Raw genomic sequence first — 125,778 nt, 5'->3', positions numbered from 1 at the left:
CACTTACAGATGGCGAGGCTCCACCTACGCCTCTCTTGCAGACTGCGGGCATGGAGCCGAACCAAGGCACTTCAGAGGGTCTGCCGGACTTCCCACAGACTCAGACCACTCCACTTGCGGAGGCTCCACCCACAGCAGCGGATCCCGGGGACTTGGTTTCAACGCCACCTAGGATTCCACCACAGCCTCAGCAAGAATTCGGTAACCCCCCAGACGTGGGTACCGGTCCCCAGTGGTCCCACAGAGTTTCCAAGAGCCCAACTTATTTAAAGGACTATGTTGTTGGACATGTAACACTGTCGGTCTAATGGAAGTAGGTGAAATGTAACCGATATGCTTTTGTGCCTAATTGAACCATTACGTGTAGTGCTGTATATAAGGAAACATTACAATTGTAACTAACGCCTTATCTCAGTGGGGAGGGGTGTTATGTACTGAAGTTCTCACACTGGGCCACCAGGGGGATACTGTAGATAGTTCAGGTCCACATATGCAAATAAGGGATCGAAAGTGACGTTCAGTGATTGGATAGTTACAGAAAATGGTTACTGATGCGTTCTAGTGGAGCTCTATATAAGCAGGCCGGCTGAACCCTTCAGTTCAGTTCTGTTCTGGCCTCTGAATAAACAAGAGCTGTTTGAAGAATCACTGTGTCATCTGATATGTTCACCCACAACTTAACAAAGCACAACTTCAGGCAATACTAATGAGACGGAAACATGGAAGGTGCCTAAAGAAGCCAGGGTGGCTATCTAAAGAACTTTTAACTAAGATTAAAAAAGGATGTGTACAAAAAATGGAAAAGGGGGGAAACCACCAAAGAGGAATTCAAACAAATAGCCAGCACGTGTAGACACAAAGTCAGAAAAGCTAAAGCACAGAATGAACTCAGGCTTGCTAGAGAGGTTGAAAGCAACAAAAAAGGCTTTTATGGGTATGTTCGTAGCAAAAGGAAGAACAAAGAAACAGTGGGGTCACTCAGAGGAGAAGATGGTGAAATGCAAACAGGGGACACAGAAAGGGCTGAACTCCTCAATGCCTTCTTTGCCTCAGTCTTCTCCGATAAAGAAAACAATGCCCGACCTGAAGAATTTGGAGCAAATGATTCAGCAGAGGAAACACAGCCCAGAATAACTAAGGAGATAGTACAAGAATACTTGGCTAGTCTAGATGTATTCAAGTCTCCAGGACCAGATGAACTGCATCCAAGAGTATTAAAAGAACTGGCAGATGTGATCTCAGAACCACTGGCAGTCATCTTTGAGAATTCCTGGAGAACAGGCGAAGTCTCGGCAGACTGGAGGAGGGCAAATGTTGTCCCTATTTTTAAAAAGGGGGAAAGAGAGGACCCAAATAATTACCGCCCAGTCAGTCTGACATCAATACCAGGGAAGATTCTGGAGCAGATCATTAAGTGAACAGTCTGTGAGCACCTAGAAAGGAATGCTGTGATCACCAATAGTCAGCATGGATTTCTGAAAAATAAGTCATGTCAGACTAACCTGATCTCGTTTTTTGACAGAATTACAAGCCTGGTAGATGAAGGGAACGCAGTGGATGTAGTCTACCTTGATTTCAGCAAGGCATTTGACAAGGTGCCCCATGATATTCTTGTAAAAAAGCTGGTAAAATGCGGTCTTGATTATGCTACCACTCAGTCGATTTGTAACTGGCTGACTGACCGAACCCAAAGGGTGCTCATCAATGGTTCCTCTTCATCCTGGAGAAGAGTGACTAGTGGGGTGCCACAGGGTTCTGTCTTGGGCCTGGTCTTATTCAACATCTTTATCAATGACTTGGATGATGGACTCAAGGGCATCCTGATCAAATTTGCAGATGACACCAAACTGGAAGGGGTGGCTAACACCCCAGAGGACAGGATCACACTTCAAAACGACCTTGACAGATTAGAGAACTGGGCCAAAACAAACAAGATGAACTTTAACAGGGAGAAATGTAAGGTATTGCACTTGGGCAAAAAAAAAGAGAGGCACAAATACAAGATGGGTGACACCTGGCTTGAGAGCAGTACATGTGAAAAGGATCTAGGAGCCAACAGTGTGACGCGGCAGCTAAAAAGGCCAATGCAATTCTGGGCTGCATCAATAGGAGTATAGCATCTAGATCAAGGGAAGTAATAGTGCCACTGTATTCTGCTCTGGTCAGACCTCACCTGGAGTACTGTGTCCAGTTCTGGGCACCACAGTTCAAGAAGGACACTGACAAATTGGAACGTGTCCAGAGGAGGGCAACCAAAATGGTCAAAGGCCTGGAAATGATGCCTTATGAGGAACGGCTAAGGGAGCTGGGCATGTTTAGCCTGGAGAAGAGGAGGTTAAGGGGTGATATGATAGCCATGTTCAAATATATAAAAGGATGTCATATAGAGGAGGGAGAAAGGTTGTTTTCTGCTGCTCCAGAGAAGCGGACATGGAGCAATGGATCCAAACTACAAGAAAGAAGATTCCACCTAAACATTAGGAAGAACTTCCTGACAGTAAGAGCTGTTCGACAGTGGAATTTGCTGCCAAGGAGTGTGGTGGAGTCTCCTTCTTTGGAGGTCTTTAAGCAGAGGCTTGACAACCATATGTCAGGAGTGCTCTGATGGTGTTTCCTGCTTGGCAGGGGGTTGGACTCGATGGCCCTTGTGGTCTCTTCCAACTCTATGATTCTATGATTCTAACCGAATCTCCCACACTGGAAGGTATACAGCCTCTTCGTCCCAGGGCTAGGAGACTGGATAAGGTAACTTCACAGACGGCTAATTGGTTGAGATTGGGTAAATAAGAGACCGGGGTGGGGGTGGGGGGTGGAAGTGGGAGGAACTTAATTGGGAGCACCTGCACTGTGAAAATGGACGTTTGTTTTTTTGCTGCATTCATTAAACGTTTCTGATGCTGGCAAGAGACTGCTTTATCTTGCATTGCTTATCTACGGTCCAAGTGAGAAGGAAGCAGGCCCAAAGCCTGACAGGCATCAGGATTCACAGGGGCAGCAGATCCAGATGTTGATCTTTCTTCCTGCCTTGTTCCAAAGGTAGATCTTCCCTCCCATCTTCTTCCCTGGCAGGGAGTGGGGACACCATTTTGGAGTCTGCCCCAGGTGCCAAAATGCTTTGGGCCAGCCTTGCACACGGCAGCCCCAGGTGGCAGCATCACCCCATTGGCAATTTCTTTTAGTGAAGTACCGTACCTCTCACACATAATCCCAGAATATGTTGACGGAGCTTTAGCATTCACATGGCAAGTTACTCATCAATCACAAAACTAAGGTAATGGTATTTAAGCATATGCCTGTATTGCAAAGCTGATTTGAACAGATAGAAAAAGCTCAAGGGAAGATGTCCTGCTGGTGAAGAGTCTAAAAGGCAGTGTGCTGGAGAGTAGACAAGGATCTGCAAGATCTTACCCCCCTTGTTCTCCCAAAATGTCTGCCAAAGGAGCCCCCAAGTATGCCATCTCTGGAGCTGGCCACAATTTACCCTTACTGGGAGGTGGGCAAATGTTTTCCCCAGCCTTATGAGGAACGGTTGAAGGAGCTGGATATGTTTAGCTTGGAAAAGAGGAGACTGAGAGGAGATACGATAGCCAATTTCAAATATCTTAAGGGCTGTCACATGAAAGATGGAACAAGGTTGTTTTCTCTTGCTTGAACCAATGGCTTCAAGTTACAAGAAAGGAGATTCCAACTAAACATCAAGAAGAACTTTCTGACAGTAAGAGCTGTTGGACAGTGGAACGGTCTCCCTTGGGAAGAGGTGGGCTCTCCTTTCTTGGAGGTTTTAAGCAAAATCTGTAATGGATGCTCTAGCTGAGATTCCTGCACTGCTGCAGATGGGACTAGATGACCCTTGGGGGTCCCTTCCAACTCTACAATTGTATGACCATGTAGCAGGAATAATTAGGAACAGCTGAACTGTTTGGCATTTATTTAAAATGTCATCCAAAGGAGAAAATCTTAGTGTTTTATGCTCAAAGCAGCTTTAAGGGAAAATAGTGCTTTGACAACTTCTGTGCAAAACTATCACTGGAGAATAAATTCAGCACACAGGATTTCCCCCTATACTGCGGTCGGGGAAGTCGGAATACCATAGCAGAACAAGTGGAGCATGCAGATGAGCCCCAAGCCATGCCTTGTAAGATAATGAAGAGGAGAAAGTAAAAAAAGCCGGGGGTGGGGTGGGGGGGAGACTTCACCTTGCTCACTGGCAGGTATCTGTGGGCTCCAGTTCACTATGATCTGAAGGGGCATTAACCAATCAGCTCCATTTGTGATCCTGCAGTTATCCACAGAGGCAATAATAATAATAACTAAAACAAGTAATTTTAAACACAGTAAAAAGGATGACAAATAAGTATGTATATCACTTTACCAAGGGAGTTTACAATCCAGAAGAGCTCGGAGAGCAGGCCCAGGCCCAGCTCCACCACTGGAAAAGTTCCCATTTATATTACACGACAAATGGAACAATGATGTCTCTTGGCACCACGAAGGAAGGGCAAAGGCCCTCACCGGTTTCAGCCAAGGTGTGAAATAGCCCCAGCCGCTTGCTTCTCACCTGCAGGCACCTTGTCCTACTCAGCACACATCCCTTGCCCCCGTCCTCAGCTGCTGCTCTTCTCTCCAGAGCTGCCACGGGGTGTGCGAAGGCAGTGCCAGCGGAAAGATGGGGCAACATCCCCGGATGCCCATTTCTTTCCAAGTGTACAGTGCTGGTATTGTTTTGTATGCTTGAACCGCAGAAAGGAAGACACGAGAGGTGAAATGTATCTAAAGAACAGATTAAACATTTTAATAGGCTAATGCCATTTGGTTTTAAGAAAATACAGTAAAGGATTTTTTCTAACAGTCCCCAGTAGAGCTGTGTTTTTCAAGCTATTACTTTATTATTATTGATTGTTGTAATCAACAATCCCCTCAAAAGAAAACTTTCTCTCCACTTAAAATCTTGTCGTATAGAATTTTTTGTTACATTTAGATTAGGAAAACATGCATCTGTATTCCTCGTATACAAAAATGAAGGGGCATAAATATATAGCACCACCCTATAGACATCTATGTCTATGAGGAAAGATTTCCAGTTTTGCAGCTAGGTGTATAAATTTGGATTTTTAAAGAAACCCACAAACAAGAATCCCACGTGACATTAGATTGTCTTTTCCCGTCTGAAAACAAACTTATGGAGGGCTGGAAATAAGTGAAATGAAAAGAACTCTCACTAGGGATTCTGAAACACGCCCCCCCCCCCCCCAAGTTGCACTCAACTTTCTATAGCTTCCAAATGAGAATATTATGGCAGTTAAAAAGGGCAGAACAAAAGAGAACCATAATAGCCATCACCTCAATACAATAATGAATATCAGTGGTATCAATATGGTTGAATTATTTCCATATTGCAGTGTGGACTCTTTAAAGCATGGAAATATTTTGTTCTATGTTACATCTAGCTGAATTACACCTAAGGGGTCTGAATGTTTATGGAGGGAAAATCACATAACATATTAACAGCATATAATTTTATTGTGGAGTTTCAATAGCATGCATAATTTTACAGCACCTGTGAACAAGTCAGTGAAGCATAACTGCTTGAAATAACTTGCATTCTTTGGAATGTCTGCATACGTTCCCTAGTTCCCATTATATAATATTAATTTAAGACATATCAGTGAGACCTCTATTGCTAAAAATACTCATAGCAGCATCTTTTAGAAGATTTTTATTATTATTATTATTACAAAATCAAGTCATTGCACTTCATCATTTATTGCTGCAGCAAAAAAGGCCATTTAATAATTAACACGTCCGATTTCATTGATTGTCAGGTCCTATTCATCTGCTATGAGCTTCAAGGCAGACAAAACTGTCATACAACAACTGATAATTAATACCATTTTGCCTTACACTCTGAATTTTATGTGAAGACCACATAAAAGAACTTTTTTCCAGTAGACTCACTTCTTGTTCTGCACAAGAATAAAACTTCAACAAGCTGGGATCAGAGAGGAGCTATTTCATTGCCCATTTATCTGAGAGAGCACAGACCAGTATTTGTGATGCAGCTGAACTACCGCCAGGTTGTAAGGACTAGAGGCAAGGGCCCCTCGCCCAGGGCCACACAAAACGGGTCGGGGGCCCAAACCAGACAGGACAAATGTAGGCCCCATTTCTACACCTATCTGTTTTTATCTGCATTAATCTCTTCTGAATCTTTTAAAATATTAATATTTTGTGCCCTTGACTTTCTTTACAATACAAATTATCTTTACCCAAGGGTCCTCCTTTGCCTCTGCCAGTGGGGCTCAGAGGGCATCCCTTCAAAATCAGAGGCCCAGACCAACTGGCCCCTCTTCTGTTCTGGCCGGCCCTCACCCCAAGTCCAGCAGGCATCTGTGCTTCCACCAAAAGTTCTGTTTGTGGGGAAATACTTCTCCAAGAAAGAACATAAGGATAAGGTGTTTTGCCTCCTACAAATTGGGCTTCTGTTGTTTCTTTTCCCCCTTTTTCTTTTTTTAAAAACCTTTTAGCGCCTCATGGTAGTTTTCTGCAAAAACCCAACAGAAATGGAGAGAAACTGTTCCTCTTTTCTTTTCCACAGAGGGTATTTTTTTTTGAGAGGCAGTAAAGAAATACTACTCCTAAAAATTCTTGAAAAGCCTTTTTTATGGCAAAGGAAAGCAGCTGCTGTTTGGCAGGAGACAGCAGGAGAGTGTGGCTGGTGTTTCTAAAAAGGCCCAACCTGCAGTGCAAACAAAATCACCTCCCTTTTCCTTCATGGAGAATAGAGAAGAAAGGAGTGGCAGTTTCAGTCCGGCAAACTGCGCTTTTGTAGAAAGCTCCAGGAGCAAAGTACTCCTGTAAAAATCCCAATGGAAAGGAAAGAAATGCACCCTTCTTTTTTACATGAACCAGGGCGGTGGAAGAGATGGCTTCTTGCCCCCCCCCCCTTTGGGCTTTTCAAGGCTGCAGCAAAAGCACAACTTGTAGGACAGCAGTCACCTGTCTCCTCTGCTTTTCCTTGAGCTTCTGCAGCAGCAACGGCAGGAAGGTGCCGTTTGAACCTTCTGCAGAAAGTCCAACTCTGGGGCAGACGCCCTCCTCCCCACGTCCTCTGCACATGCCAGGAGACTCAGTGGGAGGAGGAATCAATGGCAACACAAGTCACAGGTCTGGCTAGTAAGACAAGACAAAAGTTGTTGACCAACAAAAATTATGAATTAGTATCAGATTAGGTTTCCTAGATCTGCCTTTCTTAACCATGGGCCCCCAGATGTTGTTGGACTACAACTGCCATCATCCATAGCCAGCAGCAGTCAGGGATGATGTGAGTCCGGCAATATTTAGGAACTCAGGTTAAGAGAGGCTGCACTAGACTGATGGTTTGACTAGTAAGTTAGCAAGTGTGAAAATTGGCAACAACAAAAAAACATTAACAACTGATTCATTAGATGTTTGTCATTAGTTAAGCACCAAACAGGCATTTTGTTTTTAAACACCCGTTTCCGTTCCTACATTTTAATCCACTAATTCACAAGTGATATACCTGCAAGTAGAATTTCAGATTTCTGCACTTGCTAACAATTAATAATTGTTGGTATTCTTATACAACTATGACAAAATACTTATGCCATCCAAGTTTGTTTAATTAAAGGAGAGCAGATGAACATGAAAACTACTGACACGGGAAAAGTTAAGATTTCACATTATTTTAATTTGGTTAACTAAAAACCACTCTGGAAATATTGCCTTTTTATACTCTTTTAGAAAAGAAATGAAGGAGAAGCAAGAGACAGAATGGGTTTTGTATTTTTAGCATTGGCTTGAATGCAACGTGGAGCCTTTTTAGTTTTCCTCCTTTGTAGGAAGAAATGGGGAGGGGCAAAATGACTCCAAAAAGAAGTCTTTTCTTCCAAACAAAATCAACTCCTTTCATTTAGGAGCACATTGCAGTACTATGATGTACACAAGAATCCAGTCTCTACGAATCCTCTTGTGCCTTAGTGTAGGTAGCAGCAGCCCCGGCAAGATTGCATGTCGTCAACAGGTGGGTAGCTCTAAACACTTCACTGTCACATGAAGATTTTAATAATGCTATTATGATTAGTGCTAAAAATCTGTATGAAGCTGTAAGATACTGTAGTGTTAGAATAAAATTTATGAAAGTGTAGAATTGCTTAGCATGCCATGTGCTGCAATATTTAGGCACAACAGGGTGAATTACAAGACCATTTCAACCTTATGCCCACATTGCTTGTGGAAATTAAGCATTGACCTGGGTGTGAGGGTTTGTGTGGGGTCCAACCCCAAGTCCCTTTCATGACTCCTATAGTGCAAGTGACAGAATATTCTTCTCAAACTATGAAGCAGTTGTGACTTTTCTGCTCCATAGCAAGAACAAACTCCCAGCATCATCCTGAACTATAAAACAGCATATTATTAATACTCTCACTGCAGACAGGCACAACAGTGTAACCCTGGGTAGAAATGCAAAAAAAAAAAAAAAAAATTAAAAAAATACAAACATCATATTCCCTTTAGCATTGTGGGGAAAGTAGTGGCTATAATAAGTACAAGGGTAGACCAGGTGCCTCCCTAGAGGCTCCTTTACAGAGTTTCTTTGCAAAGATATACTGCCTTATATATATAGTACAGATCTCTTAAAAATTAGACTATAGATGCTCAATAAAAATCTAATAAGAACCCCTCTTTTTATACAGATTCAGTAGTATTTTCAAGCAAACCAAGGAAATAAAGGTCTGCGATTCCAGCACAGTAAGAAATAAGGCCCCTCCTATATTGGTAAGAAACAAAAAAGCGGTTCATTTTCTTCTCTTAGCTCACTAAATAGAAGATTATATTCATTTATCCTTTTTTTATGGAATGCTGCCCATTCATTGGTTTGAAGTAAAAAAAGAAAAGTCAAGTTAGCTTCATTTGTCTTTTGACTCTGAAATCCTGGCAAGGTCTATGGCTCTTTCATGTCGTTATGACAGCTTTCTTCAGCTTCTCTATTTCCACCTGTGGATGAGACACATTAAAACTTTTAATACAGAAATGAATAACTTTGTCTCTACTTTCCAGTAATGCTTAAATACGTGCTACAACATCTTTGGTAGGAAAGCTGATCCCCAGAGCCTGTGCCCCCTCCCCAGATGTGGTCAGACTCCCATCTGCCCCAGGCAGCCTGGCCATCGGTCAGGGAGGAGGGGAATTGCAGGCCAACAACATCAGGGGCCCACAAGTTCTGTATCGTCTATTGTAGGGCTAGGGAAAAGCTTAAGAATTTCAATTGTATTCATTGGGCCATCCAGCCATTGAAACATCTTTGTGAAATTAATGTGCATCTAACCTGGGTTAGGTTTTGTACCATAAAACACTCCAGCAGATAAACATATTTGCTCACAACTGAATGTGTTGAATACAAATGTGTATTGAAACTGTGGTTTAAAAAATAATAATTCTAAAGCTTTTCACTAGCACAAATGATAATAATTTCATGTTATTCATTATCTGCTTCTAGACTAATTGGAACTGAGGCTACTTAAGCTTAAGGTGTGATTCATAAAGAAACATGGCAGAAGCATGGGCTCATCCCCTCAATATTTTGGCACCTAGAATTGTTGGTAGAGCATGAGACTCAATCCCGGGATCGTGGGTTCAAGCCCCCACTTTAGGCAAGATTCCTGCCTTGCAGGAGATACTAGATGAGCCTCATGGCCCCTTCCAACTCTACCATTCTATGAAAAAACTGTTCCTCAATACAAACCTACATCAAAGCGATACAGTATAAAATTATGATTAATTTAGTCATGAAGAGCTGCTAAACAATCTTAAATGAGGTATATACCATATTTTTCGCTCTATAAGACGCACCAGACCACAAGACGCACCTAGTTTTTGGAGGAGGAAAACAAGAAAAAAATATTCTGAATCTCAGAAGCCAGAACAGCAAGAGGGATCACTGTGCAGTGAAAGCAGCAATCCCTCTTGCTGTTCTGGCTTCTGGGATAGCTGCGCAGCCTGCATTCGCTCCATAAGACGCACACACATTTCCCCTTAATTTTTAGGAGAGACAAAGTGAGTCTTATAGAACAAAAAATACGGTATATACCCCGTTTTCTAGAAAAGGTTTTAGCCATTTTGAATGCCCCCCTTCCTGCTCTCAAAACAACACTCATGGAAATGGCAACACCTGGATTTCAACCTAAGGACTGGGAGATATCTCAGGAAAAACAATGCTCCAATATTGTTCCCCCAAGTTTCCTATCCAGTCTAGTGTCTCTACCTTGTATTTGGGGGAATTCTTCTCCCCGTCAACAAAACAATAAAGTCAATGTGTGAAGCATTTTTTAGTGGCAGAGTTGAATTTAGGACAGAGCGAGCCATGCAGTCACACTGGGCATGCAGCCGAGGAGGGCACCTGCTCAAGGCCCAGTAAGTGCTTGCCTGTCTTTGGGAAGGAGGTGTGAGGACTCTGAGAGGGTCCTAGAGTCCTCTTGCTTCCTTCCTCAAGTTGAGCAAGTATTTACCTGTCTTTGGGAAGGAGGTAAATGGCTCTAGGACTCTGCCAGAGCCCCACACCTCCTTCCCAAAGCCTGGCTCTGCAAGGGCAGGGGGGAGCGCATCAAATGGCCTTGAACAGGGCAGCATATTGCCACGGTCCACCCCCTCCCACCCCAATAGGGGCTGCTTTATTAAACAATAGCCCCTCATTCAACTTCTAAAAATAATGGAATTATGAAAAACAAAGCCTCCTACTGCTTCAAATAACTTATTCAAACACATTACCTCTAGGTTACTTCGCATCTGCTTCTCTTTCTCCAACTCCCTTTTCAGTTTTTCCAGTTCCTTCCTTTAAAAGTTAAAGGCAAACCTAGTTAAATTTTGCCATGTGAAATTTTACTTTTTTTGTGGTTGAAGAAACATGATAGTATATAAACTATGCCCAGACTCAAAGCAGGAAGAACGGCCACAGAGGAAAGTTGCGCAAGTGCTTTGCCTCCAGAATTACACAGTGTGGATCTAAATCAGCAAGAACATCGGCTGGTTTAAATCCATCTCATTCATATTGCTTTATATAGTTCCTAAACAATCGTGCAAAATCTGACCACTAAACTATGTTCATTTGCAACTAGAGAGCATTATTGACACTCATTTCATTTTTTATAACTGGGCCTTGCACCATAAACATTTGACTGCTCCCTCCCCTTTTTTTTACCACTAGAGGGAATGTCTTTAAAATATTACCCTACAGGGTTTCTCATACAAGTAGCACCCATGACAGTTAGTCAAAAACAATCCTCAGAAGTAAGTCCTGATGAGTTCAAGGGAGCTTTCTCCCAGGTAAGAGGGTAAGGGATTGCAGCCAAAGTGTGGGAATACAGGAGCCGGCACACTGGAGAATGGCTTGTCTTCTTTCTGAGGCTGCCCCTTCCTGCTTTCCTCTGTCTTGGCTCAGACCCACCCTCAGAAAAACAAAGAAAGAACTGCCACCACCAACCAATGAAACAAGGAAAACGACCCATGACTGACGGTTCAAAGGAAGGGCTGAGAGGTATGGAGCAAGCTACAGCACGGTAGAATCACATCACATGCAGGAGTTTTGTTCCAGAGGCAGTGCAAAAATGCTTAACGCCAAACTTCTTGGCTGCTGGCTGGCAAGCCCTGTGTGAATGTCCTACTTGTTTCTCCACTGCCTTCCCTCAGTTCTCCACAACTGCTTTCCCTGCTCCCTGGGTTGTTGAGGCAAGGAGGAGAGAGTGCCGATAGGCAACCCGGCTCCCTTGGAGAGACACTGAGACAGAAGGGAAGCAAACCCTGAGAAACGCAGGCAGAAGAACAGGGCAGAAACAGGTCTGCAATGGAGCTGCACCTTCAGCCTGCATCCCTGTCTTCCTGCCACTCCTCTGCTGCAACCATCGCTTGGAAGGCCACCACAGGAACCAATCACCCCACCACTGCTTCTCTGCTGGCTGTCCCAGCCATGGGAGCCAAGTTCCTGCTCCAGACTCTGTCCTCCTCACTGTGACACCCCAGAGGGGAGGGGAGGGTGCAGAGTGGCACCCGGCTTCCTCGGCTAAAACAGTGGGAAGCTGCGAGACAAAAAGGGAGCTGGAGAGAGACCCGGGCAGAAGCTGCACTTCCATTCCAGGCTTTTACTTTTGCCTGGAGATCAGCTTGAGCCCAGGAAGTTAAGACTGAATCTGAACATGTTCAATGCATGTGCGATGTGACTCCACTGTAGTATAGTTTCCTCAAGTCTCAGGGTATCATCTGAAGGCACATGAGACCCACACCTTAAAGCTAAGGACACCTGGGTCTGCTCAGTGTCTCGATGGAGAACCTTAGAAAAGGCCTGCTCCCTTGCAATCCATAAGGGAGCAAAGGTGGAACATTGGGAGGTATTTAAATGGAATGAACAAATAAATGAATAAAATGCTGGCTAGATAAAAGCTGAAGCCTAGCAGGCTAGTGCTTAAATCTTGGGTGGTCATATCCACACACACATCCCAATTTGTCCATTTTATTAAAAAAATGCAAGATAGATTCTTTTTTAAAACAAACAAACAAACAAACAAACAAACAAGACCTCACTGCCCCTGCTGATCCCCACCTGATGCCAACCCACTCCCCACCCTGCCCTTTAAACATCATATAATATTAATACAGGAGGCTATGCTAACATCCTTGCACAAAAGAGCCATGACATAAATCTGCTGTATCTTTCATCTACAAATCCAGTGAAATTAGCACTTACCCATGTTCTTTCTTTAGTGTTTCTACGACAGCTAGCAGGTCAAAAACCTGTGACCTGAGGTCTTCCAGAGAAGGCTTCTCCCTTTCATCTATTTCCTGTTTCAGTTTCATTTCCCCAGTAACAGCACCGAGTACAAAAGAATTTGGTCTGGGTGATGAAGACAGAAGTGGCTGAGCAAATAGAGATGGCTGAAATAAGAAGGAAGACATCTAATAAGTAAATGTACACTATGCAAATAATGCAAGCTGTCAAAATTGTATATTGAAGGACAAGCAAAGTCTGCTTAATTGCTGCTGACCCCCACCCCTGCAAAGAAGTGAAGCTTGAAATACTTCCAGTGACCCCTGGGAAGACAGCTGCCGGTGGCAGGGGAGGGACTCCCTCCCATCAGCCCCTGACAGCCTGCACAACAACCAGGGGGGGGGGTGGAAGTGGAAGTGCAGCAACATTTGGAGGGCCACAGGCTCACTCCAGCCACTCGACAGCGGCTTAAAAAGCTGTTTCTTGCATTTCCCACACAGTGGAAAGCCAGGCTTATTTCAGTGTTTCTTAAAACTCTGTCCATCTGACAAAGAGCATCTCCACAAAAGCAACGTATCAGTTATGACCCTCATTACCTCTCCCAAGCAATCTTCTAAGCAAGTTTTAAAAATGTATGTTGCTAACAAAGTTAGTGCTAATACTCTGAGGAAATTTTACTTAGAACAGCAGAGAATACATTCAGCTAAAGTGACTTTTTCTATGAACCACTCAAAATCAATGTATACCCCTTTTCTGTATAGAATCATATTACATGAGGGGATACAACAAAATTATGACCTGCTATTATTAGATTTCTTATTACAACTAACTTAAGCCATCTCAATTCTGTACCTTTTTAACTTCGGGTGGCTTTACTTTGGCACTTTCTTCCTCCTCTTTATGCTCCTTCCCACTTTTCTCTCTGCTTAAATTCTGAGTAGTCTAGAGGAAAAAAGAAAAGGGAAAAATCTGCATTCTGTGTGAAGCAAACCCACATATTTTAAAAGCTAAAAGCACACATTTCCATCTATTACTCCTATTTGTAATATGCATCTAGTACATTCATTCATACATACACTGGATTTGTAAGTGAAAGAATTATGAAACCTGACATTTCTATGTATTATTATTATTATTATTATTACTACTACTACTACCTATTATTGATTAAATTTATGGTATACCCCCCAATACACAGAAGATAGACAGAAGACACACAGTTCCCTGTACTCACAGAATTACTGCCGTTGAAGCGAGTGGGAAGCCTCCTGCCAGGCATCTTTGGCCGATTAGCAGTGGGATGTGATAAATTATCTGAGGTAGCTATTATATGATCAAAACTTGAAATTTCTGGAAAAGATGTGAAAACAGGTCACAATTAAAGCTCAGAAAACAATCTTAGAGGAGAAGTATAAAATGTTGTCAAAATATATGACAAAAACCATCAACACAGCTCAGTCAGCTTGGGACAGCTCGGTCGGTAGAGCTGGAGCCTCTGAAGCTCCACGATGGGCATTGCAGGCGAGTGGACTAGATGACCCTCGTGGTCCCTTCCAACTCTACCCTTCTATGAATCTATGATTCTACCAATATCAGCGCAGAAAATAAAGATTAGAGTGGCAATTAATATGCTAAAAGAGGACTCCATACTAAAAATAAAGGTGACAATGAAAATTGGGAGCAAGACACAAAACTCAACTGACTCTGTAACTTTCTGATCTCTTTCTCAGAATAAGATTGCAATTAAACATTTAGAAAACCATATACAACTACAAGTGTTAAGTAAATGATTCTATGCGATTAAACAGCTATTCAGCCATTCAAGTCTCAACTTACTGTATCTGTAATGCAGCAACCTGAATAACAAATGATGCAAGAATGTATGTATATGAGCAGGGTTGCCAAGTTGTGAAAACTAAGCGCCTTGAGGAGTTCATTTGTGTAAAGCAGGGGTCAGCAAAGTTTTTGTGGCTTGGGCCGGTTCACGGTCCCGCAGACACTGCAGTGGGCCGGAGTGTGTATGCGCGCATGCGCAAATGCTATTTCCGGCGCGGAGGAGGCGTGCGCAGCTTCCCACTGGCTGCAGCCAATGCGAAGCCAGCCAGCATCGTGGAAGGTGGTCCCCGCTCTGCTCCGCGCTGGTTTAGCCAACTGAGCGGGCGGCAGGGGTCCCCAAGCGGCAGCAAGGGTCCATGTGGCCCATGGGCCTTAGGTTGCCGACCCCAGGTGTAAAGTCTATGTGTTAACCTGCTGCAGTAAAAGCAAGCATCGTACTCTGCCACAGACTAACCCACGCTTTCATGTCATTAGCTTTCCTGAACAGAACATTTGTCCAGTTATGCTTCTTCCTTTCTTTTTAAAGCTTACCTGCTTCTTTTAAGTTCTTTATTGCAACTGAATCTACCTCTACTGATTTTGGTCTCAGTGGTAACTGTTCAGAATCTAACTTTGGTTTTGTTGCTGGTTCAATTTCCGATTTTGGTCGCCAGGAAACAACATCCCCATTTGTCCTGTGTTTGAAAGAGAAAATGATTTAACATTAGGTATTATAGCAAAATAGGGAAACAAAAAACCGCCAGCGTAATTTTGACAATTTAAGGCTTATTTTTTGATACACATGTTCATAAAAATAGGCTCATGAATCTAGTTCTCCAAATCTTGGTTTGGAGGCTCAGGAGTGGATGTGGTCCCCCCTGCTTCAGTCTCTCCTCTTGCGCATGGATTCTTCCCTTTCATCATCCTTCTAAAATATTCTCTCAAGGAGAATTACACACAGAATAATTTAAAACAGGTAAAACAACAACTACTACTACTACATTTAAAGCAAGACTGAAACCCTAACAGATGGATAAACATCTTCAAGTGCTTCTGGAAAGAGCAGCTGGCAGTTGCTTGTCGTATCTTGACAGAAATGCTGTTCCACAGAACAGGGGCAACCACACTGTAAACCCTGCTGTGTTACTGCAGAGGGGGCTTTGGAGAGCTTAGAGCTTGCAGGAAAAGCTCTCCTACAGACTGCAGTGACCTACTGGGTAGATAAGGAATAAGGCAGTGTCTTCAGTAACTGCTAGTTATGACAGCCACCTCCAGGATCAGAGGCTCCCGTCTCCAAATACTGGCCACTGGAGAACAGTGGAAGAGGGCAGTTGCCCTCCTGTTCTACCTGTGGGCTTCCTGTAGGCATCTGGTTGGGGTTGGACTAGATGATCCTTGGGGTCCCTTCCAACCCTACAATTCTGTGGCTTTCACATGTAAGGAAAGGGCATACTTACTTAGATATTGTTGGTTGCACAACTGGTTTATCTGGCCATTTTAAAGGCGAAATCCCAGATCTCAATGCATTATTTGCCTTGTTTGGCGGGATAGGCTTTTTGGGTGGTACTTGAGGAGCTGCTGGTTTAGATATTTTCTGATCCAAACTTGATTTTTCATCTGGCAAATAAAACAGAAATATCTGTCAGTAGTATCTGGGTGACCTTCTACAACTACCATTAGCTATTTCATAAGCTGACATCATACAAACAATGCAGTTACAATTTATTAGGAGCGTCTCCCAGATATAGGGTGTTCTGAGCAGAGGGCCCCCAAATGTGTAGCCCTGCTAGGAAGAATTCTGAACAAGGCTGGCTGTGAAAGAAGTAGAGAAAGCCAAAACTGGATTAAGGCCTAAAGCAACAAACTCCTCCCTTTTAGTTGGTATTCTCAGATCCAGAAAATCCCATGGGGACTGAAGCTGGTCTCCAGAAAGTCAAGAACTGAAAAAAGTTACACTTCTCAAACATCAACATTCATGAACATTATTAAGTTCTCTAAATCAGTAGGTAGATCAACAAGAGTCCTAGGAAAGGAAGAGCCATCATTTCTAATGGACTCCTTGACTTTTAATCAAAAGATAAAGATGTGTACTGTAAGAATTTCAGAATGATCAGAACAATGAGGAAACTCAAATATATATAAATAGTATCTATATACTACTTAATATAAATAAAGAACATTTTTTTTAAAAAAACAACCCACGCTCATACAAAATATCCAACAAGAAATACTATGAACCACCAACTACAGGTACCCAGTAAAAAGTAAATTTCAGCTATGAGTCTCTCTCAAGTTTATACAACTGATTGATGGCTTCTAACTTCTTAGGAAATGCTCTTTATCACTTTTCAGCTGGAATCAACAGCCGTAGTCCTTCCAAAATGGTTGTGTAATATGTACAATTCTTCAAACTTGCTGCATCGCTCTTTATACTAAACGGTTTCCTAAAAATGTAATTCTCTCCATAATAATACGCTACATAATATTAGAATTAGAAATACTAAAACAAGTTTCACATGCAACATACTTGTTATCAACTAGACCTCCATATAAAATGCAAACTGGCTGAAAATCAGTCTTAATTCCACAACCCTAAGGAAGAAAACTCACCCCAAATGTATCTCATTTTACATTAACTATAACATCCTTAAAATGGCATAGTCTCTATAACAGACATGGCTATTTATTTGTTTCCTTTGCCTGTCCCCCTACTCCTGAGTAGGTTGGCGAGGGTCCTGCTGTCCCTGAGGAGAGCCAGGCAACAGCAGAATCCTTGCCAAGGGGCTTCTTCCCTTCTAGGTTGTGCTGAAACGGGTGGACATGGTTCATGACAGGCAACGTGCAACAGGCAGCAAGAAATGAGCTAAAGAAGAAGAAGCCATAATCTTTCTCTTATAATGCTTTATAGGCAATTTCTCTAAATTTCAAAAACCTGAGTTTTGTAGTTCTAAAAGCTCTTGGGTCTCCCTAGCTGCTTTGGATACTCACCTGCTAGGAAAGAACAAATCAATTTGCTAAGTGCCCAAAATAAGAGGGTGGAATCTTGTAACTTCTACACGCTGTTGAAATCTCTCCAAGGTTCAGTTTACAAGCTGGCTTGCAGAGCAAAAACAACCCATAGTTTCTTTGTTTGCATGAACATCAGACAATATATTGCCACCAAAAAATACATTTGAAGTACAGAGCCTGCGTGAAGGGGAACATGCCAGCTCAAGGTTCTTAAGTGTTTGTTCACATAATGCTTTGATGCTGTGTTTTCATAAGTCCACCATTTGTCAGTCTTGACATATGCGGAGCCCTGAATTACTATCCTGCGCTTCCTCCCAAAGGAGCCCAGGGTAACAAACAAAGCAGTAGAACACCACACCATGATGAAAAATAAAATAAGGAGAAACATTTAAAAATTGTACGAACATCAAACAATAAAGACTACTGCATGCCCATGTAGCTAATACTGTAATCCCACAGTTGCCAGGCTAAGTCTGAGGTCTCAAAGAGAACTTGCCCCACCTTCTGGGAGCTACAGTCCAATGGAGCTAAGGTTGGTATGGCAAATAGCAACTGTATAACCACAAAAAAGAGGCATCTATCTCGCCCCCCCCCGCTCTCTCTCTCTCTGCCCTATTCTAATGTTAGATGACTGGCACTGGGGGCGGTTTGCCCAAAACACATGGCAGGGCTTACTAGACCTGCAGATTCCCCACTGTTGCCCTAAGGGCTCACTTCTTCTCTTATGACTGGTTTTAGAATTGGTTTATTCCAGTTTTAGTAATTAACCTTTAATTGTACACCACTGTGAGCATTTTTCAACAGAGTGGCAGACTATAAATGTTTAAATAGAGTAGTGTAAAGTAATTCCATAAAATTCTCAGACCTCTGTAGCAGAAAGTCTCTATATAAAGTAAACTCAGCATGCTGTAAATTAAAATCCTACTTGGTTACATCTCCTTTGACTGATAGATAGCCCAGAGTTCAATTAAGAACTTTATTCAAGAGAAGCATTAAAAGGGGGTCTGGGGTGAGAGAAACAGTGAGCATGTGCCAGAAGAGGAAAATAAACCACACTGGATTACCGGTCTTCCTAGCTCTGAACTGGATAAACCAGCAGAGCAAACGTGTTGCTTCTGCAGTTGGCAGGCCCTTGAGATGGCTGACAGAGGAGTGACAGAGCATAAAGACAGAATGGCATGTTTTACGAGGCCCTAGTGAGGGGGAAGCCCATGCAGGCGGCGGAAGCACCAAATGTTAAGAATTGGCAAAGATGCAGCGAAGGTTTCCCCGTCAGTGAGCCCTGTGGACGAAGAAGGAAGGTTTCTTGGGGAGTGTAGAGTAGCAGTCAACTACAGAGAAATTGTCAGGCGTGGCAGGTTCAGAGACACGCCCATGTACATTTTTAAAAAAATAAATTTATAAACTACTGTGTCAGTCATTTATTGTCTTGATGTGATCAGGGATCAAACTGGCCTTTACCTTTTTCTTCATTCTTAGGAAGAGGAAACTTCTTCTCTGCCATCAGAAACTCTGGCTTTAAACCTGAATGCAAACCCAATAATTAACTTAGGAACTATGTTTTTTTTCTTTGGGGGGGGGAGGGAGGAAGGGAGAATCAGAATCCTTATAGTTTTTAAGTTTATACAAAAATGGCAGGCAACACAATAAAGTAGAAGTATTTCAAAATGTGTGTTAAGTCCACAGTCCTTGTAAAAATAAATTGAAATAATTCCATCACATGGTCATGGAAAACCCTTTATACTATTATATGCATTGCTACAAAGGGAACAGTAGGAAAATGCTGGATACATAACATTCAAGGTATCACATGAAAGCAACTCATGCAACACACTGGTATTTATGCTTACATGCACATTGCGAGTTAAGAACAATCTCAGCCATAGCAAGATTTCCCCTATGATCTTTAATACTGGTCAACTGTTTTTAAGTGTATTGTAATGTTGGACCACCTTGAGCACTATTTTAAACTAAAAGGCAGGGCTTTAAAAACAAACTTGTGTATCTCCAATAGAACAGTGTACCAGCCCCAAATCAATTCTTCTTCTTTTAGTCAAAAGTTAAAGAGATAAAATCTTGGTTTGCATACCTGGACCTTTTGCAGGTGGTGGCGGCTTCTTTGGCTTCTGCAAAGGGGACATGATATCAATCACCAATGAGGGTCAATTATAATGCTGAATGCTATATGCTGACTTAGACAATAGTCCCCAGGTGTATCCAGCAAGTCCATTTTCTTTGCTGTAGGTTAGATGCACTTGGATTAAGGACACCTCTGGTTTACTGGATGTACCCAGGGACAAACTGTGCCATTACTAGTCTGTAAAATGCCACAGGTATTGTATAATTTTCAAGAGTTGCCTATATGTCTGTAACTTAAGTGCTATGGCTAAAAAAGTAATTTTAAAAGAAATTAATAATGAGGCCTAAAGAGTAAAAATGACTAATGAGCTAAATATGTTCAGTATTTGTTCTATCTCTGCCTCTGTACATGATTTCTATAAAATGATAGTGAGAACTTACAGGAAAATCTTTATCTGATTCATAAATCTGAACTGCGAAGTTGTCTGGAAAAACTCCTTCTTTCCCACCAAGCTCGCCTTTCCACCACCCAGCCTCTCCAGTATCCTAGAACAACAAACAGTTCTTTGTAAAAACAATTAAAAAAGTTGTAGAATATGTATTTTTCCCCAGAAAACACATAGTTTGGAGGAAAATATAATTTACTGCTCAGTTTTCAAAACAAATGCAACTTACACAATGAGAGCCCAGATTTTGTTTCTTTAAAACAACAGCTGTTTAAAAAGCCTGAGTGACTAAGAAAGCCTGGCACCCACAGCCGGCCTTTCACTGCCAAGTCTGCTGTGTACCTGCCTCAACCTCATTTGGCTGAAACATACAAAGCAGGGACTCTGAATACGATCTAGAGGTTCAGGCAAGCATATACGGAGAAGAAGGCAATCTCCCAGGTAACCTGGTCCCAAGTCATTAAAGCGTAAACAACAGTACTTTAAATTGGGCCCAGAAATAGGCTGGCAAAACAGGCTCAACCACCCTGTCTGTTAAAAACCTTGTGGTCCTATTCTGGACCAACAACAGCTTCCAGACCATTCTTGAAGGCAGTCCCACACTCTAAAGGAAATGTGATCATAGCGCCCAAGCTATTTCCATCTGGCTGTGGTTGCAGCTGGTATATTAGCGAGAAAAGCTGATAAAAAGATCTCTATCTACGAGAGGCCACTTGAGCCTCTAACAACAATGCTGGATCAATAAGCACCTCTAGACAGTGGACCTAATTCTTCAGGGGGAGTGCAAGCCCATCCAGAATGGGCTGAATACCATTCACCTGGGTGGACGACCCACCCACCAATAGTACCTCCATCTTGTTTGGATTGAATCTCAGTTTGTTCACCCTCATTCAGTCCTTTACGGCACCCAAGCACCGATTCAGGTCATCTACCACCTCACCTGCATCTGATGAAAAAGAGAGATAAAGCTGGGTGTCATCCACATAGTGGTGACACCTCAGACCGAATCCCCAGATGACCTCTTCCAGAGGGTTAAAAAGCATGAGGGGCGGGGGGAGAACCAGATCCCCCAGGGCCCCATAGCATAAAGGCCAAGGGGTCGATCAACGTTCCAACAGCACCACCTTCTGCAATCAGCCATACAAGCAGAAGTGGAACCACAGCTAAGCAGTGCCTCCTACCCCAAACCTCCAGAAGGATACCATGGCTAATGGTACTGAAAGTCACTGAGAGGTTCAAGAGAATCCACAGGGTCTTACTCCCCATCCCTCTCTTGGCAGAGGCCATCCCACAGGGCGGCCAAGGCAGTTTCTGTCCCAAAACCATACTAAAACTCAACTGAAATGATTCTAGAAAAACAGTCTCATCCAGGAGTGACTGGAGGTGACCAGTCACTTACTCAGGAAGGGAATGTTAGTCACTGGCATAGGATTGTTGACATCCTCTGGGTCCAGACTACATTTCTCCACGAGCAATTATCACTTCCTTTAAAGAAACTGGGGCTTCAGTAACTGATGCACGAGTTGTCATATGAGTGCATATTTATGCATATACTTACAAGCATTTATGTGAATGCTTACATAAGCATATCATGGCAAACAAGTCTAATAGCCCAATTAATGAATGATCATGATCATCAGCATCACCACCACCACAAGCTGTATGTCCAAGCAATCAAAAAATATATATTATAAAGGTTAATTATATAGGGAAGCTCCAATTCAGATGTACAGAAGTCTTAATCATAGTCTCTTATAAAACATATGAACCAAGAATAGTCCAATACTGAATATACTTATTTGTTAGTTTGTTAGTTTAAGCATTCAAAACTTAATTTTACTGGACAACATCCAAAAACTTTTGAAACTTCACTTTGGCATGCCTAGAACTAACAGAAAAGGAACATGGATTAATGTCTTACCTTGCTTATTATTTGAATAATATCACTTTCTTTAAAACTAAGTTCATCCTCATTAGTACCTTCATAGGCAAATAAGGTCTTGCAATATTCCTTAGCTGAAAAAAGAAGTATAAATATTATGTGTGCCCAGCGCACTCCTGTTGCATGAATGCCAGTGTTTAAAGCTCACCAGTAGGACATTGAGGAGATGGATGGCAACAAAATAGCTAGTAAAATATGCTGAATTTACAGTAATTGAACACAAATGTACTTTTAAAATCCGACATGTAATTGCCCAGAATGAGACCACTGTTTAACATTTAGCTGGCAACAATGTGTTGGTGGTTACTCAGAACATCAGGGATGTGTCCACAAGACTAGTTAGATGGGCAAATAGCAGTGGGAGGGAGCAAGGATTGGTGAGCTGGAGTTGGCGGCGGCGGGCGGGGGGGGGCGGGGAGAGTCCACTGGTAGCAGAAGAGCAGCAAGTAAAATATAGTCAGCTGTGGCTTCAAATTAAAGAGAAAGAGAAGGATAGAGGAAGTGAGCTAAAAGGATAAGAAAGAGAACAAGGAGGATATACAAAGATGCAACATGTGGATTTTATATACCGTATTTTTCACACTATAAGACGCGCCAGACCACAAGAAGCACCTAGTTTTTGGAGGAGGGAAACAAGAAAAAAATTATTCTGAACCCCAGAAGCCAGAACAGCAAGAGGGATCGCTGCGCAGCGAAAGCAGTGATCCCTCTTGCTGTTCTGGCTTCTGGAATAGCTGCACAGCCTGCATTCGCTCCGTAAGACGCACACACATTCCCCCTTACTTTTTAGGAGGGAAAAAGCGAGTCTTATAGAGCAAAAAATACGGTACCTACCATGTGCTTGCATACATTGTCTTGCAATATTCTCTGTCCTTGAAACCCTCATAAAGCAGAAATGCTGTCTTTGTGTGTGGGTATTTTTCTGTCACCCATAAGCTTTACTCCACCCCTGCCAAATTGGTATGGAGACCATGGCGTATGGGCAGCTGCAGGGCTTTTTTTCAGTGGGAACTCACTGGAACTCAGTTCCGGCACCTCTCAGGTGGGCACCATTGTCATTCGAAGAGAACAAGGGAGTCCCAACACCTCTTTTTCTAGAAAAATAGCAGTGGGTGGCTGACAGAGGGGGGATTAATATGGCAGCAGGAAAGCAGCGTCTTGAGGGAAGGGGTGACGGAAGAGGCAGAATGCTAGACTACAAGCCGAGAGAAGCCTCCCGCGATCAAGTGTGGCAGGCTGGCAGAAAGCCTCCCGCAGAGCCTGGGTTTGGAGGGGCTACATTATCATGCTGGTAGTAAAGGGGCAGAGAGGTAGACTAACAGCCGGACAGGGAGCTATTCCTATTCATCCGTCAAATGAGGAATTCGTGGAAGCGTTTGAGAAAAACACTGGCTTGCTGAAGTTTTGCACAGCCTTAACAGCAAACCTTTCAATAATGGCTTCTATTTTAAAGATTTAACATGAAGATCACAAAACAATATGAAAATATAAAACAATACCTTTCTGTTTGTTTTCTGTTTCTGTTTTTGCTACCTCAGTTGCAATTTCTGTTTTCGTTGCACCAGGAAATTGGGTTACTTTTGGTCCAGATGGATGAGTAAATAATGGCTACACAAGAAATGTGAAGGTTAAAAATGGTCCCTAGGCAAGAGCCAGATATACTTGAATTTGCAATTAAAGCTCCTGCCCATATGATCAACAAGGTGTAGAACAAGCATTATAATGTAATACATATGGCAAGAATTTTATTCTTGTTTGGAAAATTATTACTTAAGTTTAGGAACAGTAGCAAACAGTCACCTGCCAACTAAAATGCTACTACAGTGGTACCTCTAGTTACCAACTTAATTTGTTCTGGAGCTCCGTTCTTAACCTGAAACTGTTCTTAACTAGAGACGTGCTTTCGCTAATGGGGCCTATTGCTGCCGCTGTGCCACTGGCACATGATTTTTGTTCTCATCCTGGGGCAAAGTTCTCAACTCGAGGTAACTCTTCCAGGTTAGCGGAGTTTGTAATCTGAAGCGTTTGTAACCTGAGGCGTTTGTAACTCGAGGTACCACTGTACAGGAATCAAAGCAGTGTTCCTTAAAGGTAATATGCAGACATTTACACAATTTGTACCTGCTTTCTGTGCCAAGCTATCTGGATTTGCATTTATATTTCTATGGCTGCTAGCTTAAGAATTAATCCTCTCCAAATGGAGCACACGAATGTGCTTCCTCCAGCTTGGTCTGTGTTCTAATGGTGCACTCTCTATCCTTAAGAGCTGCCAAGGTCTATGATGAGGCTTCAGCATTCCCAGAGGGAACAGCAGCATTGGCGAATGACAGGCGGCAGCACCAGAACCAAGGTAAGCGTCGCATATAGAGAATCATGCAGAACAGACAGCTCTCCATTGCCTGTCAAATAGCAGAGCAGGAGAAACCTCTATACTACCAGAATGGGATGATGAAACACCCACAGGGGAGAGAGAGCAAACCTCAACCACGTGAGGGGGTCTTCTCAAGGCAGCTTTGCACCTACACTTAGCACATCAGAAATCATACATACAAAAACAGCTTTACTACCAAGGAGTTCTGGGCATGTGGAAAGACTGCACTTTCTCTTTCAAAAGTAAGCCTGGCAGGTTACTGACCAATAGACTTCCCGAGGTGAATCTGCCTATTGTGATACGTGTATAGAAGAGAAACAACAGCTTCTAATGCGGCAAGTGCCCACCCAAAACTGCCTTGAGAAAAGCACAGCTACAGCAGGAACTGATTTTATCCAAACGTGTTTCAACAGGCACACTTAGAGGACCACAGACGCGGCTCCCTACCCTGACTCTTACCTTGACTATCAGTGGACACAACAGCGCCATTCAAACGGGAGGCTGCTCTGCCACCTACAGAAGGGCATTTTTCATTTCATGTAATATCTGAGAACATTTGGCCGTGACTAGTTGATTGGCATCCCAACTTCAGATTTTTTTAAACTGTCACATTTTCAAACTTCTCCCTGTAACGATCAAAGACTAGAAACTGAGGATGTTCCTCTCCCAATGCAAAAGGTGGGATACTGTGCAATTTAACAATTCTGTGCCTGCCACTGCTCTACATAAAAGCCGCCAACAGTAACTGTTGCAGAAGGTTGTCTGTGAAGCAGCAACGCTTCAATAGAATAAAAATCTTCAGCAAATAAGTTACAATGCTAATAGACGCTTAAGATGCTGAGTAGTAACTAATGTTGCTGTTTTGGAAAAGATGCCATCACAAATTACACATGGAAAATAAAATACCTTATCTTGCTTCTTCTCTTCTGAATCATTACTGGGTGATCTTGTCTTAAGCTTCACAGAACCTTCTTTAAAAATATCTCCAAACCCAACTCCTCGGATTTTCTTTGGCTGTGCTATCAGCGCAGGCCCAGACTCAGTAATATTCCCTGGTGGGGTTACAGGTGAGAGCGGGTCAGGAAAAACAGGCTCTGTGTGGAAATAGTTAACAAGCAATGTTAAGGAGGAAAATGTCTTAATACCTATGTGAAAACCTGCTTCTAGGACTTGTTTCAAGTTTTACTTTTTGTTTTAACTTGGTTTAAATTTTTGAACTAAAATAGAATGACAGTTGACGGTTGACACCTTCATACATTACAACAGCAAAAAAATCATGCAGAAATTGTTAAATATTTCCTCAGAAAATAGCAGACCTTTTCCCTTTCGTCTATTAAAATACTGTTTTTATCACTGACCCATTTTGCACAAGTGAAGATTGGAGCTGCTGCCCTCTTCTCCTACCATAGAACTGTCTGCAAACACAAGACGCGCTACCTGCATCATCCGGGTCTTCATGGGTTTCTCCGTCATCTATGACCTCCAGCTCTTTTACAAAATTAGAAGGAAATAGTCCTGATTTGCCATTTAGTGTTCCGCTCCACCAGCCTTCTTCCACCTGTAGAAAGGATGATCACAAAGGGAAAATTAACTCACAGCTTTTGTAATATGCCAATTAAAGAAGACCGTCAGGAATTCAATATTGGATAATATGTATCCAATATTAGCACTGGGGGATCAAACAGAACACAGGTTGCTCACAGCGAGGGTTTCTCCTGCCTTGGTATTCAACAATGGCTTAATATCCTGCACTTGCTTAGGAAGGCAGCAAATAAAGTAGTCTAGCTTTCTCCACTGCAGATTCTGCCATCAGTTCTGCCCCACGACCAAGCTTGAGACAGAATGCAGAGAGGAGAGAAAAAGAGAAAGAGCCTTAGCAGGGCAAACCACATGCAGCCCTCGTGAATGGGCTAAAGCAGGCGTCAGCAGCAAACTAAGGCCCACAGGCCAGATCCGGCCCAACAGCCCTCTGGATTTGGCCCGCAGATGGTCCTGGAATCGCTGCTTGGATCAGCGTGATCGTTCAGGCTGCACCATTTGGGGGGCATTTTTCCCCCGGGCGTCGGGGGAGCTGGGCTTTGATGGGTGCCAGCCAATCTGAAGCCTGCCGCCCTCGCGCTGAGGCGCGGCTCAGACTCACCACCAACCCCCCGGCCTCTCCATGTCCGCGCTGTGGGCATCGTGACGGGCGTTGCGGGGCTTTGGCTGGAGGTTGGAGCGCCTTCTGGCCCCGCGCCAGCGAAAGCTGGCCCGAAAAGGAGAGGCGCCGCCACTGTCGCCAAAGCGCAGGCAGAGCAGCGGAGGAGGTAGGAAAGCAGGGGGAGGGGAGGGGCCGGAGGAGAGAGAGAAGCCCCCCTCCACCACAAGGTCTGAGGGACCTCCTAAAAAAGTACTGACCCCTGTGCTAAAGAGTAGCATCAAAGGCCCATTTCAAGTTGTTTTGTGCCAGCGCCTGAGAGCAGAATATAATCTTGGATACATCCATGCACCTGACCAGAAGGAATCCTCATGGTAAGTAAGTAACAAATGTCCTGTTCTACATTTTAAGTCAGATATCAAATAATCAGGCGCATCACAGTTACATTCTAATTAGGGGGCAGTGGTTGGTCTAAGGGAGCGGGGGACAGAAAATGAACTTCCTCTGAGACAAAGAAGCTAATTTTGTGGTGGCCAAGTTGAAATCAGAACACGGAGACAGAGATGTCTAAAACTGCTCACCTGTAAAGGCAGTTCCAAAAGCTAAGGCTGAAGTTTTGTAAGCTTTTTAAAGTGATAGACTAGAGTGTCTCTTGCTCACCAACATGGTGCCGTCAAGTGTTGGATTCCAGGTTGCATCAGCCCCAGCCAGCATGGCCCAGGTATCCGGAATGATGGGAACTGGAGTTCAACCTCAGCTGGTGGGCACCGCACTGGCAACTCCTACCTCAAAGTACTTAGAAGTGAGATAAGGCCTGAGGCCAAGGAATGGCTAGCAAGGGGAGCAGGAACTTGCTTTGTCCTGGCGGGAAGGAGTCTCCACTTTCACCCTTTCCAAGCTGGATAACACACACACACCAACTAACACACACCAAACCCATCCCCTGTCCCTCCATTCACGTTACACCAGAATCGTTCCAGCAATACCTTGCCACAACTTGTATGGGGGAAGCAAACAGCCAGGTGCTGGGGCATTTCAGGCCCACGACCAGACGTGGTCCTCCAGGCTGCTCTCTCTGGGCCTGGAGGCTCTCCCTAGGCCCTGCCTCAGGGCTATGGCCCTCGCAGGGTGCTTATCCTACTCTGAATGGGCCTTGAACTGGAGCAGGGGCTCTTGTTTGCAGGGGGGGAGGATGCCCCTGGAGCTACTAGAAGCTGTATATTCCATGCAGAGGCCCCAAGCCTGTGCCTCTCCCTCTCTACGAAGATTAAACAAGGACTTTCCTTGCTGAACTTCAGGCACACAACTAAGGTTGTATTGTTCCAGCAGGAAGTTTAAGCTAGTGTTCATTTTCATGGTAAGTTTGTGTGTGTGATTTTCTGTAAATTGTTTTTATGCAAACTGCTTAGAAATATGAATAATCAAGCAGTTTATAAATGTCTTAAATAAATAAAATAGATAAGCCTGAGGTTTTTTGCAGGGTTCCAATTTATCTTCCTGAGGATGTAGAAATGGAATTATCCAATCTGGTGATTTTAAACAGATTACAAGTGCTTCCTGCATTTTGCCAAGTACTTGGAATCTGTCACGACTGAACACTAAGCAAGTTATTTCCATTATTTTTCCCATGACGTTTTATATCCCGAAATGCATTTCAGACAGAACCCCCTTACCACCTTCTCAGTCAAGTCTATTTGTTTTATAAAATAGGCAGCTTCACATCCTCCTCTTATCAAATCTAGCTTCCTCATTATTTCACTATGTATACTACATACTTCCAAAATACTCTAATCCTCTAATTTCTAAGTATCTATTTCTAGGTTATCTTCAACTGTCGACATCTTCATTCTGACTATCCCATTTGGTTAATTTCCCAATGTTTATGTGGATAGTTCAGTTATTTCTTTCTGTGAGAAACAACTTTCATTTTATCCCCCATAATTCTGTAAAATGGCTTACCTCTTCATTAATGTCTATAATATCTCCAAGCTTGAGCTCCAACTCATCTTCATTCTGAGGAATATACTCAAAAAGAACTTTACATTGCCGTTTTTTCGATTCTGTTGAAAGTGAGAAACAAATTAACTCAAAGTGAAGTTTACCTTTAAAAACAATTTTATATGTTACATTTTGGAATTAAGTCATTAAGATATGCATTCTTATAGAATGATCAAGGACTCTCATGGCAGCTTAAAGCCTAACATATTGTTTATAGCACAGACTTTGTGGTCTATATGTACACCATGGCTGAATGTTAAGTGAACAAGCAACAGCAAGCCTTAGGGTTCCTGTCCTAAACTAACGGTGTTTTGTCATTATGTCCCCAAAGGATGAATTGTTCTTTTTGCATGCAATGATAAACCAGTTAGTTAAAAGCAGGAAGCAGGTGCTAGTAAACTCTTCCTTGTAGCGACACCCTCTGGAAATTACCCTATATATATGCCTTCTTTCTGGTTGCCTAGAACAAGCAATTTTTGTGTGGATCAGTTTGAAATTCATTTGTGAATGCTGAAACGTAGCACAGGTGTTCATTTTAGTTTCATTACTCATTTATAAACATGAAAAACTGTTGAGAATTGCAAGGGACTCTCAATTCAAGATGGTGGCTAGGAGACATCTTGAAATTGATGGGGCATTTAACAATGAAAGGAACGCAGAACTCATTCAATCAATTGTGTCCTGACTTGCATTTGGAACCAAAATTAAACAGATCTGTAAAAGAAACTATACTTATCATTGCACTTGCTGAAGCTGCGTGTGAACAATGGTTCCTAACTGCAGCTCTTCAAGTGCAAATACAGGAAGTGTTATGTGTTGGTTTATTAGCGGAACACATAAATATTTTCAGAAATGGGTGTCCTTAAAATCATTAAAGGTGAGTTAGCAGACAGCAGTTTCAATAGAAATTGAGTAAATCCACATGAACAGGCAGATACTTGCAGCACATAGTATCTGGTTACAAGGCTCCACAATGTAGAGCATAATCCATGTATCTGTTGAAAATGGAATGAAACAAGTTCATGATCTTCTAAAAGTGTGCCTACAAACATGTTTGTTTGGGATCCCTCTAAGGATTTGCACAAACATACTGCCAAAGGGGAAATTTTCTACCCTCTTATTGCAAAGTTGTATGTCATTTGAAGATGCATTCATTCAGTGAGCCATATTTGTGCATCATCATTATCCTCTAGTCATGAGGCATACCTATTTAGGCTCTGGAGGAAGGCATTTCAGAACAATGTCGAGAAATACCTCCTGATATCAGCACTAATACAGGCCAAATGCAGATATTTGAAGGGATATTTGTAGAGACATTTGGGAAACTTGCTGAAGATCTCTTAAGGACTATTCTCACGGCACCACACACACTTAAGAGCAGAAGGAGTGGCATGGAAGAGTTCTGCTAACGGTTCAATAGAAAACATGATGGAAAAAGCAGATACCCTTGCTGGGTGCTGCCAAGCAGGTGGAAAATGACTGGAGTCTAGAATGTAAGAAGAGACTGCTGTATCAGATTAGGAGCCCATTTACCAGGATCCTGTTAATGATTATCTAACTACCAGCACGTAGAAAAGGATTTTCCTGTAGTAACTGTACATTCTAACAGCAATGGGGCATGGCTGTTAGAATTTGTGATCAGATTTCAACTTCTTCCACCAGCTGAATTCAAAAAATAAATGTAAAAAACATGTCAACATGTGAATAAGAAAAGTATGACAGTATTTGAATTATAATGGTTTGAGAGGACAGTATAATACCTGCCAATGGAGTGACAATGTTATCATATATTAAGCAGATATCCTTGCATTATTATTTTTTTCTGAAATAATTTAGGAAAACAACCTGCAAGACCTATTTGCACATGATCTGAGAGTACCACTTAACAAGAGATTTATCTAGCTATCAAGGAAATGATTGCATACTCCTCTTGAAGCTTTTAGACTGGGAAGTGGGCAGGAATCCTCCTGCTGGAAGCCCGTAAGTGCTCATGCGCTGAACAAGGTTGGCAACATTTCCGTGCCTTTCCTTCTTGACTGGCAAATCATCATTCTGAGAGTCCGTCTCTTTCTTAACTTCCTAGTAAAGATAAGAACAGGGGGGCAGTGGGGTGAGAAGAGAGATTGACTACAGGAGCCTAAAATATTCATAACAAGCTATAGCCCTGCACTGAAGGAAGGGAAGCCTCAGACAGCTTGCTCCCTCCTCCATGGAACAGCCCTGTAGATATCTGAAGATGTCTCTCATATCTCCTCTCAGCCTCCTCTTTTCCAGGCCAACATACCCGGCTCCTTCAACCATTCCTCATAATGTACCAGAAAAGGGTCATTCCTGGTCCAAACCATTTATTTAAACCTCTATATAAACTCAGAGTTATCTAAGATTTGCTTTGCCATAACAAATATAGGAGAGATTTGATTTGAAAACACTTTAAAGGACTGACAAAGGCAAAACCACATTTAGAACTTCTGCACTGATGATAAAAGTAGAGAAGTAAAGTTTTTCCTTACAGCAACTGTCACATTTGGCGCAAGAGTTAAGGAAATAACCAACAACCAGAGTCTATTTGTATTTTCACTTTAGAAGACAGCACCAAAGCAAAATTGTACCAAAAAACCCCAGTGCAAGCTTCCTGAACAAAGCAGGAACACTGTGAGGAGCTCCACTCCCCAGTATGTAAATTCAGATGAGCTGCATCTTCATGAGTTCACGAAAAAAAATATTAACAACTTGCCAAAAAATTAAAAGCAGCATCTGAATCCAAGCATAATAAAATTGAACTAAACTAGGCAGTTATGTAAACCTAGGAAACTTCACATAATTTACAGACATTACATCAGACTAGGTCATGAAATTAAACATTCAGCTTAATTGTTTTTAAAAAATCAGAGTACAATAACAGTTTAACCAGGTTCAGCCCACTACTCACAAAAGGTTGTGATTCTCATACTATATCACTGCTTTTAACAAGGGAAAAATGAACTTACTGGTTCTAAAGACATATTTGCTTGAACACACCCAGGTATGTCTGTGCGTATTGTGTATTTTGAACCAAGTTTCAAGCCAAGTTCTTGCTCTGGCCAAAGTTCAAGTATCGACTAGCAAGCTTCCTGGTTCATACGATGTTTGTAGCAGCTGCTGCTGCTGCTGCTGCACAAGAAGATCACCAACCTTTTCTCCAGCAGTGAACTGGAGCTCCAATCACAGCTCATGAGCACAAACAATTAAAAATTAAGAAGTTTTAAAATAAATAAATAAAAAGCTCTTTCATTTGCCTAAGTGCCTTGAACAGATAATCAAAGTAACAGTTCAGTCTGCAATATTAATATCAGAAATATTTATGCAAAAGATTCATTTACTTGATAAACTGCTTCACAAAGTCAAAATAAATATTTTTAAGAGTACTAGCAGAAAGAACAAATGGTGGGGTGTTCATGACCTATTTACTGGAAAGATAAAGGTTGCAAGTTGAATCCAATGCTGTTCCTGCGTGAGCAGAAAAGGTCTCCATTCGCTCAACAGGACTTCTTCTCACAGCCCCCAAAATCTGCTCTGGAGGCTGGACTGGGTCTTCCAGGCCCACAGTAGCTGCTGGATTACCTGAGGGACCACAGGGATGTTGCTGGAATGGGGGGTGGAGGGGCAGAAATAGGAATATAATCCATAGTTTACAAAGAATGACGTTATGCAGACAGAAACATGCTCTTTGTTGCTGCCTGATAGTGGAAGGAGTACAGGCCAGTAATCTTGCACTGCGTCTTGGGTTAGAAGTGTTTTTTTTTGGGGGGGGAGGGGAGATTGTTGCTGTTTTGCAGGGGGTTTTTTGTATCTGTATTTTAGATCTTATTATGATTTGTGTGGAAATGGTTCAATTTGGCTGTGTACTTTTTGATGCTTTATTTTAATGGTGACTTTTGTTGTGTTTGTAATTTTTTATGTTGTAAGCCTCCTTGAGCATGGTTTAGACTGTGGGAAGACAGCTTACAAATACCTAAAATGTTGTATGTATGCTGTACGTAATCTTGGCAGGGATTGAGAAATCAGAATAGGTACTGCTCTTCAGATGTTCACCTTGTGAGTAAAAAGTGGCAGTTTTACAGGGCTGAACTCCCAGCAGTCCAAAAGCTGCTTTCTCCAGAAGTACTCACGATAAAACAATGTGTACAGCGTGTGGCACTCAGGAAATTCCAAGGTGAAACTCCTGCTTATGTGAACCTTCTTGCTGCAGGAGGAAGCAGGGCAATAATGGTAATGTGAAAATGCTGGGGGGGGGGGCAGGGGGACTAGTCAGTTTCAATCTGGAAATGAAATGCTGGGGTGGGGGAGGGGAACATGCTAGGGCTTCAAGCTGGCTTGTTTCTAACACCCAGTTAGAACTGGATTGACGTTCTAATGGTCGGAGCCAGTGAAAGGCAGTTTTATAGGGTGCGCTTTAGCCTCTCTGAACTGCTCTTCCTTTGCAAACTGTAGCTCTGTGGCAGAGCAGCTGCTTTGAGTGCAGAAGGTTAAACCCCCAGCATCTCCAGGAAGGGCTAGATCTTAAGATGCTCTGTCTTGTGCTGCAGACTTGAGTTCAAAAAGCAGACAACACACATTCAGTAAATCTCACTCACGGTCACAAGTGGGCAGGACCAAACCCAGAATGGTTTTGTTATCTTTTTCAAGATATAAGAATATTTATTCCACTTACACGCTTCTCTCCATACCAAATACACAAAATCAAACTTCAGAATGCACAGGTAGGGCATTCCCCCCCCCCCGGCAAAAACCCTCTTTTTGTCGTAATTTCCAGTCTGCTCTCCCCACCCCCATGCTCAGCCTGCACTCCTAAAAAGCAAAATGATGCAGCAGAATTCAAATCATAGAATCATAGAGTTGGAAGAGACCACAAGGGCCATCGAGTCCAACCCCCTGCCAAGCAGGAAACACCATCAGAGCACTCCTGACATATGGTTGTCAAGCCTCTGCTTAAAGACCTCCAAAGAAGGAGACTCCACCACACTCCTTGGCAGCAAATTCCACTGTCAAACAGCTCTTACTGTCAGGAAGTTCTTCCTAATGTTTAGGTGGAATCTAAAGGGGGGAAACCATAAAGGGGGGAAACCATTATTCTTCCTGGCAAGCCAACAAAAATATAATTATGAGAAGAAATGAAGGAAAATGCAAGAAAAGAGGCCCTTGCACTCTTGAAAAGCAAGATCACCATGAGAAGCCCCTTCAATAATCAACCAGCTCATGAAAGCCTTACAAGTAAAACTTGCCAGCCACAAGGTGTCTCACCCTGAAAGACTGTCTTCAGTTGCTACCTGCAAAGTTATCGATTTAAGGGGAGGTTTCACCAAGAGAGAAGCAATCCATTTAAGGTAACCACATTCACAGCTTGTTTACTTATGCAAATCATACCACAATGGAAAGGGTCCCTCCTCAGCACATCAAAAGGCTTCCTGGGAATTTCGAACACTGCCCATCTACTGATGCTAAGGGAGAGTGACCCTGCTGAGTTGAAGCACTGCCAAAGTGGGGATCCAGTGCTAAGCAGGATCACTCTCCCTTCAGTCAGTGCAAAGGGGGAGTGAGGCTGCTTGGCACTGGGCTCAGGCGCACAATCAGCTGGTGCCAAAGAGAGGGATGCCCCTTGAAACTGGGTCCCAGCTTTGTGCAGCGCTTCAAAGGCTCCTGACAAACAGCTGGTTGCCAGGCACTTTGGGAGCCGCACAAAGCAGGTTTTGGGCAAGCCCCATCCTCACCTGTATGATGCCAGGTGCAGGGCAGGTAGGTGTGGCTTGCCTGAAATGGCCTCAGCGGACAAACGTGGAGAAGCCTGAAGGGGCACAAGGGGCATGCGAGCTGAAGGTTCCTCACCCCTGAGCTAAACAAAGCTTTTGGGAGAACAAAGAAAGCCCACTGCTGCTAAGTTCATTATTTAACATCACCTCACTTGGCAGCTGAGGTAACTTACACTCTCATTCTGACAGGCCAACAACAGCTCTAGAAATTCAAGTTTTAAAATACAGTAGTACCAAATGTGAAAGCAAGATTTTTTAAAGTGTAGGTTAAGGTATCTGTACTGTAGAATTGTTGAGGGTATTCTGAAGTCCATTCCCCTTCCGAATCCATTACATTCCTAATACTTGGCAGGCAAATTGTTTCAGTGCAACAACATCAACAGCATTTCATTACTCAGAATAGGACATCAAGCATGTCATCCTGCTGTTGAGAAATTGTGCCCTTCAGCCCTGATGAAAAATATTCTACATACATCCTGAAAATGTGGAAGTTTGGCTTTGTTTCCTTATTTCGAATCCTTTAGCTTAGGGATGGAGAAACATCAGCCCATGGGCCTGATGAGGCCCCACCAGCAGTCCCAATCTGGCTTCCAGTTTTGTTTCCCCAAACTATACCACCTCCCCCATCACACTAGTGTAGAATCAGGAACCTTAAATTGAGCTCCTGTTTGTGCTTGGGTAAAAGAGGCTTGCTCTTACTGCCCATCAGCTGACTGGCAGTAAAAGGGAGCTAGTTGACATCAGCTGTGCAATCCTTGAAGGGGCTTGCACATTATGGAGAAGGGCCCATTGCAAGCCTCTTGCTCCTTGCAAAGAGCCCTGCTCAGCTCTTTGAAGCACTAACAATCAGCTGGCAGGTGGTGCTTCAAAGCACTCAGCAAGGCTCTTTGCATGGTGCTTTGAAGTCCCAGCAATTGTCAGGACCTGCCAAAAGGTCCCATCATCCGACATCATGGCCGTGTCAAGTGACTGGCTGCCCACCTGCTCATCTGGCCCACAAGGGGTAGAAGAGATCAGGATCTGGCCACCTGGCCAGATCCAATTCTGTTTTAACAGCTCTTTTCACCACACTCAAGTCATGATATCCAGGGGATCAGATTCTTCTCCATCCCATTTCACCACCAGCTGTTTCTCCTTTTAAATTTATATTATATTATGAGATTTCAAGGAGTCATTATGTTAGGCAAAATAACAAGTAACTCATACAATCCAAATTGCAGAATGTCAGATGGTGGTTGCAAACAACAAAGCAGGTAAATATTCAAGAAGGATGAAAACTTCTATACAGTGCAAAAGAATCTCTGCATTGATTGAGAAATATCTTGGCCACAGATATTCATTTTTTATAAAGTCTTTGAACTTTAGCTCCAAAACCACTCTGTACAAGCTTCTGTGCAGAGAGAAGACCCATTCAAATGGAGCAGTGAGGGAGACAAGACCCAAACCCATTTCTGGACTAAAAGCCACTAGTGAGGTACCAAACATAAATGACTCTGTACACTATCCATTTTCCATCCAACTGCATCTAGTACACCATCTTGAAGTCATTATATTGGTACAAGCTAAATCAGACATAAAGGCTGAGAAGGGGGTAACTAGATGCAGGGATACAATTTTCATCAGTCACCCGTAATGTCAAGTTTGGCCCACTGTGATGCAATATGCATGAACCTAGTAACTTTTTCCTTGCACATTTGTTATGTCAGTTGCAGCGAGGAATACAACTGGCATTAAAGAATAGAATGGGTTCCAATTCAGAGATTTTGCAAGTTGCAACCTTAAGAAGAAAATACCATAAAATATAAATAGGGAAAGTCGAATAGTAAGCTGCAATACGAAAGAAAACAAATCACAGCCTTAAATTTACAACTCTTCAGAATATTCCCAGCCAATTTCTAGAACTAATCAAGGTCTTTCTTCCTACAAAGGTTTTCGCACACCACTCTAGAATTTCAGCTGTATCATTATTGAAATAGTTCTGATCTCCAAGCTTAATGTCAAGTAGTACAGGTATGATTTAATGTTTGAAGTTGCACAACTGTTATAGCAAAGAATTGCGATGAACTTGCCTTAACAAAGTTGTCAGGAAACATGCCTCTTCGCCCACCGAGCTCTCCTTGAAGCCATCCTTCTTCTTCTAGTTTTGCCACATTCCTTATGATTTCTCCAACTCGAATAGTTAGCTCGTCATCATGCACTGCATCATAGTCATACTCCACAACATACTCAACTAGGAGGGAGAAGAGAAGAGTCGATAATAATAATAATAATAATAATAATTTATAGCCCACCCATCAGGCTGGGGTTCCCCAGCCACGCTGGGCACCTCCCAACAGAATATTAAACAGAATAAAACTTCAAACATTAAAAAACTTCCCTAAACAGGGCTGCCTTCAGATGTCTTCTAAAAGTCAGATAGTTGTTTATTTCCTTGACATTTGGTGGGAGGGCGTTCCACAGGGCGGGTGCCACTACCGAGAAGGCCCTCTGCCTGGTTCCCTGTAACCTCACTTCTCGCAGCCCTCAGAACTGGACCTCAGTGTCCGGGCAGAACGATGGGGGTGGAGACGCTCCTTCAGTTATACTGAACTGAGGCAGTTTAGGGCTTTAAAGGTCAGCACCAACACTTTAAATTGTGCTCGGAAACGTACTGTATGTAATTCAGGCACATGGAAGTACAAGCCCTACTTGTGTGTGTTTTTACAAACTGCTTTAATACTCATAACAGTCACAAAACCAAAGAGGAGCAACATACCAAGGCTGTAAGTTACAAGAAAGAGGCTCAAATGAGAGGGTAACTAAGTTGATATTCAAGATTGCGAAGTGTGTGGCTTTGCCTACATCTGTCCATGCAAGGGTTTGATTTCCAGCCCACACCATTCCTGAACCTGCCTTTGCCCTTCCAATCTCTATCCCTTTTAGGCTCCACGGCCCATCAAAGCTACTGCCACCTGAGGAAGCCACCCTGGCACCCAGTGTTAGCGTTGAACCCTGTGCAGACCCGAGGTTTCCTCAGATGAGGAGCTGGGCCCTCCAGCAGATATCCACCATGGCCACAGTCTTCATTCCAAGGAGCCATCATATATGTCTATCTGATGAGGAGAAGAGGAGACTAAGAGCCAGGCAAGAACTTCAAAGCCGCTGGCAAAGTGTCCACCAGCTGTGAATGGGGCTCCTCAGGAGTACGGGAAAGCACACAGTAACGCTTGCTTGGATCAGAACCCAACTGAGAGCCCCAGTTCCTATAGAAGCTCCCAGACTGAAGCAATTGCTCTTATCAAAGCTTCAGTCTTCCTAACCTGGGAAAACAGACACCCAAATAAGCAGACCAGAGGTTTTTTTAGCACTGGCAGGCAAGTCAATACAAAACAAAATAAATCACATATCAACTGATTAACGGCTAACAATCCCCCCCCCAAAAAACCCACACACATCACAGATGCAGGACTGCTTAGTAAACACTGGACAATGGGAATAGGAATCCAACATGCTCCGGAGGGAGACAGAATAAGTAACATTCCTGTTCACCCAAGGCAGGGTGCTAGCCCTCCAGTAGGCCCTCAGGCCAAGAAAGCAGCAAAAAGAAAAAAAGAAAAAGGGGGGAGAGATAGAATAAAGTGCACTCAAGAAAGAAAAGAACCAAACAAAAGAAAAGAGAAAGCAAAAGAGGTAAAGGACAGGGCAGTAAAAGGGAGCTCTCTGGATGAGGAAATAACTTGGCAATAGTGCTCTTGTGGTGGCCAGAAGGGAACTTAATGGGAAGATAGTAATTCCTGCCCCTTGAGTCTTGTACACTCTCATGGGGCAGGAGGCCTCTTGTACCCAGAGGTTTGTAGCTTCATTCTGATGTGGCCACACAAAGGCCACAATGAAGAATTTAGGTGACAATCCTGTGCATAATCACATGGAAGTACCATATATACTTGAGTATAAGCCAACCTTTTCAGCAGATTTTTTATGCTGAAAAGGTCCCCCTCGGCTTATACTTGAGTGAGGCGGGTGGCGGCAGGAAGAGCGGTCCGAAAGGAGCCGTTTTGGGCTGCTTGTTCTTCCTGCCGCCGCCGCCACCAGGTCTGTGGTGTGGTGAACCAGCTTATACTCGAGTCAATAAGTTTTCCCAGTTTTTTTGTGCTAAAATTAAGTGCCTCGGCTTATACTCGAGTATATATGGTAATCTTCATTTACATAGGATTAGGGCGCAAGTCCAGGAGACAGGTTTTGTTGTTATTTTAGGTTTGCTTGTTTTTTTAAAGTCACAGATTTAGACCTGCAGGTTAAAAGCAAGTCAATAATCAAGAGTTAATTTTAGCCATTTTTGTGTGTCTGCTGTTTTTCCTCCTCTCTGGCTATAAATAGACTGATATAGCGTCACCCACACTACCACAAGCATTTTCTACATATGCCAGCATTTCTCATTTCAGCAACAGGCCGGGTTTTTTTAAAGAATAAAATGGGAAAAAAGGCTTCTGGCTAAACAGTTCAAGCACAGCAATTTACATTTCAGTAACTTTTGGAGATAAAAATATGAATTATTAATAGTGGTCAAAAGTTTTTATTTCATTCTATGCACAAGGGAAATAAGGATTACGTTCTGCATTGTTTTATTAATACTATTGCCTAATACAAGTTTGTCATGGCTTTTGGCTAGAACAATAAACTTATGAGCTGAACTTGGCAAGCTGCTTTGCCCCCCACCCCACCCCCGGCTGCTACTTGCTTATTTCTCTCTCCAACTTACGAAGTAACATTCAACCACTTTAGACTAGTGGAAAAGCTTTAGAGATGTTACACAATATGTATATGTATAACACATACATACACACATATTGCATGTTAAACTTTACTTTGTGCCCAAATGATTATAAAAGGATGACTTTAAATTAGGATAATCAAAGGAAACTTTTACTCAATTTTGCATAAGACTATTGTGGAGTAGATGAGATAAGTATGTTTTGAAGATGTTTCCTACTCATTACATATTTACAGAATGTTAGAAGCATTGTGATGTGTCTAGGCATGTGACTATAGCAAAACATACTTTGTAACACACAGGAAATTCCTTCCCCACTTCATCCCAGTACAGTGGTACCTCGGGTTACATATGTTTCAGGTTACATACGCTTCAGGTTACAGACTCCACTAACTCAGAAATAGTACCTCAGGTTAAGAACTTTGCTTCAGGTTGAGAACAGAAATCGTGCAGCGGCAGCAGGAGGCCCCATTAGCTAAAGTGGTGTTTGAGGTTAAGAACAGTTTCAGGTTAAGAACAGACCTCCAGAACAAATTAAGTACTTAACCCGAGGTACCACTGTATCACAGCAGAAATCAGTGCACATTTGGGTAGGTAGGCTGTCCTAAACATCTGTTTGGTAGAGAAGATACAAGCATTTATAACACTGGGCAACAATTTTTTACTTTTTGAATGTTGTCTAGATTTCTACAACTGATTTAGGGTATTTTTGCACTGCTGAATCAGGAAATGGCATCCGTTTCTCTCCATCAGGTCAGGTTTACTGTAAACTGAATGGTGGGCATTGATAAAGGTAAGTACACGTAAATTGCATGTTGCTTCACCATTTTTCAAACTTCAGGGCTTGAACTTCCGTTTCTTGGAACTCCTGGAATGCTCAGCAGCACGGAGGTCTCTCTTCAGAGTCCAACAGTAGTCAGCCATCATGACTGCGTCCCAGCAACCCTGATACCTGGTCTCCATCTCTTTCATGTCCTGATGGAATCTCTCCCCCTGCTCGTCACTCATTGAACCCAGGTTCTCGGGAAACCGGTCCATATGTGAAAATAGGTAGTGCATCTTGACGCTCATGTTGCAGCCCAAGTTTATGAAAGCAATCAGCATGTTGTTGACAAGTTCTGCATAGTTTCTGGCCTTATTGTTGCCAAGAAAGCTATTCACTACCAGAACAAATGCCTTCCACGCTTCCAGTTCCACTTCGTTCATTGACTTTCTGAACTCTGGATCTCTGATGAGCTGACGGATCTGAGGACTGTCAAAGATGCCAGCTTTCAACTTCTCCATGGTCAATCCTGGAAGAGCGTGACACAAGGTCAATCCTGGAAGAGCCTGACACCATCCTTGTCCAGAGCCTTGGTGAACTGCTTGATTAAGCCGAGCTTGATGTGCAGCGGTGGGAAGAGTATTCTGTCTCTGTCTGCCAGAGGGTCGTTGATGACGTTCCTTTCTTTGCAAGGCACCAATTCCTCCTGCACAGGCCAGTCCTTCTTCGTGTAGTGGTGACAGGGGATTCCCTACTGAGGGGAACAGAAGCAGTGATCTGTGAGCCTGACAAGATGTCTTGGGAAGTGTGCTGTCTCCCCGGGGCTAAGATCCAAGATGTAACTGAACGACTGCAAGGAATCATAAAACCCACTGACAAATACCCCTTCCTTCTTGGTTCATGTGGCAACCAATGACACTGCAAGCAATAGCCTCCAGAAGATCAAAAGAGACTACAAGGCTCTGGGCAGGAAATTGAAGCAATTAAATGCACAAATTGTCATCTCATCTGTCCTCCCAGTTGAACGACGTGGCCCAGGGAGAGAGGGAAAAATAGTGGAAGTGAACAGCTGGCTTCGCAAATGGTGTAAACAGGAACGGTTTGGATTCTTAGATCACGGACTGCAGTTTCTTGAAGATGGACTTCTGGCAAGTGATGGGCTGCACCTCACAACGGTTGGGAGGAATGTTTTTGCCAGAAATCTCAAAAACCTCATCCAGAGGGCTTTAAACTAACTAATGTGGGGGAGGGAGACAGTGCTCCTGAAGGTAGGAGTCTATCAATTGATGAAGATGATCATCCAAATGTCATAGACCAAATGGAGCAAACAGCACGCAGACCTAGTGGTGGGAGGAAAAAATCCTTAAATAAGAGACACGGGGGAATGATTAATGGACTTCAATGTCTGTACACTAATGCGCGCAAAGCATGGGAAATAAACAAGATGAGCTTGAGCTCTTGGTACAGCAAACTAAATATGACATAATAGGCATCACTGAAACCTGGTGGGATACGTCCCACAATTAGAATGTAATAATGGAGGGATACAATCTATTTCAGAGAAGCAGACCAGACAAGAAAGGAGGAGGAGTGGCATTATATGTCAGGGATGTGTATACCTGTGAAGAGATCCACGATTTAGAACCTCAAAGCCAAAGTGAGAGCATTTGGGTCAAAATTAAGGGAGAGAAGAACAACAGTGACCTCATTGTGGGAGTTTACTATAGATCCCCAAGCCAAACGGAGGACATAGATGATACCTTCCTGAAACAGATGGCCAAGCATGTAAAAGGAAGGGAGATAGTAGTAATGGGGGACTTCAATTACCCGGATATTTGTTGGATGTCAAACTCAGCCAAGAGCATAAGGTCAAACAGATTCCTCACTGGCCTTGCAGTCCAGAAAGTGGGAGAAGCAACAAGAGGAACAGCCATTTTAGATCTGGTCCTAACCAATGTTGATGACCTGGTTAGTGGGGTAGAAGTGGAAGGATCATTAGGCGCGAGTGATCATGCTCTTCTGAAGTTTACTATACAGCGGAAAGGAGCAGCCAAGCATACTAGGACTCAATTTCTTGACTTTAAGAAAGCCGACTTCATAAAAGTGCTGGGTGAGATCCCATGGACAGTAATACTAAAAGGAAAGGGAGTTCATGATGGCTGGGAGTTTGTTAAGAGGGAGATAGTAAAAGCACAACTTCAGGCAATACCAATGAGACGGAAACATGGAAGGTGCCTAAAGAAGCCAGGGTGGCTATCTAAAGAACTTTTAACTGAGTTAAGATTAAAAAAGGATGTGTACAAAAATGGAAAAGGGGGGAAACCACCAAAGAGGAATTCAAACAAATAGCCAGCATGTGTAGACACAAAGTCAGTCTGTGAGCACCTAGAAAGGAATGCTGTGATCACCAATAGTCAGCATGGATTTCTGAAAAATAAGTCATGTCAGACTAACCTGATCTCATTTTTTGACAGAATTACAAGCCTGGTAGATGAAGGGAACGCAGTGGATGTAGCCTACCTTGATTTCAGCAAGGCATTTGACAAGGTGCCCCATGATATTCTTGTAAAGAAGCTGGTAAAATGCGATCTTGACTATGCTACCACTCAGTGGATTTGTAACTGGCTGACTGACCGGACCCAAAGGGTGCTCATCAATGGTTCCTCTTCATCCTGGAGAAGAGTGACTAGTGGGGTGCCACAGGGTTCTGTCTTGGGCCCGGTCTTATTCAACATCTTTATCAACGACTTGGATGATGGACTCAAGGGCATCCTGATCAAATTTGCAGATGACACCAAACTGGGAGGGGTGGCTAACACCCCAGAGGACAGGATCACACTTCAAAACGAGCTTGACAGATTAGAGAACTGGGCAAAAGCAAACAAGATGAATTTTAACAGGGAGAAATGTAAAGTATTGCACTTGGGCAAAAAAAATGAGAGGCACAAATACAAGATGGGTGACACCTGGCTTGAGAGCAGTACATGTGAAAAGGATCTAGGAGTCTTGGTTGACCACAAACTTGACATGAGCCAATAGTGTGACGCGGCAGCTAAAAAAGCCAATGCAATTCTGGGCTGCATCAATAGGAGTATAACATCTAGATCAAGGGTAGTAATAGTGCCACTGTATTCTGCTCTGGTCAGACCTCACCTGGAGTACTGTGTCCAGTTCTGGGCACCACAGTTCAAGGACACTGACAAACTAGAATGTGTCCAGAGGAGAGCAACCAAAATGGTCAAGGCCTGGAAACGATGCCTTATGAGGAACGGCTAAGGGAGCTGGGCATGTTTAGCCTGGAGAAGAGGAGGTTAAGGGGTGATATGATAGCCATGTTCAAATATATAAAAGAATGTCACATAGAGGAGGGAGAAAGGTTGTTTTCTGCTGCTCCAGAGAAGCGGACACGGAGCAATGGATCCAAACTACAAGAAAGAAGTTTCCACTTAAACATTAGGAAGAACTTCCTGACAGTAAGAGCTGTTCAACAGTGGAATTTGCTGCCAAGGAGTGTGGTGGAGTCTCCTTCTTTGGAGGTCTTTAAGCAGAGGCTTGATAACCATATGTCAGGAGTGCTCTGATGGTGTTTCCTGCTTGGCAGGGGGTTGGACTCGATGGCCCTTGTGGTCTCTTCCAACTCTATGATTCTATGATTCTGTGTAATGCTGAGCACGGTCCCTACTATCCCACATGCACAGAAAACATGGGTACTTGGTGAAGCCAGACTGTTGTCCCAACAAAAAGTTCACCATCTTCAGGTCAACACAAATAAACCACTTATGCTGATCATAACCAATTTTCTCCAGCACATACTTCATAGCTTCCTAGTTCTCCTTCAGTGTACTCGAGTGAGCCAGGGGTATAGAGGCAAACTGGTTGCCGTTGTGTAGCAGAACACATTTCAGTGATCGCTTGCTGCTGTCAATGAACAGTCTCCAATCTTTGGGTTCGTACTGTGGCACTCCAAGCTTGAGCAGAAGCTGCGCAATATCTGCACAGTACACCAAGTCCTTCTCTTCCAAGAAAAAACGGAGGTACTCTTGATGCATGTTGCGGAAGAAGCTGATGTGAGCACTGTCAGAGAGGAGGTTTTTTCCTTTCAATCTGGATGCCAACAGTTCGGCAGAGTCCTTTGACAAGCTGAGGTTGCGAATTAGATCATTCAACTCCTTTGGGGAAAATGGATGTGGAGCATCATCTTCAAGAACCACTTCTTCTTCTTCATGTCCTTCAACACTGGAGGCATCTTCGTCACTAATGTCAGGAAGTTCTCCGAAGATAGCCACTGGAATTTCATCACAATGAGCTACAGGACGACGTGCTGATTGACGATCAGGATACTTGAGGCTGCTTCGGTTCTTTCTGTTGATCCCAGCCGCACCAATTTATGGAAGATTTCGAGGTTTTATGACTTCAAACTGATCCCTTTTCGACATAATCACCCAGAACTATCGGACCTGAATACTTCTTGTCATTAAAATAATCATTTCCAATCAAAACAATTATTCGACATGGCATTTTACCCCCACCAACTTCTTCTAAAATGCTCCACACAAGCGTAAATGTGAACAAAAATGTAAAAAACCGACATGTGGCCATAGCTCAAAAACTTGACCTGATTGAGCCAAACCAATGTGATTTTTGGATTCAGCACATCAGATTTGTCCTAAATCACCTGAAAAAACGCAGACAACAAATTTGTTGTTGACCAGTGTAATATGCAAGAATTTCTGAATCAGAACTTCTAGCCTAGTTCACCTGTCACACTAAATCAAGGGTGGTTAACCTTTTTTGGCCTCGCAGGCAGAAGGAAGTGATGGCTGAACAGTCACATGTGATTCAGGGACTTAGGAAAAAAGCTTCCCAAGTCCTTCTACCAAGCTGTGCGGGATGAAGAAAGCAGAACATGGAAGCCTGAGGCTCTTGTCAGCTTCCTCCTCCTCCTCCTCCTCCTCATCTTGTTAAACCAGGGTTTAGCAAGACATGCAAATCAGGTCTTTTCATCTTTGAAAACTGCCCAGTTAGCAGGAAACAAAGGTAATTAAAATTATGCAAGAGGTAACGGACAACAAATTTACCTCTGGACAAAGAGAAAGGTGTAACTTGTAGACAGACAAACTCCAAAGAAAAACTTTTCTTTCTTACTAAGAAGTTAGGCACACAGTGCTTGTTTTGCTACGATCACTGACAGCATATGCTGGAGTCTTGGGCTTTGCTTCAGTACTTTCCAATTTAGAGGTGGTCAAATGTAGAGCAAAGCCCATCAGCAACAACATCCTCTTCCCAAGGAAGAAAAATAATCAAGTTTTATCAAGCAACATTACAATACACAACATACACTGTATATTATTTCCATATAAAAGAAGCCAGAATCACTGTTGAGCCATGTTTAAAGCAAGTAGTAATTAAAGAGTAAAAACAAGCCACTGGGAACTTCCTCCAGTTATTACATGGCATTTGTTACGTGGATTTTATTATTTTCAATAACTATATACAGTTGCTTTTTGAAATGTAGCCTTCTGTAACTTCCACTGCCACCTCCCAAATGTCTTCTCCAAAGAACTGCATGTCATTAGTTTCTCATTAAATTTTTCTACTCTCTGTGGCTCAATGAATTCTTTCCCAGCTAGCCTCCAGCTACTCTGTCCACAGGTGTTCTTCTTTCACATGAATATCCTCTCCCTTTTATAATTTTGAAAACATGCATCATTTTGCAAGCGTGCTGTTCCTCAATATGTTCAGGGGGATTCAGGCTTTGCCGGTATCTTTTTGTGGGTTTATTTCCAAAACCATCAAGACATTCAACAAACACAAACATTTGTTTGGAATTAGGTTCCTCTGGATAAGCAATTATTGACTTCTAAATCGTACACAGGATCAGGTTACATGAAATTTCCCAACTGTCCCTTGTAATTCCAATTTAATCTTAAAGGGAACTGTTGAGAGACAGTAGCCCTTATACTCGACAGAGAAAACCAAGCCATCCTTTAACTCCCCCACAGGCTGCAGCAACTTTGCCTGAAACTTTCATCTGAAAGCAAAGCGTGGGGTCAGAGGAGCACGCAGAATATTCTTCAAGCCTGGGGGCTGCTTGACAACAAGAGGCCTTTTGCACAGCAACGCGGCGCCAGACTCAGGCTCGGAAGAAGGACCTGGCAGGAGGGCCGGGAGGGAAGCAGCACGGGAGGCGCCGGCGGCTTGCCCGGCCCCGAGCAATGGGCGCCCATCTCTGGGGTGAAGGATGAAGCCTTTTGCCTCCTTCCAAAATGGAGGAGGAGGAGGAGGAGAGGCTGCAAAGGGACCGCCAAGCCCGGCCACTCGCTTCCCGCTTCGGAGGAAGCCCCTCCCGCTTCCCAGGTGGGGCGATCCCTCCGGATCGGAATGCGGGGGGGGGGGGCTGGCTGTGAAGCCCCTTTGGCGGCAGCAGCAACCCCGGGAGGGGAGCCCTGTCCCCCCCCCCATTATACCCGGAAGGCAAGCTGCCCTCTCTCTCTCTCACGCCGCCAGTCCCTGGTGAGGAAGGGAAGGCGGAGCGGGGGGGGGGAGCAGGACCCGCCATTTCCATGAGGCGCCCCCTCCCTCCCCCCCCCCGCCGCCTCCGGGACGCCCCTTACCCATGCTGCGCGGACCCGGCCGGGCGGAGGCAGCGCGCCGCGCCGCTGGGAGCCCCTCGCCCGCTGCCCGACACCGCTCAGGCCGGACGCGGCGGGTCGCGAGGCCAGATTGGCCGCCGCCAGGAAGCGAGGGAGGGAAGCCCGGCAGGCCCCGCCGCCGCCGCCTCCGCCCTCCTGGGCGCCGCCTCCTCGCCCGGCCGGCGCCGCCCCCGACTCGCCGGGCCAGGCCGCGCCGGAGACGGGCCGGAGGGGGCTCGGCCGCCCCACGAAAGGGAGAAGACGCCGAGAGGCCCCGGGTCCTCGTCTCCATTGGCGTCAGCGAGCCAGGTAGAAGGAGAAGTCGGCATATGGGTCCTCCTTTTTGCTCTTCGCGCAGTAGCTTATTAAAGGCACATTGAAATACAGTATAGATTAGAAATTATGCAAAGACTGGAAGTGTTACTTTATATGAAGTGTTTGAACTGGGAGACAATAAATAAACTAATACAGTAGTTTGTGAGGGATAAATGATTCCAAGCTATTCATATTAACTTTCTCATTAGAGGGTTAAAAAATGCAGCTGTTTCCACAGCAAGACAAGGGGAAGGAAAGTCTCCCTCCATAATTTTGCTTCCAGGATTGCTCAAAACCTCTTTAATATTAAAAATACACAAGCCCAGGCTTTACAAAGTCCATTCAAAAGCAGAAGTGGATGTGTTGGGCAGTGGCGTATCGTGGGTTGTCAGCACCCGGGGCAAGGCAAATAATTTTCGCCCCTAACCCTAACCCCCAGATGTTGCGCCCCGTGCGGCTGGCCCCCCCTGCACCCCCCACGCTATGCCACTGGTGTTGGGTTCCCCTCCCAAAATATCTGGGCAGAAAACATGACCCACCAAAGGGGGGGGGGGAATCAAAGGTGACAAATCAAGCAATCCAGGTTATTTGCCCGTAGGAAGGTGGGTGCCTCACGTTTCCAGGCGTAGTGTACAAAATAAATGGATGCCAAACCACACAATGCCTTTAAGGTGTTGATTTACCTCTTAGTAGTCCAGAAATTATTGGTTAACTCCTCCAGAAGAGCAAAGGTCCCAAGCTCTTGCACGGACTGCCTCCTGTCTGCCTGCCTCCTTCCAATGGTGTGAAATTGTAAGATGGGCAGCCATTGACATAAAGTTTATCAAGTTACCGTATTTGTCCATAAAAATGAAAGATGAGCATAGTTCAGGAGCTCCATTTACAGGTAGACCTCACTCAGCAGAGGCTCAGGTGGTACCCACTACTGGCCATTCCCACCAGAAGCAGCAGGGTTCCTCCAAACCCACATTCCCTCCAGCACAGCTGAGAGCTGGGTCCCATTATTCTGCAAAGACACACGGGTGTGTTGTGCTAGCACCAGAAGATTTTAACCACATTTGCTTGAATTCTAGCAGATCTAGAATGGAGGTGGTTGCCCGTGCCACAGCCTGTTCCCATTTATTTCCCTGTATCTTGTTCCCGCTTCATTTGATTGCTCCAAAGTCTGTTCACTCTCATTTTGAAGAGTGACTAGAAGCTCTGCATGGTCTCAGCAGACTTGTGCCTTGAAGGAAAACTCTGCTCTCTTTCACCTGGAGCCATCCTGCCATCTCCCACATACCATTCTGGGCAGTTATGCTGTAGCTTTTCCTCAATATAATTGTCCTGGTTTTCTTCCCAGGAAGGAGCAGGGGACAGCTGAGCACCGTGTGCCATCATCTTCAACTAGGAAGCAGAAGCCCCATTTCTAAGGCAGTTTGGCTTCATGAAGTTAGAGACATCATTTGCTGAGACCAGCAATGTTCAGTGTCAAGGTTTCAGAGCTCACATCCTGCAATGCCAGTAGAGCTGAACCATGGGTGGTTGAGTTTTGACAGTCATAGGCTGCCTGTGCCAGTTTGTATTTGACACTGAACCTCTCAAAAGAAATGATAGCAACTCTGGGCCTGGGGGTAGAGAAGGATGTAGCCTAAGGCCCTTTATGCTCTTTCCAGATCTGCTGCCTTAGTAACCAGGTTCAAAAAAATTGCCACCGTTTTGAGAGCATTTTAGCAGCTCACAGAAATGCACCCTACATTTCTGAAGGAAACTTTCAACTCTTGTTGGCATACCTTTTGAGCAGAAGACAAGCAGGCTGGCCTCTTATGGCACTTACAGGGTAATACAGAAATCACGCTGGAGTAATCCAAAGGGCAGGGGAAATGGGCAGATGAGCAATTTTTTAATTTCATGTAGCCTTTTCTCCACCCATATTTATTGGTCAAAGCGGGGGGGGGGGGGGGGCAACTTTAATAAAATATAGGGGGCCCAGACAAGCCACAGTCTGCATAATCAATAACATGATGCAGTGCACGGACACCATTTGAACAGCAATGCCCATCATCTTGTTTGGCAGCCCCCTCAAATATTTTAAGGGGGGGTAAAGGGACCTCAGTCCTTAGAAGTTGGCTCCTGTATATGAAGGGAACACCAGACTTTTTTATATAGAGTACAAAGCTGTTATGCTTAAAATTCTACAAGGAAGGCTCAAGCAGTATGTGGACCGAGAACTCCCAGAAGTGCAAGCTGGATTTAGAAGAGGCAGAGGAACCAGAAGAAGAAACAATTAGACAAGAAGAAACAATTAGAACTGGATATGGAACAAATGATTGGTTCAAAATTGGGAAAGGAGTACCTCAAGGCTGTATATTGTCTCCCTGCTTATTTAACTTATATGCAGAATTCATCATGCGAAAGGCTGGGCTGGATGAATCCCAAGCCGGAATTAAGATTGCTGGAAGAAATATCAACAACCTCAGATATGCATATGACACAACCTTGATGGCAGAAAGTGAGGAGGAATTAAAGAACCTTTTAATGAGGGTGAAAGAGGAGAGTGCAAAATATGGTCTGAAGCTCAACATCAAAAAAATGAAGATCATGGCCACTGGTCCCATCACCTCCTGGCAAATAGAAGGGGAAGAAATGGAGGCAGTGAGAGATTTTACTTTCTTGGGCACCATGATCACTGCAGATGGTGACAGCAGCCACGAAATTAAGAGACGCCTGCTTCTTGGGAGAAAAGCAATGACAAGCCTAGACAGCATCTTAAAAAGCAGAGACATCACCTTGCCAACAAAGGTCCGTATAGTCAAAGCTATGGTTTTCCCAGTAGTGATGTATGGAAGGGAGAGCTGGACCATAAAGAAGGCTGATCGCCGAAGAATTGATGCTTTTGAATTCTGGTGCTGGAGGAGACTCTTGAGAGTCCCATGGACTGAAAGAAGATCAAACCTATCTGTTCTTAAGGAAATCAGCCCTGAGTGCTCACTGGAAGGACAGATCCTGAAGCTGAGGCTCCAATACTTGGGCTACCTCATGAGAAGAGAAGACTCCCTGGAAAAGACCCTGATGTTGGGAAAGATGGAGGGCACAAGGAGAAGGGGACGACAGAGGACGAGATGGTTGGACAGTGTTCTCGAAGCTACCAGCATGAGATTGACCAAACTGCGGGAGGCAGTGGAAGACAGGAGTGCCTGGCCTGCTCTGGTCCAGGGGGTCATGAAGAGTTGGACACCACTAAACGACTAAACAACAACAACAAAGCTGTTCCTTTAATCTCCATTTTGGGATCCCAGAACTTTAGCAGCCTCCATTTGTTTAAGAGAATTAATAGGAACATGTTAATCAAAAGATGTAGAACTGGTCATGCAGTTAATTATTATACACAGGAAGGTGGGGTTTTCCTTGCATTGTTCAAAGCAAATATTTTTCTCCACAAGGAAATGCAATGAGATGTCGGTTATTAAGTGTTTGCCGCCACCTCCTCAGCTGTACTCAGGTTCAAGATAATCTCTAGAGCTTTAGTGTAGCAAGTTTTTGGAAATGTTTGAGGAATGATAGCTGACAGCTTTGGAGCCTTTAATCTTCAGTCCCCCGACAACACTCTTGACATCTAAATGATGTCAGCATCCTTGTCCATTGGGTGACACTCCTGAGATGTAAATAGGCACAGGAGACATACAAGACTCAAAAGTAGAAGCTCTTTAAAATATGGCGAGTTGAGGACATGTTCAGTCGCTTCCAGTGAGAGGCTTGCTGGTGCGTTCCTGAAGACTGCATAGCGTGTAAGAATGTTTGTGGTTTCTGGGCTGCTATTGCCACCTAGGGGTACTGTAAGAAATAAAACAAGTCGCAGTGTTCTCATTTAGTAGTGCAATTTCTAGCTAAACCGTTACCAGTCCTAGACCACTTCATTTTGACAGCTTTATTATATTGAGTAGTTTGCTTGTTTCCTTACATGCTTCGATCCTACTTTTCTTTATTGAAAAACAAAAACAAAGCAGCATACTAGATTTCCAAAACACACACAACAATCCAAAATCACTAAAAACTGTACCTATGATTAATATTAAATATCACTCAAAAGCATTAAATTACAGCACTCCTGATTTTAAAAGAGAGGGAGCAACTAACCCCTGTCAAAAAGCCCTTGTCTTGTGTCCCAGCCAATCGGTAGTTGTTGGCACCTGTCTCAAGAGACAATGGAGTGTGCCACTCAATCCACCGGAGCCTGTCCATAACTCACTGAGGGTTTGAGACCCATCGGCTGCCCTCTCCTGGTTTAGCCGGCCAGTCAAAGCCATTTCCCAGAGTGTGGCTGCTGTCGCAGGCTAACAGCTTCTAGGAGCCACAGGTGAGAGCCGAGTGCAGTCGGGGGACATTTCTAAATTTGTTTTATAACCCCCAAACCTCCCAAAAAGATTTATAAGCATCTCAGTTTGCCTAATGACTAAATTCCTTTTATGTGCTTCATCTCTCACTGGGTTAATAGAAAATTAGGAAAGGTGTTAAGTTTCACAACTTATTTGCAATTTCCATTGTGAACATTACTTTAAGCCAGTGGTTCCCAATTAGCTAATTACTGAGGACCCCCAATTTTTCAAAAGCCAATCCAACCCCTACTTTTGAAAAAAATTGATAACTCTATGGTGGTTACCTCTGCAAAGCAATTTTTTGAAAATGTGGGGTAGCCCCTGATAAGCAAAGGATTTTACAGTGGTACCTTGGTTCTCAAACACCTTGGTTCTCAAATGCCTTGGTTCTCAAACACCAAAAACCTGGAACTAAGTGCTCTGGTTTGCAAATGATTTCCGGAAGCTGAACCTCTGATGCGGCTGTCAGCTATTGTTTCCGGGGCATCTGCACCAATCAGAAGCTGCACCTTGGTTTTGAACATTTCGGAAGTCAAACAGACTTCTGGAACGGATTACGTTTGGTGCTTTTGTTTTTGCTATTTTACATTTTTGTTTTTGAGGCTTTTTCAGTTAATTTGTTTTTGTGACTGTGTGGAAACCAGGTCAGCTATTGATTGATTGATTGATTGAGACTGCGGAAATGGATAAAAGCCCCCATCTAAACAGTGACTATCATCAGTGCAGCTAAGAAAAAAAATTAATATTAATTTTTATCATCTACAATACTGTCGTATTTATTTTATAATACAGTACATTGATTATTGCTTTCATTTTATGGATCAAAGGTCTCGTTAGATAGTAAAATTCATGTTAAATTGCTGTTTTAGAGGTTGTTTTTAAAAGTCTGGAACGGATTCATCTGTTTTGCATTACTTTCTATGGGAAAGCACGCCTTGGTTTTGGAACGGACTTGCAGAACGGATTGAGAACCGAGGTACCACTGTACTAAAAAAAACAGACTAGGGCTGATTGATATCTGCTTTTCAACATTGTGATGTATTAGCAGCTAAACATTGCAATATTCCAATATATCATGATGTCTGAAATTGGAGATCAGGTGTGGGGATGAGGGAAGGAGCAGTCACGGAGATTAGATGGGTGTTGGGAACCACGGCCTTAAGCAATAACTTGCATTGACTGCTCTCTTTAAATTAACTCACAGTTCCCAAGTCGAAACAATAAGCTTTTTACAGTTTACGCTTACAGTTTCGGATAATCTTATCAACAGCAATTTAGAATATGTAGAACCACCTCTCCCCAACAGACAATAAACTATTGTAGGTGTGAAGCAATCTCCCATTTCGAAAAACAGCAGCAAGACTTTGATTGAGCAATGAAAAATAGGCTTTGTTTAAGAGAAACAGTCAAATACAGTAAGCCCCAAACCAAGCGTATCCTAAAACACCTGGTTTAGGAAGTCAAAGGCGGCACCAGGTTGCGCCAAAAATTATCCCGATCCTACGCCCCCTCCCCCTCAGGTTACCAGATTTTTAAAAAATGAATCCGGGGTCACTTTTCAACTTTGATGGATTTTGTATGGGGCTGATTTGTAAATCCGGGGACTGTCCCGGGAAACGGGGGCGCCTGGTCCCCTGCCTCCTGCTCCCTCCCCAGGGATCTGGAAACGCGGCTGAGCGCATTTCCTGGCGGCAATTTATCGGGGCCACTTCCGAGGAAGCCGCTTCGCCGCGTTTCGCGGCTCTTCCTCTCCCGCAGCCCAGGTCCCCCCCCGGGGGGGCAGTTCCGGCCCTGACGCCACAGGAAGGCGATTGTGCGGCGCGGGCGGGCGGGCGGGGCTTCTGCGGAGTGACGTCATGGGCGGGAGAAGCCCCGCCTCCGCCGCTCCCCGCCCATTCCGCCGCGGCAGCAGCAGCAGCAGCAGGAGCCGGCAGCGCGGCGAGCGAGGCGTCGTGGCCTCGGCTGGGTCGCTATGGGAAGCCGGCCGCCCCCGCCCGCCCCGCACCCGCCGCCGCCGCCGCCCTCGGAGGCGGCCTCTCGCTGAGGCCCCGCGCGCTCCCTCCGCGGGCCATGCGCCGCCCGGGGCTCTGCTAGCGGCCTCCATGGGCGCCTAGAGGACCCCCGGCCCCGTCCGCCCGCCCGCCGCCCGCCCGCCATGGGCGCCCCCGGAGCCGCCCTGGTGGCCAGCCTCGTCGCGGTGAGTGGGGCGGGGAGGGCAGAGGCGCCGGTCCTGTTCCCGGCAGCGGAGAGAGATGGAGCGGGGCCCGCGGGCGGAGGCGGCTGCGCTCTTGCGGCAAGCCAGACCTCCGCCAAGGAGCCCCGGGAGCGGGCCATACTCCTCCTGCGCATAAGGGAGCCCCGGGCAGGCAGCATTCGGGTGCGGCTGGAAGTCCCGCTGGGAAGCTGCTGCCGGGGTTGGACGAAAGGAGGCAAGAGAGGAGCTTCTCCCGGTTCTGGCTGACGGGGGAGCAGCCCTCCTAAGGGTCGCTTGCTGACCGGGGCCCCGGATCCCGCCATCCGCTGTCTCATAGGCCAGGCGCCAAGGAACTGGATTTATTCCGACCCTGTCTAGTACTGTTACAGCAGAACACTTTCATGTTTAGTACATTAATATCCCACCTTTCCTTCAAGGAACTCAAGGCAGCAGCATGCAGGGTTCTCTCCCCCCCCCCATTATCTCTGCCCCCCCAAACCCCGTGAAGCAGGCGGGGCTGACGGAGTGGCACTGTCACACAGACTGTATCTTGGCAGAGCGGGGAGTTGAAGCCAGGGCTCTCCATTCTTAATGGGGTGCCCCTAGCCACCACACAACTTGGAATGGTATTTTTTCTGGGTATATTGAAAGCATAAGTGTTTGGGGTTCCACATGTATATCTTTGCAACTGAATCCCTCTGTAATGTGTGTGTACAACTTGTGCAAATTTTGATTGTGTGCAAATAGTAATCCTGAAAGTCCAGCAAAAAGAATTGAAACTGCCATCAGGATACACCGTTTGTACAAAACCTTTTTTAAAAATAGCAAACCATCTTCTTGGGGTTTTCCTGACCAACAGGCAGAGCCTTTCTGAAGTCCAATTTATCCTTTGCATGGTTCTTGCCACCATGCTATCATTCATTTTAATCTTGCGTGCATAGAAAAATGACTCTTGTGATAGATGCTGGGGCATAGATTTGCTACGTTTTCTCTCATTCTTTGAAAGCAGTCTGGTTACCAAAATCTCCAGCATGAGTCTTAAAAGGGAACAACAACAAATCAGTGGTTTTGCAGAAGTGGAGGATGAGTGCCCTGTTGGAACTGCATCCATTGTGTGCTCATTCTGGAAGGGGGGGGCACCCAAGCTGAAAAGCAAAAAATGATGGGGAAATGGCAAGCACTCCCACTGCACTCACCCCCAGGAGTCCGCCAATCCAGCCGTGGTTGTGATGGTGCTTATCTATGTTTTCTGTCAGAGTGAGATTGTAGCTGATGCAGGGGTGGCCAGCTTTGAGTAAATTTCCCTTTCCATTAAGCTAGTGGGGAGGAGCTTCCCCTGCCACTTTGGAGCTGGTATAAAGGAGTGTGCCTGGCGGTTTTCAGGGCCAGCCATTGTGCTGGCCTGTCTGCCATGCCATGGGCTTCTCCAGCGGCAGACCTTCTAAGTCAACTTAACTGGCTTAGCAGGGGAAAGGAGCCCAGGTTTCTCCTACCCGAATGCAGCAATCTGTACTCAAGGGGGGTGGGGGCAGAACATCTCCTGGGATCGAGTGGTAGATCCCAGGACCATTTGCCTAAAAGATATCCTTGCTGCTGTGATCACGCCCCCTCAACTTGGCAGGGGGTTGGACTCGATGACCCTTGTGGTCTCTTCCAACTCTATGATTCTATGAACTCAGGCCCCTGGGAGATGAAGTGGCTGCAGAAAACACTCTTAAGGGGTTGTGGTTGTTACTGGAGAAGAAGGTAAGAAGGCAGGGCATCTGTGGGGCAGGATGAAGTGAATATCTGGGGTGGAAGCATTTTGTACTGGGGAGAGATTGGAGAGAGAAGAGGAAATGTTATAAAGCCGCTTCCTATGTTCCTTTCTGCAGTCGAAAAGCTTTTGTAACTCTGCTTCATCAAGGGCTCCCTATTAAACTTCCATCTCAGTGGGTTTCCACAGTCTTTCCTGCCCTGCCTGAGAAGCCATGTCTGGGCAACCATTAATCAGAATATTAACCCTGACAGAATATTAACCCTGGGCCACTCCCCATTTCTCAACTATAAGTACATCACATCTTTATTGGGCCTTGACGACAAAAGCAACAAAATGACCTTCCATTGTTGGTACAGAAATTCTACTCTTAAATCTCTAGAAATCTCCAGTTCAGTCGCGTAGCTGCTAGGATGTGAACAGCCCTGTGGCCATTTATTTGATAAACTTGTAGGTTTTAAATTTCACAGGCAGTTGTGGTAATTTAGTATTTAGGGCCGAATCTTATTTGGGAAGATATAATGGAAACAGTTCTTTGCTCTTCCAGTGACCATCGTGCTCAAAATGCTGCACACCCAAAATTACCTTCACTTGGTTGACTGCTAAGAGTTCAACAAAAGTGTTAACCACCTGCATGTGCAGGCTAACTGCAGCTGATCCCAACAAGAGCAAGAATGCAGGATAATAGTCTTGAAGGGCACTTAATTCCAGTTGCTATAACCATGTGGAGTGGACTTAAACTTTGCAGCCCTGAAAACTGAGCCAGTTTAATTTAGCAACTCTGTTTTGTTATCTACTGGCGAAAATCTTACGTTGCAAAGTATGATTTCAAAATAGATTTGAATTTTTTAAATTGACACCTCTTCAGAGATCTATTTTATTATGCCAGCATTAAATCTGATGTGCTGGCATTGGGGCTTCTCCTGACCCCCACCCCTAGCTGATGCTCATGGGGGGGGCATGGGGAAGGAAAAGGGGGGAAGGCCCCATCGTACGAGCAGAAGTCTTTCAGCAAGCTTCTGCAAACAGGACTCATTGGTTGAATCTAGTGCACAGTAAAATGGATATGTGAATCCACAGTCATTAGTGACTAATGCATGGAGATAATAGAATAATAGAACTGTAGAGTTGGAAGGGATCCCTAAGGGCCATCTAGTCCAACCCCCTGCAATGCAGGAATCACAGCTGCTGAATCCCTGGTAGATGGCCATTCACCCTCGGCTTAAAAACCTCCAAGGAAGGAGAGTCCATTGCCTTGTCCAAGGGAGTCTGCTGCTTACTATAGCCTGCACAGCCATTTTAATGCCCTTCCTTCTAGTTGGGAGAGATGGGTTTAGAGCTCTTTCCTACCTCATTTAGTCGTGTGTGTGTGTCTCCTCCCCCGAATTATTTGATGTCACCGGCAAGCTTGACCACCCTGCTGTTCACCCCCCTTAATGCTAGATAATTTATAAACAAGCTAAAAAGCACTGGCGCCAATATAAATCCCCCCCTCCACACTGATTACATCCCTCTATTAGGAAAGTTGTCAATTAATTCCCAGTCTTTGCTTCCTCTGTTTTAGCCCGTTTCCAGTCTATAAGAGGACTTCCTCTCTTACCCCATGTGTCTTTGCTGAGAAACTTTTTCTGACACTTTTTGAAAGTCCAAGTATACTGTGTCTTTCCGCTCTCTTGGATCATTCCTTTCCATGTGTTTATTGACCCTGTCACAGAACTGAATGATTCTTTCACCAATTTACCCAGAAGTTATGCTAACAGGCCTGTAACTTCCTGGATCCTTTTTCCCTTGGCTGCTTAATGTTCTCTGGCACTTGGAGAGGCTGTTTTAGGGCTACAGGAGGAGGACAACAGTTCCGGGATGGGGGCAGCTCAAAGGGTCAAAGGCAGCTTCTCCTCAGAGAGTCTTCTGCAGTCCTCTGCCAGAGGCTTTCCAAAAGGCAATTCAGAGGGAATGGGTTACACCTGCCTGTAAGAAAGAATCCCACAGGGTCTATACTTGTCTGTTAGGATGCTATGGAAAATCTTTAAAGTGCCATTAGTAGACATTTTGTTGGCAGCTTTTTAGCAGCTTGCGTATTTCTCCCTTCAGAAGCCGATGACCTGCCTAGAGATCAGGGCAGTAAACTTCGGCTCATGGATTGGTAGATGGGCAAAAACTCTTCCAGGCCGCGAGCCGAGCATGTCTTTCAAATGCAGTTACCTAAACAGAGTAAAGCTGATACGGCTTGCTGTGACCTGCCTTATGGTCTGTAGCTAACTTACATTTATCTCTCTGTTTCAGGGATTTATGTTCCTTGGTACCACTGATGCTCAGTCAAAGCTGACATCTGAACAGAATGCCATAAGCCTCTCTTCTGGCACATACAGCCACTTGGATCGTGCCACTAACACAAAGCTGACTTGTGACAAATGTCCCGCAGGAACCTATGTGTCTAAGCACTGCACAACGACCAGCTTAAGAGAGTGCAGCCCATGCGCCAGTGGAACATTCACAAAGCATGAAAATGGGATAGAGAGATGCCATCCATGTAAAAAGCTGTGTGAGCCGCCGATGGTTGAGAAAACCCCTTGCACTGCTTTGACGGACCGTGAGTGCATCTGTCCACCTGGTAAATTTCGAGACGGTGATGCTTGCAAATCTTACTCCGTGTGCCGCGTTGGGTGGGGCCTAAAAAAGAAAGGAACTGAAACAGAAGATGTCAAGTGTAAACCTTGCCCTCGTGGCAGCTTCTCTGATGTGCCTTCTAGCATGCTGAGATGCAAAACATTCACTGACTGCTCACGAGCAAACATGGTTGTGATCAAACCAGGGACAAAAGAGAGAGACAACACTTGTGGACTTTCACCAGCTTTTCTGACTGGAGCTGGGCTTTTGTCACGACCGGAAGAGGGTGGAGAACATTACAAAGTTCCTTCTACTTTTCTTTCCAAAGGTAAGTGAGCAGCATTGCCAAACGTCTGTAGCTAGGGCAAGAAGTATGGTATGTTGCATTTTTGTATATATTTATATCTTTTTTATTATACGCATCTTTGTTGTCGTCCCCCATCCCCTCACTTCCCCCCTTTTTTCTCTGTATCACTTTTTCTTTAGAATTGAAATTCTTTCAATAAAATATTAATATTAATTTTTTAAAAAGTAAGTGTGCTTTTCTGAGAAAGGAGCTGGTAAGGCGTTAGCTGTGTTTTGGAATGCCTTCTGTACGGAGGCACTTCCAGCTGATGCATTACATGGTATTAGAGACCCTTTACCCAGCTCCCAAGCGGTGCAATTATCTCTTGGGTCAGCTCCACACTGGTCAGGGTCTGTTTCTGCCCTGGTGGTGGTTCTGTGTTTAGCATACCATGCCATGACTTTTCTGAGCAGTCTGAAGCCATGGAGATGGGAGAGGCTTTTATCCTGTAATCCTCCTGTCAGGGAAGAGTTAGAAGTTTTCAGTTTCTCAGAGGGAGAAAGCATTCCCCAAGGGGGGAGGGAGAGCAGTGAATCTAATAGAAGGGAGCAAGAGGAACAACAGGGAGGGACCGGCTGTTCCCAGGAAAGGCAAGGGTTCAGTTCTAGCTCAGATTCGGAGGAGAGGAGATACAGGCCAGCTCTAGCCAGGAGGGTAGGAAAAAGAGCGGGAAAGCGAAGGGAAAGGCGCCTTCGCCATTTTGAGGGTGGCTGGTCATGGAGAAGCAGAGTTCAGAAGGTATCTGAAAGAAGTGACTCTGAGGAAGAATAGTTAAAGTTAAGAACCGTTTATAAGATTGTTTTGTTAATACGCAATAAAAAGTTTTATAAAGAACAAGAAGCATTTGTGTGGTGATCTGAAGAGGACAACGACCAGTCCTGACACCTCCTATGCCTGCATCCCTCACAGGGACTCTCATGGAACTTTGTGGGACTTCTGGGTAGATATGCCTAGGATTATATCAAATAAGATCTTCTTTTATCCCAAATGCTTCAGACTAGCGCCATCCTGTTCATGATTCTGTTGCTTTGCAGCAGTCAAGAGAGTAGGTGCTGATTGATTTGAATGGTGGCTTGTTCCATTTTGTTTTGGAATTTATATATTGTTATGTAGACACCTCCATGGACACACAGGTGGGCATCCCTCCTTTGGATACAATCCAAACTGCAACCTTAGTAGCATAGTAAGGGTTGTGGAATCAGTTTGTACACAATGTCCATTCACTGTTATGGATCAAAACACCATTACTGCAAATGTTTGCCATAGCATAAAAATCATAATTGGAATAATTTTATGATCTAAGTCTATATGTGCTATTTCTTTGGAATGAACTAAAAACTGGGTTGACATGCAATTGGAATAGTCCCAATGTTCATCAGATACCTCCAGCCCTTTTCAATACATAAACTATTGTATTGGGGGGATAAAATGTATTTTTGTTAACTTTCTGGCTGACATAATGTAGCAACAGCTAATCTTAGTACAGTGGTACCTCGGGTTGCATACGCTTCAGGTTACAGACTCCACTAACCCAGAAATAGTACCTCGGGTTAAGAATTTTGCTTCAGGATGAGAACAGAAATCGTGTGGCGGCGGCATGGCAGCAGCAGGAGGCCCCATGAGCTAAAGTGGTGCTTCAGGTTAAGGACAGTTTCAGGTTAAGAACAGACCTCCGGAATGAATTAAGTACTTAACCCGAGGTACCACTGTATTAATAAAGCTACTGATCAGTTTCGCTGAAACTTACCAGAAAAATAATAAATCAAGATAACAAACTTTTAATAAAAGAATGGAAATGGTTTATTGAATATCTACAAACTGTAAATGGATAAGAACATTGGGTGGATTATTGTAATAACCTGTAGTTTTATAAGAGTATATATTTGAAATACAGGAATAACTTAAGTTAATTTAGAATATGCAGGAAATGTAAAAAATAAATTTAAGGAACCGCAGAAAGAGGAGGAAGTAAGTCAGGGACTTTAAAATGGCTTCAGTGGATCCATCGTATTACCCAGATGTAGCTATTGAAGTCGGATCTGATTGTGGTAACAAAGTATCGTATCAAAAATATGAGGGACTGAATCAAGGTTGTTAAAGTAAGATCCTGGTTCATTGCTGTGCGATACATTATGACAAAGCATGGCTGCCAAACTGAAAGAGGCGAAGCAATAGACGTGGGCGGACTTGAGCCAAGATATTCTCTTGGTCTCAGCACAGCAGGTTTAGAAAACTTAATTCATTTCTGACACTTTTTCTTTGTAATGAACTATCAATGGCTTTCACCATAAAATCTGGTCATGCCTAATCTAGAACAAGGAGAAAAAGCATGCCTAATGTCATGTGCATGTTTGATTATTTTTGCAAGTTGGGGATCCCTGCAAAACAATGGCTACACTTTGTCAGAACGATGAGCAAGGTGTTGGTTTGATTTTTGCTGTTTAGTTTTGGTGGTGTAAACATTTTTGAATATTGCAAAACTTAACTGAAAGCTTAATTGTGCCTGTGACATTTGGGGCTTTATTTATAGCCTTCCCCCCCACTTTTAGATCATCAAAGCAGCTTGCAAACTTGTTTGGAAAAAATTGTTCAGACTCTCATCAGGGACAGGCTTCCACATACAGACCTTCTATCCTAGAACTATCTCCCTTGCCCTTTGCAATTATTCGCAACCTCTTCAGTCTGGCTGTCTTGACCTCCAGCAGTCGAGCAACAGAGCGCCCCTTTCCCATGCCCTATTAAACAAAATTTGGGGCTGTTGTTGATACCAATGTATGGGTCATGAAGTTCAACTTGCTCCTTCCACCCAGTTCTTCCTGTGGATGCTGTTATATGTGTATTTGTTCGCACTCACATAACATAAATGAGAACCCCCTTTGTAAGTCCTCTAGGAATCAATTGTACTTAAAGGGCATTTGGGCCAGAGCTACAGTAAGAGTGGGTAGGTTCTATGCCTGCTGCTCTAACATCGCATTTGTTTTTCAGGTGTGAACGCTTCGGTTTCCAATTTTTCTGCCACCCCTACCCCAAATGTGTCCGTTGACATGGTGGAGCCAACCAACAGCTACAATGGGACTTCGAAGAATGAGACTGTAGTTGTCAACGTGACTGATATGGGATATGCTACGCCTTTGAATCACCAGCAGACCTATTACCATAAGCACGACCCTCCCATCCTGAAAATACAGCCAGCGCTGGAAATGAGTGGCAGTGTGAAATCCAGCATTCCCTACAACCCCCCCAAGAGAGGCTCTCCAAGGCAGGCTGCCCACAGGCATTTTGATATCAACGAGCACCTGCCCTGGATGATCGTGCTGCTGCTGCTGCTTGTGCTGGTGGTGATCGTTGTGTGCAGCGTCCGTAAAAGTTCTCGAACTCTAAAGAAAGGACCAAGGCAGGATCCCAGTGCCATTGTCGAAAAGTCCGTTTTGAGAAAATCTTCCACTCTGAATCAGAACAGGGAGAAATGGATCTACTACTGCAATGGACATGGTGAGTGATGTCGATCAAATTCCACAAATGAAACCTAGAGAATTCTGTTCATAACTGAAATTGTTCATCCTGTTTAACTTAAAACAAGAGTTTTGCAGCACATTAAAGACCATGCTATTGAAGCTGGCATTTTTCAATTGGGGAAAAACAGCTTTGTGACAAGATGGGATGGCAGCTTGGAGTAGGAAAACAAGCGATGGGGATAGGATCTTTCCCACCTCCACCTGCCCCAGAACTAGAGATTGGAATCTCCCATGGCTACTTTTTGGAAAGAAGCACGGCCATTCCGAAACAGCAGCTTAAAAGTTGCCTATGGTTTGATCCTAAACTTAAAGCACTATGGAAGTGGAATGGCGTGCCTTGACGAACTTTGTATTCGTAAAAGCTGTTTGCTATTAGCTCCTGAGGGACGCGGGTGGCGCTGTGGGTTAAAGCCTCAGCGCCTAGGGCTTGACGATCAAGAGGTCGGCGGTTCGAATCCCCGCGGCGGGGTGCGCTCCCGTCGTTCGGTCCCAGCGCCTGCCAACCTAGCAGTTCAAAAGCACTCTCGGGTGCAAGTAGATAAATAGGGACCGCTTACCAGCGGGAAGGTAAACGGCGTTACCGTGTGCGGCTCTGGCTCGCCAGAGCAGCGATGTCACGCTGGCCACGTGACCCGTGTCTTCGGACAGCGCTGGCCCCCGGCCTCTTTGAGTGAGATGGGCGCGCAACCCTAGAGTCTGTCAAGACTGGCCCGTACGGGCAGGGGTACCTTTACCTTTACCTTTATTAGCTCCTGAGCCTCTGTGATGTGGCAATTATCTCAAAATGGCTCAGCAGGTTAAAGCAAATGCTGATGTGGTCCATTTCTCTTGCGTGTTTGCTGGCTTATCTGCCTGTGTCTGTGCCAGGTGTATTCTTGCATTACTTAAGGCACGGTTCTTCAAATAGTTCCTATAAGGATACTAGTATAAATGCATAACATTTCCATTGTCTTCAGCAGAGAATAAAGTGAGAAAGCCCAGAATGGCTATCATAATACCGTTGATAGAAAAATGCTGAAAAATGCATGCAGGCTTCCAAGTTAGTTTTCTTATTCAGCAGAATAGAAATGTGCTCAAGGTTGTGGAGAGTCCTCAGGACTACTTTGAATTACTGTCTTCAGAGATGGCTAAGCCCCAGTTCAGGGACCCAATCTGCCCCCTTCCCAGGAAAAAGGAAAAAAGTAGGCTGTGCTGGGGTGAGCAGAGCCCAGTGCCTGCTGCGCAACTGGGACTTGCACAGTTGGGTGGAGATCAGCTGAAGAGAGAGGGCTTATTTGGCTTGTGGAGGGTGGTTGCCCCCATTTCTGGTTACCCCAGCTGTGTGCATTGTACCCTGCAATGCTGGTAAAGGTAAAATTTAGCTCTTGGGTCAGGAAAGGTTAGCCAGCCCTCCATTAAACTATGCCACAATTTTATGGGCCCCTCAGCAGGTTTAATCTTCCTCAAAAATATATTCTGCTACAAAACTTAAATACAGAATCAGTGATTATACATCACAGATGGTTTTAAGACTTCCACCGCTTTTATATATCTGCAGCAGGAGCTTCAGAGAGAGAGAGAAGCTATGCTCCTGGCCTTTCCCCCCCTGTGATACCCCACCATTGCCATTAGTTTTAGTCTTGACCACAGTTGGCATGTGACCCCACCCAAAAACCCTAAGAGGATGTGCCCTTTGACAAAAACAGGGGTGGAAATCTATCTAATGCCTTCCTTTCTTTCTAAAATTTATAATAAGAAAATTCTACCTCTAGCACACTTTTGTGCCCCCTTTGGCAGGCCCACTTGCAGCTTCGCCCCCCCCCCCCACACTTCTGGCATTAAACCTGAATAGGGAATTCTGCATTCATTCATAAAGCCAAGGCTCTTCTCTCCGCCACCAGTTACTTTTGGCAAATGGGAACACACAGCTTTTCCAAGTGATTACATGAAAGTGGGGTGCTGACTGCATCTTCCTCAACTTCAAATGCTTCTCTAGAGGCTGTACTCTTTTCTTTTTCTTTTTAAACAAACATAGACACTGCCTTCACTTCACTCTAGGGGAGGCTCCTTGTTTAACATGAACTGCCTAGTTCCCGGAATATAGATTTTCAAGCAACTTACAGGTGCTTCACCTGAGTCACCCTGCCAGTGCGTTCTTTCTCTGGAATTTGCCGAAAGCTGCCTCCAAGCTGGCTAATGCTTAATGGCGATATGCAAGTATCCTGGGGCGGGAGCCTACCTGTTAGCCTTTGCTTGCTTGATGCCTTACTCCTCCCCAGGAGGTAGGGAACCAAACAGTAGCCACTCTTAGCAATTTTTATTAATTTAATAAACTGTTTCCTTCTCATTTCGTTTTCTCCTACTTTTCTTTCTATTTTAGACTTTTACAGCTTAATTTGTTTTGCAAAAGTTAATCAAAAGAAGTCCACGTATTAATTTGAGGACACTGCTTTTTAAGATAATCTCTATTTTCCCCATTCCTTTTGAAATTTTTGTTTAGACTGACCCCTAACTGCATCTGTCATTCTAGCCAACTCAAAGTAATCACATAATTTTTCTTGCCATTCTTTTTTTGTTGTCTGACTTGTTTTTCCAATTTTTGGCAATTAGGATTCTTGCCGCCGATGTTGCATACAGGAATATTTTTGTGTTTTCCCCAGTGATATCTGAATCTAATATTCCCAATAGAAAAGCTTCTGGGTTGTTGTTTTTTTATGAAAGTTTATTTAAATATTTTCTTCAACTCCTCATATACCAAATCCCAGAAGTTCTTAATTTTATCACAGGTCCACCACATATGTAGGAGCGTCCCCGCTGCTTGATTGCACCTCCAGCAGAATTTAGATTTTGTTTTACACATTTTAAATATTTTGCGTGGTGTTAAATACCATCTATAAAACATCTTTAACAAATTTTCCTTTATCGTCTCACAAGCTGTAAATCTCCAATTCTCTTTCCATAATTTCCCCCATGATGATAACTGAATAGGTTTGCCTATGTCCATTGCCCATTTAATCATTACCTCTTTTACTTGTTCATCCTTCACCTCCCACTCTAGTAAAGTTTCATACATTTTTGAGATTACCTTTGTCCTATTTTGTAAGAATTCTTTGTCCTATATTCGAATTTCTCTTGCAAAACCTTTTTCGTTATCTGTTCTGAACACTTCGTTTAATTGGTGGTACTGAATCCACCCTGTTTGGTGATGTTTTACTTCCTCATATTTTTTCAGTTTCAATTTGTTATCTCTTTCTTTTAGTAATTAATTTGCCCCTTCTAGGCAGCTGTGCAAGTTGAGCCCTGAAGGAGAAAGCTGGACTGGGCAGGGCTGACAGGGGGCAATGAAGTAGGGTGTTCATGAGCAGGGGGACAGAGGGCATCTTTCCCAAGCACCCCCCCCCCCAAAAAAAGAGGGGGGGAACTGAAGCCAGCACAGGAAAGGAGGATGGAATCATGGAAATTAACTGGAAAAGAAAACAGGGATGGTTTAGATAAAGGAGGAAATTAATTGGAGCATATGTGATTATTATTATTTTTTAAGATCCATAACCTTGGTTTAGTTGATCCATAAGCCTATAATCTCATGGAAAGTAGTAGCATAGAAAATGTTTCTATCCCACAAAATGATCATTTTAATATTTTTCCCCAAGTAAATACCACCCAGTCTAATGAGACTTAGTTCACGTACGTAAAAATGAAAGCTCGGGATTTGTGACTTTGCCAACAGCTGCGATTTGGGGATAAGGGGAAAGCCGATCTGCAATATCTGTTCAATGAGAACGGCAGTGTGCAAATACTCAATAGTTTGTAGCTTTAAATTGCCTTTGTCCTGCTCCCCTTGCCCCCCTCTCAGTCCTCCTCACAAGCTCTTCCAGGTGATTTGTGCTTATGATGTGGTGTTGTTTTCTGTCCATGTTTGGGTTATTGTGTGCTGAGCCTAGTTAGCTTTTTGTTAGAGAAAGGCACTCCACGCGTGTTCAGAGGTACTGGCTTGAGTTGGGCTGGTGTTAGACTCTGTAGTGAGGAAGTCTCAAGCTTGTTGAAAGCCTAACGTAAATATAGTGAAGAAGAGCAATTATTTATCAGCTGGCATCCCCCCTGCTTCAAGTCTCAGCACTATCATGAACTCACAAGGTGACTTGAGGCAGGCCACAGCCTTACACCCCCTTGATGTGAGAGTCTGCCTAACTTACCAAAGTATTGTAAACATTGCTGTGATATATATTCCAGGGAGTTGTTAGACTGCGGAGAAAACAATCATTTTAAGGAGTAGTAGATTTATTGTGGCATAAGTTTATGGACTGGAGCTCACTGCATGCATCTGTGAGTACTCTGTACTACAAAATGTCATGCTGCAATAAAGCTGTTTTCCAATGTCAGAAGATTCTTGCAGTCGGTAGAATTCAGTGAGTTTGGCAAGAGTTCCCTTAAAGAGATTCTTTCAGTACTGTTAAGGGAACTCTTCTCGAACCCACTGAATTCCACTGATGGTAGCAGATTGGCAGGGCGAATGGAGGTGGATCACCCCCACTTGATAGAGGCACTGACAAACACAGCATTCCTCAGATCCAAAGATCTTCCAAAGGACCGCTGCAATGTCCTACAGGGGCAATGGGAGGGCAGCCCCCCTGGGGCATGGACAAGGCTGTCTGCCTGAGGAAGGGAAGACTGATGAGCCAGAAGAGGCTCTAATGGCCTGTTGCCTTGCTTGGTCAAGAACTCCATTCTGAAACTGCAGAGGTGCTTTCTGTGCAGCCAGTTTGCAATGGGGGCAGTTTTCACAGCTGTGTTCTGAGAGACTTGCAGCCAAAATGCCTTATCATGCTGGGACTTCAGCTCATTTGTTGCGTTTGTATTTTTCAACTCTCCATCAGTACTAAACAAGGTACCTGGTCCCTGAGTTTTGTTTTAAAGTTGCTCTTTGAATAGAAAGGTCACTGCTTGCAATAAAAGGAAAGTTTTATTTCCTTATTCTAGTGAGTTGCCTGTGCAGTCTCTCTGAATCTGGCATCAGCATAAATGCCAGAATAATTCTGAAATAGATTTGAGTTGTAACCAAGTGCTGAAGGTGGAAAGGAAATCATGGCTATCATCTTCAATCCTCCTGAATTTAATATATATCTTGGTCTTTCAGCTTCAAATTCTTCTATGTGGTGCATGGCTTCCATGCTCCTGGTGGCGACTAACAAGTCTCCTTGTCCTTTGCTCCATTGCCAACGGGAAGCAGAAGCAGAAGACAATTGGCTGGCAGCCTTTGGCAATGAAGACAAATTAAAGGAGCCCTCCCACCACTTATGGCATATGGGAAAGGGATGTTGACGCCCAAAGTAAGCTGGATCCACAGGTTGCAAGAGGTATTTTTCTCATGTTCTCTCCTCTGGAACTTCACATAGAGGGAAATGGGTAAGGTGCCTTCTGGATGTCTGTAGAGCCCTGAGGTTCTGTATGGATAGATAAGTGAGACAGTTTCTACTAAGCTTTCTCCAGAGGTGGCCCAGCTCATCCATCCTTTTCAAATCCCCAAACTCTTCCTATTATTATCCTTTCTGCCATGGGGGAATGTTGCTCCCCATGGGCCCAACTCACCACTGCCAGACTTCAGTGGATAGAACTTGGGTTCTAGTAAAAAAGTAGATCTTGAAAGTCCAAAGTTTGCCCATCTCTGCATTATGGGAATTGCAGAAGCACAAGCAATAATACCCATTTTTTAAAACCCTCCAAATTTAGGTGAACCGAAGTGGCATCGCCATAACTGCATGAGGCAATGATCAGGGCTACTCATAGGATCCCCAGCTTGGCACATTTTTGGAGGACATAAGGTGGCACCCTCAACTGCTAAGAAAGCTAGAATGTTGGTGTTTGCCTTTCAGTGAACCTTCTGGTTCAGAAAAAATATTAACCAGTAGACTACAAAATAGCTTTTGAAATACTGCTGTGAGGGGCCTTGTTGTTTGGTCCGAATATGCAATGATGACCCCTGGGAATACTAAGTGAAATTCAATTTTCTTTTGGTTTATCACCCGTCAAACAGGCATTGACATTCTGAAGCTGGTGGCAGCCCAAGTTGGAAGCCAGTGGAAGGAGATTTACCAGTTCCTGTGCAATGCAAGCGAGCGGGAGGTGGCTGCTTTCACCAGCAGCTATTCTGCAGACCACGAGAGGGCCTATGCAGCTTTACAGCACTGGACCATCAGGGGCTCTGAAGCCAGCCTTGCCCAGCTGATCAGTGCTCTCCGTCAGCACCGGCGCACGGATGTGGTGGAGAAGATCAGGGGCTTAATGGAAGACACGACACAGGTAAGATACATATGTAATGCTTGACTCTGTTAGCTCACGCCTAGCACAATCCTGACCATGTCTGCTCAGAGGTAACACCTATTGGATTCAATGGGACTTACTTTCAGGTAAGTGGAATTAGAGCTGCAGCATTAGTGAATTAAGGCTCGGTCCCTGCTGCTGATTTTGAGGCCTACAAACAGGATAGCCCTTTGTAGGGTTTAACTACCTTCATAGCACCATAGACTTGTAGAACTGGAAGGAAGACTGGTGGTCATCCGGACCAGTCCCCTGCAATGCAGGAATCTTAACTCATATCTTTACATTCCTGGCAAAATGTTGCCAGTTTCTTAAGGCCTGAAAGATTTTCCTCAACGATCTGATGGAGCTCCACTTACTTTTTTGTGTACCATGAATTCATGGAACCTGGAGGAGATCATACTTCCCGTTTTGAGAGGTGGCTGTGCCGATAGATAATAACGGAACCCTTGTGTTCTATCCCCCCTTGGACCAGACCTTCGCCTCCTTCAGGCATCCTGGTATTGGTTACAGGTGTGAAGCAGGAATTGTACAGCAAAATACAGGGAGCTAGCAGAAGAATTCCCCTTTCCCCTTTCTCCTTGTTCCTTGTTTCACTCCATGCTTCTGTAAGCAGCTGGAAGCCCTGAAATGACACTAGTACCTACCAATTAAGCAGTGCATAATGTAGTTTAAAGTTGCTTTCTGAAACAATTGGCCAGTGTCAATCCTATAGTTAAGCAGCAAAGTGGGACTTTACCACTATCTTCCAGCAATCTCTCAGTATTACGGAGATCCTGATTATACCACAGAGAGTGCACCATTTCATAATGCCAAGTCAGCAGCAGGTGATTTTCTACACATTTGTTTAAGTCAGGTTTGCCTCTGCCCTTTATTTTTAAACTGTATTATACTTTTCCAAGCACGTTTCTGAGCACAATTCAAAGTGTTGGTGCTGACCTTTAAAGCCCTAAATGGCCTGGGTCCTGTATACCTGAAGGAGCATCTCCACCCTCCTTGTTCAGCCCAGACACTGCGGTCCAGCTCCAAGGGCCTTCTGGCGGTTCCCTCACTGCAAGAAGCCAAGTTACAGGAAACCAGGCAGAGGGCCTTCTCGCTGGTCGCTCCCTCCCTGTGAAATGCCCTCCCATCAGATGTCAAGGAAATAAGCAACTATCTTACTTTTAAAAGACATCTGAAGGCTGCCCTTTTTAGGGAAGTTTTTAATGTTTAATGCTGTATTGTGTTTTTAACATTTAGTTGGGAGCCGCCCAAAGTGGCTGGGGAAACACCGCCAGATGGGCGGAGTATAAATAATATATTATTTATCATTATTTCTATTATTATTACTTAAGGGCATTCATGTTTCCTTTTTGCTGGAAATCTATCTGGAGAAAGGCCTGACTAACGCAATATGTGGGTTGTTGGTCCAAAGCCAGAGGCTTTTCTGACAACATTGAGCTTTTGTTCTTGTTCCTGTTTTCTCTAGTAAATATACTTTGCAATAGATCATGGTGTATCAAAAAGTTTTGTGTGTGTTATTGTGTGGGGCAGTTTTTTTATGAACAGGGTGCTGCATGAGTGACTCCTCAAGTCTGTTTTGTGTTATCTGAAATTTGCTCTCCTAGGCTTCGTTCTTGTGGGTGCAGGATTCTCAGCTGTAACCTGAGCAGAGTCATCTGTGCACCAAGCTTGGCTTCTGATTCATTGTTTTAAATAATGAATACCTTTGTCTCACCATGTTATGCGCTGCAGTTCCTGTTCTAATTTTAAGCAGCAGAAAGCTAAGTGTTTTTCTCTAACCTCTTCTTAACTGCCACATACAGCTGTTGTCTCTGTGTTCGGTGCTAGATGAGTTCTTGCATCAAATATTTGTGTCTAAAAGCTTAATGCAACATCACCCTACCTAAAATCATGTCATGAATATGATTCTTTGTCTGTTATGTTTCTGTGGGAACTCAAAGGAACTGCAGGATGTGGTAGTGGGTGCAGACTTGTATCTTAAGAATTCACTCCTTCGTTCATTCAAAGCTTCACAGAACAGCTTACATATCAATATGATGAACAAAGTCCCTGCCCTCAGGCTAGCAGTGTGAAAAGACCTAGACACACAAGAACTGCCTTGTGAGGTGCTGGGCTCTCCCACCTTGGAGGTGTTTAAGCAGAGGTTGGTTGGCCATCTGTGAGGGAGGGATGCTTTGGCTGAGATTCCTGCATTGCAGAGGGTTGGACTAGATAATAATAATAATAATAAAAAAAAAAATTATTTGTATCCCGCTCTCCCCAGCCAAAGCCAGGCTCAGAGCGGCTAACATCATATAAATAAGACAATATGCATAATACAATATACAATATGCAAATAAAATAACATTCAGCATTCATTAAACAATATAGAATAATATTAAATATCAGCATTTCGAAATTAAACAGAAATCTACTCAACAGTTACAATAAGTAATTTCTAAACTCCAATTAATAAAACAACAGCAAACCACAGTGCACAACATAATACAATACAGAATGAGAAGCAGAGACTGGAGGGTGGGGCAAGGCAGGTGGAAGAAGGCATTGCCTGGTGGAGTCTCTCCCCGCACAGGTCTCCCTCCAGGCACAGCTTCCTCATGAGGAGACCCAGGGCCGGGGGAGGGGGCAAGGCAGGTGGAAGGAGGCCTTGCCTGGTGGAGTCTCTCCCCTCATGGTCTCCTCCAACTATGTCCCTTCTATGACAAAGGAATGGGGTGAAGCGTAAAGCAAGTAAATTCAGACAACAAATTCCTACTGCTTCTTAGAAAAACCAGATGGATTTGAAACAGGTGGTTCACAGTTCGAAGCACAGGGCTTGTTGGGCTTTGCAAGGGAGCCAGAGGTTGCAACGTACCCTTATAAGGTGTGGTCTTGGTCTTGGCTTTCATTGGCTTTTCTGGTTGCAAATGTACATTTTCAGTGGGTGATATCCAGCCAAGTCATAGCCTGAGTACTTAAAGTAATTCACTTAAGTCCATTGATTTCAATGGGCTTACTGTGAACATGGCTGACACTGACTATTGCTCAATGCCTCACCCATGCCCTATGACGTCTCCAAAGTGAAAGGAATACAGTGGTACCTCGGGTTAAGAACTGAATTCGTTCCGGAGGTCCGTTCTCAACCTGAAACCGTTTTTAACCTGAGGTACCACTTTAGTTAATGGGGCCTCCCACTGCCGCCACACGATTTCTGTTCTCATCCTGAAGCAAAGTTCTTAACCCGAGGTACTATTTCTGGGTTAGCGGAGACTGTAACCTGAAGCGTTTGTAACCCGAGGTTCCACTGTAGTTTCCATGGGGCAGATGGTGGGGCTTCAGTGCCTTGTGTGTAATTAATTCCTTGGCTCATCCCTATGACTACCGGAAAGAGAATAAATGAGGTAAAATGAGGAAGTGTGTAGATTTGCCCAGTTCAAGCCAGTTGCAGAATTTGGTTACTTGGTGCAGACGTTTGATAACAGTTTTGCATACAGTCTTGGAGGTGACAGAAAATCAGTCCTGGGTTGTTGTGTTCAGTATTCTGTTAGTATCCATTCCTGCTCCAGTAGAATATCCGATAAGAAGTCATCATCGTCTGATTGTCCCAGTGCAAAATCCTGGACACTGTTCATTCGAGTCCTCTGTGTGGCATGTTTAACAACCGCTCTGTGCAGTGCATGGGAACAGGGGAAGCTGCCTTTGGCTGAGCTCGGCTGCTGGTTCGTCTCTCTCAGTACTGGGCTGGCATCAGCTCTCCGGGGTTTCAGAGGGGATAATCCCAGCCCTGCCAAGAGGGACCTTCTTCTGCATGCCGAGCAGGTGCTCTGCTGCTGAGCTACAGCCCGCCCTTCTCCATCGCTCCAGTTTGTCCAAGAACATCAAGTGTGTACAGGACTGACTGACTCTTTGGCAGAAAGCCAGTGGTGTTTCATAACAGCCTCCTAGTATTTTGCTTACAGTACATGTACAGTCAGCAGATTTGCATGACATTTTTCCTGCATAAATTGGGCTTCTAAAAACTATTATTGCATGAATGCCATAAAACTGAAGGAAAGGAAAGCAGTCCCCTTGAGTGCATCTGGCTGGCTGGCTAGGTGGCTCTTTGTGTTCCCAGACCCTTGTCCCCATCGCCAGGATACTGTAAGTTATTAGGGGTTCAAATAGACTAATAATCCCTAATTCTTCCCCTCCCTTTTTAACTGACACTCTCAATGTTTCATAAGTCCTGGAATATTGGTACTGTCAGGCTGTTCAGGTTCTTGTTTGCAAACTAATACACTTCTGTGTATCTGGGAGGAGGGGGAAAGGGCCCTAAGTATGCAGAAATGACTGACTTGTTTTGGGTGGTTTTGCTTTGCTTCCCAACCACTGAAGTTTGGTATTAAAGGTAAAGGGACCCCTGACCGTTAGGTCCAATCGTGGACGACTCTGGGGTTGCGACACTCATATCACTTTACTGACCGAGGGAGCCGGCGTACAGCTTCCGGGTCATGTGGCCAGCATGACTAAGCCACTTCTGGCAAACCAGAGCAGCGCACGGAAATGCCGTTTACCTTCCCGCCGAAGTGGTACCTATTTATCTACTTGCACTTTATCTACTTGCACTGCTTTCAAACTGCTAGGTCGGCAGGAGCAGGGACCGAGCAACGGGAGCTCAGCCCGTCATGGGGATTCGAACTGCCGACCTTCTGATCGGCAAGCCCTAGGCTCAGTGGTTTAACCCACAGCGCCAGCTGCATCCCTATGGATGCTTGCAACAAAATGCTGCAGTGTGACAAATCCCCAACAGGAATGCTCCTGTTCAAGCTGCGACCAGTCAAGAGCATTATGGGGGCTTCCCTGCGCCCCACCCTTCTGAAAGCTTTCATTCTGTGTCAGAGGGTTTCAGCTTTCTTGAGTCCATGGCTCACTTGACCAACGACCTTCTTTCTGCGGGACCCCCGTGGGGTTCAGGAGCCCAGTTAGGTCACCCCTTGCCTGCAGCACTGGCAGCCCCTCACTCTTTTTCAAACACCCTTCCTTGTGGAGTGTTCCCTCAGCCTCCTCTCCTCTCACCTCTCCTTGGGATTCTTTTGGGCAACCACTGCTGCCGCCCCGAATCTCTTGAGGTGCCTCCCAGAGGAGCCTGTAGCCAAGGCTGCTGCAACATGCAGCTGTGGAAGCCTTTGGGAGGCAGAGACGCAAGAGGGCATCAGAGGAGGGGGGGAAGGAAGGAAACAGGGCCAGAGGGCAGTGTTGCCCAAGGCACCCCTAACCATCATGCAAGGCACCCCAGGGTGCCACTGCACAGGGGTTGAAAACCACTGTTCTATGTGATATAACATGTGGAAACCACCAACAGGGGTACACAGGAACCGGGCCACCAACCAGCAGCAAACTCCGACTCCTGAAGACTTTTTGTTGTTGTTGTTTAGGCGTGTCCGACTCTTCGTGGCCCCCTGGACCAGAGCAGGCCAGGCACTCCTGTCTTCCACTGCCTCCCGCAGTTTGGTCAAACTCATGCTAGTAGCTTCGAGAACACTGTCCAACCATCTCGTCCTCTGTCGTCCCCTTCTCCTTGTGCCCTCCCTCTTACCCAACATCAGGGTCTTTTCCAGGGAGTCTTCTCTTCTCATGAAGTGGCCAAAGTATTGGAGTCTCAGCTTCAGGATCTGTCCTTCCAGTGAGCACTCAGGGCTGATTTCCTTCAGAATGGATAGGTTTGATCTTCTTGCAGTCCATGGGACTCTCAAGAGTCTCCTCCAGCACCAGAATTCAAAAGCATCAATTCTTCGGCGATCATCCGTCTTTATGGTCCAGCTCTCACTTCCATACATCACTACTGGGAAAGCCATGGCTTTAACTATACGGACCTTTGTTGGCAAGGTGATGTCTCTGCTTTTTAAGATGCTGCCTAGGTTTGCCATCGCTTTTCTCCCAAGGAGCAGGCATCTTTTAATTTCGTGACTGCTGTCACCATCATGGAGCCCAAGAAAGTAAAATCTCTCACTGTCTCCATTTCTTCCCCTCATATTTGCCAGGAGGTGATGGGCCCAGTGGCCATGATCTTCGGGTTTTTTATGTTGAGCTTCAGACCATATTTTGTGCTCTCCTCTTTCACCCTCATTAAAAGGTTCTTTAATTCCTCCTCACTTTCTGCCATCAAGGTTGTGTCATCTGCATATCTGAGGTTGTTGATATTTCTTCCGTCAATCTTAATTCCGGCTTGGGAATCATCCAGCCCAGCCTTTCGCATGATGAATTCTGCATATAAGTTAAATAAGCAGGGAGACAATATACAGCCTTGCCGTACTCCTTTCCCAATTTTGAACCAATCATTTGTTCCATATCCAGTTCTAACTGTAGCTTCTTGTCCCACATAGAGATTTCTCAGGAGACAGATGAGGTGATCAGGCACTCCCATTTCTTTAAGAACTTGCCATAGTTTGCTGTGGTCGACACAGTCAAAGGCTTTTGCATAGTCAATGAAGCAGAAGTAGATGTCTTTCTGGAACTCTTTAGCTTTCTTCATAATCCAGCGCATGTTTGCAATTTGGTCTCCCAGTTTGCACTTCTGGGAGTTCTCGGTCCACATACTGCTTAAGCCTGCCTTGTGGAATTTTAAGCATAACCTTGCTAGTGTGTGAAATGAGTGCAATTGTGCGGTAGTTGGAGCATTCTTTGGCACTGCCCTTCTTTGGGATTGGGATGTAGACTGATCTTCTCCAATCCTCTGGCCACTGCTGAGTCTTCCAAACTTGCTGGCATATTGAGTGTAGCACCTTAACAGCATCATCTTTTAAAATTTTAAATAGATCAGCTGGAATACCATCACTTCCATTGGCTTTCTAAGGCCCATTTGACTTTACTCTCCAGGATGTCTGGCTCAAGGTCAGCAACCCCACTACCTGGGGTGTATGAGGCATCCATATCTTTCTGGTATAATTCCTCTGTGTATTCTTGCCACCTCTTCTTGATGTCTTCTGCTTCTGTTAGGTCCTTTCCACTTTTGTCTTTTATTATGGTAATCTTTGTACGAAATGTTCCTTTCATATCTCCAATTTTCTTGAACAGATCTCTGGTTTTTCCCATTCTGTTGTTTTCCTCTATTTCTTTGCATTGCTCATTTAAGAAGGCCTTCTTGTCTCTCCTTGCTATTTTTTTGGAAATCTGCATTCAGTTTTACTAGACTTTTTACTAGCCTGCTAAATAGGCTAGTCTCTTGTAGTTCAGGAGAGGAAGGGAGGCCTTCCTCTGTGCTGGCCATAAATATAATGTCAAGGCCCCCTGAAACCTGGAACCCATCCTGAAGGTTGGTCACAAGAAACTGAAACATGTATCTGGACCTCTTGTTCATTTTTCCTTATTGCTTTCCCTGCAGAAGGGTATCCTGGCCATTTGGTTGATAGAAGTCCAGCAAAATTGGTGGAACTCTTTATGTGATGATGCATGTGCTGGCAAAGCATGTTTGTGTTGGCAAAATACCGTATTTTTCGCTCCATAGGACGCACTTTTTCCCCTCCAAAAATGAAGGGGAAATGTGTGTGCGTCCTATGGAGCGAATGCAGGCTTTCGCTGAAGCCTGGAGAGTGAGAGGGGTCGGTGCGCATCGACCCCTCTCGCTCTCCAGGCTTCAGGAGAGCCCCAGCGCCAGCCCCACAAGGTCGGGGGACAGCGGGGAGGCGGAACGCCGCCATCCCGCTGTCTCCCGATGTGGTTTGGAGGCTGACGGCGGGGAGAAGAGCGCTTCTCCCCGCTGCCAGCCCCTTAAGCTCCAGGGACAGCGGGGAGGCGCAGCGCATCTTCCCGCTGTCCCCGGACCTGATCCGAAGGCTGGCGGCGGGGAGAAGAGCGCTTCTCCCCGCTGCCTGCCTCGCAAGCTCCGGGGACAGCGGGGAGGCGCAGCGCGTCTTCCCGCTGTTCCCGGAGCTCGTCTGAAGGCAGGCGGTGGGGAGAAGAGCGCTTCTCCCTGCTGCCTGCCACGCAAGCTCCGGGGACAGCGGGGAGGCGCAGCGCGTCTTCCCGCTGTTCCCGGAGCTGGTCTGAAGGCAGGCGGTGGGGAGAAGAGCGCTTCTCCCCGCTGCCTGCCTCTCAAGCTCCGGGGACAGCGGGGAGGCGCAGCGCGTCTTCCCGCTGTTCCCCGAGCTGGTCTGAAGGCAGGCGGTGGGGAGAAGAGCGCTTCTCCCCGCTGCCTGCCTCGCAAGCTCCGGGGACAGCGGGGAGGCGCAGCGCGTCTTCCCGCTGTTCCCGGAGCTCGTCTGAAGGCAGGCGGTGGGGAGAAGAGCGCTTCTCCCTGCTGCCTGCCCCGCAAGCTCCGGGGACAGCGGGGAGGCGCAGCGCGTCTTCCCGCTGTTCCCAGACCTGGTCTGAAGGCAGGCGGTGGGGAGAAGAGCGCTTCTCCCTGCTGCCTGCCCCGCAAGCTCTGGGGACAGCGGGGAGACGCAGCGCGTCTCTCCCACCTTGCCGGCACCCAGAAGCGTGGGGCGCGCTGAGCTCCGCACACCCCAAGCTTCGGGATTGGCGCAGTACTCCGCTAGCTGTGGGAAAGCCGCGCGGCTCTCCCACGGCTAGCGGAGACCTTGCCGGCACCCAGAAGCTTGGGGCGCGCTGAGCTCCGCACACCCCGAGCTTCGGGATTGGCGCAGCACTCCGCTAGCTGTGGGAAAGCCGCACGGCTCTCCCACAGCTAGCGGAGACCTTGCCGGCAGCCAGAAGCTTGGGGCGCGCTGAGCTCCGCACACCCCAAGCTTCGGGATTGGCGCAGCGCTCCGCTAGCCATGGGAGAGCCGCACGAAGCCGCACGGCTCTCCCACGGCTAGCGGAGACCTTGCCGGCACCCAGAAGCTTGGGGCGCGCTGAGCTCCGCACGCCCCAAGCTTCGGGATTGGCGCAGCGCTCCGCTAGCCGTGGGAGAGCCGCACGAAGCCGCGCGGCTCTCCCACGGCTAGCGGAGACCTTGCCGGCAGCCCGAAGCTTGGGGCGCGCTGAGCTCCGCACACCCCAAGCTTCGGGATTGGTGCAGCGCACCTGGGGGGGAAATAAATTTTTTTTCCTTTATTTCCCCCCCAAAAAACTAGGTGCGTCCTAAGGTCCGGTGCGCCCTATGGTGCGAAAAATACGGTAGTTATGCCCCTAAAAATTTGCAGCACAGTTTTATTTATCTTAGCAGTGGCAGAGTTAAGAATGTCCTCAAGTCTCCCCATAAAATGAGTGGGAACTAAGTGTACTCCATTTTTGCCAGATTATGCTCTTACCGTATTTTTCGCCCTATAGGACGCACCGTCCCATAAGGCGCACCTAGTTTTTTTGGGTTGAAATAAAGGGAAAAAATTATTCCCCCCCCCCCCCAGGCGCGGGGTTGGGGAAGCTCGAGCTTCCCCCAACCCCAGCCCCCAAACAGGCAGCTCTCTGCAAGCCGTGGGAGCCCAGTGCTGGCTCCCGCTGCTAGCGGAGAGGTCCGCGAAGCCTGGACGCGCTGAGCTCAGCGCGCGCAGGCTTCAGCTTGCAGGGAACTCTCCGCCAGCAGCGGGAGCACTCCCGCTGCTTGCGGAGAGGTCCGCGAAGCCTGGACGCGCTGAGCTCAGCGCGCGCAGGCTTCAGCATGCAGGCAGCTCTCCGCAAGCAGCGGGAGCGCTCCCGCTGCTTGCGGAGAGGTCCGCGAAGCCTGGACGCGCTGAGCTCAGCGCGCGCAGGCTTCAGCATGCAGGCAACTCTCCGCAAGCAGCGGGAGCGCTCCTGCTGCTTGCGGAGAGGTCCGCGAAGCCTGGATGCGCTGAGCTCAGCGCGCGCAGGCTTCAGCATGCAGGCAACTCTCCGCAAGCAGCGGGAGCGCTCCCGCTGCTTGCGGAGAGGTCCGCGAATCCTGCATTCGCCCCATAGGACGCACACACATTTACCCTTCATTTTTGGAGGGGGAAAAGTGCGTCCTATAGGGCGAAAAATACGGTAGTTCCTTTCCTTTGTACATTCTGTGTCCTAAACAGACACACTAGGATGTCACACTAGGAGAATCCCTTTAGGTAATTAATATCATACTACCTTCTAAAGGAAGTGGTGCAATGATCAGAAGAGAAAGGAAGCCAGCTAAGTAGGAGAACAAGATGCCCGAGAAAATATAAGTTCCTAAGCAGTAGCAAAAAATTGGACATGTTATTCTTAGGCAGCTGTGACAGCTGGGAAGGGTTGTTTTTTTTTACAGCTCTGCATTCATCAATTACCAGCAGAGCAAGTTGTGGCTTATGCTAGAAAGTAATGGAATTGGGTCATTAATCTCTTTAGTAAGCTGTACTTAAGTCTTTTCAGTCACTTCCACGCACATCTTAATAGCTTCAGGGAAGTACAGCAAGGTCTTTCCTTTGTAAGCTCACCACGAAAAGTGAACCCATGGAAGGTGTCCCTTTGGTTATGATAACTTCAGACACTTGCAAATATGTCTTTCACAGTATTTCTCCAGTCCAAGCAGTAGCATCAGCTTAGTGGGAAAATGCCAGTTTATTTTATTCCATTTTCCATGAAAGCAATTTCCCCCACATCTTCCTTAGTCAAGGAACTTGCATCTTCTCTGCCTCAAGCACTGGTGGCGCTCAGACTGCAAGGCTGGGACGCAAGCATTCCAGTTCATACATCTTGATTTGATGGCTCCAGGTGTTAGGGAATAAAGACATATATCCAGTGACTTTGGCACTTGTGCACTTCATTGGCCTCGCTGCCTTGCTATTCTGTGCTCCCACACTCAGAATTCCTAGATCTACTCCCCTCCATTTAAATTTTATCTTCATCCCAAAGGGAGATTTGTTCCAAACCAGACCCTCATTTCTGCTCTGAGTAAAATTTAGTTGTGTGGACACTGGTTTTAGAGGACAGCATAAAGTGGGCAAAATCAAAACCTGGTAGAATGGAGGGCGTGATTGTTGTGGAATTTGGCCTCAAAGGTCAGTGCAAAGGCGCCTGTTTTGGCGCCATTTTTGCAATTTTCGTGTTCTTTTAGGACCGCTTTTGCCGCTTTTAAGGCCCACTTCTGCATGTGTGTGCAGTTGTGTGTGCCTTGATCTCACGTCAATGGCAACTTGCCTGTACCAGTTTCTGGGAGTCACAGCTGGAGAGACTGCTGTTGTGCTTCTGTGCATCTCATAGGTAGCTGGTTGGCCACTTTGAAAACAGGAAGCTGGGGGTTAGATGGGCCCCTCCCTTAATCCATCACATTTGTTCAATGTCCTTATCTACAAGAAATATTCAGCTGAGAAGGTGGCAGTTGTCTAAGCTGGGTAAAGCATGTTGCAGTCTCCATTGAGCGTGATGAACGTATAACAATAAAAACTGAATGGATCAGTAATACCTGCAAATGATTATTGGTCATAAAAATTGTCCAGAAATCTAAGTCTTAACAAACATAAAAAGAAATGTATTACTCTGGCAAATATGGAGCACTTTCCCTTTTATTTTTCAGTGTTATTGGAACCCTGAGAATTCCTGCTTAGGCCGCAAAGTATCCTTCCATAACTCAGCTGGCCCAATCTGCATCTGTATGGCCTGGCTGCAGAAAAAGGTTCCTTCAAGGACAAAGTGCTTTTCAGATTTGAGGTGCATTTTACAATGAGCACAGTTGCGCTGGCTCTTCAGATAGCATCTCCAGCCAGGCTTGTTTTCAGAGGCATCGATGATGAAATGTAGGTTAAAGCAGGATTAGCCTTCTAGACTTCTGTGAAATCTGGATCACCAAAGGCAGCACAACCTCACAAGTAGCCTCTCTCTCTCTCTCTCTCTCTCTCTCTCTCTCTGTGTGTGTGTGTGTGTGTGTGAGTGGTTCTGGTGGGATTTAGCAGCTAGCAGGTGCAGTTTCGGATATCTGTAATGCAAAGTGACTGTTTCTTGAAACTTAAACTATACACTATCTTCTTGAGCTTGCCCTATTAGGAAAGGGAAGGGAATTTAGTTGAGGACAAATGCAGTTTTGGAAAAGACTCAAGAAATTATGCAAAGAGATTCTCTTTTGCAGAAAATGTTCAATTGTAGTCTATTTCCATGAAAAGTCCATTTCTACAAATGCACAAGACAATGAATTGAAGCAATCATGGTGAAACTGGGACATTTCAAAGTCTTGTGGCATCCGAATGACTTAACACATAACACATTTGTCGCAGCAGAAGCTTCCCGAACTGCAGTCTGCTTCATCAAATCACGAAGTTTTAGCATGGATGCTATCAGCCTGTGGCACTGCTGAGGTGTTATGGAAGACTTCTTCAATAGCTTCAATAGCAGCCTTCAGTTCTTCTGCTTTCTTGGTCTCATGTCTCTCATCTTTCTCTTAGCAATGCCCCATAGATTCTCTATGGGATACAGGTCAGGCGAGTTTGCTGGCCAATCAAGCACAGTAATCCCATGGGCATCGAACCAGGTTTTGATACTTTTGGCAGTGTGGGCAGGTGCCAAAGTCCTGCTGGAAAATGAAGTCATCGTCACCATAAAGCTCGTCTGCGGAAGGAAGCACAAAGTGCTCCAAAATCTCCCATTAGACGGCTGCGTTGACCCTGGACTTCATGAAGCACAGGCTGATAGCATCCACGCCACGCCACATTGAGGCAGTAATTGATGCAAAAGGGGCCCAAACCAAGTACTGAGTACATATGCATGCTTCTACTTCTCAGAGGTCCAATATTGCTCTATTTGCAGTCCTTGTTTTCCTGGTTTCATTTAATATTCTAATTTTCTGAGATTGTTAATTTGGGGTTTTCATCAGCTGTATGCCATGATCTTTATTGTTGCTCAGCAGGTCCCCACAGGCTTAAGGAACCCCAAGCATGGGGCAACATTGACTTTTAAAACTTCCCACAATATCCTTGGAATACAGTTCATGCAGCATCATTGATAAATCATCTTTACATCACTGACATGTCACAAAAGGGGAGGGGTAGACAGAGGTTCCACTAGCTCAGCCTTGGCAAACATGTCCAGAGGAGACCTTGGCACAAGATTAGCACAGGCAAAACATGGCCAGGCGCCTCTCAGGGGGGTTTGTTTTTGTTCGCATTTTTTATTATGTGTTTCATGTTTTTTATCTCGTATTTTTTATGTTGTGAACTGCCCTGAGATCTATGGATAAAGGGTGGTGTACAAATTTAATAAATACATTAATAAAAATACTTTTAAAATACAGGATTTTAGCAGAGAATTGCATGACTGGGATCTGATTGTTTAGCCTGAAGGCTGCCTAGAAGGAGATACACAGAGTCTGGAGAGTCGTGGTGGATTATACTGGGTTCATGGAGATATTTTATTAGCAGTCACGGGAGCTAATTGCCTTGAGTAACTGAGTGTAACAGGATCTGCTCTCCTGGGCGTCCTCGTCTGTCCTGCTGTGACCCCTTTTCATTTCCCGTTTCCTCCTGTCTCTCCCTTCCCTGCCAGTGCCAGCTGCTCCTGACGCGGGCCCAGCCAGCCGCATTGCCCAGAGGCAGCCCTTTCTCTGGGAAGGACCAGGAAGCTCTGGGGCCCAGGTGCTCCATGCTGCAATTTAGGGAAGCCACAGCGATGAGAAGCAGTTTAGGAACCTGCTTCTGAGCCCAGTGGAGATTGGGCCGACTGCTTGAACGAACGGCTCAGAATGTGTTTTTATTGCCGTTAAACCTTCTCAGTTTAACAGCAATGACTTCTGTATATTGATGATTCCGACTGTGGAATATTTACTCATTTTGCGTCTCGTCTTTGGGCCATGTATTGAGGCCTTTTTACTGGTGGTTAGCAATATTAATCTCTCTTGACTTAAACTCCCAGGAATGCCACAGCCACGAATGTTGGGTTGATCAAAAAAGTAGCAAGCTATCTCTAATTAGCAAAGCAGTACGTGTCTGGATGTTTGCGAGACCTGGCAGCCTTGACGGAATGCCTGTGAGCTGGAGGGAGGCAAGCAAGTCCTGTGCTCACCTTGGTCCAAAATAAAAAAAATTCCGTCCAGTAGCACCTTAGAGACCAACTAAGTTTGTTACTGGTATGAGCTTTCGTGTGCACGCACACTTCTTCAGATACACAAAAGCTCATACCAATAACAAACTTAGTTGGTCTCTAAGGTGCTACTGGACGGATTTTTTTTATTTTGTTTCGACTATGGCAGACCAACACAGCTACCTACCTGTAACTAGAACTATGGAAGGCATCACCTTGGCCCAGTGAGTCCCACCACTGAAAGGCCCTTCTACTGACTCTGGGGAATGGAACAGAGGTGGGCAGATACTCCCTGAGCCCAAGTAGAGCAGAGTTTTCTCCTGGGGATGAAACCTGGGGCCCAAATGTCATTCTCCCCAGTGGAAATGATGTGGATAATGTTAATTTCCACCTGGGTTTCTGTGACTAGTGGTGCTGGCAGGAAAAGGCGCTCCACCAGTATCTGCTGAGGAGACCTGCTGCTCTCTTCCCTGCCCCGTGGCAGTTCCTGGAGCTTAGGGAAGGGACAGGCAGCAGAATACAGTGGTACCTCGGGTTACAAACACCTCAGGTTACAGACTCCGCTAACCCAGAAATAGTACCTCGGGTTAAGAACTTTGCTTCAGGATGAGAACAGAAATCATGCTCCAGCGGCAGCAGGAGGCCCCATTAGCTAAAGTGGTGCCTCAGGTTAAAAACGGTTTCAGGTTGAGAACGGACCTCCGGAATGAATTAAGTTTGTAACCAGAGGTACCACTATACTGGGTTTTGGGAGCAGTCCTTGAACTTTGTGTGACTGTTTCATTTGAACACTGGCAAATAAATGTACCCTTTTGGGGTGAGCAGTTCAGTGGCTTGTGCCTTCCTATTTCCAGCAAGGAAGGCAGTAGCTATTTGGCGGAAATGCATTTTTAAGGCTTTGATCATGATTGAGCCTGAGCAAGTGGCTTTTCTTCTTGCTTTAATACAATTCTAATTCCTATTAATTCTCTTTCCTTGCCATATTCAAATACAGTGGTACTTTGCAAGACGAATGCCTCGCAAGATGAAAAACTCGCAAGACGAAAGAGTTTTTTGTTTTTTGAGTTGCTTCGCAAGACGAATTTCCCTATGGGCTTGCTTCGCAAGACGAAAACGTCTTGCGCCTTTTTCAATGCATTTCCTATGGGAAACCGTGCTTCGCAAGACGAAAAATTCACAAGACGAAAAAACTCGCAGAACGAATTAATTTCGTCTTGCGAGGCACCACTGTATATGTACAGGCCGTAGCTCAGAAGCAAAGCACATATCTGATGCCGACATCCATTGTCCCCAACACCTTCCATTAAAAGCATCTCTGGTTGCATGGCTGGAGGTACATGTGGCCGCAGGAACATTTTAGATTCTGCCTTTGGCATTGTCTCTGAGCATGGCTTCTCTCTCACACAGTGTTCTGCATTCTGTAACAGGTAAAGACATTGTAGCCTAGCACCTTCTTTAGCATGCTAATTTCCTACCCACAAAGGGAATTTCCAATCGGATGAGCCCCTCCTGCGATCTGGTCCACCTCATTCTGCTGCCTCCTAGCCTCCATTACGTGTGCTCAAGCACAAAACCATGCACAAGGGTGCTCATTCAGAGGGGGAGGAAGAGAAGAGGACGGAGCTACTAATCATCTAAGCTACCAAATATCAAAGCCCAAGCAGCTGCTGTGTAGGAAACTTGTTTCTGCTTCCCTCTTCTTGCATGTGGAACCTGCACGTGCTCAGCTGAGTTCACTTGAGTTTTAAGACATTTTTACATGAATGCTGCTTTGTTCAAATTCAGAATTGAATTGGCTAGCTGAGCACTCTGTGTGTGCATGTGTTTATTCTCCTTTTGTTCTTGGGAACCCTCCCCCCCCCCCTTTAAAGCAAGGCTCTGTGGGTGAGTCAGCGTTCAGCCCCGGCTGCAATAGACTTGCTCTTGATGTCAGAGCATTAGGCAGGATGCTGGCATGCACAGAGGGTCCTAAGAGGCTCTTTGCCCATCTAGTGGTTAAATAGTTCAGTTTTACCCCCCCCCCCCCTTTTACTGTGTCCACTTCTTTAAAAAATCACTTAAAAGTATATTTCTTTAAAAGCCCCATTGGATGTTCAGGTTCCAAAAGAACATTCTCAAACCGGAAAATCACTTCTGGGTTTACAGTGTTCGGGAGCCAAAATGTCCGAGTTCCAGGGCGTTTGACAACCAAGGTACGACTGTATCTTCTTGGGGAAAGGGCAGCCTCTTCTTACTATTCAACACAGGCACTTTTGTGCAAGTTACTGATGCCTCAAAGCCATTTATTAGTTTTAGTGTTTAACGGAAACCCAAATGAGTAACTGTACATTCAAAAGTAATTGTTATAAACTCCTAGAAGATGGCATGTAGTTTCATAGTGCAATGAAACCAGAGCTTTTGCCCTCTTGAAGAGGGTCAAGCAACTGCCTCAGGCAGCAGCAACAGAGAAGGCAACAGGAAGGGAGCTTCAGAAAGCAGAGGGTCGTCTGTTGCTCCCTCCCCTAGCCTGGCGGAGTGGCAAAAAGCCCTTGCAGAGTCCGGCCCCTCACCCTGCATGCTCAGCAGGGAAGCTTTGCAAGGGGTTCTCCTTAAGGTTGTTCCACCCAGCTGTGAAAGTTAGACCGTGGGCTCCACTCCTGCTCAAAACCAGCATTTATTGGCCTGTGATTTTAAACCTGAGTGAGAGAGAACCTGCACTGCCTCATCTTGTCTGTGTGCTCTGAAGTCAGCCCTGTTGCTGCAACTGCTTCATCATGAGGATCAATCATTGCATTTTTTCTGCCCCTGAATGAACAACAACAACATCCCCCCCCCCAAAGGTACAGGAAAGATTGGCAATGTCCTGCTCCTTTTATTGGCCCCACACTCAGTTGTGGAGTGGGGAATTCCTTTAGCTAATAAGCTTTTCATGTTAATGCTGAATAATTCTCTGCAAGCGGGTTGTTTTAAGTTCCCCTAGAAGTGGATTGGCTGATGGTTCTTCTCAGCCCTGCAGGGTGTGTGACCTCTTGCACTGCAGAGCTGCAATACTGCTGACTCCTCATGTCCAATGCATTTTGCGTCCTTGTCTTTCAGCTTGAAGTTGACAAATCGGCTCTTCCTGCAGATCCTGCTCCTCTAAGTCCTAGCCCAGCTCCAAAGCCAGATGCAGCCATTATCCCCGTGGATCCATCTCCCTTGGAGAAGAACAAGTGCTTTTTTGTGGATGAGTCAGAACCGCTTCTGCGTTGTGATTCAACCTCCAGTGGCTGCTCTGCTCTGAGCCGAACAGGCTCCTTTATTACCAAAGGTACTGAATTTTGCCAGTCTGAAATCTCATCTCATGCTTTAGTGTTTTTTTGTCAGACTTCAAAGTAAATGGAACAACAGTAACGTATTAGGAATGCAGACTTAGATTTTGTTGCCCAAAATACAGCAGTGTGTGTTTCTAAACATTCCTTTTGATGATTATCACCCATAAGGCAAGTTATCTACAAAGAAATTATCTACAAAGCAGCTTTGTTGTTGAATTTATGCCATGCCAAACATTTTTAAATAACTGCAATTTTCCTGTCATTGCTCAAGGTGCAAAGGGAACATACACAATTCCCTCCCACTACTTTATCCTCACAAACCTGTATGGCCCAGGTGGGTCATCTGGGGTACCATTTTCCATAAGCCAGGCAAGAGGATGCTGAGCTACCATGATAGAGGGGTTTGGAAGAACCTTAGCCCAAAAATGCTGGAATCTGAGCTGATAGGAAAACAGGATAGAAATAAGAAGCTCAGGGTCTTGCGAACAGGCCCTTAAGTGGGCAGGAAGTGGATTCCACATGAACCAGATATGGATGGATTAATGAGCAGCATTTGCATAGCAAGTTTAGGGATGGGGTGAGCTGATTTGCTGCAAGAATGCAGATTTCCCTGTTGGGTTGGATCCATACTTACAGAGCAGTGCAAACCCTTGTTATTCCAGGCTGGAGGGGTTTGGGATGAAGTGGAGGTGTCTTTCCATTCAGTTCTTCTTGGTTGTGCCGTTGGAGGTTTTACTGTTTCATCCTTAGTCTCTGTTAGGTACTTGCAGCTATCAGGCTGCCCTTAGGACTCTGGGATAAGCAAGAAGTGGGTGGTCTCCATTTTTCAAAACATTAAGCTCATCTGTTGCTGCAGTCTCTGTTACACACAGATTTCTGGCTAGGCAGAAAGCAGGTGCAAAGAGAAATATGGCGGTCTTAATAGTATAGAAGAATTTCCTTTGATTAAACAGTGTCTGCTCTAAGCACGCTGAGAGCCTGGATCCAACCTCAGGAGTGTAACTTGCAGTTTGGCTCTGTGTTGAGGCTTCGGTTTGCAGCTGCAGAGGTTGCTGTGGCCAAGGGACTTCTGGCAAATCCAGGGTTAATAGCAAAACGCCCTCTTTCTTTCCACAGAAAAGAAGGATACTGTGCTGCGACAGGTGCGCTTGGACCCCTGTGACCTGCAGCCCATCTTTGATGACATGCTTCACATACTGAACCCAGAGGAGCTGCATGCCATTGAAGAGATCCCACAGGCAGAAGATAAGCTGGACCGGCTTTTCGAAATTGCTGGTGTCAAGAGCCAGGAAGCAAGCCAGACTCTCCTGGATTCGGTCTATAGCCACCTGCCTGATTTGCTCTAGACTGGCTCACCAAATGATTGCACGCTGCACACATATTCTGGCTGCTACTTGCGCTCGCTTGGCGCCTGTTAAAGACAACATGCCGGCAGGATATTTTGTAGAACTTGTGGCCAGTATTTTCTTCTAGGTTTTGCTTTTTTCTTCCTTGCCGGAGGAGGGAGGGGCAATGTGCACCCTTTCATGTTTATTATCTGAATTAAAAGGTCTTGTTTCCCCCTCTTAATTACAACATTTTAACCTGTCATTCTAACCACTTAAAAACAACAACCACAGATATTCTTTTCAATTTTATCTGTTGAATTTGGACCGGCTTCATCTAGTCTCATCAATTAGGGGTGTTTTTTGTTCTGCTTTTGATGTTTTATGTGTGGTGTTTTTTTTAACTCCAACTTGAAATATATATTTTTTTTCTCATGGCAGGTATTTTTAATTCTTGTTTACTGCCCTGCTCATAACTGGAGGCTTATGTGAAAAACGGTTGCCAGTTTGATCAGCTTTTCTTAAGACAATATAAAGAAAAAGCACCTGTACTGCTGGATGATTCCAATTGTTGATGTTTTACGAGCTCCTTGTATGGTTTCCAAGTGGACAAAGCAGATCTCGGTGGGTGACTCCTCCAAAACATGTTACATGTAATTTCTCCAGCCTTCAAGATAATGACATTTTGGCCTGCAGATGAATGTAATTCTGTCCACTCAACTCAAGAGGAGTACTTTGCCTTGCCATTTTAGGATTTCAGTGGGCTTGGTAATTTGGGTCATTTTTGGAGTAGCACCTGGAGCTGGACTCTGGAAGGTAAACAAGAACCCTGGCAGGGCCACATCTCTCATTCTACAAGACTTATTGATTTGTGCTTCAAATTTTTGTCTTTTTTTTGTGTGTGTGTTTTTTTAAATCTATACGGATGTGGCCAATAGGTTTCAAATACCTCACTTGGTCTTTGCATTTCCCCCCTCCACACAGACATCACTTTTTATTAAAAATGCTGCATTGTAAGAAATCTGCCTCTATTATATTTGCAACTACTATGCCAGTAATAAACCAGTCCATGGTAATTCTTACTTTGGAGAGGATGTTGCAAGGTGGAATGTCCTACCTTGCATGGGGAGGGGAAGGAGAGGATGACGTTGAAAGAAACTTGCCTTCTGGTATACTAATTTATTAATAAATAGGTGTTTGCTATGTGATGATGTTTCTGTCTTAACCGCCATCCTTTGTTGGATACCTTGAAAACAGAGTTCTCAATGCAGTGGCTGGGATTTGAATGAGTAAGTGTCCTGTCCCCGCCCCCCCCGCCCCCCCGGTCCAGTCTTGAGACTGCAATTCTGTACTCACTTACCAAGCTGCTTTAGATCCTTTGGGAAATGTTTCTGCCGTGCCTTGAAGTCTTTCTACATCTTCAACCATGAATGAGTTCAGGTATCCATTAAAAAAACCAAATACCTGTTTTGCCTTAAACTAGTTGAATTTGGTTTGAGCAGTTACACATTCCTTGTGCTGCTAATCATGGCAAGGAAACCAGAAATATTTTGTGTCGCTGGAGGTTCTGCTAATGGGCTTAATGGATGTTGCAATCCTTGAACAAAGAACAGAGTGAGCACAACTGGAAGGAATGTGGAGGCAAAGTCTCTGTATTGTTTCCTGTCTCTGAGTCACAGGGTCTTTCGGCAGGCTTCCTTGGCTGCCAAGCCAGCAGCCTCATTTCCCCACGCTTCTGTCCTGGCCCTGCATATCCAGCTGGAAAACACCACTTTTCCGGCACTTTCTAAAATAAAGGTATTCCTGACATACTCCGCAAGAGTATTAATTAAAGGGGCAAGCATGCTCTAAATTAATTTTGCCACCAATGGGAAGCTAAGAGTTGCCAGGCATGTCTGTCTGCTTTAGAGACTGCCTTTTGCAGTCCTGGTGAATTCCTCTTCAGTGGACGTAAAAAGACTGGTGACTTGGTTGGTGTGTGAAGAGTCGGTGGGAGGCAGGCGGGGATGTCCAGAGAGAGCCTGAGACCCCAAGAGGCATTTTCTGGGTTACATTGACAACCTAGCTATACCCTCCTGATCAAGTTGCTGTGGAGTACAGTATACTCAAAACATCAATTTTTGTGGAATCAGCTCAATTTTAAATCTAAAGTGACACTACGTGTGGATGCAAAAGCAACTTTCCACTGACTTTGCAGAATGAAACATTTGTAACTCTGTTGCATTCATCTCAAAGATCCTTTACAGCATACCAATAAGCGTTTATAATCTAATCTGTGAACGAATGATTTCCTCCAGCAACACAGTATAGGAGATGCCGAGAATCTCAGAGGTAGGAATCTAAAGATAGACCCCAAAAAGCATTGCCATTCAGTGCTAGCAGAAAAGTATTATCTGAACAGCAAAACTCATAATGGCAAAAATTCATCTGACCCTGTTAATTGAGCTGACATAAATCCCACTTATAAATCCTACTATCAGCCTCCCTCTTGCACAAAAAGGCTGCCTCTCTATTTTCTAATCAATAACCCATGAAATTAATTTGGCATGAGCATGTGACTCAAACTAAGCGATGGGATACTATAGACCAGGGCCTCCCTAGCTGTTGTAAGCGCACATGGAACTGGTCCTCATATATATATAATTTATATAATGCCACCCATAAAGGGGTTGCCAAGACATCTCCAAGACTACCCATGAAAGCAGAAAGAGACACTTGCACATCTGGGCACCAACAAAATTGCCAGTTACAATATAAACTAGATAACTTTATAGCGCCCATTGGCTTTAATTTGGATTTTGACCAATTTATCACCTAGCCAGAAATTCTGATGTGGATGATTCAGGCCTACTAATAAACTATTCATCTGCATGCATGGCTATTTTAAATTCCACTCATTCATGTACAAAACCATCAGCCTGTATTTAGTGCCTAACTGCACATCCCAATGGATATAAACCTAATGCAAATAGCAGCCCTTACATCTCTAAACCAGGCAAGAGAAAGCCATTTGGCCTCATCAGTGATTTAGTCCAGGGTACAAGTACAATGGGGACACGGGTGGCGCTGTGGGTTAAAGCCTCAGCGCCTAGGGCTTGCCGATCGAAAGGTCGGCGGTTCGAATCCCCGCCGCGGGGTGTGCTCCCGCTGTTCGGTCCCAGCGCCTGCAAACCTAGCAGTTCGAAAGCACTCCCGGGTGCAAGTAGATAAATAGGGACCGCTTACTAGCGGGAAGGTAAACGGCGTTTCCGTGTGCGGCTCTGGCTCGCCAGAGCAGCGATGTCACGCTGGCCACGTGACCCGGAAGTGTCTTCGGACAGCGCTGGCCCCCGGCCTCTTAAGTGAGATGGGCGCACAACCCTAGAGTCTGTCAAGACTGGCCCGTATGGGCAGGGGGTACCTTTACAAGTACAATGGGGACGCGGGTCGCACTGTGGGTTAAACCTCAGAGCCTAGGACTAGCCATGACGGGGTGAGCTCCCGTTGCTCGGTCCCTGCTCCTGCCGACCTAGCAGTTTGAAAGCAGTGCAAGTAGATAAAGTGCAAGTAGATCAATAGGTACTGCTCCGGCGGAAAGGTAAACGGCATTTCCCTGCGCTGCTCTGGTTCACCGGAAGCGGCTTAGTCATGCTGGCCACACGACCCGGAAGCTGTACGCTGGCTCCCTCGGCCAGTAAAGTGAGATGAGCGCCACAATCCCAGAGTCGGTCACGACTGGACCTATTGGTCAGGGGTACCTTTACCTTTACAAGTACAGTGGTACCTTGGGTTACATACGCTTCAGCTTACAGACTCCTCTAACCCAGAAATAGTACCTTGGGTTAAGAACTTTGCTTCAGGATGAGAACAGAAATCACGCGGTGGCAGCAGCGGGAGGCCCCACTAGCTAAAGTGCTTCAAGTTAAAAACGGACCTCCGGAACTTAATTAAGTACGTAACCAGAGGTAGCACTGTACAATAGTGTAATCTGGAGGAAACCCAAATTTTTCCTAAGCAATAAAAGCCTTTTTCGTCATGTTGTTGTTGTTTAGTCGTTTAGTCGAGTCCGACTCTTCATGACCCCCTGGAACAGAGCACACCAGGCACTCCTGTCTTCCACTGCCTCCTGCAGTTTGGTCAAACTCATGCTGGTAGCTTCGAGAACACCATCCAACCATCTCATCCTCTGTGCCCTCCATCTTTCCCAACATCAGAGTCTTTTCCAGGGAGTCTTCTCTTCTCATGAGGTGGCCAAAGTATTGGAGCCTCAGCTTCACGATCTGTCCTTCCAGTGAGCACTCAGGGCTGATTTCCTTCAGAATGGAGAGGTTTGATCTTCTTGCAGTCCATGGGACTCTCAAGAGTCTCCTCCAGCACCATAATTCAAAAGCGTCAATTCTTCAGCGATCAGCCTTCTTTATGGTCCAGCTCTCACTTCCATACATCACTACTGGGAAAACCATAGCTTTTACTATATGGACCTTTGTTGGCAAGGTTATGTCTCTACTTTTTAAGATGCTGCCTAGGTTTTCAGCATAAAGAGACATAATTGCAGCTGTGCCATATCAATTACTGTTTGAAGCAATTAAAATTACCCTCAAGGTTGTTGAGAGTGTGAACTACACAAATCTTTGTTGCCCAATATACAGCTGACCTAGCCTGGCTGTCTGCTTTTAACATGCTGACACCATGCAAGTAATGTCACTGTAGCTGGCACACTGTGGCCTGGTTTGCATATCACTTGAAACCACAGTTAAAATAAACTATGGTTTAATGGTGAGTGCTCACTGGAAGGACAGATCCTGTAGCTGAGGCTCCAAAACTTTAGCCACCTCAAGAGAAGACTCCCTGGAAAAGACCCTGATGTTGGGAAAGATGGAGGGCACAAGGAGAAGGGGACGACAGAGGACGAGATGGTTGGATGGTGTTCTCGAAGCTACTAGCATGAGTTTGACCAAACTGCGGGAGGCAGTGGAAGACAGGAGTGCCTGGCCTGCTCTGGTCCAGGGGGTCACGAAGAGTTGGACACGACTAAACAACAATGGTTTAATGGGGCTGTGCTAAAATCACAAGAGCTTCCCTCCTCCTTGCTGCTGCGCTGCCCGAAAAAGCTTAGCATTATGGCTGAACCCAAGATCACAGTTGGTTTCTCTCCAAACAAACCATAAGTACTGTAGATTCTGGTGTATAAGGCGACTTTTTAGCCCCGGAAAACAGGTTAAAAAGTCGGTGGTCGCTTTATACGCCGGGTATGGGCGGCACGGAGCGGAGCCCCCCCCCCCCTGCGGCGGCGGCCCCGAAGCAGCAGCAGCGGGCGGCGGGCTCAGCTCCACGCTTGGCGGCTTTCTCCCGATGGGGAGCTGCCCAGCGTATTAGGCGACTGGGCTTATAAAACAAATCCCCAAATTGCAGCTGCTAATTTGGGTGGTCGTCTAATACAACCAGTCGCCTAATAAGCCGGAATCCACGGTAGTAGGTCTGTTCCTGACCCTGCTTTCACATTAAATGGAAGTTTGTTTTAACTTTGGTTTCGAGTGCTATGTAAAATAAAACACTCTGCACTGCATATCGTGCTTCTGAACTGCCTCAGCCTTATTGTCTCAGACACCTTGAATGGCTCCATACGTTGGGCTGCTCAGCAGAACAATTTCAAACCTGTAGTTTTCAGGTTTTAGCAGTTGCCTAATCATCATATCTACAGAGGGCAGAAGGTAAGTGACATATCAATTCTGAAAACACTAGCTGGTGACTTCCTGTAAAGGAAACCTTTTAAGGTCTGCAAAGATTGTTCTAGGCTTCTAGCTAATGATTAATCCAAGCTAATCCTCTCTATTGTCATATTTGCTAGTCTTAGTCAATTTGAAGTTTCCACTGAATTTCACCTGCAGCACAAGTTGAAGGCCCACCAGGGACCGCTGCAGGCCACAAAATAGGGAGGGGCAGCAGTGGCCCCCCATGCCCTACCAGAAGCAAGTTTTGCTAGAACTTGGGATTTTGTTCATTTTTAAAAAATACATAAAATTCATACACAGCTTGATTGTGTTGTGTTTATTTACAAAAAAACATAAAACCATACAATTATCAATTATAAAAATTAACAATAATAATTTAAAAAGGTGACAGTGGTACAATTAGGAAGGTGCAGGACTCAAACTGGAAGTGTCTCTGGTCTGATCATAACTCTTGACATTAAGAGCAAACAGGAATCTCCTCAACTTGTGCTGTTGGTGAAATTCAGTGGAAACTTCAAATTGACTAAGACTAGCAAATACAGTGGTACCTCGGGTTACATACGCTTCAGGTTACATACTCTTCAGGTTACAGACTCCGCTAACCCAGAAATAGTGCTTCAAGTTAAGAACTTTGCTTCAGGATGAGAACAGAAATCGTGCTCTGGCGGCATGGCGGCAGCAGGAGACCCCATTAGCTAAAGTGGTGGTTCAGGTTAAGAACCGTTTCAAGTTAAGTACGGACCTCCGGAACGAATGAAGTACTTAACTTGAGGTACCACTGTATGACAAGACCTGGCCCTGCAGCTGTGCCTTCCAATCTAAGGAGCACGTTGCTGCTTTGATTAAACATGGGGGGGGGGCTGTTAATAAAGGGGGCTTGCAAAGTTGGCAAGTTCACTTTCAAATGGGGATGTTGCCTCTTTTAAGACTTCCTTCCAGCTGCACTGTTTGTGAAACTCTTGCCAGCAGTTTGATATTCACAGAACGAAGCAGCTCTTCTGGGATCCAAAGGGGCTAGGAAGCACTGACTCATCATTTCAGCAAAGATCAAGGCAGCAGCAACTAGTTGTAACCTTTACGGGAGGTTGCTCCTTGCTCCAGAAATACCTCCCTACGTGTGAGGTGGACGCCATGGACTCTTCTTGAGTTTCTGGGAGTGATGCAGACGGCAGCTGCCATCCCTCCAGGTTACCTTCTCTCCTCATTTGCTCCCAGATTCCTCACTTGTCATGGCAAAGTCCAAGACACTGATGAAAAGAGCAATATTTAGACACAGGAGCTATTTATGAGAAGCTACAAAGAGAAAATAGAAGGGTCTGGGGAAAGCAGTCTGAGGCAGGAGGCCAGAAGACCAGTTGCAGGAAATCACATGTGGGGAGAGGGCTTCTGGGCTTGAATTCTGCCTGTGAGTTTCCCACAGAACTCTGGTTGGCCCCTGTGGGAACTGGATGCTGGACAAAATGGGCCACTGACCTGACCAGGGCTTCATTCCAGCCTAAGTTGTTGCTTAAACAGCCTTAACAGCCCTGAGGTCATAGTGTCTTCAGTCATAGAATCATAGAATCATAGAGTTGGAAGAGACCACAAGGGCCATCGAGTCCAACCCCCTGCCAAGCAGGAAACACCATCAGAGCACTCCTGACATATGGTTGTCAAGCCTCTGCTTAAAGACCTCCAAAGAAGGAGACTCCACCACACTCCTTGGCAGCAAATTCCACTGTCGAACAGCTCTTACTGTCAGGAAGTTCTTCCTAATGTTTAGGTGGAATCTTCTTTCTTGTAGTTTGGATCCATTGCTCCGTGTCCGCTTCTCTGGAGCAGCAGAAAACAACCTTTCTCCCTCCTCTATGTGACATCCTTTTATATATTTGAACATGGCTATCATATCACCCCTTAACCTCCTCTTCTCCAGGCTAAACATGCTCAGCTCCCTTAGCCGTTCCTCATAAGGCATCGTTTCCAGGCCTTTGACCATTTTGGTTGCCCTCCTCTGGACACGTTCCAGTTTGTCAGTGTCCTTCTTGAACTGTGGTGCCCAGAACTGGACACAGTACTCCAGGTGAGGTCTGACCAGAGCAGAATACAGTGGCACTATTACTTCCCTTGATCTAGATGCTATACTCCTCTTGATGCAGCCCAGAATTGCATTGGCTTTTTCAGCTGCCACGTCACACTGTTGGCTCATGTCAAGTTTGTGGTCAACCAAGACTCCTAGATCCTTTTCACATGTACTGCTCTCAAGCCAGGTGTCACCCATCTTGTATTTGTGCCTCTCATTTTTTTTGCCCAAGTGCAATACTTTACATTTCTCCCTGTTAAAATTCATCTTGTTTGTTTTGGCCCAGTTCTCTAATCTGTCAAGGTCGTTTTGAAGTGTGATCCTGTCCTCTGGGGTGTTAGCCACCCCTCCCAGTTTGGTGTCATCTGCAAATTTGATCAGGATGCCCCTGAGTCCATCATCCAAGTCGTTGATAAAGATGTTGAATAAGACCGGGCCCAAGACAGAACCCTGTGGCACCCCACTCGTCACTCTTCTCCAGGATGAAGAGGTACCATTGATGAGCACCCTTTGGGTCCGGTCAGTCAGCCAGTTACAAATCCACTGAGTGGTAGCATAGTCAAGACCGCATTTTACCAGCTTCTTTACAAGAATATCATGGGGCACCTTGTTAAATGCCTTGCTGAAATCAAGGTAGGCTACATCCACTGCGTTCCCTTCATCTACCAGGCTTGTAATTCTGTCAAAAAACGAGATCAGGTTAGTCTGACATGACTTATTTTTCAGAAATCCATGCTGACTATTGGTGATCACAGCATTCCTTTCTAGGTGCTCACAGACTGTTTGCTTAATGATCTGCTCCAGAATCTTCCCTGGTATTGATGTCAGACTGACTGGGCGGTAATTATTTGGGTCCTCTCTTTTCCCCTTTTTGAAAATAGGGACAACATTTGCCCTCCTCCAGTCTGCCGGGACTTCGCCTGTTCTCCAGGAATTCTCAAAGATGACTGCCAGTGGTTCTGAGATCACATCTGCCAGTTCTTTTAATACTCTTGGATGCAGTTCATCTGGCCCTGGAGACTTGAATACATCTAAACTAGCCAAGTATTCTTGTACTATCTCCTTAGTTATTCTGGGCTGTGTTTCCTCTGCTGAATCATTTGCTCCAAATTCTTCAGGTCGGGCATTGTTTTCTTTATCGGAGAAGACTGAGGCAAAGAAGGCATTGAGGAGTTCAGCCCTTTCTGTGTCCCCTGTTTGCATTTCACCATCTTCTCCTCTGAGTGACCCCACTGTTTCTTTGTTCTTCCTTTTGCTACGAACATACCATAAAAGCCTTTTTTGTTGCTTTTAACCTCTCTAGCAAGCCTGAGTTCATTCTGTGCTTTAGCTTTTCTGACTTTGTGTCTACACGTGCTGGCTATTTGTTTGAATTCCTCTTTGGTGGTTTCCCCCCTTTTCCATTTTTTGTACACATCCTTTTTTAATCTTAACTCAGTTAAAAGTTCTTTAGATAGCCACCCTGACTTCTTTAGGCACCTTCCATGTTTCCTTCTCATTGGTATTGCCTGAAGTTGTGCTTTTACTATCTCCCTCTTAACAAACTCCCAGCCATCATGAACTCCCTTACCTTTTAGTATTACTGTCCATGGGATCTCACCCAGCACTTCCCTAAGTTTTATGAAGTCGGCTTTCTTAAAGTCAAGAAATTGAGTCCTAGTATGCTTGGCTGCTCCTTTCCGCTGTATAGTAAACTTCAGAAGAGCATGATCACTCGCGCCTAATGATCCTTCCACTTCTACCCCACTAACCAGGTCATCAACATTGGTTAGGACCAGATCTAAAATGGCTGTTCCTCTTGTTGCTTCTCCCACTTTCTGGACAATGAAGTTGTCTGCAAGGCCAGTGAGGAATCTGTTTGACCTTATGCTCTTGGCTGAGTTTGACATCCAACAAATATCCGGGTAATTGAAGTCCCCCATTACTACTATCTCCCTTCCTTTTGCATGCTTGGCCATCTGTTCCAGGAAGGCATCATCTATGTCCTCCGTTTGGCTTGGGGATCTATAGTAAACTCCCACAATGAGGTCACTGTTATTCTTCTCTCCCTTAATTTTGACCCAAATGCTCTCACTTTGGCTTTGAGGTTCTAAATCTTGGATCTCTTCACAGGTATACACATCCCTGACATACAACACCACTCCTCCTCCTTTCTTGTCTGGTCTGTTTCTCTGAAATAGATTGTATCCCTCCATTCATACATTCCAATCGTGGGACTTATCCCATCAGGTTTCAGTGATGCCTATTACGTCATATTTAGTTTGCTGTACCAAGAGCTCAAGCTCATCTTGTTTATTTCCCATGCTTTGCGCATTAGTGTACAGACATTGAAGTCCATTAATCATTCCCCCGTGTCTCTTATTTATCAATTGATAGTCTCCTACCTTCAGGAGCACTGTCTCCCTCCCCCACATTAGTCAGTTTAAAGCCCTCCTGATGAGGTTTTTGAGATTTTTGGCAAAAACATTCCTCCCAACCGTTGTGAGGTGCAGTCCATCGCTTGCCAGAAGTCCATCTTCAAGAAACTGCAGTCCGTGATCTAAGAATCCAAACCGTTCCTGTTTACACCATTTGCGAAGCCAGCTGTTCGCTTCCACTATTTTTCCCTCTCTCCCTGGGCCACGTCGTTCAACTGGGAGGACAGATGAGATGACAATTTGTGCATTTAATTGCTTCAATTTCCTCCCCAGAGCCTCATAGTCTCTTTTGATCTTCTGGAGGCTATTGCTTGCAGTGTCATTGGTTCCCACATGAACCAAGAGGAAGGGGTATTTATCAGCGGGTTTTATGATTCTCATGCTTCTCTTCTTACTCTTGGAAGCCACACTTTGTGGTGGGATGTCCATATATGCAGGCCTATGCACAGGGGTTTTTTTCAGCGGGGACTCAGTTCCAGCACCTCTTTTTCTAGAAAAATAGCACTGGACCTGATCCAGTAGACTCTTCTTATGTGAAACCGCTTATTAGGTCTACCTTAGCAATCAGTGCTGTAGAAATCTCATGAATATGCAATAAGGACTCTAGCAGGTGGGTAATTTGTCCGCTGCCCCCCCTCCAGTGGCTGAATGGGAAAGATGGCCTTCCGTACGGCTTATTGAGAAACAAATGTCCCAGATCTGTATTGTTCATATGCATTTTAGAAACAGAGATACACTCTTCCTTTTTGCAAGTGAAGTTATACAAATTCTTCTCCTATGCCTTGTGAAAAGTCTTGTGAAAAACACAACACAAATGTGTTTCTGGCATCACTTTCACACCCCAAACTGAAACTGAGCACAAAGATACCAAATCCTCTACTGACACTAGTTTCTGTGGGCTGGTGCATCATTGTGCCTAAGAGGTTGACCTACTGCGGACCCAGAAGTCACTGGGTCCCAGCCTGCCCATGGGAAGCCCTGCCTTTGAAAAAGAGGGGGAATAATCTAACATGATTATCAAAGGCTATCGTACTGCAACCGGGAAACTGGAATGGAATTGGAATAATATATGCTTAGCCCTTTGAACACAACACTGTAAAACTGTAGTCCTCCTCCCATGGCTCCTGGCAAGGAGTACGCCTCACTGTGGGCAATGGGCTTTGCTTTTGAGTAGATTACATCCTAAACACTATAGAAATGCAAATAACAAGGTTTTATTCCTACGTGGTAATAGCACTGCCATAATTCCCACAAAGGTGACCCTGTTTGAGTGTCAATTTCTCCATTTGTGGGGTGGCACAAAACATGGGGTTTGCCGTACAAAACTAGCACAAAAGCTTGGCACCTGTTTGGAGTCAGTCAGGCAAGGCTGGATTTTCTGGCATTAACTTGTAACCCTAATTTGTTTTGTCAATTGCTTGATTTGGGGGGTGGCACAAAATGTGGGATTCATTACACAAAAGAGCACAAAACATGCGCAGAACTTTGGCAACAGTTTGGGGGGTCACATGTTAATGAAGGTCTCTCTATTTGGCAGCTCCACAACCTTTGTGCCAGGGGGGCATATCTGAAACACAACACCCCCCTTTTGATTTTCTCTGCCTGAGGGCAGCTGCTGCACATATATGTCAACAAGGACCATTCCCCCCCCCCCCCGGACCTCTGCCCTGCCCCCGGCAGCGATGATGCAGATGCTGACACTCTCACTTCTCCAGGAGTCCTTGGCAGATCAGGTGTCCCAGAGGCATTTGCTAGAATTTTGAAAGGGCAAAGTTGTACATTACAGTGCGGACCTGGAACCATTTTTAGCTGCATGGGAATTCATTTGCCAGCAATGAGACCATTTCCAGTGGCGTGCCTAATCCTGCAACGTGGAGAAGGGGAGTGGCTGACCAAAGCTGCCTGCTCACTCTGGCGTACGTGCGCTTCACTTTAGAATGAAAAGAGAAACAGCCGAATCCTTGACAGCAGGCAAAATATTTAGAATATTTAGAATACAGTGGTACTTTGGTTTACGAACTTAATCCGTTCCGGAAGTCCGTTCTTAAACCGAATCTGTTCTTAAACTGAGGCGCACTTTCCCTAATGAGGCTTCCCACCGCCGGTGCCCTTCCACCATTTGGATTCCATTCGTAGACCGAGGTAAAGTTCACAAACTGGGACACTACTTCCGGTTTTGCAGAGTTCGTAAACCAAATCGTTCATAAACAGGGCTATTCTTAAACCGAGGTACCACTGTATGTTTGTATTTTATATGCTTACACCCATTTTTCATACGTCAGTTTTTTGATGTATCAACCTTTAAATGCCTGCTGAAAAAATTTCCCTTCTTTTTTTTTTTTAATGAAACATTTCATTTATTCATTTAAAGTATGTCTTCTAATGTTTAGTTCAAACATTTCAAAACCACACTTACCTAACAGACCCCATGGTGTTGGACCATAAACATAGAAATCTATTCAGACAAAGCACAGAATACAATACAACATTCTTCTGAGGAGAAAACAGCACATAGAAAGCAAATGGATGAAACATAACCTTTTAAGCTCAAACATTTCAAGGGTATTATCTTTTGTTCAAAGTAAGGTAAAAGGTAAAGGTACCCCTGCCCGTACGGGCCAGTCTTGACAGACTCTAGGGTTGTGCGCCCATCTCACTCAAGAGGCCGGGGGCCAGCGCTGTCCGGAAACACTTCCGGGTCACGTGGCCAACGTGACATCGCTGCTCTGGCGAGCCAGAGCCGCACACGGAAACGCCGTTTACCTTCCCGCTAGTAAGCGGTCCCTATTTATCTACTTGCACCCGGGAGTGCTTTCGAACTGCTAGGTTGGCAGGCGCTGGGACCGAACGACGGGAGCGCACCCCGCCGCGGGGATTCGAACCGCTGACCTTTCGATCGGCAAGCCCTAGGCACTGAGGCTTTTACCCACAGCGCCACCCGCGTCCCTTTTTTTGTTCAAAGTAGTTTGCATTTATTGTTGATTCTGCACAGCTCTCAACCATGTTATATAAAGATATATTTTGCATCCATTGATATAAAAGCTTCATTAGACTGCAGTGCCCAACATCAGGAAAGTTCCAGAATTTCTTTTATTTATTTTTATTTTTGTTTTATTTTTCCCCCATGCTTATTTCCATGCTTATTACATACAAAAAAATAATAATACTGAAAAGGGGTACAACTTTAGAGGGGAGGGAAAAGGAAAGAAAAGAAAATTTACACAATCTGTTAATAAGATAAAAATTAGGATAAAAATTTGTGATTGCAATTTCATGTTACAATAAAAATAAAAATCTCATTATCTTTTATACCCGACCTCCCATTTATTCCTTAATTCTTTTTACATAAATTTACTGCCATATCAAAATACTATTTTTTATGTTAATATTTTCACAATTTATAAATATTTATATTTATATAAGCAATTAATAAAAACTGCTGGGATCACTCAAAAGCTGCTACAGATTTTAACATGGTATAATTTTGTTTAAGATATGTTCTGAAGGCCTCCCATTTTGATACAAATTCAATTCTCGGTTTATTGTTTAATTTTTCAGATAGACTATCTAATTCAGCATATTCAATCAATTTTTGCATCCACTCTTGTCTAGAAGGAATTATGCCGCTCTTCCACCTTGTAGCTATAAGAACTCTCACTGCCACTGTTGAATACAAAAAAAGGTATTTATTTTTTTAAGGAATATCTGAATCAGTGATGCCCAACAGATATGCCTCTGGTTTCCCAATAAATGAGATTCTTAACATTTTTTTCTGGTTCAAAGTGGATTTCCTCCCAATATTTCTTTATTTTGCTACATTACCACCATATATGGTACAGTGAGCCTGTTTGATCTCCACATCTCCAACAATTACTTTTGGCTCCTTTGTACATTTTGGCTAATTTCCATGGAGTTAAATAACACCGGTGTTGCATTTTTAACAAGTTTTCCTTTATGGCATATCACGTAGTAAATTTCCAACTATTCTTCCACAGGTTTTCTCATTGGGATATTGTTATAACATACCCAAAGTCTTGAGACCACTTTATCATGGCTGATGTAACTTCCTCCTCCTCGACTTCCCAGTCAAGGAGGAGGCGATAAGCTTTAGAGAGGGTTTTACTTTTTGAATTTATTATGTCGGATTCAAATCTTGAGGTTTCCTTGGTGAACCCTTTTTGTTTATCTACTTTAAATCTTTTGAATATTTGATAATGGAACCAATTTGTAATGACATCTCTTAATTCCTCAAAGCTCTTAAGTTCCAATTGGTTCTCTTCTTCTTTTAAAAGTGTTTTATAGGTAGGCCAATTTTCCGACATATTTTTTTTCTTCACCACTGTGGCCTCTACTGGAGAGGCCCACCATGGGATTTTGAACTCCAACCAATCTTTATATTTCTCCCAAATTTTAAGACGTGATCTCCTTATGATATGATTTGAGAAATCTCTGTGTATTTTTGCCTTTCCATATATTAAATAAGCGTGCCAACCCCAACGGTTATTATGTCCCTCCAAGTCCAACATATCCATATCTTTCAAATTGCACCATACCTTCATCCATGTGAGGCAGGCTGCCTCGTAATACAATTTCAAATTGGGCAGGGTGAAGCCACCTCTATCCTTTATATCTATTAAAATTCGATGTTTAATCCTGGGTCTCCTGCCCTCCCATATGAATTTAGATATTTCTTGTTGCCAGTTTTTTGAGGCAGCCTACCTCACTCAGAATTGGGATCATTTGAAATAAGAAAACCAGTCTAGGGAGAACATTCATTTTTATGATCAAAATCCTACCAAGGAATGACAACTTCAGCTGAGTCCAGGTTTCAAGGTTTTTTTTTTTTTATTTCTTGCCAAGTTTTTATATAGTTATCCTGAAATAAATTTAGATTTTTGGAGGTAATCCAGATGCCCAAATATTTTGCTTTCCAGCAAATCTTCAGTCCCGTAGCTTCTTCTATGCCTTTCTTTTCAGTTGTAGGTACATTTTTAACTATTAACCTAGTCTTATTAGTGTTCAACTTAAAGCCTGCAGCTTCTCCAAAGTTGTTAAACAATTCTATTACTCTTATCAAACTTTCTTTGGGATTTTCAGTCATGAGTAACACGTCGTCTGTAAATACTCTGATCTTATACGTGTTATTGCCCAAGGTGATACAGTTGTCTTCCCTAATTTGGTTAGTTAATCCTTCCATTACTAATATTAAAATTAAGGGCAATAAGGGGCATCCTTGCCTAGTTCCATTACTAATTTTGCATTCCTCTGAGATATTACCGTTGATGATTAGTTTTGCCTTTTGATCAGAATAAATTGCCTTTATTCCTCCACTAAAATTTTTGCCGAATCCCATTTCTTCTATCAATTGTTTCATAAACCTCCAAGACACATTATCAAAAGCCTTCTCAGCATCAATGGCTGCTGGTTTTCAGTTTCAAGATCCAAGTATTCTAATACATTTATCAGTGTTCTTATATTGGCTTGCATATATCTTCCAGGGAGAAAACCTGTTTGATCTTTGTGAATTATCTCCTTCAACAATATCTTTAATCTGTTCGCGATGATATCAGCATAGATCTTATAGTCGTTGCTTAGCAGAGCGATAGGTCTATAGTTAGCGATATTTGATGGTTTTGTTCCTTGTTTATAGATGACCGAGATATAGCTCTCCTTCCAAGAGTCCGGTAGCTTCCCAGTTTTAAGGATGTTATTCATTAAATCTTTTAGGGGTAGGGATAAAGCATCTTCTAATTTTTTATAATAAACAGCTGGAAGACTGTCAGGACCTGGTGTCTTCCCTGATTTTGATCTTTGAATAGCATGCTGTACTTCATCACTGTAATGGGGGAATTCAAAGTTATTAATTTTTCCTTAGAAATTATTGAGAATTTACATGTCTTTAAGAATTCCTTAATTTTTTTCATTCTTCTATGGCTGACCTCCACTGAATATCCCTTTCAGGAAGAGGGAACTAATTCAAGGTGCCCCGTTGATTAACGGCAACTCAGGTCTGCAGAGCAATACAGCACCTGGCTCAGCTGAAAGATGTCATCACAGTGCTACTGAATCAAACTGGTACTTTGCCCATTTCTACCTTCTGAGTAATTGGCCCTCTGCTCCTGAGAGTATTAAAGCTGGTAGGAGAGAGCCTTCCTCCAGAGACAGCTGTCATGGGAGTAAGACAGACAAGGAAATGGAAGGATGCTCAGAGACGAAAACAAAACAAGAGGGTAAGAAATTAGGAAAGACATTATTCAATCGCTGCTTCTCAAAACAGCTTACTGAGCATTAATATTGAAAAGGTCACAAAATTCACCAGAATAAAGAGAAGAAAAGACTTTACTTTTAATTAAGAGAGAAACATTTGGCCCCTAGGAGAGTGAATATATTTCTAATAACTTGATTACTAGGCAGAAAAGCGATGGATCCACATTACAAGGTTAGTTCTTTGTCTACAAACAGTTGTGATCCCCTCATTCCATAGATCATGGCAAGGGCCATGCAGACTTTGGCTCATGTAGACACACTGGCAATGGTGAAAAACCTTATTCAGGTGGAAAAAAACCCCCAACCTTAAAAAAATTGACATAATTATGTGTTGATTCTCACTTTAAGACAGAGGGGAAATGACAGAAGTGATATGAAAAAAAAGAGTTATGTTAATCAGCTCCATCCTGGGCTCATGGGAAGAATCCTGCCCAGGTCAATGCAAAATCCATTCTTGGGATGTAGGTTGTTTATGCTCAATAGCTTGATTCAGCCCATGGATTCCTGTGGGCCACACGAAACTGCATGGTGTCTTCTGTGGAACTTGCAAGCAGCTCAAGTCAACCACATACGGGTTGGTTGGAATCAATGCAGACTGAGTTCTGCCCCGCTCTTGATGATGGTTTTTCCCCTTTGGTCCAAAGGGACCCCCTCTAGGAACAAGGCCTGGCTTCTTTCTTCTAGGCTACTCAGACTTTGGCCTAATTCAGGAGTCTGCCAGTAATGCTAATATTTACTGGGGCAGCTGGAGTCTTTGCACTGTACATGTGGAACCATATAATAACTAGCAGATTGCTAGTGAAAAGCAGCCCGGAGGAATTAAAAATACAACTTTCTGATGGAGGAAGTGACTATTCAGCTCTCAGTAAATAAGGCAGTGCTTGGAAAGTGAAAACTCTTGTTTGCAGGCCCAGCTGGTGCCAAGTAACAAGGCTGCTTTCACCTGCCAGCAATATTTTTCCATGCTCATTGCCTCACAAAAAGCCGCTTGTTTGCTTCTGTTGAAGAGATCCTGACCAAGTGATCCAAAATAAATGAGGGCATGTTGACACACCGATGAAAGTTTGAAATGTGGATGGCTAACGTAAGGTATTGTTGACACAACTTGGTCAGTTATGGGTGGCAGGCGGCCTGGTTCTCCTTGTACCTCAGAATCTGAAATTTGCAAAACTGATCTTAACATTGTGAAATGAGCACAGAGCACACGGGATAAGATGCAAAAGGTCTGGATGAGGTCTGTATATCCTGAAGGACAAAATGAAGGGTGTGGCGGGTTAGTCGAGTGAGTCGGCTTTTGGACCTCAAGTTCTTTGGAGGAAGAGTTGGATACACATCCAATATATAAATAAACCTGAATCTAGAGGGCTTGAAAGGGGCCAGGGTGGCACTGGATTAGAGCTAGTTTAATTTTGCTCCTAAAGATTTTCCTCCAAACTAATGCTATTGTCAAATACATTATAGATATTGCCTAAATCCTCACATATTTACCAAAATATTTGTGTTTTATTTGTGTTTTAGAGTGCAATCCTCTATGTGAGTTAGGCATGAGTTACTTTCAGGCAGTTCTACAAGCACACTTTGCTGTGAATGTGAGAAAGAATATGCAGCTGATGACTGGAATGCATATAGAGCAGTCATGGCCCTGACAAGTAAGAAATGTCCAGAGGGAGGAATCAACTCTTCGTTGTGGAAAATCAACTTTCAAGTTAGGGAAAGGCATGTCCATCAGTCCTCTGTCTCTCAGCTTCTCCTAGGTGTGCACCCAGCGAGGCAGTGGCCGCAACAGAGAGGCCTCGCTCTTGCCCCCGACCTTGGCTTGTGCAACTCCCCCATCCGAGCTGTGTGCAAGCCGTGCAGACTCCACCTGCGTGTCACCTGCTTCCATCCTTGCCTGGCCCCTGGAGGCAGGAGAGCAGGAGAGGTGGGGGCAGGGAAGGAGGATGTGGGGAAGCCCCTGACTCTCCACCCACAGACCCATCTCGCCCTCCTCCTGCCCCGTTCCTCGCTCTCCAGTCCTGCAGCAGCTTCTCTGCTCAGATCACTGATCCCTCCTTCCAAGCCGGTCCTGACCCCACCTTCTTGTGCTGCCCACTCCTCATTATCCAGGCATGACTCCTCAGCGAGGAGAGAAACTGGGTCAAAGACCCCTGCACACGCATTTGTGTACACATACACCCCATGTGGGAGGCCCAATGGCACCCCTTTGGGGGCTTCACCTGGGGCAGAAAACCTGGCTGGTCCCCCTGTAGCTATGGCTCTGTCTCAGCATCCAGCCAGGCCTGGAAACAGCTCAATGAGGAGCATGCAGACAGCCAGCCATGCAGAAGGATATTGAGGATAGGGAAAGCTGCTTTTCTTTTCTCTTGCTTTCTGTCTTTTTCCTTTTTCTGCCTTTCTTTCCCTCCCTCCTTTTTAATTAAAAAGGAACGTATCCTCTACAAGATGGCATTGACTTGCATCTAACTCAATGCTGAAGATTTTGTCTCAGTAGCCAATCCTACACTATCATAGAATCTGATGTCTCTAGAAATAGAATGTGGGTCATGGTGATCTGGACTGGAAGCTGACCTTAAACTACCAGAGAGAGATTTATGGACCAGACATCTGCAATAATAGAATTTGACACTGACATTTTTGGCTTGGGCCATTGACCAAAATATTAATGGCTATAGAATGGCACTGACAGGGAATGGCCATACAGACAGAGGGCAAGTTATTCACAAAGTTCTTTTAACTTGATTCCCTGCATAGGGCGAAGTTACTTCAAGGTTGCATTTGCACTGGCAGCAACTGTGTCATTTCGCCAGTGCTCTGTTGCAAAAAGGGCCATGACTCCCCTGAACATATTAAACTCCTGCAACAACTTCCCACAGCAGTCTGGAGCACTGCAAGGACTGCAAGCACTGCCTATTGTGGAGCAATTACGAAACTGAGGCTACCTGAATTACTTTAAAAAAATGGAACTACTGTATAGCAGGTTCTAAAATACAGTGGTACCTTGGGTTAAGAACTTAATTCATCCCGGAGGTCCGTTCTTAACCTGAAACGGTTCTTAACCTGAGGTACCACTTTGGCTAATGGGGCCTCCTGCTGCTACCGTGCGATTTCTGTTCTCATCTTGAAGCAAAGTTCTTAACCTGAGGTACTATTTCTGCGTTAGCAGAGTCTGTAACCTGAAGCGTCTGTAACCCGAGGTACCACTGTAGGTCTAACCAAATCTGAGTGGATGGCTTTCGCTCGGTATGGAAAGGACAGTTAATGGTTCAAAATTGGGAAAGGAGTACGACAAGGCTGTATATTGTCTCACTCTGAATTCACTCTCTCTGAATTCTCTTATATGCAAAATTCATCATGTGAAAGGCTGAGCTGGATGAAACCCTAGCCGGAATTAAGATTGCTGGAAGAAATGTTAACAACCTCAGATATGCAGATGACACAACCTTGATGGCAGAAAGTGAGGAGGAATTAAAGAACCTTTTAATGAGGGTGAAAGAGGAGAGCGCAAAATATGGTTTGAAGCTCAACATGAAAAAAACGAAAATCCCATCACCTCCTGGCAAATAGAAGGGGAAGAAATGGAGGCAGTGAGAGATTTTACTTTCTTGGGCTCCATGATCACTGCAGATGGTGACAGCAGCCATGAAATTAAAAGACGCCTGCTTCTTGGGAGGAAAGCAATGACAAACCTAGACAGCATTTTAAAAAGTAGAGACATCACCTTGCCAACAAAGGTCCGTATAGCTATGGTTTTCCCAGTAGTGATGTATGGAAGTGAGAGCTGGACCATAAAGAAGGCTGATCGCCGAAGAATTGATGCTTTTGAATTCTGGTGCTGGAGGAGACTCTTGAGAGTCCCATGGACTGCAAGAAGATCAAACCTCTCCATTCTTAAGGAAATCAGCCCTGAGTGCTCACTGGAAGGACAGATCGTGAAGCTGAGACTCCAATATTTTGGCCACCTCATGAGAAGAGAAGACTCCCTGGAAAAGACCCTGATGTTGGGAAAGATGGGGGGCACAAGGAGAAGGGGACGACAGAAGACAAGATGGTTGGATAGTGTTCTCGAAGCTGCCAGCATGAGTTTGACCAAACTGTGGGAGGCAGTGGAAGACAGGAGTGCCTGGCGTGCTCTGGTCCAGGGGGTCACGAAGAGGCGGACATGACTAAACGACTAAACAACAACAAAGCAAGTACTTGTTTAATTCCATGTGTGGAAGCACCAATAAGATATCTACCCACAATACAAAATAAGGGAATTGAGCATTCTTTGTTCTTGTTTTTATTATATATTTTTAATGCTGTGAACTGCCCTGAGATCTAGGTGTATACAAATCTAGGCAGTATACAAATGTATTTAATAAATTATAAATATGTTGTTGTTGTTTTCCCAGGACAGGCTACAGCAATTTAAATTCCAGCATTAAAAACAAATTACACTCACAGGCATAGGTTGGGTCCTGAAAACAGAACAGCCGGGCGTATCTTCAGCGTTGCTGAATAATGAGGTCCTCTCCTGGGCTGCCAGCCCCACACAATTCTGAGGGCACCAAGAGGTCCCTCTGCTGATCTTAATGAACTGAGCATCACTAAAGCCCAGCTGAGTTTAAACCAACAGTTGACTCAATGAATAAAACACTAAATACAGCACAACCAGTTACACACCCAAATTTAAAATTCCATTATGCCAGTTTCTATTTTTAGTTTTCATAACTATAACAACCCCTTCATGGATCACTGCCTTGCTGTGGCGAAGGGGCTTGAATAACTCAGAGAAGCTATGAGCTATGCCGTGCAGGGCCACCCAAGATGGACAGGTCATAGTGGAGAGTTTTGACCAAACGTGATCCACCTGGAGGAGGAACCGGCAAGCCACTCCAGTATCCCTGCTAAGAAAACTCCATGGACAAAGACAACAGGCATATAAAAGTTATGACACTGGAAGATGAGCCCCTCAGGTCAGAAGGCATCCAACATGCTACTGGGGAAGAGCGGAGGACAAGTACAAGTAGATTCAGAGCTGATGAAGCGGCTGGGCCAAAGCTGAAAGGATGCTCAGTTGCGGATATGCCTGGAAGCGAAAGGAAAGTCCAATGCTGTAAAGAAAAATATTGCATAGGAACCTGGAATGTACGAACCATGAACCTTGGTAAGTTGGATGTGGTCAAAAATGAGATGGCAAGAATAAATATTGACATCCTGGGCACCAGTGAATTAAAATGGACAGGAATGGGCGAATTCAGTTCGGATGACCATCATATCTACTACTGTGGCCAAGAATCCCGTAAAAGAAATGGAGTGGCCCTCATAGTCAACAAAAGAGTGGCGAAAGCTGTACTGGGATGCAATCTCAAAAATGATAGAATTATCTCGATACGAATCCAGGGCAGACCTTTTAACATCACAGTAATCCAAGTGTATGCACCAACTACTGGTGCTGAAGAAACTGAAATTGACCAATTCTATGAAGACTTATCACACCTTATAGAAGTGACACCAGAGAAGGATGTTCTTTTCATCATAGGGGATTGGAATGCTAAAGTAGGGAATCAAGAGATAAAAGGAACAACTGGCAAGTTTGGCCATGGAGTTCAAAACGAAGCAGGGCAAAGGCTAATAGAGTTCTGTCAAGAGAACAAGCTGGTCATCACAAACACTCTTTCCCAACAACACAAGAGACGACTCTACACATGGACATCACCAGATGGGCAGCATCAAAATCAGATTGATTATATTCTCTGCAGCCAGAGATGGAGAAGCTCTATACAGTCAGCAAAAACAAGACCTGGAGCTGACTGTGGCTCGGATCATCAGCTTCTTATAGCAAAATTCAGGCTGAAACTGAAGAAAGTAGGAAAAACCACTGGGCCGGTAAGATACAATCTAAATCAAATCCCTTATGAATACACAGTGGAAGTGAGCAACAGGTTTAAGGATTTAGATTTAGTGGACAGAATGCCTGAAGAACTATGGATGGAGGCTCGTAACATTATACAAGAGGCAGCAACGAAAACCATCCCAATGAAAAGGAAATGCAAGAAAGCAAAGTGGCTGTCCAGCGAGGTCTTACAAATAGCGGGGGAGAGAAGGCAAGCAAAATGTGAGGGAGATAGTGAAAGATACAGGAAATTGAATGCAGATTTCCAAAAAATAGCAAGGAGAGACAAGAAGGCCTTCTTAAACAAGCAATGCAAAGAAATAGAGGAAAACAACAGAATGGGAAGAACCAGAAATCTGTTCAAGTAGATTGGAGATATGAAAGGAACATTTCGTACAAAGATTACCATAATAAAGGACAAAAGTGGTAAGGACCTAACAGAAGCAGAAGACATCAAGAAGAGGTGGCAAAAATACACAGAGGAACTATACCAGAAAGAAATGGATGTCTCGTACACCTCAGGTAGTGTGGTTGCTGACCTTGAGCATCTTAAAAAGCAGAGACCACCTTGCCAACAAAGGTCCATATAGCTATGGTTTTCCCAGTAGTGATGTATGGAAGTGAGAGCTGGACCATAAAGAAGGCTGATCGCCGAAGAATTGATGTTTTTGAATTCTGGTGCTGGAGGAGACTCTTGAGAGTCCCACGGACTGCAAAAAGATCAAACCTATCCATTCTGAAGGAAATCAGCCCTGAGTGCTCACTGGAAGGACAGATCGTGAAGCTGAGGCTCCAATACTTTGGCCACCTCAAGAGAAGAGAAGACTCCCTGGAAAAGACCCTGATGTTGGGAAAGATGGAGGGCACAAGGAGAAGGGGACGACAGAGGACGAGATGGTTGGATAGTGTTCTCGAAGCTACCAGCATGAGTTTGACCAAACTGTGGGAGGCAGTGGAAGACAGGAGTGCCTGGTGTGCTCTGGTCCAGGGGGTCACGAAGAGGCGGACACGACTAAACGACTAAACAAGAACAACTATAACAAAGCATATAAAAATAAAACCAACGTAAGTGAAATAATCCAGTCGCTCCAACAGAATTCTTACACTGATTTTATAAAATTCCACACATGCCTTGACTAGTGTTATTAAGAAGGTAACAGCTCTTTTCAATCTTATTATTATTTCCCCGACCTTCAACCAGATGTCCCAAAATGGATTATAATCTAAGCACAGTACTAAAAACATTTTAAAACAACTTGTTGCTGGCATCATCCATCTGTCTTGAGGGACAATGGGGCACCCCTCCCAGGGCAAAGTCAAACCACCAGAGAATCACAGCACCCACTGCGGCTGTAGAGACCGGCAACTCATAGGTGCTGCCTCCGGTTTTTGCACTGTAGTGACTTCTCTGTGGCGCAAGTCTGGGCCCTGTGGAGGTCCTGGGCTGCCCAGATGACCAGTCCCCTGGCCTTGCAAAGCAGAGCAAGATGTCTGGCACCCACTTGGTGGCAGGAGTTGCTGGAAGGGGGCATATAAGGCGCCACCCAACCACTCCACTCCAGATCTGTGTAGATTTTACTCCTTAGCCTTTTCTTCTTGTGTGCCAAAGACCAGGGCACAGAGTTGTGTCTTCAGCATTTCATGAGAGCCATGATGCTACACAGACCTCTGTGGAGAGTGAGTTCCACAATTTAGGAGGCACCACAGAGAAGGCCCTCTCCAGGGCCATCCCCCAGCCTCCGAGGGGGGAGGAACTACCAAGAGGACCCCCTCAGTCCAACTTTGTACCCCAAAAGGTCTGTAAGACTATCTTGATATCCTTATTAAACAGCAAACAAGATGACTATACCATATGCATTTAGTAAGACAGAAGGTTCCCCTCCTCTGGTTGCTGTAGAAAAGATTGTTTTATCATTCATATAATAAACATGATCAATGCATCAAAAGCAAGGTTTCAAATCCCCAAATGCTGCAGACAATCATCTCTTTCTGCCCTTCAACACAAAACCATGAAAAGTAGAGAAATTACTATTAAATCCTGCCTGTTCTTCCATGAAGATATTATTTTTCTCATCATATTTGATTTTAACGTCAGCTGCTTGTCATATCAAACAAAATGATCAATTATTCACTGCCAAACATTCGTTCTTTTTTCTGTTGCTGCTATAAGTATATATTGTAAAGGAATAATAATTCTAGTTAATAGTTCCATCTTTAAAGCTACAATTTTGCCTTAATCTTATATTCCATTCTATCATTTAAGCTGTTGTAGTACTTCATCCTTAATGAAAAATACTATTCTCAAATATTTTATAGCTAATCAGAAATCTAGATATTCCTACCAGTCATTTTATTTTTAATTATGATCTATACAAATTATTATTCAGTTTTCTTTACATTAATCCAATATTGTCAATTCTTCCAAAACCTTTCAGACAGTTTAAAAAAATTATTCTGCATTAATCTATGTTACAGTCACAGATCTTGATTTCTTGGTCTTACATCTTCTGTCCTAATCTTTTACTATTATTTCTTCCTGTTAAAAATGGTTCTAAATATAAATCAGTTAAGCCGAGGAATGAGCAAATGAACTTTTGCTGTGGAGGGTTCCATTTACACTGCTATGAAGGAAAGCATGGCAAAGACAGAATGCTTTTTCATTATATTCATTAATTTATACTGTGAATATTTCTATGCCACAGTCATATATCTTGACAGATAGTGCTGCCTGCTATGTGCATGATTCACAAATGTTTTGGTTCAAGTTCTGTCCACTGTTATGTGTCTACTCAGAATTCAGTTCCATCCTGTTAACTTCCCAGGGAGTAGGAACAGAATTGTAGCTGGATGGACACTGCCTGATGCATTCAACAAATTTTAGGGTTCATCCAGGGAAGGAAATCTGTTTTGAGCTGCCCAGCTGCCTCCGTTTTTCTCCTCTACCAGATGATGCACTCTCTAGTCTCTTCACAGGTGTTCCACATTAGTCACAGATAATGTTTATTGAAAATATAGCACCAAGTAGTGATGGATTATTAAATATTTTCTGACTGATGCAGTTCCCAGAGGAAAGATGACAACAGCGACTCTGTCTCTGTCTCAAGGGCTCCTATCCCCATCTGGAGGCAGCCTGGAGCAGCAAAAACATGGAACGAAAAGGTCAGCCAGCTCCATTGTGATGTCAATATAAACACAGAAACAAACCCTGAAATGCAATATTCCTTTATTATCATATCCTACATTTCAGTTTATTTCCTGTTAATTTTTTTTTCTCAGTTCAGTGAAGCAGAGCTGGCAATGGCTGATGATGAGGTTCCTGCGAATTGCTTGGAAATTGCTTTAAAACTCCCAGGACTTCAAAATGGCATGTGTTTTGTAAGCAGAACTCTGAGAGGTGCAGCTAAGGGAGGACAACTCTATAACTAGAAAAAAATGGAGCATGTTTATAATATATTGGTAGGTGCAGTAGAAGTCATTTATTAAAGTCACACACACACACAGACACGGGGGGGGGGGGGGAGAGACCCTTCTCCCCCCCATCACCCAAGTCATCTACTGCAGACAAGAGAGCCCTCCTCTTTCCTGCTGCCCCCCCTCCGCTCCCGCCTCCGGCCTTTAGGATCTTGGGCAGGGCCGTCTTAAGTATAGGAACAACTCTCCCCAGAGTTGTTGACCTTTATTTGGGGAGCTGACATTACGCTTTCACATTATCTCTAACAAGCCCTTAGAACAAAATAAAATGAAGAGGCAGAAGAAAACCTAATGAAGTCCTCAATTCCAAAGCAAGACTCATTCAAGACACAGCAGTTATTCTAATTCATCCTCATGATTCAAATCACCACATATCAAAAAGTTAAAGCAATCACCCGTTTGTTGTTCTTTCAATAAATTAATAAAGACACAGACAATGAAGTTCCCGGCCAACTTGTGTTTAAGTACAAAGCTGACGTTTTCAAATGTTGTGGGGGGTGGGGTGGGGTGCGTGTAAAGCAGTGACATCCTGAACCTAAAAAGGACCCAAAACTCGGGTCACAAAGGCTGCAGCCCTAACTGCACTTACCTGAGAGTAAGCCCTGCTGAATCTAATAGGACCTTACTTCTGAGTAGACAGTAGGACTGCAGCAAGAAACCCAGTTGGGAATTAGGGCTTTCTGTTTTAAGTCTCAACCAGAGGAAAATGTAATATTGGAGATTAGGGAGAAAGGAATATGAATAGATTGGGGGGAGGGGGCTGACGAGGTAGCAAGACAAGGCACACTTTCTGGGGAGCAAGTCTCACACACAGTTGCTTGGGGCCAGGACTGCAGAGGGACCATAGTTGGGTTGTGCGTGTGTGTTTTTCAGAAAAACGTAGAATTGGAAGGGACCCTGCGGGTCATCTAGCCCAGGCCCCTGCAATGCTTTTTAGCTTGCATTGATCTCAAAAACCTTCAGAGCCTTTTTTTAAAAAGTTGGATAGGCAATTAACAGGCTTGTTTCACAAATAAGGGAGAAGGAGGGTTGCTGGCTTGGTTTGCCTTGCCTTACTTCTAGTTTCTAGCACGTGCTTAGTACCGTAATTTCAGGCTGTGAGCTGCCCTGATATCTATGGGGGGAGGGCAGTAGTAGCAGTAATGGTGATGATATTTTTCGCAGGGCTTGGAGTGGGTGATGGCCAGCTGCTGGGATGAATGGGGTCGGTGCTAAATGGTCTGCCTTGCTTTACACCCCCTAGGGACCCTGTTGGTTGGGGGGGGCAGAGAAGGAGCCCCCCCCCCAAGAAGTAGAAGAAGAAGACGGGCGATGGGAGGAGGCTTCCCTTCCCCGGGATAGAGTTGCCCGTAACATTAAACACGGGGCACGATTCCAGGGAGAGAGAGAAACCAGGGCAGCAGCTCACGGCTCGGGCGGGTAAGGGGACCCTGCAAGCAGAGCTGCAAACCCAGGAGGAAGCAAGGGGGCAAGCGGGGGCGCGCCTCTCTTCTTCTTCTTCTTCTTCTTCCTTCCTCCTCCTCCTCGCGCTCCGCTCCCCCTCGCCATTGCCCGCCTCCCTCTTCCCACAGGGCGGGCGAAGGAGAGAGAGAAAGAGCGCTGCGCACCAGCCAGCCATAGAGTTGGCGGGGGCCGGGAAAGGGGAGGCCAGCGGCAAAGCCGCACAGCCCCCGAGAGGCCAGCGCCCTGGCCCAAGGCGCCACTAAGCCCAAGAGGAAAGAGGGTTCCGATCTTGGGAAACAGCCAATAAAAGCAGTGCAATGACAGACTAGTGCAAATATAGTAGAGAGAGCTTCTTTTGTACACACACACACACACACACATTTAAATATTTTACTTATTATTGTTATAATAACTTTATGAGAATTAGAAACAAATGAACAATAGCAAGGGAAATATTGAGCCTGTTCCAGCCGTGGGGTTGTACAGTGGAGGGCTACAGCAGAGAATTTTTTAAGTTTGTAAACAATTAAAGGGAAGTTCACAAAAAGCACAACAGGAATGGATTTGGGAGAAGTATGTAGTTTCTTAGGAACGAAATACTGCACTGACACCAGACTTAAAGAAAATATTGGTACAGTAATTCATCTGGAAGAAATGTCCCTTTTTCGCAAAAAACAAATTCATGTGGAAAGACTTGGAAAGGACTAGTTGTGCCTTTCTAATAGTGGCCATTTGTGTATCACACTGTGGATTCAACGGCATGAGCAGCAGGGTAGCCTGCAGAGCCTAAAAATATGGAAGGGATCATAACATTCTGTATAAACCTTCTGCGGTTCCAATTATTTACAATGGACACTTTGCACCAGTAGGTGGTGGCAACGTAGCAAATCTAGAGCATTAGCACCTCTCTGGTGTCTCATCCTGGGAAAAGTCTGGTTTTAGCCAATGGCTAAAAGTGGGCAGGGGGCAGCTCTTTTCAGCTGCAGTAGCCTCTGATCAGCTATGGGCCTCCCTGATCCCCATGCCAGCACAAAGCCCCTTTTCTCCTTTCCTTTTGCCAGGCCCAGGGGGCTTGTGTGGATTCCCTGCCAGAGAGGAGCAGGACAGCCGTGGCAGGGCTCCATCATAAATGGTTGCAGTGCCCCTCAGCAAAATGGCATTGCTACTGAGCCATGTGGGAAATTACAGAGGTGGCCGCTATACAGCTGCAAATAAAATGTTTTAAATGTGGACAAGAACGTCAAATACATGGAGTAGGCTTTGCTATCAGAAATGATCTTGTGAAGCTCTTGTCAGAAGTCCCTACCAGCATTAATGAGCGACTCTCAACTCTTCAAATAAAGCTCACCAAAAGCCAACCAAAAGCGCTTATGCACCAATACTGGGTGCCAATGAAGACATTACAGAAACAAATTACTCTCAGCTAGATACCATCCTATCAGAGACGCCTAAGGAGGATAAAATTACCTCCCGGATGATTTTAATGCAAGAGTTAGATGAGATTCTGATCTGTAGCCTGGGACTTTTGTGAAAGAAGGAATTGGAAATAGCAGCCAGAATGGAATCTTACTTTTGATTATATGTGCAGTGCACAACCTTGTTATTACCAACACACCCTTTCGACAGATTTTTTTTAAAAAAACGACATGGAGGCATCCTTGGTCAAACCACTGGCACTTCTTAGACTATGTTATTGTCCGTGCTAAAGATCGCCATGATGTGCTCCTTACCAGAGCTATGATGAGCGCCGACGACTGCTGGATAGATCACTGACTAATACGCTCCATGATGGCTATCAAGATTATACCTCAACACAGGCTTCAAGGAAGGAAACCAAGGCACAAAATGAACACTCAAGCCCTTCAAGGTCCTATTAAGCAGGACTGCTTCCCAACGACTCTTAAGGACCATCTGCTTTTGGAATTCTCTGATAACATTGAGGAACACTGGATCAAGCTAAAAACATCCATTATTGCAGCCTGTGATCAAACTATTGGATACCAAACCAAGAAACACCAGGACTGGTTTGATGAGAATGACAGTGAGATTGAGTGCATGATTGACAAGAAAAGGAAGGCCTTTCAGAACTGGCAAAGAGACAGAAACTGTGCCACTAAGAAAAAAACCTATGCCAACACTAAGGCTGAGGTTCAAAGAAGAACCAGAGAACTAAAGAACATCTGGTGGATAAAAAAAGTTCAAGAGATCCAGCACTTAACCGACACTCATGATGCACAGAGTTTCTTTAAAGCCACAAAGACCATCTATGGGCCAATAAATCATGGCATATGCCCCCTATGCTCAACAGGTGGTACCACACTTCTAAAAGATAAAGAAGCTATTGCACTGCACTGGAAAGAACATTATTACCAGCATCTCCTTAACCGCAACTCCCCCATAGCTGCTGCGGTCCTCTCACAAAGTCAACAAATTAGAGATGAGCTTGCAGTATCTCCAAACCTGGGAGAGCTGTGTACAGCTATTAACCAAATAAAGAACAACAAAGCCAGCGGACCTGATGGTATACCTGTTGAAGTCTTCAAAGTGGGTGGAACTGAACTTGCACAACAACTTCACAAGCTCATCGAAAAAATCTGGGAAAGAGAGGAGATCCCAGCAGACTTTAGGGATGCCAAAATTATCAATCTCTTTAAAAAAGGTGACAGAACGGATTGCGGAAACTATTGAGGCATCTTTCTATTAGCTGCAGCCGGCAAAATTCTTGCTAGGATCTTAGCAAACCGTCTCTTGACAATATCCGAGGTGACCCTTCCTGAATCCCAGAATGGTTTTCGGCCTTCTAGGGGGAAAGTGGACATGCTTTTCACCACTCAACAGCTTCAAGAAAAATGCAGAGAGCAAAACCAACCCCTGTATATGGTGTTTATTGACCTGACTAAATCGTAATGCCCTGTGGACTGTCCTTCTGAAAATTGGCTGCCCAGATAAATTTGTGAACATCATTCGGCTCCTCCATGATAATATGACAGCAAAAGTCACGGATAACAATGGCTCTCAAAGTGAACCATTCACAGGGTTGCGTTATTGCCCCAACTCTATTCATTATTTTCATTGCCATGATCCTACACTTTGTCAAAGGGAAACTCCCCTCCGGAGAAGAAATCATATATCGAAGAGATGGAAAGCTCTTCAGTCTGAGCAGGCTGAAAGCAAACAGTAAGGTTACCGTAACTTCTGTCATGGAGCTTCAGTATGATGATCACAACGTAGTGTGTGCACACTCAGAGGATGACCTCCAAACCATCCTAAATATCTTCACAGAAGCTTACGAAAAGCTTGGCCTGTCACTCAACATCCAAAAAACCAAAGTGCTGCACCAACAAGCAGAAAACAATATCTCTGCAGTGCCACAAATGCAACTCAATGGAGTAACATTGGAAAATACTTCTCCTACCTGGTCAGTTACCTTTCCACAAGGGCCGACATTGATGTCAAAATCCAGCATTGCCTGAGCTCTGCGAGTACAGCTTTCTCCTGATTGAAGTGCAGAGTGTTTGAGGACCAGGACATTCGTAGGGAAACCAAAATGCTTGTTTACAAAGCTATTGTATTACCAACCTTACTGTATGCTTCTGAAACGTGGACCACTTATAAACACCATCTCCAACTCCTCAAAAGATTCCATCAACGGTGTCTCTGAAAAATTTTACACATCATCTGGGAAGACAGGTGAACTAATGCCAGTGTACTGAAAGAAGCAAAGATCACCAGTGTTGAAGCAATGATTCTTCAACATCAACTTCGTTGGACTGGTCATGTTGTGCGGATGCCTGATTATCGTCTTCCAAAGCAACTACTCTACTCCGAACTTAAAAGTGGAAAGCATAATGTTGATGGTCAACAAAAGAGGTTCAAAGACTCTCTCAAGGCAAATCTTTAAAAATGTAGTATAAACACCGACAACTGGGAAACACTGGCCTGCAAGTGCTCCAATTGGAGAGCAGCCTTTACCAAAGGTGTCTTGGAAGACGCTTGAACTCAGGACGAAAAGAGAGAAACGCGCTAAGGGGAAGGCACACTTGGCAAAACCATACCGTGATCATCTCCCACCCGGAAACCAATGTCCCCACTGTGGAAGGACGTGCGGATCTAGAATTGGCCTCTACAGTCACAGACTCACTGTTAAAACCGTGTTCATGAAAGACACTCTCACTTGGCTATGAGTGATCGCCAAAGAAGAAAGTGCAATACAAATGTGACACTAGATGGCGACAGTGAGCTAGGCAAAATTCAACGTATTTTTCAAAAAAATTTTTTATAAAACATATGTGTGTAGATTCTACCAACGATTTCAAGGGAGCACAGGGCAGCGGTGTGCCCTCAGCAGCTGCCCACTTGCTGACCCTGGAGTAGATGAGTTCTTTAAACCCCTGGAGCGGAAGGAAGGAAAATATGAGCACCATGCAGCCAACATGAAGCATCTTTAAAGTCTCCCTGGCAAAAACACCCTCCCTCCACCCCACCTACATAGGAAAAAAAAAACAAAAGAAAAAAAACAAAAACATTCAAAAATAAAAAAATTCCATTCTTCAAATTCCATCTTTCCAAAGCTTGTTTCCTCGGCCTCCTCCCACCTCCCTCTTTGTATTCCAGTTTTTAGTCAAATCAGCAAATTCTTTCCATCTTTCACTTCTTACTACTTAATACTATTCACTTATGTGCCTTAATCCATTTAAACTTTATTCTCCTATCAGCATCTAAAAAAGAACAAAGAAAAAATTGTCCCAACCCCAATCTGTTTAATGGAGATAGAAGAAAGAAAAGGAAAGGAAAGGAAAACCTTAAATCCTCTACCCTTAAATCCTAATTTCTCAAATCTTTATCTTATTTTTACTAAAGCCAGATAAAAACATTCCACCATCTCCCAAAAATTCTTTGTCATACTTATGCCAATTACATTAAAAAAAAAAAAAATTCCCAATTTTTCCCACCATCTCTTCCCCCTGGTTTTGGATTCTGCCCGTCCTTTTTACAATTTATCAGTCTTTCCTGTCCACGATTAATTCCCTCAACCCGGTTCCCTTGTATCCGAGGCCCTTAATTCCTCTCCCTGAACTACCTGCAAGTTTCTTTCTAAGCCTAAAATTGAGTCCCAAAGAACTTCTTTCCCAACATTTCCTTTTATCCTCATCAGCACACTTGCCCAAACTCCATATTTCAACTTATAGACCAAGAATTGTTCCAAAGCGCACTCCACACTCTCTTTGAGGTTACAGAAATCCATTTTTCCAAACTTTCCTGCAGTGCCACCCTCCAACATATCAACCACCCATCCTGCATCACTCAGTCCACATGGGGTACTGCCTTTCCAAATCTGTCCTTCAACCTCCATAGCCTCGAACTTAAATTTGTCTCCATCAATTTGAGGCTCTGTTACTGGGGCTTCCACATGCGATTTCTCTTGCAAAAACAGAACCGGTTTTGGTTGCTTCATCCTCTTCTCCAGTGCTTGACTTTGCGAAGTTGATTCCATTTCTCGAACCACATCTGTTAAATTGTTCCCATTCTGTACCAAAATCAATACATTTTCCTTCAGACCAGAGATGCCCTGTTCAAGAATGTTCACTTTCTTTATAACTTGATCCAATAGAGCTGTTATTCTATCAGCCATGTTCCCAGGCTTGTTTTTCCCAGTGTTGTCTGCTGCCCTTCAAGGTCAGAGTCACAGTCTCTTATCTGCAGTTTCCCATCCAAGAATGTAACAGTCCGAATTTCCAAACATGCAACAGTTAGCAACAGTTTCCTTTAGTTATTTTCCATTCACTTCAGTTACAAAAATTACCGTTCAGCTCCTTTTTTCTTCCAAAAACCACAAATTAATGCCTAAAAATATGTCTCTGATCCCCCTTCCATAAAAATATAATCCATTCGTTGTTGTTATTTTTAAATTATAAAAACTTTTTGGACAGACCGATCCCCAGGCTTGAGACGGTAGTAAATTATGTCAACTTTACTGTCCTGCAGGGCTCAGTAATCCATCAAAAAGATCTCCCCCTCTTCCCCTGCTTCCGAGGCGGGGTTCAGGAAACTTAAATGATGAAAATTTATACTTTGCGAAGCACTTTTCAAAAGCTCCAGCTTATAGCGGCTTTGCTTTGATCTTTCTACAAAACGGAAGGTGGGCTTCCTGTTTAAACCTTCACGTTCAAGTGCCAAATTCAGGTAATTTTGTGATCCAATTCTGTTTACTTACGAAATTTAAGTCCGAATGTCCACAGGAAAGGTCGGCGCTTTCTGGTAACAGCTGTGCGGCTTCACTCCCAGAAAACAGTGGTCGATTCGATGTGCCATGCCACTCACCCCACGTCACTCCGGAGCCCCGAAACCGGGGTCTCCCCGCGAGTAGGGGAGGCACAAAAGGCACGTGCCGAATCCCAAGCCCACGGTCTTCCTCCAACCGTGGTTTTTTGCGGGTCTCCGCCTTGCCGTGGCGGTCAGACCCTTCTTTCCAGGGAGTGGTCTCCTCTGAGATGGAGGAAATCCACCATTAGCCAGGCGCGCCAACCCGGAAGCTCCAGCCCAGGGACCTTCCTCCCTATCGGGGTGGATCTGACCTGTGCATCCTGAGCCTGTCTCTCCTCCAGCCGCGCTGACAGTGTAGCAACATGTGCTTCTAGGTCTCGATTCCTCTCAACCAGACCTCGCACCATGGCTTCTTGCTCCATCTCTCCGGCTGGTCCTGTCTGGCTCATCGTGCTGCCTTCCCCGGGGTGTGCCCGAGCAACGTCAGAGACTCATGGATTGCTGTTAGGTTTCCAAGGGGTTGCTAGTGTGCAAGCAGGGCAAACCTCTCCCTGGCTGGCTGCTAATGTAAACTTTATCTGTCCGGAGAGCCACTCACCCGTGGCTGACTCAATCGCTGGCAGGATTCATGAGTGGGCGTTTCTTAAACTTCTTCCAGCAAAGAAGCTCCTTGACGCCCAGTCTCCGCCTTCCCTCTCTGCGCGAAAGCCCTCTGCGCAGAGAGGGCGTGGGCAGCGGAGGACCCCTTCTTTCCCCGCTTGTCCCAGGCAAGGAGTCGTGGGACTGCCTCGCCACATCCGACTCCTGCACCCCCTCTCCACTGGAGCTGCGTTTATTCTCTTCCCCAGAAGAGGAGCTGCTTCTCCCGATCCCTGGAGGCTCTCTGGAATCCCTCTGGCTTTTGCTCTCTCCCTCCGGCACTGATGGCAGTTCCCTGACAATATGCTTAGGCGATTCTGACTTAAGATTAGGTGCCCACTTTAAAGAAAGTCCTTTTCTCCCAGACTTGGGAAGAGTTGGTTGACACAGACTTTTCATTACTAAAAAAGTTTGTAGTCTTTTGTTTTTAAATAACACCAGCAGCTTCTCTGGGTGACTTTTAGAAGACATCTGAAGGCAGCCCTGTATAGTGAAATTTCTAATGTTCCATGTTTTAATTTGTTGGAAGCTGCTCAGAGTGGTTGGGGCAAACCAGTCAGATGGGTGACATATAAATAATAAATTATTATTATTATTATTATTATTATTATTATTATTATTATTATTTTGACAGATTCCCTGTAGACAGAAGCTGAAGGAAACAGATTGGGTTGCATAACAATGATGAATGACATGCAAGGAAGAAGAATGCTTTGTGGGACAAACCCCTGTCAAAGGAAATGAAACTGTCACTTGTTTGCTAAATGTTGGATACCAAGTGTATATAAAACTGAATTAAAAGCAACAGAATGAGTTTCATCTCCAGTACAGTATATTGGATTAATTTTTTTTTGCTCAATCTCAGAATCCAGTGTGTTCTCAATAGTTGCTCAGTCAGTTGCTAAGAAGGGGGAAATAAATAATCACTCTAGATGTTATCGTTTTCATAAAAAGGCTAAAACCTGCAATCTATGGGCATGAAAAAAAATGTTCCTGTTGGCTGATGTGATTCTGCAGTGCAGTGTAACTTCTGTTGGCCTTGCACGTCTCCTTAGTCTTTCAGGTCCAAATCTAACTGCAAAGGATATTGTGCCTGAAACAAGCAAAGCCTCTGTCTTCTTTTCACAGGAAGCCCCTGTCCCTCACCCAAGTGGAGAAGTGAAGTCAGTTTTGTAAACAAGAGTCTCCCATGGATTTAAAAAGCCTTCCTTGATCTACCAGATCTGGTTGCTGGAAAAGAGAGAAGACTGGGCTGACATGACTTGTGGCAGAGAAACCCAGACAATGTTGTATCAGCGACAGCCTTGATATTTGTAGATCTTCACATACTTAAAAATTATATCCATGCAGAACTGTTAGAACCCAAAACTAAGATTTTGTCAAGAATGTATAATCTGCTGTTGAAATGGAATACACAGGATGAGGAAGTGAAATCAGTAATGATCAAGTGGGCACAAGATGTTGGTCATATAATGCTAGCTGACTGGGAATGGTTATGGACCACTGGTATGAAATTCACGGCATGTAATGCCTTAAGAGAGAATATTATGAAAATGATATACAGATGGTACATGACACCAGTCAAACTAGCAAAAATTTACCACTTGCCCGATAACAAATGCTGGAAATGTAAAGAAACTGAAGGTACATTCTTTCACCTTTGGTGGACGTGCCCAAGGATTAAGATCTTCTGGGAGATTATCTATAATGAACTGAAAAAAGTGTTTAAATACACATTCCCGAAGAAACCAGAGGCCTTTCTCCTGGGCATGGTCGGCCAACAGGTACATACGAAGGATAGGACATTCTTTATGTACGCTACAACAGCAGCAAGAATACTCATCGCACAGTATTGGAAGACACAAGAATTACCCACGCTGGAAGAATGGCAGATGAAAGTCATCGACTATATGGAATCCGCAGAAATGACTGGCAGAATCAGAGACCAGGGAGAAGAGACGGTGAAGGAAGATTGGAGGAAGTTTAAAGACTATTTACAGAAATACTATAAGATAATGAATGTTTGATGACACCAGATTGAATGCAAAAGGTTATTAGTAAAAAAATTTTAAAGCTTAAGAAAGATTAATGATTTAAGATATATGGAAATGTAATCATATTGGGACATTAAGATAATGACGAAATTAAAATATGACAGAGGGAAGGAATTTGCTGACAGAATATATGATCTGGAGTACAGAGAAGGGAGGTCTGGGGAAGTCTCAGAAACAAGTTAAAGCAAAGAATATAAGGAGACAAAAAATTGTTTTTAATATTTTTATTTTTACTTTTTCTTTTTTCTGTTTTTTGTGGTATGGTGTTTGTAGGTTATTGTATCCTCTTTTTTGTTCCTTTTGTGGTTTGTTGTATCGTGTTTTATTTTTTGTTCATTTATTGTAAAACTTAATAAAAATATCATTAATATATATATATATATATATCCATGTAGTATGAGGGTTAACCACAGGACAACAAAAATGGCCCTGAAGGATACCCAGAAGACCTTAACACCTTTGCTGCTGTTGAGCACATTTTCTTTTAATTTTGTTATTTTAAGCTGACACTGTTTTAATTATCTCTTTTGCTGCTGTTTCACTTTAACATTTAATTGCTGCTCATTTTATTGCTTTTTGATTGCTATTAGCTGTCTTGAGCATTGCTTTGGTAAGTGGGATGGCAGTATAGTTTTATTTCCCTGGGCCCAGGATCCTTAAGGCCGAATCCTGAGGATCCCCGAGGGCAGCAGGACGCCAAGGGAGGACAAATGCCTGGAGAGAGCTCCTCTGATTTCCTCAACCAATATATTCTGAATGGGCCCCGTTGCACTCATCCAAGATACAAAAATCATTTACCTTCTTTAATGTAATAACCGGGCCTGGAAAGGAATGGAAAAAAATCCAGTCTGGTCTGAAACAGACAACAGTTAATTCCATGGAAGCAGAGGATGCAGGTTTTCCTATGACAGGAAGAGCTCTCAGAAACAATAAAGAGCAAGTTGTAGTGCTCACAAAGGAGTGCGTGTCTGGAATGTGGAATGGCAAATTCTTGACATTGTATAAACATCAAGGTGGCGCATTCCTGCCCTTCAGATTCTGGCGTGATGGTCCTGGCCTCTCAACAGTCCTTGTAATACTGTTCCTGTAACCAAAACTGAAAGTCAGCATTTGCACCCAGAGGGGGTGAAACTTAGAGCAGTACAATGGAGGTGGAGACGCTCCTTCAGGTATACTGGACTGAGGCCATTTAGGGCTTTAAAGGTCAGCACCAACACTTTGAATTGAGCTCAGAAACATACTGGGAGCCAATGCAGATCTCTCTCAGGACCGATGGTATGTGGTCTTGGCGGCCGCTCCCAGTCACCAGTCTAGCTGCCGCATTCTGGATTAGTTGTAGTTTCCGAGTCACCTTCAAAGGTAGCCCCACATAGAGCGCATTGAAGTAGTCCAAGCGAGGGATAACCAGAGCATGCACCACTCTGGCGAGACAGTCCACGGGCAGGTAGGGACTCAGCCTACGTACCAGATGGAGCTGATAAACAGATGCTCTGGACACAGAATTGACCTGTGCCTCCATGGACAGCTGTGAGTCCAAAATGACTCCCAGGCTGCGCACCTGGTCCTTCAGGGGCACAGTTATTCCATTCAGGACCAGGGAGTCTTCCATACCTGCCTGCCTCCTGTCCCCCCGAAACAGTACTTCTGTCTTGTCAGGATTCAACCTCAATCTGTTAGCCACCATCCATCCTCCAACCGCCTCCAGACACTCACACAGAACCTTCACTGCCTTCACTGGTTCCAATTTGAAAGAGAGGTAGAGCTGGGTATCATCCACATACTGATGAACACCCAGCCCAAACCCCCTGATGATCTCTCCCAGCAGCTACATGTAGATGTTGAAAAACATGGGGGAGAGGATGGAACCCTGAGGCACCCCACAAGTGAGAGCCCAGGAGTCTGAACACTCATCCCCCACCACCACTTTCTGGACACGGCCCAGGAGGAAGGAGCGGAACCACTGTATAACTGTGCCCCCAGCTGCCAGCCCCTCAAGATGGTCCAGAAGGATGTTATGGTTGATGGTATCAAAGGCCGCTGAGAGATCCAGCAGAACTAGGAAACAGCTTTCACCTTTGTCCCTAGCCCAGCGGAGATCATCAACCAGCGCGACCAAGGCAGTTTCAGTCCCATGGTGAGGCCTGAATCCCAATTGGAAGGGATCCAAATGGTCCGCTTCTTCCAGGCGTGCTTGGAGTTGTTCAGCAACCGCTCGCTCAACCACCTTGCCCAAGAATGGAAGATTTGAGACTGGGCGATAGTTGGCCATATTGGCCAGGTCCAAAGATTCTTTTTTAACAAGCAGTTTAATAACAGCCTCTTTCAGTGGGTCTGGGAAGGCTCCCTCACAGAGAGAAGCATTCACCACCCTGCAATGTTTAAGGCTGTGAAACAAACAAGGTCCAGCTCCAAGGGCCTTCTGGCGGTTCCCTCGCTGCGAGAAGCCAAGTTACAGGGAACCAGGCAGAGGGCCTTCTCGGTAGTGGCGCCGGCCCTGTGGAACGCCCTCCCACCAGATGTCAAAGAGAAAAATAACTACCAAACTTTTAGAAGACATCTGAAGGCAGCCCTGTTTAGGGAAGCTTTTAATGTTTAATAGGTTATTATTTGTGTTTTGTTGGAAGCCACCCAGAGTGGCTGGGGGGGACCCAACCAGATGGGCAGGGTATAAATAAATTATTATTATTGTTGTTGTTGTTGTTAGACATTGAAATAGTCCACAACAAGACAGAAATGAGATAAAATACGAAAAGACAGATTCTGAAAACAACAAAACCAGTCCCACAGCCTCTAAAAACAATAGCACCATTTCTACATCATCATCATCATCATCATTAACCCACCTTTTTCCCTGACAGGAACACAAGGACTTAATGTGAAAGGAAAAGGAAAAGGAAAAATTACTGCCATTTTTAGATTATTCATTATCTTTTTTGGATAAAACTGATTGCATTTGGACTCCAATAATGAATTGACACGAAGTGACTGTCAGTTTTTATTTTACATCTTCAGGGGCTATGCCATGGCAACGTTAGCAATATTCCCATATTTCATTGGACTACAACTTTTCCACTCAGTGTTCAAGTCTAAACTATGCAGTAACTTCCCACGCCCAGGATTTTGCCCCACTTTCCTCATCTGAATAAGCGAGGAAGATAAAACAAGAGCAGAGCAGA

At 44.6% G+C, this 125,778-nt stretch overlaps 2 protein-coding genes across 5 annotated transcripts; one reads left to right on the top strand and one right to left on the bottom strand.

Moving 5' to 3' along the window:
- Nucleotides 1-5,501: 5,501 nt before the first annotated feature.
- Nucleotides 5,502-46,681, bottom strand: CD2AP (CD2 associated protein). Of its 4 annotated transcripts, none has more exons than XM_083435585.1 (18): nucleotides 46,486-46,681; nucleotides 36,428-36,588; nucleotides 30,498-30,651; nucleotides 28,534-28,634; nucleotides 25,875-25,995; nucleotides 25,344-25,489; nucleotides 23,566-23,674; nucleotides 22,046-22,140; nucleotides 20,120-20,224; nucleotides 19,689-19,725; nucleotides 19,061-19,123; nucleotides 16,048-16,207; nucleotides 15,143-15,285; nucleotides 14,010-14,125; nucleotides 13,628-13,717; nucleotides 12,755-12,942; nucleotides 10,786-10,849; nucleotides 5,502-9,015 (listed from the first exon to the last, which is right to left on the bottom strand). In XM_083435585.1, the coding sequence occupies exons 1-18, from the start codon at nucleotides 46,487-46,489 to the stop codon at nucleotides 8,974-8,976; spliced, it is 1,899 nt and encodes a 632-aa protein (XP_083291711.1). In that variant the 5' UTR covers nucleotides 46,490-46,681; the 3' UTR covers nucleotides 5,502-8,973. The 4 variants fall into 4 exon arrangements, with proteins under 4 accessions (XP_083291711.1, XP_083291709.1, XP_083291708.1 ...); XM_083435583.1 differs by having other exon boundaries at nucleotides 25,344-25,531; nucleotides 46,486-46,678; XM_083435582.1 differs by having other exon boundaries at nucleotides 25,344-25,531; nucleotides 30,498-30,647; nucleotides 36,424-36,588; nucleotides 46,486-46,655.
- TNFRSF21 (TNF receptor superfamily member 21) lies at nucleotides 46,656-87,610 on the top strand. The gene is made up of 7 exons (XM_083435586.1): nucleotides 46,656-46,660; nucleotides 53,326-53,370; nucleotides 57,407-58,058; nucleotides 61,062-61,568; nucleotides 67,602-67,867; nucleotides 84,860-85,073; nucleotides 86,194-87,610. Exons 2-7 carry the CDS (start codon nucleotides 53,329-53,331, stop codon nucleotides 86,421-86,423), a joined length of 1,911 nt encoding a protein of 636 aa, XP_083291712.1. The 5' UTR covers nucleotides 46,656-46,660; nucleotides 53,326-53,328; the 3' UTR covers nucleotides 86,424-87,610.
- The last annotated feature ends 38,168 nt before the right edge of the window (nucleotides 87,611-125,778 follow it).

This window comes from Podarcis tiliguerta (genome assembly GCF_965153285.1).
Source record: "Podarcis tiliguerta genome assembly, chromosome: 3".
Taxonomy (NCBI): Eukaryota; Metazoa; Chordata; class Lepidosauria; order Squamata; family Lacertidae; genus Podarcis; species Podarcis tiliguerta.
The sequence above is the reverse complement of the archived record's forward strand: the minus strand, read 5'-3'. Positions and strand labels throughout refer to the sequence as shown.

Excerpts from the sequence above, each read along its gene's own strand:
- CD2AP (XM_083435583.1), bottom strand. Across the intron at positions 30,652-36,427 it reads TTCCTGACAACTTTGTTAAG|GAAGTTAAGAAAGAGACGGA; the intron begins GCAAGTTCATCG and ends TATCTTTACTAG. Across the intron at positions 15,286-16,047 it reads GTGCAACCAACAATATCTAA|GACAAATGGGGATGTTGTTT; the intron begins GTAAGTATGCCC and ends TTTCAAACACAG.
- TNFRSF21 (XM_083435586.1), top strand. The coding sequence starts at position 53,329 with ATGGGCGCCCCCGGAGCCGCCCTGGTGGCCAGCCTCGTCGCG. Across the intron at positions 58,059-61,061 it reads TTCTACTTTTCTTTCCAAAG|GTGTGAACGCTTCGGTTTCC; the intron begins GTAAGTGAGCAG and ends TTTGTTTTTCAG. Across the intron at positions 67,868-84,859 it reads TAATGGAAGACACGACACAG|CTTGAAGTTGACAAATCGGC; the intron begins GTAAGATACATA and ends CTTGTCTTTCAG.